The 124351-nt window shown below is 47.4% G+C and overlaps 2 protein-coding genes and 2 non-coding genes across 7 annotated transcripts; 2 read left to right on the top strand and 2 right to left on the bottom strand.

The window, feature by feature from the left end:
- Nucleotides 1–2663: 2663 nt before the first annotated feature.
- Nucleotides 2664–46448, bottom strand: GPD2 (glycerol-3-phosphate dehydrogenase 2). Of its 4 annotated transcripts, none has more exons than XM_069861676.1 (17): nucleotides 46346–46448; nucleotides 34644–34751; nucleotides 31077–31248; nucleotides 28995–29119; nucleotides 28542–28639; nucleotides 27641–27804; nucleotides 17042–17206; nucleotides 16226–16370; nucleotides 13011–13204; nucleotides 10393–10527; nucleotides 9987–10162; nucleotides 9402–9533; nucleotides 8801–8959; nucleotides 7932–8044; nucleotides 7759–7837; nucleotides 7543–7641; nucleotides 2664–3933 (listed from the first exon to the last, which is right to left on the bottom strand). In XM_069861676.1, exons 2-17 carry the CDS (start codon nucleotides 34743–34745, stop codon nucleotides 3808–3810), a joined length of 2184 nt encoding a protein of 727 aa, XP_069717777.1. In that variant the 5' UTR covers nucleotides 34746–34751; nucleotides 46346–46448; the 3' UTR covers nucleotides 2664–3807. The 4 variants fall into 4 exon arrangements, with proteins under 4 accessions (XP_069717777.1, XP_069717779.1, XP_069717780.1 ...); XM_069861678.1 differs by lacking the exon at nucleotides 46346–46448 and adding an exon at nucleotides 44396–44421; XM_069861679.1 differs by lacking the exon at nucleotides 46346–46448 and adding an exon at nucleotides 39189–39211.
- Nucleotides 46449–53337: 6889 nt separating this feature from the next.
- On the top strand, nucleotides 53338–53408 carry TRNAG-GCC (transfer RNA glycine (anticodon GCC)). Its single transcript has one exon. It is a non-coding gene; the product is annotated as a tRNA-Gly (tRNA).
- Nucleotides 53409–53620: 212 nt separating this feature from the next.
- TRNAA-CGC (transfer RNA alanine (anticodon CGC)) lies at nucleotides 53621–53692 on the bottom strand. The gene has a single exon. It is a non-coding gene; the product is annotated as a tRNA-Ala (tRNA).
- Nucleotides 53693–65032: 11340 nt separating this feature from the next.
- On the top strand, nucleotides 65033–71763 carry NR4A2 (nuclear receptor subfamily 4 group A member 2). The gene is made up of 8 exons (XM_069861680.1): nucleotides 65033–65198; nucleotides 65721–65843; nucleotides 65970–66823; nucleotides 68005–68134; nucleotides 68202–68365; nucleotides 69035–69237; nucleotides 70056–70234; nucleotides 70324–71763. Exons 3-8 carry the CDS (start codon nucleotides 65972–65974, stop codon nucleotides 70578–70580), a joined length of 1785 nt encoding a protein of 594 aa, XP_069717781.1. The 5' UTR covers nucleotides 65033–65198; nucleotides 65721–65843; nucleotides 65970–65971; the 3' UTR covers nucleotides 70581–71763.
- The last annotated feature ends 52588 nt before the right edge of the window (nucleotides 71764–124351 follow it).

Raw genomic sequence — 124351 nt, 5'->3', positions numbered from 1 at the left:
CGTATCGCATTCCTAGCAAGGGCTGCAGCATGGGAGTGAACCTGAGTCGCAAGAAATCTGTGTTTTGGAACATCTGGAGGAGAAACTGGGCGAAGCAAGGGAGCCCGGCCCCGAAACGCTGCTCCAGAAACACTCCTGCTCCTTTTAGCTCGGCATCGAGCAGCAAAGTCCAGATCACAACCCAAGGCAGATTTAGCGCTGCAGAATATTTGGGATGAAGATGATTGTAGCAAATGTTTTCTGAATTATTACTTACGCATCCTAGATGAGATAAAATTCATTAATTAGACTCTGGAGGTCTCAGTCCTGGTTATTTCTGAGGGGGACATACGGAGGGGAGCTCTTCTGGCTGCACATACACAAACCCGTGTTCCGCACAGCCCCAGTGCAGTTGTGGAATATCCCTATTACAGGTGTAAATTAAAACCTATAAAATAAATGGAGATTATAAAAATTGCGTTAAAACTGATAACAGCTTCACTGATATACTGACAATGAAAATATAGAGCATTTTTCTCTGTCAGGGCATTTATCAACACATGGCAACCCCAGCCTAAACTGACACGTAGAGTGATCAAAATGGATTAGGAAATCTCTTCCGTTCGTTCCTATTGATTTTGGTTCGGATAAAATTCATCAGTGTGCAAAGGAACGCTCGCGCCTGGCATTTCCCCCCCAGGCCCGGGCCCGCTGGACGGCTGTGATTGCAGGCGGTGCTGGAATACCTTCCCCACAGCTCCTACCTCCCAGGAATGCTAAGTGCTGTGTTGACTCCTAATTCTCACTATCCAGCTACCAAGTGCTAAATTCTGAGCTAAAATGGGAAAGCGCAAAGAAAATTATGTCGTGTTTACTAAGCAGCGTCTATCTGAGCTTTTTTCCTTTAAAAAGAAACTTTTTCAAGGCTAATCCAAGTTATTTTGGTAACGGCCACAACAAACTGCCAGGGAAGGGACCTTTTTTAATCACTTTTATTGATTCATGCTTTCAGCTCGTACTCAGTGAAAAACAAGGCACATTAAATACATCCTCTTATTGCTCCATAAATGCATGCGGCTCATTCTGTATATCAAAAGTAATAAATAACAGCAGTAAAACACCAAGACAGTTATAAAAATGACAACCCAGCCTCAAACAGTGCTTAACAGTTCAGTCTAGAACAAGATCCTAACAGAATTCCCAAGTGCCGCATGAGGAACGCGCTCTGTGCGTGGATGTGTGTCCGTACACACACGTTGCAGGGATGCGCATCCCCTCCCCATCGGGCATGCAGTTTATTTAGAACACAAATAACCCTCCCCAATCCAGAAAGCCAACTCAAAAAAATAAAAGGAAAGAAGGGGAAAAAGGGAAATCACATCAATTTTCCCATGTAGGAGCAGAACAATGCAAGGCAGGGACAGTTCACAACTCTTTAATTCACATAAAAAACAAACACAGCAAAGCCAAATCCCTGCAAACAACTGTAAGGTGAGCAATAAATACTCCTGGCTGTTTGAGATGAGCAGTAAATACTCCTGGCTGTTATCCGTGCGGATGCAGCCGGGCTCAGTGCACACACAGACCCCTCTCCCGGCACCCAGGGCAGCCACACGGAGCCAGCCGGGCCACACAAAGCAAGCGTGACAGTAAAGCACCTGGGATGCAAAGCAAATTCCGACCGCAGGACACGCACATGCAACCAAGACATTCCCAAAGTCACCTTCTGGATGCAACGTTTCAAAAACACAAAGGAGACTTTGGGGACAAACCAGAAAATCCTGGCTTTGCAAGTAAACTTGTGTTATTAACTCTTAACAGTGCCACGTAGACAGGAGCGGAGGAGAATTTGTCTTTAAACCTCACAAAATGTTAAACACTCTCAACACTTCTCTATCTGGCATGGAAAAGGTCTCATTGCTTTTACTTTTTTGACATAAATTACTGTTAATGCAGAATCCCAAGCCCCTTCCCTCCTCCCCTTGCTCAGTGACTCAACCTGGGTTCGTTCCGGCACTACCCTCCAGCTCTGCCGTTGAGTCCTGATCTGAAAAGGGGATCAGAACCCTAGGAAAGGAGTTTGGGGATCGGAAGCTGTGTCCAACATCGCAGATTTCACCCAAACACAACAGAAAACGGTTCAAAGAGACAAGTTTCCAAGACTGCAAAAACAAGCCGCTTTTTTCTTAATCGAACTCAGCCACTGGTGTCTCCTCATTCCCACTGACGGTGCCTCACCAGCACAGGGCCCGGAGCAGAAAAGCAGTAACCCTTAGCGAGAGCTGCACCTTGGCACAAGGCAGCATCAAAAACCATTTAACATGCAAAAACCACCTGAAAAGCATTTTACTGGACCGGCTCCTTCCCCCAGCATGACAGGAACAGAACCATCTCCCAAGCTTTCAATGAGCCTTGCCCTTTTCTTTTCTAGTTGCTATTTTTAAACACCTGAATTGTTAGTTTTTCTTTAACAGGGCTCTGCCTCTCCCGCCGCACACAGCATCCGTACTCCCTGTGCCACCCCCACCCCTCCTCAGCATCTCCCTTTGTGGACGCAATCATTTTCCCTTTGAAATATCAAAGCAGCCTTTGGCGTTCATCCCTTTTTTCCATTATGGAAAGGGGACATCAGTTAAAATACAGATTTTACACAAGCAGGAATTCAGACACCTCGGACCTGAAGCTTGGTTTGAGTTGCAAATTGGTTGTTTATACTCTGAAATATCACAGTGTGACAAATCCATCAATAACCCATCCCGCGGTTTTCCCTTCCATGTCCTACAGCGGGCAGAACCCTCCCATCCGACCTTCACCCTCATCAATCCAGCAACGGAGGCAGAGAGCCAGACACAACTTCGCTGAAATCAGCTCGCATCAGTGGCCCTAACTTTGGTTTGTTTCAGTAATAAATGAAATTTAATTAAAATTTAAATATTTTCCTGATGAAAAAGAGCCCTTTCACTTTTGTGGAATGCCAAACAAATGTCCTAGTTTTGTGTTTAAGCATTTTAAAACAAACAATTAAGACTTATGCTATCTAAACCTGCCATCTCCTACCCCTTTCTAGTGTTTGTCCAGCCCGGGGACAGTGAGCAGCACTTACAGCATCGTCCTGCGCCAATCGATGCTGCTCGTTGGAGGGAGAGAATGTTTATTAACATGGGAGAAAGGAGAGCTGTCCCCTAGCTTTTAACTAAATTATCAGCTTGGGTGATTAATCAAGGTGTCTCGTAGCTCTCCACATTCACCCTGCTGATCTTGATGTCTGGCCAGGTGCTGGCACCGCTGAAATCACGGAGCATTGGGAAGAGCAAACCCTACAGGAGGTTCCTGACGGCTCCTCACTGCAATCACTACCCCAGTTTCATTCCTTTAGGGACATCTCAGCGTTACCTCTCTTGGCCTTGTGAAAGAGGGCAGGTCAGTAGCTTTTAAACACTAAACACGTATCTGCAAAACTCAACGCAATGCATTTAAGGGCAGGATTCACTTTGAGCATCCATAAAGGTAAGGGTGGTATAAAAATTCATGAAGAAGGCAGCACGTGCATGGGTGCACCCAAACCTTTCCAGGCCATACTCCCAACCTCCTGTTAATAAACCCCTACATCTAAAGGATACCCAATCCAAAAGGCTACATACCGGAGCGTTAAGAGACATACGGAAAACTGTTAATAACAAAACCAAATGCACCAATGGTGCAAGAGCTACACCGATAGACGGGTACCGGTTGTCTTCAACAAGGAGGAACAGCCAGGAGCACTGGAATGTTTTTCAGTAGCTATGTGTCTCCGTTGGCCGTGGCTCTGAGCAGACGTTGCGGTTGAACTCAGAGTCCACCGCCGCTCCGGTCCACCGGAATCACCGCCCTCTGGCGCAGATTCTCCTCCGCGGTCTTCATGAGCACGGCCAGCCGGCTGCCGGAGATGCGGCCCTTCTGAACGGCGCTCATCAGCTGCAGACACAACACAGAGAGAGGGTGCCCCGGTAAGTCATTGGGAAGACGCAGAACACGGAACAACCTCAGATCAGCAGCCAGACATGGACACTGTTCCATTTGAACAACGGCGGAGACAAGTACTTTGTCCAACAGCCGTTAGCAAGTATTAATGAAAACATGGAACAGATAATTCCATGTATAAAGCAAAACCAGAGTACCTCTGCTAAGAGGTCAGGCTGAAGGAGTTGGGGTTGTTCAGCTTGGAGAATAGAAGGCTCACGGGAGACCTTAGAGCAGCTTCCAGTACTGAAAGGGGCTCCAGGAAAGCTGGGGAAGGACTTTTTACAAGGGCCTGGAGCAATAGGACGAGGGGGAATGGCTTTAAATTAGAAGAGGGAAGATCTAGATTAGACATTAGGAAGAAATTCTTCATAATAAGGGTAGGGAGGCCCTGGCCCAGGCTGCCCAAAGCAGTGGTGGCTGCCGCATCCCTGGAGGTGCTCAAGGCCAGGCTGGATGGGGCTTGGAGCCCCTGGTCCAGTGGGACACAGGGGTGGGACTGGTTGGGCTTTGAAGTCCCTTCCAGCCCAAACCATTCCATGAAAACGCCTGTACAGTTTCCGAGACACAGCTCAGTGCTCACTGACGTCTTCCAGGAACAGCAGTGAGTGTTGGTCAGGTGTGGGGGGCAGAAGAAGTGGGAGTACGGAATACAAACCTCCTGGGAGTTACGGTGCAGGCAACTACCAGCACCGGGGTTTGCAGTAACACTTAGGAATGTGGGATAACCCCTCTATTTCACCAGCTTCACTTAAACAAAAAAACATTTTGTTTAATACCCCAACAATGTAACTGAGAGAAGAAAGCCATTCCTGACCCACCATCGCCCAGGGCTGTGCCCTTTCTCATCCACACATCCCTCTTTCAGGAGGCAGCGCACTTGACTTGCACAATTCTTTCAAATCCAAGTTCCTTTATAGACTTTTAAAACTAATTTACCTTTAAGTCCTCAGAACTTAGACTCGGCTCTATCTTAACGAACACACACTAGTGCTAAGATTTTAGTTAATTCTTTTTTATCCCATGGATAAAGTAAGCATTAGACTCGAAATTACATGCAGTCAGCTTCTCAAAGACAGCTAGGGAAAGCAATCGGCACCGTCAAAATGCAATTTCTTGCTCCCATTCAGTGCTAAGTTTTCCTTCTCTATGGGAAAACCCATTAATTACGTCTGCAGCTGGACCTGTGCAAATGTGGTATCAATCCTGCCAGAGGAGTAAAGAAGGGGAAGGGGGGGTCCCTGTGCCTGGAGGGGTTTACAAGGTGAGTAGATGTCATACTTGGGGACATGGTCTAATGGCAAACTTAGCAGGGCTGGATCAATGGTTTAACCTGATGTCAAAGGTCTTTTCCAGCCCAAACCATTCTGCCATTGTCTGAAAGCATTTGGCACCACTCTGCTCCCCGCCCAGAGCTCTGCGCAGCCACCCGGGTACAACCTGTTCCTATATCCTAATATAAACATCCACAAATATTTGCCCACACCTTTCCACAAGCATTCTGCGGTGAAATGCAATTACTTGAAAGTTTCCAGACAGCAAACATAAAAGTATTGGGAACCGACTTAACAGAGCCATTAAAAACATTAAACAAACATTTAATGTATTTTGCTCCTTCCATGGCAACCTCCTCTTCATTTATTGCCACACTTCCTTGGGAGCCTGTGTCTCCGCGGCAGCTCCTGGGGTGCTGCTCTACGGGAAAGAGGAGCGCTGGAACAAGTGACCACAGTGCTGATCACCAGCTGATATATTCTGCTTGCTTTGGGACAAAACCAGGAGAAGCCCAGGAGTGATGCTGTTAAAGAAAAGAAATTCGGGAGCTACTCCACAAGCGGGACTTGACTTCAGTACTTTACAGCTGTTATGGCTGAACAAGAGCGTTCAGCCCAGCAAAGCAAAAACCCAGCGAGCCACTCAAAAATGCACAGCAGACAATTACTGGTGGTTTCAAATTCTTAACCACCATGTACCCATCATAGAATCACAGAATGGTTTGGGTTGGAAGGGACCTCAAAGCCCATCCAGTCCCACCCCTGCCATGGGCAGGGACACCTCCCACTGGATCAGGGGCTCCAAGCCCCATCCAGCCTGGCCTTGAACCCCTCCAGGGATGGGGCAGCCACCACTGCTACCACCACCCTCTTTCAGCTCAGAATTGTTCCCCTCATCCTATCCCTGCAGTCCCTGATCAAGAGCCCCTCCCCAGCTCTGCTGGAGACCTGTTCACAGCCTTCTCCTCTCCAGGCTGAACAACCCCAACTCTCTCAGCCTGTCCTCATATGGGAGGTGCTCCAGCCCTCACATCATCTTTGTGGCCTCCTCTGGACTTGCTCCAACAGCTGCACGTTAACCAAACTACAGCTCACACAGCCCTAGCAGTTCAACGTTTTCATGTACAAAGGGATGGCAGAGGGAGATTCTTTCGAAGAGCCAGAAAATCAGCTGTGATTTTCTCTCATGAACTCTCAGAGCCTTCATTTCTTCTCCTCCCCCATGGTTGCTTTTCGTTTTCTTTCCCCTCCCCCATCACATCTTAGTTTCCCAGCTAAAATCACTGCATTTTAGGCAAAGAAATCCTCCCTTTTTTCTAATGCTGGACACAACTTGTGTAATTTTTCTGCATTTAGATTCCACAACTCTGCTCTTATCTGCAGCTCATCTCGAGAGAGACAATTACCATTTCCTCTGCCTTGATCTTGTTTGTTTAACTTGACACAGTGAAGAAAGGGCTGACATTGACCAAAATCCCCAGCATTAATTTATCTCATGTTCGGCATTCATCATTGCCACCAGGCAGGAAAGACATGGCAGTCACTTCAAATGCCACACCAGGAAAGGCTCCACAGCAGCACAGCCGTCTGGCACGCAGCGTACGCAAGAGAGTCTGGCAAACGGCTCAAGAGCACCCTTGATTTTGTTCTAAACCCCTGCAAAAAGCAGATGAGGAGGTTGCCAATGCAACATCCTTCACGCAAACAGAGACACATTAGCCAAATCCAGAATTAAAATTGAATTACATCGACTGTGGGTGCTTTAACCACAGCTCATTCTTTAGAAGGTTCAATATAGTAGAGAAACCATGAATCACTTAATAGATCTGGAAAAATTCACCAACAGGAAAGCTGGGGAGGGGCTCTCGATCAGGGAGGGCAGGGATAGGATGAGGGGAACAGTTTTGAGGTGACAGAGGGGAGATTGAAATGAGATCTTAGGGAACTATGGAATGGTTTTGGTTTGAAGGGACCTCAAAGCCCATCCAGTCCCACCCCTGCCATGGGCAGGGACACCTCCCACTGGATCAGGGGCTCCAAGCCCCATCCAACCTGGCCTTGAACCCCTCCAGGGATGGGGCAGCCACCCCTGCTCTGGGCAGCCTGGGCCAGGGCCTCCCCACAAATCCTGTCTTTTGATCCGACAAACAGCACCAGCCTACAGCGCTAACACCACAGCAACATCCACCTTGTTCCCACCCAGCCCTTCAGCAAAGGGGGAAAACCGTTCAGCATCCATGCCTTTGTTCCCTCAAGGTACTAGCTTCTCTTGTAACAAGGAAACACCCACCTGCAAAAACTCGTTGAGCTCAACCTGTCCATTTTTGTTCAGGTCCACTTCATTTAGGATATCATGAAGTGTGTTTTCAGCAATTTGCACGCTGATGCTCTAGAGGAAAAAAGCAGGGATGATTGTTGATGGGATTAGTCGGCACTGCCTATGCCACCTCTGAAATTTAGATATGAGGCTTGAACAGGAAACAAAGAGAACACAAGGTGACTTCACCTCCAGGACACGCTGCACATCCAGGATAGTAATGAACCCCTTCTTGTCCTTGTCAAACATGTGGAATCGTTTCTTGTACCTGCGAGATAAGAATTATCAGTGAGAAAACTGCACTCAGGAGAATGGCAGGTATTAATTCCGAGCAGCCCAGGGAACTCCCTCACTTCACTTACCTTTCAATATCTGCAGGTATTAGGCTGATCTCCGAGCTGTCTGTTAATTGATCCGATTTCACTTTGTAGCCCATTTCATAATAGAGAAATCTTTTAGCAGTTTCAAGCTCTTCCTACAACAAAAAAATGAAAATCTGTGTATTTGAGGAATAGCAAGTTCTCACACAATTATTTTTAACTCAGTATTTATTAGCTTCTTCCACTTAACAAGAGCTTATCCAAGGTTCAAAAACTGAGCGAATGCTACCTAAAATGCATTTTAAAAACACATTGAACTTGGTCACTATTTCCTCTTGAAAAGAGATATCCAGTCTAGCAAAGACTTTAATCTTTGTGTAAGCACTCTTAGGACCACACTGCACCTTCAGGCACACGTCTCCCTGTTTCACGAAGTACAGCACATGCTGGTGAGGCCCACAAAACGCCCTTTAGCTCACTGACAGTGACCTTAATCGTTAGCTTAGGCCAGGGAACGGTGCAAACGCAGCACTGCCACCTTTCAAATGACACAGCAGACTGAAAGCAGTGACAGAGATCCCGAGATCCTCCTTTAGTGAGGCAGATCTCCTGAGAAGTGTCAGTAAACAAAACAGTTGAACAGGAATAGGGTAAGTAAAACCAAGTCTACTTTCATTTGTGACGTTTGGGGACAACAGGACACAGATCCTCACTTCCCTCTCCACCTCTGGCCAACACCAACTCATTCCACAGCTACTCTGATAAAGCCTTCATAACGAACTGTGCCGGGTGAAGCATTCCCTCAGGATGAAAGCGTCACTTGATGCTTTCTATTCAGCTAATTTAGATTGTTCACATGGAAGCTCCTTAAGGCAAACCAAACAGTTTCAGATGAAAAAGGCCCTTTGTACCTTCTTTTTCTGCTCACTCCAGTTGAGTTCTTTGCCCATTATGTCTACGATCCTCGGCAGGGCTTCCTCCGCAGCCTGCACGTTCAGGAAGGCCAGGCGAGTGCGTCGGGAAATCATATCCACCGCCGTGCGGGCGTACTCCTTAACACCATAGACAACCTAGGAACGTAAGAAAAGGGGGAAAATGCAGATGGGAAAGCAGACTGGGGCTGTCGGAAAGATGTTCAGTGTCACAAACCGCATGGTTGCACAAATGGAACTTTGTGTAACTGGTTCCCACCCAGACAAGAGAAGGGTTTGAAATGCTCCCTTTTCCTTGGACTGTTTTTAAATGCATCTGAGAACAAACACATAGATATGAAATAAAAATAGACATTATATCAGTATAAATATTTCATTAGATGTAAACATTAATAGGTGCGTATAGAAACATAAAAACGAAGCATGCTCTGTGGGAGGGGAAAACCAGGAACAGATGAAATCTGGACCTCACCAAAAGAAATTACTTAAGGTGATGTTCCAAAGAGCAAGACAGACCTGCTCCACAACCTACGGATCCCAAGAAAGGAATCAAACAACAGCCTGGAACTTTCCCACATACCTCAGCTTCAATATAAGGAAATTCAGACACAAGACGCTTTCCAACGATGGGCCACCTCTTTCCTGTCACTTGGGCTATTTTGGCCACATCAAAAGCTTTGCCTCCGTATGTTGAAGCCAGATGCTGAGCCACCTGCAGAGCGGGGTACAAATTCAGCACGTTTTTCTTGTCATTCTCATACTGCCAATATCAAATAGGCTGAAAAGAGCATCAGATTTTGATGGTGTGTGGGGAAGCTACTTGGGAATGACTTAGCGCTGATGCCACTACGTGTGTATCGCTGTAACCGTGACTAAGGGTGCTCTGATTCTGCTGCACAGAGATCACATCTGTGGTCACATCCCAAGTACAGATTTTGTTGGCCTCAGAGGAACACTGACCCTAGTACATTCTAAGTTTTAAAGAAGGAAACAGTCCAGATTAGGAGGAAGGGAAAAGGGAAAAACAGAACAACTACTAGAACTACCTTTGCCAGACCACAAGCGCTATCAGGCTTTGTACAAGTTAAGCTGGCATTGGATTTAGCGGGGAAACAAAACCCTCCAACACAAAACCAGCAGAGCATCAAGAGAACCCACAGCTTACCTCACTTTCTAGCCCATAGTCTTGAGCCAATCTAATGTAGAGAGTGGGACTCCAGTCCTCAGCCCCTTGCAGCTGTAGCCCAATGGTCTTACTGGAACCTGCCTTCAGACCATGCGCCTGGATGGCTGCGTCGATGGTGTCCTGCGCCATGGCACGGTAGGTTGTCCACTTCCCACCTGTAACCACACATTTACATCTTTATTTGGGGAAAGCTAGCAGAAAACACAGTTAGTATGTACTACATCTATTTTATGTATCACGTTATTCTTACTACCAGTCATTCTGCCACTGCCAGAACATTTTCTGGTCATAAGAACATGAAGGATTATCCTGTAACAAGAGAAGTTTTGAATAAAACACACTGGGGGAGCCCAGCAAAGCTGTACTTGAGAAGAACATCCTGTACCTGCTATGGTGACAAGGCCACTATCGCTAACGGTAACAACGTGATTCCGGGATATCGACTGCGTGTCTTTGGAGTTGGGGTCTGTGACCAGAGGACGAATGCCACTCCACGCTGCCAACACGTCTCCTCTTCTCACTGTGCAGAGACAAAGATCAGCCAGGAACTGAAGGGTATTTATCTCATATCACTCCCGTAGTCTTTGCAGCACTGGCTCCGAGCAGATGACCGCTGTGAAACAAGAACTGCTCTGCACCACGCTGGTTAGTTCAGCAACTCAAAAGGTTCTCCAAAGTAATGGAACACACCAGGCTACAGAATTAAAGTCTCTACTGCCCTCATTGGCATCGAGAACTTTCTCTAGTCAAAAACAAAGTTGGAGACGGAAAGCTTCACTTTCACACTGGTTAAAATCCAACAGAACAGGGATAGCCTGGGAACTAACCAACCAAGAGAGATTCAACCCTCAAACTCACCCATCAGATCAGGAAACACCAAACCAAAACCTCAAACCCTACCAAAACCAAACACACAGGTTGCAGCACTGAGTCTTCTCCTTCTTTACTTGTCCTTACATTACATTTTAGAAACCAAAATAAAGTTTGTTCCACGTGAGCAGAACATTTGCTTTAAGGACTGCAAAGCTTTTCTCCAGCTTGCAGGCTATTTTTCCAAGTCCTCCTCTTGACAGGTGATCTTTATCCACAGTCTTTATTGGAAGTGCACTTACACATGTGCACAAGGAGAACATTCCTCAGCAAGGCTGTGGTTGATTGCAGTGCATCCGCCAGGCCTGTATCCCACACCAGCATTTGTAACTGCACAGCAACCCAAAAGGGCCCAGCTGCCTTGAAATACACCAGCCACCACACGTCACAGAATCATTAAGGTTGGAAAAATCCTCTAGGCTCATCCAGTCCAACCATCAGCGCTACCCAAGTTAAAAAGTGATAGGACGAGAGGAAATGACCTCAAGTTGTGCCAGGGAAGGGTTAGATACCAGGGAAAATTTCTTCATGAAAAGGGTTGTCAAGCCCTGGCAGAGGCTGCCCAGGGAGGTGGTGGAGTCCCCATCCCTGGAAGGGTTAAAAAAAAGTGTGGCTGTGGCACCTGGGGACATGGTTCAGTCCGCACAGTGTGGTTGGGCTGAAGGTTTGGACTGGATGAGCTTAGAGATCTTTTCCAGCCTCAATGATTCCATGCGAAGTACATCCCTAAAGCCAACCCTGACTACTCAGTAAACTTGGAAGAGGAAAAACTGAAGGCATCGAGTCATCACAGAAGTCCTCAACAGTTGTGGGAAAATACTACAGCCTCAAAAACCCACTTTTTTAATACAGGACTAATAGGGAGTTTAATTAAATTAATTTTGTTGCTTATAAATTTTAAATAGGTAAATTAACCAGACTGCTTTATGCTGAAGCCTTTAGAACATTATTTTTGAACCCAACTTTCAAATAAATGATAATTGAAAATCAGTAACAGGTTATAGAAATCTCCCCAAAGCACACCAAGTAGATTTCAGGAATCGCTCTGCCAGCGTGTTTAACCTGCCAAAATGAAGTGTTAATCACAGGAATAAGATACCATATTACGTTTATAAACTAATGAAACTCGAAAAAGCAGCCTGTGTGACACTATAATTAAAGAGCTGGACCACAGCCAAGCCTGTGGAAGTTGATAACCCTGGCACTGTCTCCGGCAGCAAAAAGGCAGGGCTGCAGCGCGTTGATACGGCCGGCGCAGTTGTTCGTTCAGTAACGAGCAATCTATAAACCCCTGCTAATTGCGTGTGTGAAAAACAGCCTGCACCCAGGTAGGTTTGGTGCAGAAGGATTAAACGCTTCTCTAAAACACCCTGCAAACCCTCTGCATCAGGCAGAGTCCCAGCTCTCCCGCACTCATTTATGTCCACTTCTGTTCAAGAAACTTAAACCATGTTTCCAAAAGACTCTGAACTTAATGCAACACACAGCTGTCCGTTACCATACTCAGGAAACAAGTAACCTGGCATTCCTGATTTCCAGGAGCCAGACTCCCTAACCCAAGATGCTGCAACGTTCCTGCCCACAGGCTTTTCAGATCTATTTTAATGCTGCTGCTACAGCAGAAATACAGAATAAAATGCTTTACAGAACAAAACCCCTTGCTTTGAAGGAAAGAAGCCTCTTGCCTTTAAAGCAGTGCGGAGTCAAAGCGGGGCAGCAGCGCACAACAACCATGTTCTCAGCTCAGCTACTGAGGAACAACCGCCACCGAGTGATTATTACCAATTCCCCCTTTTGCCCATTATGCTCTGCTCTCCCACCGACAACTGACACTGGCAGATGTTTGCCACACCAAGAAAAGCAAATTCTAAGGGTAAAGCATCTAGAGGAAAGGAAATAAAAATGCAGACGTGGGAAAAGTCAGAACAACTCTTCCCTCAATGGACATTAGGAAGAAATTCTTCATGCTGAGGGTGGTGAGACACTGGCCCATGTCCCATCAGTTCTAGAAACACCCTGATGGCCAAGAATTGTAGTTGTTAGAATCCCAGAAAAGTTTTAGACAGAAAGCATTCACTAGGACTGTAATGCCACAGCCTCACCCTGGGAAAACCAGAGCCAACAAAGGTTTACCTTCAACATCACCACCAAGGTAGTTGCGCACTTCATTCAAAATGAAGTTTATGTCTTCTTCTGTTGGGATGGGATGGGATGTAACATCTGTCGGGCTGTCTGTTGTCCCTGCGATGGTCATCTTCTCCCAGGGCAGGAAGAAAATCACTCTCCCGTCACTGGTGGCGGGGTCAAGCAGACCCATGTTGTCAGGGCTGGAATAAAGAAGGGACACGGTTCACAACAGCTCAGGGATTCTGTTCCCACACACCTTGCACCGAAGATAAAGTACTGGAATACTGCCTTTGTTCTTGGTTCAAAATATCAAAAAGATCAAAGATTCCACACGTGACTGTGACCAGACTTTCCAAAGCACTCCCAGAATTTTGGGAGATAAGGGCCTGGAATGTGATGCTTAGATAGTACAAGAATCTGATTTCCTAAGTGAGTTAGCAGACCACAACCTTACACCGAGGAACCAGGATTCAAGGCACCTCAAATCTTCATTTACTCTGGAAAATCCAGCTCACTGGAATTTCAAATACAAACACTTGGACATTTTACAACAGCAATTACTTGAAACTTGTTATGGAATGAACAACTGCTTTTAATCAAAAAGCAGGCAGTAACCGGTAATAACGCCACAACAGGAAGGCTGAAACAGAACGCAGCTCAAAACGGAAGAAAGAAGCACAGAACACCCACGTTCTGTTCTCACGCGCCCAAGTACGTACCAAGGAAAATGTAAGATGACGATTTATTAACACAAGTTCTCTGTTATCTGCTCCCTAAACAGAGGGCAAAGGGAAAGGCACACAAAATCCCCCAACTTGCACTGCCACAAAGGTGAGGCGTAAGGGTTAGCAAGAGAAAGGAAAAGTAGGGAAACCCAGAGCTCAGCAACACTGAAATCCTACGCGTACATGGAAGGAGTAGATGGAAATAGGAAAATTCCCATGCTAGGGCAGCCAGAGATCGCTCACCAGCTGCCACGTCATGGGAACGAATCCCCCAGATTCCCCAAGGACTTGGACCAAGAAGGAGACTGAACACTCCCAGCTCTCTCCAGGGCATTCCGAAAGAAGGCAAGAGATGTCACTACCCTCGGGACCAGCAGACACTAACGGGGTGCCGGCATGCAGGGGGGTTTGTTTGTTTATTTATGCCAGCCCTATGAACACAGAGGTTCAGTAACACAAAGAAAATCAGGAGTTCTGGCTTCTGCGTAAACGGTTCCTGCTACAATCTGACATATATAAACACAGTTATCACTGGTTACGTAGCTCTGCTGCCGTTTCAGAAAACAAATGGCTTCTATAAACTCTGCAAAGCAAACACCTTCCATATAGGAAACCATGGATGCTGTCCCTGTTTCCATTCATATTTCTTTAAAGGAAAGATGCTGACTGTTCCGGAAGGTGCTGGAATTCCCTGTGAAATTGTGTCCAGTTGGGGTAGCAGCCTGCAGCGTTTGCACCTGTCCTGGGAAACTGGAGACAGAGGAAGTGTATGGAAAGAGGAGAAGAGGATGTATTTGGGTTGCAATAAGGACCGTGGAAGGGGAATAATCTACTGGCCTCAAAAACCTGCTCAATGAGCTGAAGGAAGACAAAGTACTGTAGCCCCGCGTCCAGCTCTGGAGTCCTCAGCACAGGAAGGATATGGAGCTGTTGGAGCGAGTCTGGAGGAGGCCACAGAGATGATGTGAGGGCTGGAACAGCTCCTGTATGAGGACAGGATGGGAGATTTGGGGTTGTTCAGCTTGGAGAAGAGAAGGCTCCAGGGAGACATTAGAGAAGCGTCCAGCACTGAAAGGGGCTCCAGGAAAGCTTGGGAGGGGCTCTGGATCAGGGAGGGCAGGGAGAGGACAAGGGGAACAGTTTTGAGCTGAAAGAGGGGAGATTGAGATGAGATCTTCGGGAAAAATGTTTTGCTGTGAGGGTGGGGAGGCCCTGGCCCAGGCTGCCCAGAGCAGGGGTGGCTGCCCCATCCCTGGAGGGGTTCAAGGCCAGGCTGGATGGGGCTTGGAGCCCCTGATCCAGTGGGAGGTGGAACTGCATGGGCTTTGAGGTCCCTTTTGACCCAAACCACTCCATGACTCTGTTTCTATAGACCTGCTTGGCTGGTAGTTACCTATTTAAGAGAGCTGCAAGCTGAACCATGGAATATTTCATTTTTAGGAAGTCTAAACCGATTCCTGCAGACAGGTTTGCAATGTTTGGAAAGGCTAGAAGAGAAGCTGAAAATTTCATACAGAGCATGTATATTAGCACATTTTTTGGATGATATTTATAGACAGCTTAAGCACACAGTGGGCAAGGTACAATTTAATAGGGGAAGTCAACACAGATTTGTGGAAGGTAAATCAAGTCAGACAAGTGATTACTTTTTAAAATGAAAAAGCTATTGATTCAGAGACAGAGGGAACTGGAGATTTAATATCCAGTATCGGAATATCCAGAAAAGTTAGGACATTGTCTCTAAAGTATGGGTTTTTTTTAAAATGTGATTTCATAAAATCTGTTAAAAACAAGGAAGGGAAACAAGTAAAGACTGAAAGTCTCACCACAACATCCAGTACAACTGTCAGCCCAGCCGAACTCAGCCAACTCAAGATAGGATGAGAGGATATGGCATCAAATTGCACAAGGGAAGGCTTAGACTAGATATTAAGAAATACTACTTTGTGGACAGGGTTGTCAAGCCCTGGCAGAGGCTGCCCAGGGCACTGGTGGAGTCTCCATCCCTGGAAGGGTTCAGGAAACATGTAGACGTGGCTCTTGAGGACATGGTTTAGTAGGCAGGGTGAGGGTGGGCTGATGGTTGGACTGGATGATCTTAGAGGTCTTTTCCAACCTCAGTGATTCCATGATTCTATGATCCTACATGCTGCTTTCTTAAGGGGTGAACAAGCATCTAACACACTCAATAAAACCTCTCTGTTAAAAAAGGTTGCTCTCTCAAGTCAGTAGCAGATGCTCCATCTGAATGCCGCTCTGCTCCAGCAGGATTTCTGCCTTGGTGAGCTTTAACTAAGAACTACAAGATTTCAGTCTTCTCTGAATATAAGAAATTGTTGTTCTAACCATACAGCGCCAGAGCCTTCTTTACAAAATTAAGGATCAAATCATGCATTCAAAACTGTCATAAACCCCACAAACACATCTCCACCAGCTTATTTCTCACAAGCGCCAGCAGAGATGGTTACAAATGGTTTAGGCATCGAACATCGTTACCTGTAATAACCAGGCATCACAATATGCACGCCCGCACTCGGCTGACAGATGTTTGGTACTTCCTGATCATCCATTTTGCGCACGGAGTCTGTGAAAGGTCCCGTAGCATTGATAACACATTTGGCTTTGACATCAAATTCCTGCCCTGTGAAGGAAAACAGTATCAATCACGGAGCTCATTTGTTTTCCTGCACGCTGACACTCTCTGTTATTAATCTGGCTATGAACTGAGCCTACTGTAAGCGTATCCCACTCCTCGGAACGGAACAGCTGGAACGGCTTTACAAGCTAACAGAGTTAGCACCAATCTGAAAGAAAACGTTTTACAGTGAAATTCCACCTGATCTGCACAGGCAGATCGGACACAAGAAGTTTAGCTGAAGTCTGCCTCACCACCAACAGAGATTTCAGTCTCAACTCGCGGACTCGGGAAGCGGGATTATTACTGTCGAGCACATGGCACTTTACAATATCATCTCTGCTTGACAGAAGGGTTTGGATGTCAAGCTCGGTCTGCCCTGCCAAAACACCAGGATCGGAGAGGGAGATGTGACAGGAGCTGGAGCTGACTGACACTAATGGGATGCCGGGAAGATGGCTCCTTTGTCAGTTCATTGATATTTACAAACAGCAGCGCTCCCCGCTCCTCCCTCGCTCCTTATTTCTGTGGTTCTTGAGGAAGAGCGCGTGCTTTGCTGAAGGAGCATGTGTTCTGCCCAGCTGTGCCGCTGGAGCCCGCTGCCCAGAGCCGTGACACCCACCCTGCGAGCAGGGTGCTGCATGCGGGCCCCCACACCGCTCCGGGAAGGCACGCACCTGTCAGGACATCCCTGCAGCGCACTCCGCGCACGCGCTTCTTTCCACTGGCCGCGTCCGTCGTCTTGAGCAAGCCCAGCACTTCAGTGTAATTGGCAATGGCAGCGCCGTACCTGGCAGCAGTGAGGGCGATGGCAAGGTTCATCCGGGCGTCGTTGTGCTGTCCTGCAGCGGGGACGGGACCGAAGGAAGGACACCAGTCACCTCCAGCCACGCACTTGTGGTATGGAAGTGTGTCAGAACCGATCTGTCACATCTGTCCCTGTCACATTCAATAGGCGTGATGGCTGCTCCCGTCTAACGAGAATTATTTAAAGACACATCCCCGCCGCAGCAGCCGACTGCGGGGTGGGCAGCAGCACGCCTGGCTGCGTTTTCCCCGTGCAGCGAGAATGTGCCACACGCCAGAGCCTGTGCACACTATGAAATCAAGCATTTGTACATTCCATCTCCAATTTAGGAGCAGATAATCCCCCTTTATTTTTTAACCTTCTCCCGTAGTGCAACTCTCTATTTGAGGGTTCACCTGACAGCCCAACTGGTTTCATCAACAGTTCCTGTTAGCGAGGGCACCACACAACACCCAGCTGCCATCCCTGGAGGTGTCCAAGGCCAGGTTGGATGGGGTTTGGATGAACCTGATCCAATGGGAGGTGTCCCTGCCCATGGCAGGGGTGGAACTTGATGGGCTTTGAGGTCTGTTCCAACCCAAACCATTCTATGGTTCTATGATATGATTATCAGCTTTCTGTAACTGCTTTTTTTCCTGCATGCACATTTTACCTTCCCAACATACAGCAGAAAAGCATCAAAAAAGAGAAATAAGCAGACAAGAATTAATGAAGGCTTCTTAACATATATCATTAAAGATTTATTACTGAAATTCCCTTGTTAAAGAAAACCAAGAGAGAGGCAGAGGGACCAAGAGGGGAAGATGATTAATTACTTTGAAATACTGGCTTCACCTGAGACTTTTCCTATTTATTATTGCCACCAAAGTTAAAGTCCTGGATGCCGGCTGGGAAGAATTACTCTGCATTGAAGGGCCCAGGCTCTGTGTGTCCTGAATCATTAATTTAGGTGAGGGCTAAACTTCCTGAGGTACGGTTCACTTCCCAGCGCGTCCGGACTGGTTCTATCAAAGATAATACTGATAAAGTGATAAATGTGTAATAGATACTGTGGTTGATTTATGTTGCCAGCATCCCCAACGTTCGGTATAAATGGTTTATGTAAAGTTTGGTCCTTCTGATTCCGCCTGTGCCATCTCCAACCCCTGTGCAAATAATCTGTTCCCAGCTAAAAGGGCAAAGTTATAAAGATGGGATCAATGGCCTCTGAGGCACTACCACCCCTCCCCACACTTCTCATTCCAACCCAGCCGGACGATCCAGTGCAATCAGTCTTCAACTAGGGGAAAAAAGTCACGCGACACATCCAGGAACAGCACCATGATAAAGCACCAATGAAGAAACAAACAGTAACTCCAGTCCGAGCAAGCAAACAATGCCCAGAATGAACTGCAGAAAAGAACAGCGAAACAACTGAGCAAGATGTCAAGGAAAGTTGGGGGCGCTCCATCACACGGGACACACAAAGCTGAACCACCATCTGTCAGCAGCAGGCAGATCGCTGAATAAATGCATCACTGTGTCTGCCGTGGCGGTGGCAGGGAAGGGATGGAATGACCCTTGGAGGGCTACCTCGAAGCGTCACATCTTAACGTGGGGCTGGGAGAACGTCTCATATACAGAGGGAGCACCAGGCAAGAAAAAGACAAAGCCACAAGCGGCATTACGGTGGCTCCTTCCACGCAAAGCGGAACACAACATGTGTTCAAAGCAATCCAAAGAATGCTCCTCCAGCCCCAGGTTGAAGGCTGGCAGAGGTGAAGCTCTGGAGACAACGCTCTTCACTGCGGTGCTTGATCTGGGAATGCCTGGCCCACCGGATTCTGCACGGCTTGGATCTATCGAACAAGCAGCTTGGCACAAACTGGGAACCCTGCACTCAAACAAGTGCTGTCTGTGTGCCAACGACCCCCTGGATCACCTGCTGCCATGCAGGAAGATTCATTCCTTACTGCAGAAGGACCCCAGGGCCAAGGAGGCCTCCTTCATTTGATCCTCCTTCAATCCATCCTTGCCACAGTGCCTAAGGAATACGGACTGTCTTTCTCTGGCTGATCCAGGGTGCGGATCTATCTCCCAAACCACCACCATGTACAGTGCCAGCCAACATCAGCTTCAGTCTCTGGGAAGTCTTGGTGCTTCAGCTTTGCAACCTTGCCTCTTCCCAGCTTCGTGATTTACTTGTCCGAACCAAAAGCAATCTGGAGAAGCCAACCAGCAGAAAAAACAAAGCAGGAGCAGGATCATTTCTAAGAAGAACAAAGATCTAAATAAGCCCCAAAGCCGCTCAGCATTTTCATGAAACTCCTAATGCTCATCACGTCAGCGCAAGCTAAGGACACGCTAAGAGCACTGCAGGTCTTGGACCACTGTGTTCAAGACGATGCTTTCACACTTTCTCCCCTCATTGTTATTCTGACATGAGATGCCCCTTGCTGTCACTCAGTTCTTAGCTGACCAGAAGGAACTCCGAGTGCCTGTGTCATGTGTTTGCAGGGAGAGAACTGGGAAATAACCAGTTCCCGATAAGCTACCCATCTAGGAAAGCCCACCAGCTTCAGATTGCTGTGACCTACAGTCCTGGAGAGCTTCACAGCGAATATCTGCCGAGGTCAATATTTGGAAGAAGGCTGACTTTACCAGCCCAGAATTCATCATCTGTGCAGAACACCACCACAGCAGCTTGGAAGAGCTGGGGTCATGGTACGAGAGCTTTTACACTAAGGAGCAGCTTTCTTTTCTCCTTTAAAAGCCCTCCAATTCACATGTGCTCATTTCCCCCCAGACAATTACATTAAAACCCTGTACTTTATATGCAATTAGCTTCTTTTCCTGATGTCTGAAGCAGCAGTTGCTCACCCCCTCCATGCACACCCCCTGTTATAAAGGCACCGCAGCCAGATCGGCTCTCACTGCAGCACCGCTCATGGCTGACAAAGCATTTTCCTGCTGATTAAAGTCAAACCAGCTATTCACACACATCCTACTTTGGAATGATGATTATTCCAAAGAGATTGGTAAGTGTCCTGGTACTCGGATGATCCTTACCATCCTAGAGAGAAACAGAAGGGCAGCAATGCAAAGGTTCTGCATCTTAACCTTTCTTACTCTACCACTCAGCGCTGTTCCCCCCAGGCAGGATTCCAAGATCCTCTGAACCCAAGACAAAAGACTCCATGCTTTACTTCCTCCAGAAAGGATGTGTGAAGCTCCCTTGGCACTGGCACTATCATCAGGTCCAGAAGATTCCCAGGAAACCCACATTGTGTGATAAAAGGCACAGTGACCCAAAGCTGCTACAAGAGGTCTGGGATTACCTGCTCAAGGCAGCCCTGCATCCCCTGTCCTTCACAATAGCTGCTGGTGCTCTGAGGAAAAACAAAGGAAAACATTGTTCCCCCTTGTAACCCCTCTGTGATACCGTGGGGTTTCTCCAACTGTTATATGCCAAAAAGCTATTTTATAATGACAGGATGGCTAAACTAAATGAACTTGGTATCCTTTTCCATAAAGGGGTATGCTCCTGAAGATCTGGTAACCAACCTGCAGGCAGACAGTGAATCTGAGACATTCACCCACCACAGATGTTCACCAAGACCCTTCCCTGGTGAGGCCACCGCTGCTTCAGCGCTGCTGCTGGGGGGCTGGATTTGAGGGTGTTTGCTCTTTGTGTGTTGTCTGCTGAGTGCATCACATGGTGATGCGAGAAACAGCCACACCGCAGCAGCTTTGGAAGAGGCATTTGAGAGCTGGTGGAACATGCTGAGCTCCCTTTCCAACTTCTCTTGAAAAGAAGAGGATGTTTAACTTCTTTAAGTTATTTCTAGTGAGAAAAATTGAAAGAATAATCCATCTCCTTGTTCACTGCTCATGATATAGTAACAGTAGAGTGACACTTAGATTTTTGTTCAGGGTGATCAACCTTGCTTTTAACAAAACACTGGCTTCACCACTTTCACTAAAGCACTGCTGCATCCTTTTAAACCCTCTTATTCTTAGAAGGCATTTACTGTGTGAAAACATTCCGCGTGAGCGAGTCCCGCATCACGCCAAGACCAACAGTGATGCCATTAGGTTTATAATTTTGGTTTTTGGGTCATTTAGGAAAATACTATTTTCATTCCTTAGTAGCAAACATATCTTTGAATAGACGAGCAGACAATGCTTCTGCTGGTGCTGACAGAACCCTCCCACAGAGCGTACACAGTGTACATTCCATTTTATTTTTATCGGAGCTGAACCACAGCCAGCAGTGGAAACAAAGCCCATGGATGGTGGAAACGTGTTTGCGACTGATTCAGTGGAGTTGTGTGAACACCACGGCGTCACTAAGGCACACTGCTAGCTCTGGCACAGCCTCCCCTGTGTCACTCTCCAACACCTTTTTATTCTGTACCCAGACCTGCTTTCTCTTCTGCGACTCTACTCGGTTATCACAGAATCACAGAATGGTTTGGGTTAGAAGGGACATTAAAACTCATCCAATGCCACCCCTGCCATGGGCAGGGACACCTCCCACTGGATCAGGGGCTCCAAGCCCCATCCAGCCTGGCCTTGAGCCCCTCCAGGGATGGGGCAGCCACCCCTGCTCTGGGCAGCCTGGGCCAGGGTCTCCCCACCCTCACAGCAAAATATTTCTCCCTAAGATCTCATCTCAGTCTCCCCTCTTTCAGCTTAAAGCCGTCCCCACTCATCCCATCCCTGCCCTCCCCATCTTTTGCTGAAGACGCACAGCACACAGTAGCCAGAGACTGCATTGTTTTAAGAAGCTGGAAGTTCTTTTAATCCCAAGAGGGTAACTTTTGCTCACAACCTTTTTTGACTACGAACTAGCGCTCTGGGTACCCGCTGCACGACAGTTGGGCGTGGAACAACACACACATGCACTGCCACAACCACCCCGGACTACACTTCGCCTCACACCACAACAGCATTTCTCCATCATGCAGTGTTCCAGACTGTGTTAAAGAACAGGTGGGACCCTGCAGCAGGCAAAAGCCTCCTCACCTTCCCCAGTTCACAGTCCTTTCTGACTGGGTGCATGGAGCTATCACTGTGGAGGTCAGATTTAATGGAAAGCTGAAAATGAGCCATGCAAGAAGCTGGATGACAGCATTAATGAACTTCTTCAAGAGGGCAAATCTTCCCCTAGAAGAAGGGAAAGAACCCTACTACCTGGCTTCTTTTGAATGGAAAAACTGAGAGCACCAGGCCTGCAGTGCAGTCACAGTTCTGGATCCCTACAGAACATAGCCATACATATAAGTGGGGTTTTGTGGTTTCCTTTCAAAAGCTGAGGGGATAAAGGCAAACAAACGTGTGAATTAACCTCCTGCTTGTGTGTTCCTCCTTATATTCTGTCCATATTCTAAAAGACTGTTCCTGCACCCACACGTTATATTCTCACAACAGCCTTGTGCTGGGTAAATGTACGCACACAGTAAAGAAAAGCAGCGCCTGAAATCAAATACTTTATCTCATGTGTCTGGCAGATTTCTTGCTGTGTACACACAAACCTCACCAAAACCTCACCGAATTCAAGGCTGATGAGTGATAATTATACATCATTACACATAACAAAGTTACCAGGACTGCCTACACCCTCTAATTTTTAAATAAGTGCTTAATTGCATGAACAGTTTTATAACAGGCATTAAAGCAGGAACCCAGCAGCTGTCGTACATACGGAAACCAGCTACATCCCGGGTTAGGCATTATGAATCAGCTGGAGTGATTCAAAACTCTTCCAGGTTTGTCAGAGAAAGAACTTGGCGAGTTCTTCTCCCCAAACACGCGTGGAGTAAGTTTGGAGGTAAACATCGAGCTTGACTCGTGAGTCACAGGTCATTAAAATGCCCTTAGAACTGAACCGTTGCTTGCTCTCTGCATCACATGGAACTCAAGTCAAAACTCTGCTGCAATCGAACAGACTTCCTAGGATCCGCAGCACGCACACACTTGTTCTTGGACTGCTTCAGAGAGAAGAGCACTCTGACTCAGATCAGCTCCACCCCACCCACACAGAACCACGCAGCCACCGCACACCAGGCTGCGAATGCTTACACACAAACCACAGGGAGTTTGAATTCTGTTTTCTCCCGTGTTCCCTGGGCTGTTGAAATACATTTCAGCATTCCCATCCTGGTGGGAAGAACGGGATACAGCTCAACAGGCCCTCTGCACTGCAAAAAAACCCACATTACTTTGGCTCTTTACAACCTGCCCTAAGACGTTGATATTTTCAGCGCACCCTCTGTAGGGGCTTTGACAGAAAGGAAAGCCCCAAGTCTGGACTTCTCCCAGGTGCATTTATTCCATCAGATTCTAACTCAGGTGTGACACACCAGATTTCATAGAATCACGGAACAGTTTGGGCTGGAAGGGACCTCAAAGCCCATCCAGTCCCACCCGCTGCCATGGGCAGGGACACCTCCCACTGGATCAGGGGCTCCAAGCCCCATCCAGCCTGGCCTTGGACACCTCTAGGGATGCATTGTAACTGGGGATTCTCCCCAGAACACAGAGAGACCCAGCGCAGGAGCAGATAAACAAACAAAGTGAACTCTGCCACGCTCCTTCTCTCCCGTCAGCAAGGAGGATGAGCAGCAGGCACCTCCCAGGCCTTCCTGAGGATTGGGGCTGCTCCAGAGGGGCAGCCACTAGAGCAGGGGGAGGACATCCCATAAGCCACTCTCCCTCAACATACACACAATCACCCCTACAATATGGAACTGTGTACATAGTAACTAACGACCCACTATTAAGTTCACATAAAATGCACACGTATAAATGGTGGTGTTCCATGCTTTGCTGGAGGCTTTCCCTAAAAGCCACGGCATGCTGGGGAACGCTCCGGTGTTTGCGCCACAACGTGCCAACAACGTTGCTTTGCTCAGGAATAACCTTAAATCTGAAGAATTATTCCCTGTTCACTTCTTAAGGGAGGCGAACCCAATCCTTTGCTTATAGGAGCAGTAAAAAAAAAAAAAAAAAAAAAGCAAAGCGAGAGGCCCGGAATTCACTGGAATATTCATCATTTCCAAGCTCAAACCCAGTGCGTACAAACAGACGGATCCGGCGAGTCAGAGAGCAAAGCCAATTTAATCTGTGGCTCCCCTGAGGTAAATGTAGTTCACAGTCCTGCCCCCACCCCAACCTCAGCCATAATCCCCGCTTCCTGGAGGTAGGAAAGCACTGGAGTGAGGAAAATTCTGCAGCAGGATATAATGATCCAAAATGACAGGGACAATAATGACAATGAATTTCATGTCTCCCAGTCATGAGCCAGGGATGCTTGACTGGGCTGACTCACACAATTAAATTGTTACAGGTACAGCAGGAGCCGCAGTTATCATCCGCGTGCGGCTGGGAAGGACGCCTCCAGCCAAAGGAGGGAGAGCGCTGCGGAGGCAGAGGGGCCCTTTTGTTCGGAGCGAACGGTCGCTCCCGCAGGGACCCTTGTGCGGCCGCACCTTTGACAGAGGCAAAATGGGTTAAAGAGCCAAAGCTGTCTTTGGCTCCTGAGTTCATCCCTCTTGGAAACAAGCAAAGGGCTCCGACGGATAAAGCACAGCGTGACTGCAGCCGCCAAGAAGCACTCCAAGCAACCAGAGACCCAACAGTTCTATCAGAGAAGAGGGCAGCTCTGTTTATAACAGATCATGGCTCCCCTACCTTCCGTACCAGCGTTCATACTCACACCAGCAAAGGAATCACCACCGCTGCCATGGGGTCAGCTGGAGCGTTCTGTGTTATTGGCATTCCATAGGAGGCAGCTGGTGTTACCTGTACCTGCTCCCAGCGGGCTGTGATCGCCAGGATCCCCCCGACAACTCCATTATACACAACACAGGACAGCACCTATCTGAGAGCAACTGGATCCGGAGCATAGACAGTGATTCCAGGTTACACCTGCACTTAGTGTGCCTGCCAGGCTGCCCCCGCTTGGCTTTGGAACACCAAGAAACACCGGTCACCGTGTATTTGTCCTATAGGAAGTCTTTTTAGTGACAAACTCAGTTTTTATATTCAGAGAAGGGGGAAAAAAAAAAGCCAGGCACACAGCTGTCTGCATCTGGAATAGGGCAACGTTCCTGCCACAGCTCAACCCTTGCCAAATATTCATTTGTCAAATATGAATTATAAAGCTGCAGCATTTCATAATTCAGGACACACTTGAATCCTAGGAAAAATAGCTACAAGAACCTAAATAAAAAAACCCATTTATTCCATTTTTGACAGCTTAATGAATGCTCTACTCTTTTGCATTGATTTTTGGGTGTGTGCGTTTGTGCCGGGGAAGGATTCCTCCTGCGGCTTGCTGTAAACAGGGAAAGCAAAACCCACTGCCAAAGCTGCTTTTCCTGCCTTTAAATTACCTCTGTATTCAATATTTCAGGAGAGAAATATATACAAAAGTTCTGAGAAAAAGATCAAGAACAATTACTGACATCACAGTGGAGATTTGTAGAACAAGATGTTAAACGCTCACATACCTTGATGTGGCAGAACAGGCACATGAGCATGTGTTAATTCTTGCTTTCAGAAAACAGCAGTAAATTCAAAGAATAGGGTCAACAAAGCCCTAGTATGTTAAATTCGTGCTTGATTCCAGAGCATAGATTTTCCTTACACACCTACAGGCTCATCTTGCAAGGCAAAATATGTTAGCAAATATCTGCAAGCACCTAGAGACTGGAAAATAATGCATCTTAAAGAGAATTGTGTCACTTAGCATTTCTAAACACTTTAAATTGAAATACTCTGGCCAGTTGGGTCTCTGCTTTAATGCTTTTCTTAGTTCTTACCATAAGGAACTGCATATAATTTAATGGAGATTAATTCCTCCATTTAAAGGCTTTCAAACAGTTCTGCCTGCGCTGGTGAGATCCCAGCCCAGCCTCTCACAGTGCCTGCTCTCTGGTTCTCCCCGAGCTACATAAGTGGAACTGACAGATCACTGCTCAGATAGCAGCCGCGTTCTTCCCCCAAAATGTTGCCTTTTTGCTATTCCGGAATATCCTAATACCACAGATGCTAAATGCAGTCTGACATCTACCCCTAAGAAACAAACTTGTAAGTTGTGGCTTCAAAGCAAACCTTGAATAAATAGGACACGTTGTGTACACCCAGGCTAACATCCAACATATGCTTTGGTTTCCCGACGCCGAGACAGAGCAGGAATCGCCCCTGGGAAAGGCTGCGCTTTGCTGTTGCTGGTACCTCCAACATTTACAATGTACCATCTTTTTTATTATTATTTAGCTTGTATAAACAATTTAAAAAAAATGTAATTAAGACCCAAGCAGCATTTCAGAATCCAACAAATTCATGACTAATGGATCATCGGACAAGTCACTAGGTTTGATTCATTATTGCAAAACAAAACAGAGAGCAACCCTGAACCTTCCCTTGCAAAAGGGAGAGGAGCTTTGATCAAATAGAACAGAAACTACACAACAACCAGGTTTAATTCTTTCCCTTGGTGGTGGCAACCACTGAGTAAAACAGCGAGTAGGTGCTATTAACACCTACAGATACAAAGGAAGGATGATGGAGACGGGGACAGAGAAAGGCAAGTAAACAAGATAAACTTCACTTAAAGATCTCATCTCAATCTCCCCTCTTTCAGCTCAAAACCGTTCCCCCTTATCCTGTCCCTGCCCTCCCTCAGCAAGAGCCCCTCCCCAGCTTTCCCGGAGCCCCTTTCAGCACTGGAAGCTGCTCTAAGGTCTCCCCACAGTCTTCTCTTCTCCAGGCTGAACAACCCCAACTCTCTCAGCCTGGCCTCATAGCAGAGGTTCTCCAGCCCTCGGATCATCTCCGTGGCCTCCTCTGGACTCACTCCCACAGCTCCATGTCCTCCCTGTGCTGAGGACTCCAGAACTGGACCCAGGGCTCCAGGTGGGTCTCACAGAGTGGAGCAGAGGGGCAGGATCCCCTCCCTCCCTGCTGGTCCCTCTGCTCTGGATGTAGCCCAGGACACTGTTGGCTTTCTGGGCTGTGAGCGCACGTTGCTGACTCATGTGCAGCTTCTCACCTACAAACATCCCAAAATTCCTTCTCCACGGGGCTGCTCCTAATCCATTCAACCAGCAGCCAGTATCCTTGTTCAGGATTGCCGTGACCCAGGTGCAGGACCTTGCACTTGGCCTTGCTGAACCCCATGACACTTGCATGGACCCACCTCCCAGGGCTGTCCAGGTGCATCACTACACCAACAAGCTGAGAATATTCTCTCCGACACCCAGTAAGTTGTAAAAAAAAAAAAAAAAAAAAAAAGCTTGGTTTACTGTTGCGAAAAACAATTTATCTACCTTATTAATGCTTAAGATGCAAGCTGAATCCTCCAGGCTGTTGTTCTTCCCTTTAGAAAGTCACTGTACGTGACCAACAGTTGCATCCTTGGGTTTCTCCCCCCTCAAAACACAGCACAGGGCAGCAATGAAAGCACAGAAAGGCAACGTACCATCATAGTAGACGATAGCTCCCACAAGCTCATCCTTGCGTAGCATCGGGAAGTGCTCCAAGGCTCTAGACTTGCTCAGGACGTAACTGCTTTTCAGACACTGACTTCCCGCCACGAGGTCATAGAGTTTTATTCCTAGCCAGTAGTATGGCAACTGCCACCACCTGCAGGAACAAAAAAAAACCCCAGAGTGAAATAAAAACCATCTAAAAGCGCACACACACGCTGTTACTGTAGTACAGAAAACACGTTAGGTAACACTGTGTGCTATATTGCACCAGCTTCTGTACCATCACACAAACTCATGGTTATCACACCATAATGTAAACATGCAAAAGCTTCTCCATTGATCACTGCTGTTTCCAACTGATCCACTCACTGCTGTTAGTGAAGAGATTCATGCTTTATTTATTCTAGAATCAGGATCACAAAGTGGCTTTTTGTCTCTCAGCATAAGGCGAGACGTTAAAGCATGTGCTGATGGAAGAGCCGGGCTGTACGTGCAAGCTGAAGGGTTCCTCAAACGCACAACCTGGCCAAGGCCTCCTGCACAAGCAGGACCAAGTGAATGCAGCCCCTGACCTGCACGAGAACAAAGGATGGGCTGGAAAAAAGCAGCAAATAACATCCTGCGAAGGAGAGTTGACTCCATCTGGAGACTGCCCTCCTCCACAGATGTAGCAGCTGAAGCCCACAGTGTGCTCCCAGGCAGCCGGGAGAGCTGGTTGTGGCCGTAAGAGAATTCCATGCTTCTGCAGTACGGAAACATCTCGCCTCCTGGAGGACAAAGCTTGTGCCAGGTTTAAAGACATGCTTGGACAGAGGCATCTAGAGACTTCTCCAGGGAAAAAGCTTGCTTCTCAAAAGAGGGGTAAAGGACAGAGGTTTTAGCAGGGCTTACTTGTAAACCGGCAGCATTATTGGCAACGGAGCAGAGAGGTGTGGAGCGATTTCAAGCAGGTTTGCACGCTCCTCAAGTGCTTCTTTGACCATCTTGTACTAAAAAACAGAAAGGTACACGTGAATCCCACGTTACGCAACTGTCTCTCTAATTGCAACACTGAATAAACTGTTGATCAAAGCAAAAACCTTGCAGAATTCTTACTGTTCTTTCAAAACCAGGCTGAGATTTGCTGAAAAAAAATCAAAAGTTCAGCAAAAAGTTTCACCCATAAAGGAATTCAGCAGCTCTGGTTTCCCTCATCTGGAAAGCTCGCCTGGAGAAGACATCTACCTGCAGTGGCTGGGGAATGCAACAGCCACGTATTGAAAAAGTAGAAAGGAGACTTGGATGTAATTGGGATAGGGAAGTGTGTACCAGCAATTGTGCTTAACAACCAGCATAAACAATTACCTGCTCAACATCCAACTTCATGATGGCCTTCTGAAGATACCGCACTCCACCGTGGATCAATTTAGTGCTCCGGCTGCTGGTCCCCGATGAGAAATCATATCTTTCTACAAGCGCTGTTTTCAGTCCTGCGTTACCAGAAAACCAAATTAACTTCTTAAATGACACAATTTGTATGTAATTCATTAAAGACACTTCTCTAGGGTAGAGACAATCACAAGAAGAATTACTCTCTACATGGATAAATTTGTATTCGAGGTGTAGCGCGCTGCCTATGCTGCAATGAAAGATTTTAGCCTCCTTCCTAAGGGAAAAGTCAAACCAGAACTTAAACAGGAGCACATTAAACCCAGGGTATTTCACAACAGAACGGCATTATGGTACATTACAGGGGCCACGCTCCCTCCAGCACATCAGAGCTCGCATTCACGGCAGGAACAGCGTATCTTCATGAACACTTTTAACCCTTTGCAGCAGAGCGTTCTAACCCTCCCACACCGACACTTCAAACAGCAAACTGGCAGACAATGGGCATCTTCATCTGCTCGCGAGGTGTGTAGAACCACCAGAGAGCCAGCACCGCGCAGGGTCATCGCTCAGGGAGAGATGGCTGGAGAACATGATGCATAGAATAGCGGTTATGAGGTTTTATCAAGTATTTCAGAAAAAACAGATGCTTACACGTGTCCCCTTGCAGGGGGAGGTGCTGGCAGTGGGACTGGCACGTGAACGGGACATCCATGGGGCTCACAGACAGCACCCAAACCAGAACACCATGGGCTTCTTAACTGAATGCTGCGACACTCGTTCTAACAAACACTTGGATTGATGTTGGTGTGTTTGTTGCACGCGTTGTGTTCTCAGGTACCCTGAAGGGCAGGAAAAAGCTTCCCATGGCTGAGGGCGCAGTACTTTGTACCAGAGTCTCTTTGAACTCATAAACCCCAACGCTGCCCATACCACATCCCTTGTACAAGGGAAGAGCTGGGGGAATCTTCTTCGTGAAGGAGTCCAACGTCAGATCAAGCAATGTAAGTTGGGTGAAAGGAAGAGTTGCAGGAAACAGATGATTAACAGATGCTTTTAATGACAAGACACAGGCAACAGCCTGCCTGCACCCTTTGGCACGTACCTACGTGACAACCACCACTGACCTCCAACATCCAGCGCAAGTAAAGGCAATGAAGATAAGCACCACATGGCAATCTTCCACTTACAAAATATACGTGGAAGGACAATCTGTCACAGAAGTTAGTGGAACAGATCCATAAAGTTAAGCAGGCAAAACCAAAAGTGAGTTAAATCCACTGATGTTGCTGCCAAAGCCAACAGCAACAATATGGTGATGCATTCCCAAAGAGAAGAGCATCATCTACATCGGAACTTCTCTAGGATTTTTCGTTCGCTTTCTTCAAGGGTTGCTTTATGTGGCAATTTAGGACATGATTTAGTGGGAATGGTGGGGATAGACCAATGGTTGGACTGGAAGAGCTTACAGGTCTCTTCCAACCTCAATGATTCTACGATTCTATGTTACTGGTTGGTGAAAGCACACTTTCACATCTACTGGTCTCACAAAACTTTTATGTCCTTAAAAAAGTAAATAATTATTACTGGTAACTTCCAAAGATCAGAGTAATTTATTTTTGTCAGATGTGACTGAAGATTAATGGATATAATCAGAAAGAATTTGTTGAAGATCTATCAAACACACGAAAAGCAAAATTTGTTGTTAAGTGAAGCAAGCATAATAAAAGAGCAAGTTCCATGAATGAACAGCAACAACACACAATTCATTAACCAAACGCCGAGGAATATTTCACACTTTGAAAGCCTACTGATCAAACCAGAATATCTGGTGAAAGGACAAGCACATATCACTCCTAGTGACCAGGGAAGGGATCATCCCCCCTGCACTTGGTGCTGCTGAGGCCACACCTTGAAACCTGGATTCAGTTTTGGGCCCCTCACTCCAAGGACATTGAGGACCCTTACCTTCAAGTACTTTGGAAAAGCCCATCTGACAGATTTATGATAAATCATGTGATCCAAGAATCAGAATGCAATTAAATGTTCAAGTCTTACCTCTTGTGACCGCATCCAATGCGCAGCCACATCCTGTTGCTCCCCCACCTATAACAAGGACATCAAATTCACTTATGGTTTGCAACGCTGAGACCTGTTCTTCCCTTGTGGGGTAATCACTCTTGATGGGAATGGTCACGGCTTCTGCAGCTTCAACGTGCACAAGGGTTCCCTGCAGAGATCAAAACCACAACACGAGGGGCTGTATGCACTGTGAATACACACGTGTGCACATAAACACACCCAAATCACAGTGTTTTCTATAACCACAAAGGCAAACTCAAATATTCCTGGTCAGTCTACCTATATTTAATAATAACATTGGATTAAAACAATTGATGATGTGATTGAGAGCAGCTCTGTGGAGAAGGACTTGGGGGTGCCGACTGATTCAAGGCCAGGTTGGATGGGGCTTTGAGGTCCCTTCCAACCCAAACCACTCCATATGCTGTGATTCCAGAGAGGACAGACCCTGTGATTCCAGAGAGGACAGACAGCTGATGACAATTTCACAGCTTCCCTACTTATCACCCTGTGACTTGGAGACAACAGTGACGAGATGGAAATGGTGAGGACCAAAACTATCCGTGGCTCAGTCTGGCATGTGTTCCGGTCGATCACATTCAGTTACATATGCTCAGCTTCCCCGAACTTTATAAAAGTGATTTCACAATTAGTTCTGTTTCCAGACACTCCCTGAAAGCACACAACTGAACTCCAGGAAAATAAGGGACCACAACAGAAACAAAGTTCAGGGTCCCACAAGCAGCATCATTTGGGTTTGTCTGCATTCTTGTTTTGCATTTAAACCCATCGTTTACTACCGATGGCTCACGGCAAAGCGGGGCCCCGAGTCCCAGGCAGAGGCACCGGCACAGCAAGCGCAGGGAGCCCGGCACTGCAACACCGGCAAAGCGAGGCGCGCAGGAGGAGCTGATGTAGATACGATTCATCTTGCTGTCAATTAAATGCGAGAGTGCAGAAAGGCTGCATACAGGGATTCCATCTGCAATAACATGATTAGTTTGGCAGTGAACAAGTGTGTTTACTGAAATAAGCAATTGCTGTTTATATCTACAATTTCTCAGGCAAGAGTTCCTTGAATGGGTTTGATTACACTCATAGCACCAAGAAATTCAGTTTGGCAGTTTGAATTCAGTCATGAAGTTATAAAGTGATCCGGTAATCCATATGCAGGCACTCTGGTTAATTTGCCAACGTAAATCTCCAGGTCGGTTTGCAGAGTCAAATTCATCATCTGGATCCATTAAATAAAAATAAGGGAGTAATTAAAAAGCCCAAAAGCAGGCCCTGATGCATCATCATGTTTTTGCACCAGACTGGATTCACTTGGACGAGAAATTCCTACTGATCAACAAGGTACCTACACCAAGGTGGCCAACAGCATCCTGGCTTGGATCAGCCATGGGTGGCCAGCAGGAGCAGGGCAGGGATTGTCTCTCTGTACTCGGTGCTGGTGAGGCCACACCTCGAATCCTGGGTTCAGTTTTGGGCCTCTCACTCCAAGAAGGACATTGAGATACCAGGATCACCTTCTGCAAAGCTCCGATTTTCTGTCTCTGGACATTTACAATAGCCTCCCGGTGGCCATTTGTTCCCAGAAAAACAGGATTTCCCTGAATTGTGGAATACTACAGAGAGAACAAGTGAGCTATCCAGATCACTTTTCCTTTCAAACTCCTCCTCTAGTTTAACAGTCCTAAAATTTGAAGCTGTCATTTCCAACAGTAATTAAGCTGGACTGTAAAATCCTGTGATAACGACTCCGGAGAGAGTCAGAAACAGCATTATCAGCTGGGTGCAAGGCAGGCAGCCCGATGGGAAGCTCGCTTTAAATGCTAAGTTTTATTTTCTGAAGCCATAAGGATCCTGGCTTATCCACTTTCTACCCAGGTTCCCCAGGAATGACTCATCCCATGTGCTTTACCAATAGCTCAGCTGCTACTCCTGCTCCCCACAGAAACAGCCAGAAGATTCCTACAGGAAAGCTTTATCTATCAGGGAGCACAGGGACAGGATGAGGGGGATGGTTTTCAGCAGAAAGAGAAAAGATTGAGATGAGATCTTGGGGAGAAATGTTTTTCTGTGAGGGTGGGGAGGCCCTGGCCAAGGATGCCCAGAGCAGGGGTGGCTGCCCCATCCCTGGAGGGGTTCAAGGCCAGGCTGGATGGGGCTTGGAGCCCCTGATCCAGTGGGAGGTGTCCCTGCCCGTGGCAGGGGTGGGACTGGAGGGGCTTTGGGGTCCCTTCCAACCCAAACCATTCCATGACTATTCCAATCACCATTTATCCAGATGTAACATACACCTTCATGGAGCTGAGTGAAGAGTATGATAAAGAGCTAACTAATTACATTTCTCTGGTGAGAAATCAGCACTGTCTCATCGAGCTCCTTGGGCTGACACCGTTTGCAAAGAAGGAGGTAGTTCCTTGGCCTTAAGCTTTTTCCAAACCCAGACTGAAGCAAATCAAGCCCCAGCTCTGACTACACACAACTCAAACATTTTATGGAATACTGATTGCAAGCATTTGGGGACATATGTAAGGTGTCAGCCTCACAGCCCACATCTAATGTGAGATCAGAAGACCTGGTCCCTTATAGGCATCTACTAAGCCCAAACAGGGCTGTTCCATAAAAATCTTACTGCAGCTGTGCTGTGCTCTATATAATGGGTACTGATTTGCTGTAAGACAAAGCAGAGTTGCTGATCCTCACCAGCTCTGCCTAAAACCAGTTTACAATTCACATTCCTGTTACTGAGCATTCCTTGGCTTCTGCATTGAGAAGTGAGTTAAAGAGCACAGCAACTCCGATGCTACAGCAAGGAGCAGCTCTGCCAATGAAATCTACTTGCTACAACAGCAAGAATCAATCCACAACCTGACACCTGTTTCCACCGCACTTCCTCCTGCTACCACTCCCCACTTTAAGTCTCCTTCACCATCCTTCAATGCTCGGGGAATTGATTCTGTCCACGTGCCTTTGTTGCCTGGAATACAGCACAGAACTGAGCCTCAAATTCACTCGTGTCAAGGTTACCCCCACCCAGACAGAGCCAGTGCCCATCACAGACAACTTGAGCCTCACCAGCGACGTCTTTGGCATGGATGCTATCCTCCAACAGTTTCCAGCCTTTGGAACTGACTGAGAGCTGGCACTACAACTGCTCTAAGTTGGAGATTTTCAGAGGTAGAAGTCTGAGGTGAAACCACTCGCAACAAGTCTGAAACTACTGCCCAATTTACTGACAGCTTACACTTCCCTCAGAACCTCCCACTCCTCCTGCAGCTGAGGAAAATCCCTGGTACCACACAAAGGTCATTTTTTAAACATGAAAAACATTTTACAAGAACCACACTTCCCCACTGGTTAAAGACCTACAACAGCAAAATCTCATTTAATGCCATCCTCCAGATTAGCACCTACCGAATCAAGCTGAGAGGCTCTTGGCTCTCCTTTCCAAACAAAACTATTCGTATGAGCCTAACATACGCTCAAACAGATTTTAAGCTTCATATTTTATCAGAAATCGTAATTAATACTTACGTGTTTGTTTCTATACTGAGAAAATTGAGAGAGGCCAAAAATTGTTGCTATGGCACCTCCTCCAACGAGAGCAGTTCCTTTCACCGCCTTCTGAAATGCCATTCTTCACTGCAAGAAAAGAAGATAAACCATTAATAGGCAGTTTTACCACTGTGCAGAATAGACCATTTGTAGAAAGTAACGACAGTGTTGTGACAAGCTGAAACTTGGGGTGGCGATGTATAATTAGCGATTTTCATTGCATTGTTAAATTTCTAAACAAAGTCTAGACAGGGGCCAGGCAGAGCGCTCTGGTGTTCACCGTGAAAGCTGAACGACAAGAGACTGTTTAGAGATACAAGACGTACACGCACACCGCCCACTTACACTCTGTACATGACTAACGCTTACAGCGCTGTGACAAAAGCAGACCAAGAACACTGGGTCATCGCTACCAAATCCTTATCGCAACTTGACAAGATCACTTTAAGCTGCCCTCCCAGCCCATCAAATTATTCCACCTAGCAACACTCCATCCTGCTCTCACGCCAGGAATTACGATCCCTGTATTTATACCAGCAAAGCCTGTCCTACCCAGGATGGCGGAGAAGCGATGTGCTGGTCGGGAAGCAGGCTCTTCAGAGAGGAGCAACAGCAGGGACAGGGGACACGATGGCTTGAAATCAGGGCAGAACTTTATCATCTGGGTTTCAAACTCACCCTATGTGGGTCAGGCAGATTCTTAAACCACCCAGCGTTCGGACACTGAATGAAACATTTGCATGGGACTGACCCGAATCTTAAGCAGGCACAACCCAATCCATCTTCCTGGGAAGGCGGCTGCTCCCGTTGCGTTACAAACGGCACACATCAAGTTTGGAGGAGTCCTGCCAACGTTCCAGGCCCTCTGGGTATGAAGACATCTTTGTACAAGCCCCACATTCACCCAGCAGTCTCCATACCAGAGATTTAGCACCGTTAAGGATTAAAGTGGGAGCAGGCAATGTGTGCAGCCCTGTGCCAACACCGAACACCAGCGGACTCACAATGCAGCGGCGGTGGCCGTGGGCCAGAAGCTGGGAGCGCTGATGGCTCCTCATCCCGGGGCTGGGCAGGGGGAGGCTCCAATAGCCTCGTGGGGTCTGGCTGGGGGCTCAGCCCTGGCCCAGAGCCGCACTAGGCACCTGCTGAGCAAAGGATTTACAGCCCTCCTGCTGTGGCTGCCACCCATCTTGCATCAGACACTCCAGACCGGGTCACACACCTTCCCTCTCGGCACCGTACAGCTACCTCGTCAAACTGCTCACCACTCAGCAGCTATTCCTTCAACCTAATAAACACAGTGAGACACAAAATACTGTGTATTACTACCCTTCTGTAAACATTTCACCGTTTTTCTCCTTCAAGCCAGCAAAATTGCTCATTTTTCTTAAAAAACATGCAAATATTGAGGGTCTGAAGTCCCTCAATGTCCTTCTTGCAGCGAGGGGACCAAAACTGAACCCAGGATTCAAGGTGCAGCCTCCCCAGCGCCGAGTGCAGGGGACAATCCCTGCCCAGCTCCTGCTGACCTCCCCTGGCTGATCCGAGCCACGATGCTGGTGGCCTTCTTGGCCCATGGGCCACTGCTGGCTCACGTCAGCTGCTGCAGACCAGCGGCCCTGGTCCTTTGCTGCAGCAGTACAGAAGCTGCTTCAGAAGCAGCAAAGGCACCAGCCTCGAAGGAGATGGGACAGCCAAGCAGGACTCGCCTCTGCCGTCCCAGTTTGTATTGCAGGGATATTAGCCCGGGTTGTGCATTTGCTGTCACGACTGGAACCAAGTGCCCCACAGCCTCCTCCCACACAGGAGCACAGTTTTCTGCAGCACACAACATGCAGAGTGTTGCCACAAGCCTTTCTGCTAAGGTGACCCGTTGATGGCAAGTCGGCTGACACCAAGGACCAGCTCCACAGCAGGCAGGAAGGCACAGGGAATAGGGGTCAGGATCGCTCCCTGCAGCAGGACTTCACACCTCCAGAGCCGGTATCATCCATACAGGAGGGATCCCCGGCCGCTGAGGGGCTGCTCTCTGCTTCCCAAAGCCAGGTGCACGTGTCATTAGCTCTGCTCGCAGCTGATAGTCGGATCACACACAGTTCTTGGGAGAGAGGAACGCTCCCAGGAGAGCAGCTGCTCAAATTGCCACATAAATCTTGCACACCATCAGGAAGAGAAGCTCATTCAGGAACAGAAACGAAAACATGGCTCAACATAAGCCACTCCAACGCAAAGCTAGACAGGCATTCAGACCTACAGACAGCGCTTTTACACCCAGAACATCTCAATATCATACCAGAGACATAAGAGGCTCCCTAAACACACACAAGGGGGTCATTCCCCCAAGCTTGTCCCAGAACGGCTGCTAAAGGGCTGCAGTCAGCACCAAGCAGGATAAACCAGAGCACAGGAGATGAAAGGAGAAAGGACGCAGTTCATGTGGTTCCAACAAAGGCTGTACAGAGTGCTGCCTGCATAGAGAAGAGTCCGCACTTACAAACCTCTCATCTTTTGCAAGCATGTAATAGAACTTGACTCTCTTCCAAGCCGAGATGAACTGCTTGGGATGGAAACTGAGTTATATTCTAATGAAAATTCTAATAACCAACAGCATGAGAAGCGATGCCATCAGAAATCAGTCATCTTTCCATAATACAAATATTTTGAATCATTTTCAGAAAAGGTTCAGATGGTGCCTGAATGCTCCACGTGCCATCTGACACTGTAAATCCGCATGTTAAGCCTTACCCCTAGTTTCGATATAGGTCATAAATCGCACCTTTTGGACCCACGCCCTCGATTCCAGGATGGCCACTTGTCCCTCACAAGGGCTAGAAGCAGCCTCCGCAGGATCGAGGAGCCCTGGGCAGGCTCAGGAGCAGCCAGCAGCGTGCCAGGAGGAGCGGGTATGGTGTACGGTGTGATCTGCCCCAAGGTTTAAACAACCCACAGGGAACACTTCCCAGCCCGGGTATCGATACAGATACCCGTCTAGTTCCTAGAGGACTTCTGATGAGAAGAAATAGGCTTTAAATTTGAGAGGAAACAGAATGGGCAAGCAAAAGGAGAGCTAGCTACATGAAATCGAAGCTATGCAAAGGATTTATGAGGATAAATTCATGCTTCCAGTTCCCAAAAGTTAAACAAGCTGTCATCGGAGTCAGAACTGCTCCCCCCCGACGTACCCTTCTCAACCAGCCACTCACAATCATACCGGTTTTGATGCAAAGAAGCACGTGGTGGTCACTTCCATAAGAAGCTCCCACTCCAGAGTCCAGGCTGGGGTCTGGTGACTCTGTCTCAGTGGGGTCTGGGTGAACCTGACCTCTTGCACCACCAGCAAGGGCTCTGCTTCCACAACAAAAACACCTCTTAAAGTCAGGATCCTGCTGGTGCGCTCTCAGCCCCACATTTAAAATCAAAAGCACACAAAGCACCACTTACCACCTGCTTTTAAAGGAGAGATTTCCATACCTGTCTTTGGGAGATGCTTGTGTGACAAACATCTGCCACCCCGCAGCCCTCGTTAGGCTGACAGAAATCGTAGGAGGGACTTGCCTGCCTCCTTTCCCATCACGCCCAGCCCAGGCAGCTGCAAGACTTTGGCTGGATCCTATCTGGACTTGTGCAACCCACTCCCACCTCGAGACGCTAGGTGACTGAAAAGGGAGCACTGCCGTTGACAGCGTTTTGGCACCCAAGGACCTTCTAATTATTAAAATATTGGGCTGGATCTAAGCAGCGCATGACCAAAGCTGGGAGAAAGAATGAGAAGAATGAAGGAAGGGGAATGGTGGAAAAATCAGAGCAGAATCGCAAGTTAGAGATCAAAGAAAGATGAGTAGTCTCACAAAAGTGAGGAGACAGATGGATACAAACCACGAGCTCCTCACTAGGAGCGTGTGACGCCCGGTGTGCTGCCATCAAACACAGGCTACGAGACGCAAAACCTGTTAGATTCAGAGAAGAAATCCAATCAGTTATGTTGTGCATCCTCGTGCTTTATGAGGCCATTACCATGGAATCTGGGTGCTTCACATTCCATTTTAAACAAACATCTAATAAAGTGAGTCACTCAATGGGAGCCTTAAAAATAGAGCACTTCAAATCATCCCCACGACGGTTTGCATAACTTGCCACTGGCACGGCAGCGCTGTCTAATCCAATCCTTCCCATTCCCTCCAAAGCTGCCCAGGTAAGTTTGGGATGATGAGAGCCCCAGACTGAGGTCCCTCCAGGCTGAGCCGAGTCTTGAACTGCCTCAGCCTCTCCAACCAGCCAAAGCTGCCACCCCAGCTTCAGCTCCTCTAATCCAGCTTTTGATCCTTCTTGCAGGACTACTTCAAAGGTGACGGCGCACAGGAGAGTGGGACAGGCCTCGATGTGGACACTCACTGTGGGCAACTGCAGAATTTCAAGCTGTATGGTGCTGAGGGCATGGTACAGGTATACCAGTGTGGCTAAATAATGAGAAAAAGGGGATAGAATGAGAAAATAATCCTATTGTCACCCCCTTAACATGCTCACCTGCCAGCTCTGTTACAGCTTGGCTCGTCTGCTTTTCAAAGGACTGAAGTAGTTTAGACTAAGCTATGTGAGATGTCAAGACCACACCACTCAAAGTGAGCATCACAGAAGCAAGCAATGAAAGCTTAAACCCAGCAAAAAGAAAGATGCTCCCCTGCAGCACCGCTAACAGCCCTCAGGCACGTCTCCTCAGCTGATACGGGTTGAAGTGCCAGGGCTGCCCGGTGCTATCACCTAACCAGCAACCACAGCGAATGGAAGAACGAGGCAGCACGCTCCAAAGGGCAACCAAGGCTTGTTATCTACCTCGCCCGCCAAAGCCCGGGCCACTGACTCACACACTTCGGACTTTAACAAGCAATAACTGTAAACCACACATACAATGAAACCGGACACCGAGAGAAAGTTCCTGTGGGTACAAAGCACAGCTGATACCACAATCATAAAATCATAGAATGGTTTGGGCTGGGAGGGACCTCAAAGCCCATCCAGTTCTGCCTCCCACTGGATCAGGGGCTCAAAGCCCCATCCAGCCTGGCCTTGAACATCTCCAGGGATGGAACATCCACAATTTCTCCGGGCAGCCTGGGCCAGGGCCTCCCCACCGTCACAGCAGAACATTTCTACCCAAGATCTCATCTCAATCTCCCCTCTTTTAGCTCAAAACCGTTTTCCCTCGTGCTCTCCCTGCCCTCCCTGATCCAGAGCCCCTCCCCAGCTTTCCTGGAGCCCCTTTCAGTACTGGAAGCTGCTCTGAGGTTTCCCTGGAGCCTTCTCTTCTCCAGGCTGAACAACCCCACCTCTTTCAGCCCATCCTCATAGCAGAGGTGCTCCAGCTCAGTCCCTGTGGGTACAAAACTCTGATATCACAGCAGAGTCCGTCCTCCAGGTCCTCTCCCAGAGCCTCAGAGGGTTACTTTGCATTCTTCAACACATGTTACAGCACTTTTAATTAAAGTAATTACCTATGAACTGCCTCACCAGCCAAGCACAGACACACAACCCACAGCACCCAGACAGCTCACGGGGTTCCAAGTCTGTGTAAGCCACAGACCACACAACAAATTGCAAAGTTCCTGCGCGCAGAAACTTCAAAATCCAAAGAACTGCAGGCCACCTCGCATTGAATGAGGCAACACAGCAGCTCCCCATCCAGGGAAAACCCTTCCCACACCCCAGTCCAGGCAGCTACTCTGGCTGCTGTGCCCGAAAGTTGTAGCAGTGCTTACTGTGCGTAAAAATTAAGGAAAAACAAGGCAAAAAACAGGCGTACTCTCCTCTTTCCTTCTCTTGGTCCCCACTGCTTTAAACTCTTTAATTCACTCTCTGTGCTCGGGTGATCGAGATCTCCCCTCCCGGCACCGGACGATATCCCAGCTGCTTTAGGCTGTGTCACACAACAAGCTTTTTGGCTTCTCTTTCCACTGTTTATATTTTTAACCCAACCACTTTTTTTTTTTTTCTTCTGCTGTTTCATTACCCTCCTACAAGAAAAAAAAATCTTACATATAACGGGGAGGAGAAGTGTGATTTGTAAAAGTATCTTGGGATTCCACAGGGCAATAATTTTGCCAGGGAAAGCAGTTGTGTTTCTGGGAACGGGACACCACTTACCGCGATGGCTGTTGTCCCGGGAACTAACAGGAATACAAAGATACACTGAGGTCACAAGCGTTTTGAGCTTTCCCACCACACAAACATCATAATATATTTATCAGATTCTGCGACAAAATATTCAGATTCCCTCCTGAATGACGACTCCGGAATCTGCCATCCTGGGGGTGTGATCCTACTCTCCAGCCTGATTACAGACTGCAGGATGACTTCCACAAATTTTTGTTCTCATGCCAACTTTGTCTTTAGTTTAAATAGTTCACAGAGTCATTTCTGCCTTCTGCACCAGCAGGGGTTAATATCAGCCATAAACCCCACCACACACAATGTAAACCTGCAAATACTATAAGATAATTACTGTAATGGGAAATAAATGTTCTAGGTATACACAGTTAATTTATAGCTGTTCACATGGTTTATTTCCTGATATCCTTCGCTTACATTTAACACAGATAAATGTGTTAAATTTAAGTCTCCAAATTCAGCCTGATCCTAATACTGAGAATATCCCAGTTTTCTTGCCCAGTCAAACCCTAAAAGAGAAAGGATTAAAACCCAAAGCAGTTTGGATGTTACAAGACCAGAGACAGACCTGCATAAACCAGGAACCCGCTCAAAAAATAACCTCAAATGAGGTGATTATTGAGGTGTGGCACGGAAGCAGCCTGGTTTGACGTACCGGAACACAGATTGGGACCTGACAGCACATGCCAATCTAATCCCAGCGGAGGGGCGTGCATCTGAGGGCATTTTGAAATCCAAATCAACATGCGGTTTGAGAAACACTTTACTGAAAAAAGGTACCAGCCAAGATTTGTGCCCAGGCTCCAGTGAAACAGCAGGCTGGGTTCCCTGGAACCCACGGGGAGCTCATCCCTATGGGACAGAGCCACCCATGCACTTGGAACCCAGACAGTGAGTGAGGGATACAGAATATCTCTGCAATAAAAGCGATTCTGCAGAAGAGTTTTGATCGCAAACTGCTCATTGTGTAATAAACATTGTTTTCCAGGGGGATGTGGTTTGGAAGCCATGGGCTGCAGCTCTGTGGCCCAGACGCAGGGGACCCCAGTGTCAAAGAGCCAACACCGAGCACGCAGCCCTGTGGCCCCCGAGCTCCACACCCTTGTACCCCGAGAAGCTCCCGTCTGCAGCCACAAACACCACGCAGCAGCTGGAGCACACAAGGCTCTCCTCCCTTAAGGCCTGAGCTTCCAGTGCTTGTCCTATCAGCCTCAGAATTTTTATTCTAGCCTCAGAATTCTGATTTCCTGTTAGTTTCCCTTTCTGCCCAGCCCTCGCGATAAGGCGCTGCGATAAAGCCCTTCCCTGGAAAAACAGAAGATCAAAGGACAACCAGAAGGCCAAGCAATATAAGGGAGATTATAACTGAGAATTTACACAACCTATAGCTAATATTTATGATTTATATATGTTAACTTCATAATATATTAATTACATAATACATGATTTCATAGAACCTATAACTATTTCATACAGCCAGGCTGCCAAGCCTGTGTTCCAAACCAAATGCAGCACAAACCCATCTATTTTAGAGAAGGTAAAACAATTCCTTCGGCCCCATTTACCAGCAGTAAGTGAGCACGGAGAAAAGGAAGCTGTTGCTTAGAAGACCAACTCACAGATGCAAGCTTTCAGTTTGAAATCAGCGAGGCCTTCATGGGGGATGCAGAAAGTAATGACTGCAAACTGTGGAAAAAGTACATTTCTTGTAAAGATTTGCTGGAGACTGGCGTGAAGCCCAGTGCAGCAGCAGAAAGGGACCCGTACAAGCTTTCCTTCAGAAACACAATTCCAATTAATGGTCATTGAGCCCAGCACATCCACCTAGCTTTCCGATCTCTGTTAGGCAATGGATCTCCAGAGAAAACAGTACGTCCTGCAAGAAGAGCCACCAAGTCATTGTTACTGTACTCTCTGCATGCAAACACACGCTCACACATCATTAAGCAACACAAAGTGTTTGTCCACACACACAACCAAGGTAACACCGTAACTGAGATACAAGGTATGAGCATGACTTGTCAGGTGCCTGCGTGCCTACTCAAAGCTTTCATCCAACATTAGACTAAATAAAAATCGTAAATGGTCAACACCAAATTTACTCATACTCTGTTCACTGCTATTCTAGAAGAGACAGTACTGGATTTTGGCTTAACAATAACCCATTAAAGACTGTATAATACCAGATAAGAGTCTTTACCAGCCCATCATCAATCACTGCTCATCACTAAGCACTTCTGAGGAACCATACCTACAAATAGGAGTTCCTACAACTGGAGTTGGGATTGTTCAGCCTGGAGAAGAGAAGGCTCCAGGGAGACCTCAGAGCAGCTTCCGGTCCTGAAAGGGGCTCCAGGAAAGCTGGGGAGGAACTCTGGATCAGGGAGGACAGGGAGAGGATGAGGGGGGATGGTTTTGAGCTAAAAGAGGGGAGATTGAGATTACATCTTAGGGAGAAATGTTTTGCTGTGAGGGTGGGGAGGCCCTGGCCCAGGCTGCCCAGAGCAGGGGTGGCTGCCCCATCCCTGGAGGGGTTCAAGGCCAGGCTGGATGGGGCTTGGAGCCCCTGATCCAGTGGGAGGCGTCCCTGCCCATGGCAGGGGTGGGACTGGATGGATCTGAGGTCCCTTCCAACCCAAACTATTCTGTCTTTTTTAGACATAAGTGAGAAAGAGGTCTGTTTAACATCAATTAAAAATACCCCACGCTGCCAACAGCGCCGTCTCCAATTTTGCTTCTTATCTATGGTCAGAAGACTCTCTCACACAGGCCCTTCAGGCCAGCGTCGGAGTGATTACACTGGAGCAAACCTCTCGTGCAGAGAAGCTTCCTGGGTGGAAACTCCATCGCAGAACAGCAGCCAGGGCTCACAGAGCTCAGCACGGAGCATGCTGCAAACACACAGCGTGAAACGCAGGCACACAGAGGAGTCTGGCCACGACCTGAGAACCACCAGAAGACAAATGCAAGAGTCCAGTGATAACAGACTGACGCAGCCACGGCACTCCAAGTCTTCCAGCAAAAGCAATTCTTGCCTCTGCAGCTGGGAATAACTGCGCCCAGCAAGCCTGGAGAGGGACTCCTGCAGTACATCCAGTGCCTCTGTCCCTGGAGAAAGCTCGGGACAGCTGCAGCAGCCATGGCTCCTGACGCAAGGGCGTCTCGCGGAAGCAACAGAGGAGGAAGTGTGGCAAGGAGCGGGCAGAGAAGAAAACTGCAACTACTTCAGAGCAGAGGAGAGCAAGACCACTTCCTAGCAGCTGGTGGAAAGAGCACACTTTGAATGCACTCCTGCTACCAGGACACAGTGAAAAGCAAGTTCAGCAGCGAGTACCTCTGGCTGGTTCAAACCCAAGCTCTCCACGCACGCAGTGATGGGCTTACAAACACTTACAGAAAGACGTGGTTAGAGGAGATGAGAACTGAAAGAGCATACAAGTTCTGTGTTGCATCAACACACTGTCACCCAGACCCAGTCCCATGCAGATATTCAGTGCAAATGCAAAGCAACTTGTTTCACTTTCCAAAGTTCAGCGTAACTGCAGCTCTGCCCTGCCCAGCATTCCCACCTTTTTAGTAACAGGAGACACAAAATTCGACCAGCTCTATCTGAGGAAGCAAATCCAGCAAGAGAGTTCTGAAAGGCCCTGTTGGTTACACACAGACACCTGCAGATGCGCTGCCAGGAACCCACGGGACACCTGGCTGTTTCCGTGTCCACGAGAACACTCTGCGGGAGCTCAGGCCCTGAGCAGGTGACAGCACGCAGACAGGCAGGACAGAAGCCAAGGGCTTCCATACCACAGCCACATGCTCCATTCTCGGGCCACTCTTCCCATCCAAAAGCTTGGATAAGGCAGTAAGGGGGGCTGGGAGCGCTTGGCAGCATGAGCTCCAGCTGCACTCTGCTCGAGCGAGCTCTGCAGAAGAAGAGGGATAGCAGTGAAGGTTTGCTGTGGATCTAACAGTGTTTCGGAGCTGACCTGAGGTCACGGCATGCATGTCCCATCCAGACCCCATGCCAAAACACACAGAGAATCATTTAGGTTGGAAAAGACCATTAAGATCATCAAGTCCAACCTTTAACCCAGCACTGCCAACTCCATTACTAAACCCTGTCCCTGAGCACCACAACCACTTGGCTCTGAAATCCCTCCAGGGATGGGGACTCCACCACTGTCCTGGGCAGCCTCTGCCAGGGTTTCACCACTCTTGGGATGAGGAAATTTTTCCTAATATCCAGTCTAACCCTCCCCTTGTGCAACTTAAGGCTGTTTCCTCTCATCCTATCACTTGTTCCTTAGGATAAGAGAGCAGCCCCCACCCCAGAACAACCTCACTTGAGGAGCCGCAGAGAGCGATGAGGTCTCCCCTCGGCCTCCTCCTCTCCAAGCTCCACAGCCCCAGCAGGGCCCTCTACACACTCCCAGCACCCCCGGGCTCCAGTCCCACCTGCTCCATTCCCACTTGCTTCTAACAACCCAGACTCCATTCCCACTCGCTCCACCACCCTTGGGCTCCATTCCCTGCACTCCACCCCCTCCTTCTTGCAGCGCCCCTAAGCTGCATTCTCACTCACTCCCAGCACCCCTATTCCTCATCCCCTCCTGCTCAGCGAACCTGAGCTCCATTCTCCATGCTGCATCCTCACCCGCTCCCAGCACCCCTGGGCTCCATTCCTACCTGCTCCCACAACCCCTGGACTCCATCCCCTGTGTCCCATTCCCACCCGTTCCCAGCACCCTGGGCTGCATTCATACCTCCATCCCCTGCTCCCCGTCCCCACTCCCATCCCTTGCTCCCCAAGCCCTCCTGCTCCCCATCCCCATTCCCTGCTCCCCATCCCCTCCTCCCCCCCATCCCCACTCTCATCCTCTGCTCCCCATCTCCTCCTGCTCCCCATTCTCCCCATCCCTACTCCCCAAGCCCTCCTGCTCCCCATCCCCATTCCCTGCTCCCCATCCCCATTCTCATCCCCTCCTCCCCCCATCCCCACTCTCATCCTCTGCTCCCCATCTCCTCCTGCTCCCCATTCTCCCCATCCCTACTCCCCCTGTCCTGTTCCCTCTGCTCCCCCTCCCCTGTTCCCCATCCCCTCCTGCTCCCCATCCCCATTCTCATCCCCTGCTCCCCATCTCCTCCTGCTCCCCATTCTCATCCCTTGCTCCCCATCCCTACTCCCCCTCCCCTGTACCCCATCCCCTCCTGCTCCCCTTGTTCCCCATCCCCTCCTGCTCCCCCTGCTCCCCATTCCCCGTTCCCTATCCCCTGCTCCCCATCCCCTCCTGCTCCCCCTGCTCCCCATGCCCTGTTCCCTGTCCCCATCCCCTTTCTCATCCCCTGCTCCCCATCTCCTCCTGCTCCCCGTTCTCATTCCTTGCTCCCCATCCCTACTCCCCCTCCCCTGTTGCCCATCCCCTCCAGCTCCCCCCGCTCCCCCTCCCCTCCCGCTCCCAGGGTCCCCCTCCCGCTCCCCCCATCCCGTCGCCGTCCCCGCCCGGGGCGGTGTCCCCACTCACCGCCGCAGCCCGGTCGCTGCGGGGAGCAGAGCGGAGGCTCCCGGCTCCGAACGCGCCCCCGCTTCCCCCTTCCAGCCGCTCGCTCCGCCCCTTCCCGCCCTCCGCGCGCGGCCTGGTCCCTCCCCCGGCCCGGGGGCGGCAGGGGAGGGCGGGGGGGGGGGCAGCCCCCGCGGGGACCTCCGCTCCCCTTCCAGCCTCCCCCGAGCCGGCCGGGGATTCACGGGGAAAGGATGGATCGAGAGGGATCTGCAGATGCTGGGGCTGAGCCACCCTCAGTCGTGCGCCTGCGTCAGGGCAGTCCGCCCACAGACACCGCCTGGGTGGGGAAGGGATGGAGAGCAGCCCTGAGGGGCAGGGCTGGGGGCCGAGAGCCTCGGCGTGAGCCGGCAGCGTGTGCTCCCAGCCCAGGAACCACCCGTGCCCTGGGCTGCATCCAGAGCAGGGGGGACCAGCAGGGAGGGAGGGGATCCTGCCCCTCTGCTCCGCTCTGGGAGACCCACCTGGAGCCCTGGGTCCAGTTCTGGATCCTCAGCACAGGGAGGACATGGAGCTGTGGGAGCGAGTCCAGAGGAGGCCACGGAGATGCTCTGAGGGCTGTAGCACCTCTACTGTGAGGCCAGGCTGAGAGAGTTGGGGTTGTTCAGCCTGGAGAGGAGAAGGCTGCGGGGAGACCTTAGAGCAGCTTCCAGTGCTGAAAGGGGCTCCAGGAAAGCTGGGGAGGGGCTCTTGCTGAGGGAGTGCAGGGACAGGATGAGGGGGAACGGTTTTGAGCTGAAAGAGGGGAGATTGAGATGAGATCTTGGGGAGAAATGTTCTGTGAGAGTGGGGAGGCCTGGCCCAGGGTGCCCAGAGCAGCGGTGGCTTTGAGGTCCCTTCCAACCCAAACCAGTCTGTGATTCTATGAATTGAAAGCTTTCCAATTCTTTACCTCTCCAAAACAGCAGATTTCCAATCCTGAACTTCCCTAGGCACTTGCTGTGAAAGGCTTACAAGTGAGGTGCTGCCTGTGTGGTTCCTTGAGGTATTTTGTGTTCCCTCATTCTTCTTCCTGCCTTCTGTGCTGTGACACCAAGTGAGGACACTTAGAAGAGCAGCTGCTCTGTGCTGTGGTCTCTAATGGCCCTCTTTTGTTTCTCATCTTGGTTCCCAGTCCTCTAGGGACACAGCTGACAAACGTAGCTCTTTTTGCAGGAATCATCTGGAGATTCCTGGCTGTTGCTTGTTTGGCAGCGAGAAAGCCAGACAGGCTTTAGTAAGAAGCCAGGATCTTCCTCCTTCTCCCAACCCCATTGCTGAACTTTTGGCTGTGCTTTTCCCTGCACATTTACATTTTTAGTGCACTGCAGGTGTGGTTCCGCAGGTGTTTGGGATCTCCTTTCCTGTGCTGAATGTAAACATGAGCTGGTCCTGTGTCTGTACCCATAAACGTATCTCAAGTGTGTTTTTGCCTGGACAAAGCCTGTATCCATTGCCTGATGCTGTTGGTGCCACATGTGCAGGACCCCCATGCCAGGTATTGTCCGTGGTTTCCTGCTTTCCAGGCACAGACGGATCAGCCGTGTCGAACCGTGCTCCTTGGCTCTCTTCCCGAGGCGGCTTTTATTGCTGTTCTTCCGTGCTCGCTGCTTAGTCAACAGGTTCCACGGGCACCATGAGACGCGTTTGCTACCAGGCGCAGAAAAACAACCTGCGCTGCCGTGAAGGAGGGGGCACATCTCGCTCCCACCCCATCTGCCAGCCAGCTACGTGTCATCAACATGTCCTGGCCAAGGAGGCCACGGAACCTAATCCCTCCCCTTCAGGTCAGATGTAACCAGCCGAGCTAAATTGGAAGCTGCAATAATAAAGCTATCAGCTCACCGCGGGGTATTTAAAGCCAGGGAGCAACTGCAAGGGTTGGGTTTCAGAACTTTTGCAAAGTCAGTGATATTGAGGCCACCAGGGCTGGAAGCAGTTTTTATCCCAGACGTGTTAGGATACACGGTAGTGCTCTTAAAAGGAAATAAGCTCTCAAGTGGTGGCTGGAGTTAGTGCACTCCATAGATATGCAGGCTTCCAGTTCATGGGAATAACTCAGCTGAACAGAAGGGGCAAAAAAAAAAAGAAAGAAAAAGGCCCAGAAGGGGATTAATTGGTTTTGGTTTTTTTTTTTGGGGGGGGGGGGGAGTGGGGTTGGGTTTGGTGGGTTTTTTTTGGAGAGAAAGTGTGAGGAAGGAAAAAGAAGAATAGGCCAGGGAAAAAAAAGGATTTAAATGCGATTTCATAGAATCATGGAATGGTTTGGATTGGAAGGGACCTCAAAGCCCACCCAGTCCCACCCTGCCCTGGGCAGGGACACCTCCCACTGGATCAGGGGCTCCAAGCCCCATCCAGCCTGGCCTTGAACCCCTCCAGGGATGGGGCAGCCACCCCTGCTCTGGGCAACCTGGGCCAGGGCCTCCCCACCCTCATCGTGAAGAATTTCCTTGTAATGCCTAATCTAAATCTTCCCCCTTCCAATTTAAATCCATTCCCCCTTGTCCCATCACTCCAGGCCCTTGTATAAAGGGCCTCCCCAGCTCTCTTGTGGCCCCCTTCAGGTACCAGAAGGCCCCTATAAGGTCTGTATTTGTGGTGAATAGTTTCAGCATGATCCGTCACACATGAGCTGTAGGTGTGAACCCCTGTCCCAGAGAGGTGAACACAGCACCAAATGTGGCCTTTCCACTCATTTCCAACAAAGACCTAAAACATAATCAGAAGTGGGTCAGAACTGGGAAAATACCCTCTCCTCCCACCCTCGGGGCTGTTGTCTGCCCAGGTGTGGGTGCATTATCATTATCAATTTGTGTAATTGCTGATTGATTCAAAACAAGGCGGTGTGTGAGTGTGAAATGAGTCCATGTCCCATTTCCAGAGTTCTGGAATGTGTTCTGCACCCAGCACTTCTGTGTTTCACAAACTCATCCAAACCAGCCAAATCTTAAAAGGGGCAGGGAAGGACAGCGCTGTGTCCTCTCATAAAAGGGAATCCAGAGACAAGTGAAAACTTATCTGAGGATCAAATTTACTGAGCAATTGCCCTTCCTAGAAGAGGTTCTCCATGCGTTCACAGTGCAGCTACCCAAAAATGAGGGATGGGCTGTTCTTCCTTCCCTTGATGAAGCTTCATTTCGACTACAGCTATGGTTTTGTCTCTGTTGCTGGTTGGTAAAGTTTGGAGAGTGAAAGATTTTTACAAGGTTACGCAAAAAAAAAAAAAAAAAAGAGAGCTGCCTTAAGGTATAGCAAAATCCATCCCTCTGGAGTCTGTTTTTTCTTTAATGCCTGGATGAAACTCTTGCCTCTGGAGTCTCTGTGCATAGCCGGGTCTCTGGGACACCAGCCAAGACAGGAATTGTAGCTGCCTGAATCACGCGCTCAGCAGGTGTAAATTGTGTTCAGGGAGAGTTCACCTTTTGTCCTTAACCCCAGAGGCAGTTTCTCTTCATTACCAAGGGGAGATGGGGAAGAAGATTATCATCGCTTCCTCATTGCGTGCCAGAGTGCTGTATCACAAGGAGAAAATCTGTTCCTACATTCCCGAGTAAGTTTCTCCTAAGTGTCTGCAGGAAAACGGAGCGAGGAGTAACAGTGACTGCAGGAGAGCTGAAACGAAGTGACAGAAACAGAGGAGGGATTGCTCTACTGAGATTTTTTCAAGCAGATCCCTGGTAGGTCCTCCCATCAATAAAGAGACCAGCAGGACGAGTGAGAGGAATCTGCCCCTCTGCTCCACTCTCCTGAGACCCACCTGGAGCCCTGTGTCCAGTTCTGGAGTCCTCAGCCCAGGAAGGACATGGAGCTGTTGGAGCGGGTCCAGAGGAGGCCACAGAGATGATCCAAGGGTTGGAGCACCTCTGCTCCGAGGCCAGGCTGAGAGAGTTGGGGTTGTTCAGCCTGGAGAAGAGAAGGCTGTGGGGAGACCTTAGAGCAGCTTCCAGTGCTGAAAAAGGCTCCAGAAAAGCAAAGCTGTGGAGGGCATGGAGTGATAGAACAAGGAGGAATGGCATCAAACTAGAAGGGGGAAGATTTAGATTAGAAATTAGGAAGAAATTCTTCATGCTGAGGGTGGGGAGGCCCTGGCCCAGGTTGCCTGGAGAAGTTGTGGCTGCCCCATCCCTGGAGGGGTTCAAGGCCAGGTTGGATGGGACTTCGAGCAACCTGATCCAGTGGTTGGTGTCCCTGCCTATGGCAGGGGTGGGACTGGATGGGACTAAGCAACCCTAACCCTCCCAGCCTGTCCTCACAGCAGAGGTGCTCCAGCCCTCGGAACATCTCCGTGGCCTTCTTTGGACCTGTTCCAACAATTCCATCTCCTCTTCATGTTGGGGATTCCAGAACTGGACACAGGGCTGCAAGTGGAGTCTCATGAGAGTGGAGTAGAGGGGCAGAATCCCCTCTCTCACCCTGCTTTCCAGTCACTCGGAAAACCCTAGGGTACTATTCCAGTGCATAATGATGGAGCACAGGATCTGAGTCTCCTCTTCCAGTTCCCATTTCAGGATCATCACTTGCCTGCTGGCTTCTGTTTGGGATCTCTTACATAGGATCTGGACAAACATTTTCAGGGTGTCTGCAGGCTTATCAGGACCTTACGCAGATCTCCAGCAACCTAATCAATAATTTTGATGGGAAAAGGTACTCTAAATAACCACAGGCATCACTCTCAGTTTGGGTTCAGTGACCTTTTGGATCCAGAGCTGGTTTGTTGGAAACAAAGGGGTTCCAGAAAACCCACTTTGCTACCTGAACCACACCAGTGTTTCTGGATGGAACAACTCCCCTTGGTGTCGACAGCCTGTGGAGCAGCCACCGCGCCGAGGCTCCCTCCCCGCTGACCATGCCAGCTGTCCCGTAGCTCCCCCAGAATTTAAGATTGTACTTTTTCAGAAGCATTTTCCCCTGCAGATTTAAATAATTAATTGGGACGTGCCTAGTGGGTCTGGAGACTTAGAAGCGGCAGCCAAGATGTGTGACCAAGTGACCTTTTGCCGTCCTGCTCGTCCCTGTGCTCTCACTGTGCTCAAAGGGACGCTGTCAAAATTGCTAGGACTTAAAACTTTAACCCATGCTGACAAGTTGTTCTACGTTATAAATCCTACCTACACGATTACCACGACTGCTTGGTTTGTTTTGTTCCAGCCGGCTTTGCTGAAGGCTCCACAATGTCTCCAGTTGTCCTTTTGGGGAGGGGGATGTTTTTAAATGCCCGGCTTATTCTGAGTCCTGTTAAAATCGAGTTGATGTGTGCGAGCTCCCCTCAGCACAGAGCTCACCGGGATTGTATGAATTGTCTGCACCCTGGAAACAGAGACAAGTGCATGGAGGTCTCTACTGAAGGGGCTTTTCGAAGCTGTTTTGGAAGGCCCCCAGTCATCCTTTGTTGTTTTGGGGCCAATAAGAATGTTTGGCTAGACTGCCCTGGTAATATTAAGTGTTCGATAGGTGTTAGTTAGATGTGAGATGTCATCCAGCTGGACTCCCAGGAATGAACAAAGGAGAGGGGATAACAGAAGGGGGAGAAACAAGTTGGTCAGTGTTGCTATTTACCTCAGCATGGCTCCCTTTTGGATATATTGAAATATCAAATCAGAGTCTTCTCAATAGGAATATTTTTGCCTGACTCCTTTGGGATCTCTGTGCTTGCCGGGGAAAACAGTTTCTCAAGGCTGACTGGCGCAATTGTAAGCGACAGCTTAAATTATGGTTATTTCTCCAAGTATTTCATGTGTTACTTTCTCCCACTGGAGATTAAGAAGCTGCAATTAAGTGTAGGGGAAAGGGAACTGTGATGGCATCGTTCCTCGGGGCTGTGGTGACTAGGAAATGCTGTTGCTTGGTACCTGACTTGCTGGTGACCAAATCGTGCAAATTTCTGAGACGGAGAAGGCGAGTTCTGCTCAGGTTCTGCTCTACACGTGCAGAAGTAATTCAGCCTCTGAATGATGTGACTGTGCAGTTGGGAAGAGTCAGGCCATAGCTGCAGGGCTGGGAAGAGGGGGCTCTGCGGGGAAGCTTACATTTTGATGCTGCTTTATGATCACACGGGGAATGAGAACGTTCTCTATAGAGTCAAGTTATGGTTTGCTGGAGAGGAAAACTGCAGCTCACCGCCGCGGAAGAGATGGGTGGCGGTGGATGTTCGTCCTGCCTGGGTGTGTTCTCAGGCCCTGCTATTCTTCTCGGGCACACGCCCTAATGTTCTCTTGACGCAAAACACTCGATGCTGCTTTTCCTTGAACTCTTTGGTGCACGTGTGGCTGGTCTTGGGAGTGTGTCCAAGGCAAACTGAGTGTCAAGAGCGTTCATAATTTATATCAAAACATTACCTCGTTACGTCACAGTGCTGGCAATGGCTTTCTGTCAGTGTCTCATCACCGCACGAGGTTACGTTGCTCGGGAACGTCAGGATCTGTAGCACTTCATCTGCTGACAAAGCAGGGAGACGGTGAATTTGGACACGGTACCGTGATGATTCCTGCATTAGCAGAGCCTGTGAGCATGTCAGCCCCTAACTGGTGGCAAAGTCATTCCAGTACAGGGAAGAAACATAGAATCATGGAATGGGTTGGGTTGGAAGGGACCTCAAATCCATCCAGTCCCACCTCCCAGTGGATCAGGGGCTCCAAGCCCCATCCAACCTGGCCTGAACCCCTCCAGGGCTGGGGCAGCCACCCCTGCTCTGGGTGACGAAAGGAAAGAGAAAAAAACCCTTTCTTTAGCTGGGTCAGAAAGCTTTTACCCTTGAATAAAAAGGATGTGTGTATGATGTGATTTTCTATTTTCTATCATTTAGAGGAAAAACGCACACAGACACTGCAAACCTTCCTAAAAAACTTACTTTAGTGTGGAAATAACAGTTGGAAACTACTGGTTGTGGACGGGGAATTGGAATAAAAGGAGAAAAGGGGAACGTTCCGTGCTCTGCGCAGCGTTCGGGGAACGGGGAGGGGGAGAGAGAGCCGTAACGCGCATTGGTGGTTCAGTGGTAGAATTCTCGCCTGCCACGCGGGAGGCCCGGGTTCGATTCCCGGCCAATGCAGCTTCGCTTTTTGCCGGCAGCAAAACCGGCGTCGCTGCACTCGCAGCTCCCGTTTTGTTGGTTTTTTTTTTTTTCTCCCCGAGCGGGAAAAGGCAGCGCCGCGAGGGGAGGCGGAAAGTGTTGGGGGCGGAAAGTGTTGGGGGCGGAAAGTGAGGGGGCCGCGTGTCCCTGCGGGCCCACGGAGCCAAAAAAAAGAGCCCAAAATAAGCATTTGGAGATGCCGGGGATTGAACCCGGGACCTCACACATGCGAAGCGCGCGCTCTACCACTGAGCTACATCCCCTGCTGGAAAACCCGCCCCAGCCCGGCGCTATCAGAGGGTGCGCAGGCGGGAGCCGCCCCCGCTGCTTCGCGCTCCTTTCTCTTCCCGCCAGTCCCGCCATTCCCCCCTCCCTCCCCGCCGCCCTGGGCGGTCCCCGCCGCCTGGGGTCCCACCCTCAGCCCCACACCCGGCGCAAGACGCGCTTAACTGCTACAAACAGTGGAATGTTTGGATTGAAGCTAAAGTAAAGTTTCATATAAGCAACTGTGGTTTTGAAAGTCACGCAGAACGCCCCCCTGAGAGCTCGGGGGTTCCAGGCACCGTTATGCCTCGTGTTCGGCTGAACACTGGTGCGCTTCTCTGAACTCGCCTCTTTGCAGCCTTTCCCTGACACAAAAAGTGGTTACTACTACAAAAAGTCAAATATTTTTGATTTAATCTAGAGATGGTGTCCAGTTCTGGAATCCTTCAGAGTTTGGTGATAGAAGACCCCTGATTTTGATGAGGTACATTTCTTTTTGGTGACCTGCCTACTAGCTTCCAGAGATCATGAAATGAGGGAGAATAGTGTTTCCATCATAGAATCATAGAATCATAGAATAACCAGGTTGGAAGAGACCCACCGGATCATCGAGTCCAACCATTCCTATCAATAATCGAGTCCAACCATTCCTATCAAGATATCCATCTTGATCTTAGTGTGAATATATAAGTATAGATAATCCAGGTGATTTGATGGGTCAAGTTGTTCATCTGTTACATCGGATGAAAGGTTCCTGTGTGCCACAGTAGCTGGTTGTGGTAAGTCCCTCCAGCTGGATATTTCAATCCCTTGTGTGGCTGTTAAAACGATAGAAGAGAGTGATTTCCAGGGGTTCTATGGTGGCAATTTATAGCTCTGTAATCTCATAGTCCCAGGATGCTTATAATTTAGGAATACAAAACTCTGAATGCAGAATAATACCAGTCTCACTTGAATGCTGTCTTTGCCAGCTACCTGGCATCTCAGAGAACGAGGCCTGAAGCAGCTCTGGGATTCAAGAGTTCTCACATCCTTCTGTGTCTTTGCGTGTTTCCTCCCCCCCTGCCTTTTTTTTTTTTTTGTTACATCCTCCTTAGTCCTAACGACCCTCTCATTTCATGGAGAGGCCAGGTGATTTGGTCAGATTCTTGTCTTTCCCTGCAATATGCCATGTGCTTTCCCTTGGAGGTGTTTAAAAGACATGTAAATATGGTGCTTACGGACATGGTTTAGTGGTGGAGTTGGCAGTGTTAGGTTTACAGTTGGACTTGATGATCTTAAAGGTCTTTTCCAACCTAAATGATTCTATAATTCTATAATTCTAGAAGGAGATGGAGCTGTTGGGATGGGTCCAGAGGAGGCTACAAGGATGATGTGAGGGCTGGAGAACCTCCCGTACGAGGACAGGCTGAGAGAGCTGGGGTTGCTCAGCCTGGAGAAGAGAAGGCTGAGGGAAGATCTTACAGCCTAACAAAGGATGTTTGGTTTCTAAAACTCTAAAATGAGTCTCAAAAAGGTTGATTTGCTGGCATGTTTGGTATCAAACCCACCTAGGAATCCCCAGCCAGCTCCCTGGAAGCCCGCAGCGCACACTCAAGGAGAGGGGGAGAGCCTAAGGAGCTGCCTAAAACAACATCTTCTCGAGCACATCTTTAAACCCAGAGCAGGTTCATAGCCACAACGGCAATGAAAACATAGGGCAATTAGAAACCTTCTCCCTCCTTCTGTTAATCTTTCTGTAGGCTTCAGAACGGCAGAAAATTAATAATACAGATATTCTGATGTCTTTATGGATTTCTCAGCCTCGATGGAAAGTCAGTCCCATCGTGAAAGCTCCTGTCTGGGAGGTGGATCCAGGCAGAACACATTCAGGCTGCTGAGAAGAGCAGCAACAGATCCAAAGCTCATCAGAAAGGATTTAATTACTGTCCCTCTGGAACCAACACAAGAGCTTATGTGCTGTTTCTGTTAAAGCAAAACAACACTTCTGTTGCAGCTGGATCTAAATATCCTCCAGATCACCACCTCCCAAACACAGGATAAACGGAATGATTCAGGCAGGACTCAGCAAGTGGATGCTACAGGAGAAAATAAAATGTTTTGCACCAAGCTGTAAAGCAAGACAAAATGACCCATTATAATGCTGTCATAGAATCATGGAATGGTTTGGGTTGGAAGGGACCTCAAAGCCCATCCAGTCCCACCCCCTGCCATGGGCAGGGACACCTCCCACTGGATCAGGGGCTCCAAGCCCCATCCAACCTGGCCTTGAACCCCTCCAGGGATGGAACATCCACAATTTCTCTGGGCAACCTCGGCCGGGGCCTCCCCACCCTCACAGCAAAACATTTCTCCTTAAGATCTCATCTCAACCTTCCCTCTTTCAGCTTAAAACCATTCCCTCATCCTCTCCTTTCACTCCCTGATCAAGAGCCAATCCGCTATCAATCTATTTGGTGGGAAGGCCAAGCCCACCAGGACTGCATGTCCTTAGAGCCTCGGGAAGCAGAAATGGAGCCGCGTTGCAGCAACAAAGCTCCCAGCACCCAAGCACATCTCCCGGTCCTTCAGCTTCCACCCACAGCCCTGGTCTTGTCCAGATGTCTGGAGGCAGCCCCTGCTGCCAGGAAACACTTTGTCATCTTGTGCAGAGCAGTTTTTAATGCTGCTGGACGCCAGACACAAGCTGGACATTCAGCTTTCTCAGAGGACTACATTCACCTCTTTGTGTTTGGGTTTCAGTGCTGACATCAGGGAAAAACAATGTCACTCTGTCATCTGGCATCTACTCCTTGTTCCTTGGTGGGATTAACTCATTCCTGGTACCTCGCAAGCCGTAAAGGTTCAAGGGAGGCCTTCCTTGCCCCTGGGGATGGGTTTTTCCTTCAGTCTGCTCCAGCTTTTGCATTTCTCACCGATTCTCATTGAACAGTGCTTAAATTTACTCTGTGTTTCCTGTAGTCCAGCCTGGAAGAAGTTCAAAGCCACCCAGCCTGCGTCAGCGCTATCACAGTGACATTGAAGAGACAGAAGGGCATTCCCGGGGTTCCCATCACTGCACTTGTTCCCAGGATTAAATGTTTGCACTCAGAATTCCTTCTTAAAATCCACACCCTCCGTCACTAACACACAGAAGCGAAGCGTAGCGGTGTAAAGCAAACAGACGGGGAGTGTCCGTCTCACTGACCCAGCTCAGCCCTGTGCAGCCCGTACCACGCGATGCTCGCCTGCCTGGCCTGTGTGAGGTCTCTGCTCCCGCGTGTGCTATCTTCCTTCTGCTTTCCACACCACAACCTCTGCATGACGGCTGTTTACAAGGTTCGACCGAGTGCAGAGCCCCTGGCAGTGGCAGCAGCCAGGTATAAAGTTGATTTTCTTCTGTCATATAATCACATTGTCCATTTGTTGGAAGCATCCGTATGAGTCAGTGTGGGATATTCACCAATCTCTTATGTTATTTATATTTTATTTAGAGTTCCTGTCCTCCTTTGGAACTTATCCCTGCTGGAGAGCAAGAAAACCATACAGTAACTACTCATTTATGCCACTTACTAAACCATTTTAAATAATAACTTCATGAGAAGAAGAATGTGGACAGAGTTGTGATTGCAAAGTGAAGCAACTAAACAAATGCCTGATGTTCCATTTACCATAGCTTTACCCATTGCCACTACTTGGGAATATTTTGCTCAGAACAACCACGAGGAGGTCGTGCACATGCATGAGATGGAGTTTGAACACAGTTACCATCTTCAGTCCTCCAAACACAAATTGCTTTTTCTCCTGTATTGCTGCATCTTTGATTTTTGTTGACTTAACCCTCTTGTTCATGGTGGAGAAATGGAGGAATAAAGTAAGGAATTCTGTGCTTAGTTCCCGTTGTACGAGGTGTCCTGCAGAGCCCAAGGGTTTCAGCTGGGTTTTGTTGTTCCCAGTAAGAACATCAACAAGAGCATCCCAAAAACACAGGTTACGGATCAGCCTTTAGTAAAGAATTCTGGAAGTTAGAGTTAAAAAAAAGAGGTAAAAAGGCAGAAAGCAGGATTAAAATACTGAACTGGGTGAGAACCGTTAGGGCTGCCACCGGATAAATGAACTATAGCCCTGCAGAAATTATTCAACTGGGAAATCTATTACACGATATTGCACCGGTCTCCTTGGCTGGATTCAGCCCTCAGGAAGCAGGCAGGAGTCTTCATAAAAGGAGCCCCGACTGGTCTGCAACTCCATTAGAGATGGGAATTAACATTTTGTGGTTTGAGGCAAACCAGAGAGTTTTGGTAAAGCTCTGACAGGCAGAGGGTCACCCGGGTCCCCCGGGCCACCCAGAAGGCGAGGGTGGCCAGGGATGCTCCTGCCCTCCTCGCAGCCAGCAGCTTTCCGACCTCAGCAGGGCACAGCATGCACCGAAACTTGATATTTGTTTAGAGAAAGCCTGATTAAAACACTTTGCAAGATGTTCCTCAAATCTGTGAACAGACACTATTATTATTATTATTATTATTATTATTATTATTATTATTATTATTATCCTCTGAACCTTCCAGTTTGCAGGTCTCGCTCTGGCCCCAGCCCGCAGACCCATAGCACAGAGGAAACATATTTTTTCAGTTTGCTTGCTCGGTATCATGTTTGTAAAGAGATTTTTATGAGCTCTTTCTTGAAGAAATGTTCTTTGCTGTTCCTGGGAAATCTTTGGAACTATCTTTATATCCCCCACTTGAAACACACCCCCTTGCAGTGCTGAGTGCCACGTGCTGTGCTCGTTAACCCATTGGAACCACAATGTCACCACAGATACAAAGTAAGATGTTTTCCGATTGTCTGAAGTCACACAACAAGAAGGGAAGGCTCCTGCCCATCGTCCGAAATCCAGCAGAACTCCTAGGGCCCGTTCCTAGGGAGCATTCCAGCTTCCAGCACTTTGTTTTCTCCAGAGGAATCTCTTGCTTCTCTGTTCTTCATCTTCTTCAGCTTACGGTGGCATCAAAAACTTAACTATTGTCTTCAAACAAAAGGAAAATGTAAAACTTTTGGAAATAAGTTGGGGCGAGATGGCTCTGAGCGAGCGCTGGTGGGTGCCAAACAGCTGTGAAACAGAAACCGATACGTTTACATCTCATTATCAATATGTCAATAGGGGCTGGTTCTGTAGATTTGCTGGCTGAGAACCACCGGCTAATTTAATAGGAATTTGACTGATAGAAAAATTGACGTGGTTTTCCAATGATAACTGGTACTGGAATGTTGTGATCTGGAAACTAATGTATTTCTTCTTGCTTAACCCATCAATAAGGCCTAATTCTGTTGGCTTTTGTATTGAACAATATAGCATCCAGCTTTGATTTCTCTCCTTATGATACCTCTTATTATTAAAGCTCTATCATCCAAAACCCGATATATTTTTATTTACTGGGACTATTATTGGGATTCAATGTTTACCTTAGTTTTAATCTAGGGTTTTTTTTAATACTGAAGAATCAGATCCCATTTAATTAAAACCAAATAAACCCATTTTCCCCTCCTTTCCTTGTGCAGGCTGAGCTACAGTTTGGGTGGTTTTATTTAATACTTCTCTCTCTCATCAGTGTTTATGGCTTACTGAGCTCCAAATGTTGCAAAGATAGCTCTGTTATTTACTGTGCATTATTACTTGCCTGTTTCTCCATAATTTATTCCGTTGATGGGATACAATAAGGATATACTTTGTGTTCCACTGGATGCATGTTCATGCATTGAATTCCAGCAGAGCCTTGCTGAAAGCTTCAGGGAGGGCAAGAGGAGTCAATGCTCTGCTGCTCACCTTGGTAAACCACTGAGAGATGAAAAGCCGTTCCTCCCAGCACAGTTTTGGACAGTGGTTGTCGCTGGGGAACATCTCCAGGCCCAACAAGGTGCACAGAACACCACGTGTCTGCACGTTCATCTACATCATGTTCGCACCCTCCCAAAGATGTCTCCACAATTGACTGCTGATCTTTCTGGATCTCCAACTTTTAAAGCATTCCCTGGAAAAAAGGCTTGTGTTTCTTCATGATGCCAGCACTGACCCTCCACAGCATCTCCAGTGGCTTCTCCAACAGGTTCCCAGCTTTAGCCAGCCTCGCTCCCCTTTGCTCCTCTTTGCTTTCTCCTGATTCCTACGGGATGCCCAGCGCCACTTTGGGAGCAGCGAGTGGCTGGCGTGCCGGATCCTCCCCTGGCACACACTTCAGAGGTGGCAGGAGGCTGCAGAGCACCCAGATCCCAGCGGAGCAGACGAGTGCCAGCGTCCAGGCCTGTCCGGGAGCTGGGGCGCAGCTCCTCGCCCCTGTGACGATGTGGTGCGTCGTGGTTTGATGTCAGCTGAGCATCCTCTGGATGGAACCCATCCCAGAAAACAGACTATTTTAAGCACCTTGCAAAGTTTTCTTACATAACCCACACATTGCTATGCTCACACACACCCCCGCTCACACACTGCAACACAGACGTAGATGGGATTTTTAACTTGGTAGTGCTTTCCTAAAAGGTTTGAGAATCCTAAAAGTAGTAACTACGCTGCAGAGACCATCAGAGCTTCTCATAGAGTCACAGCATCACAGAATCATTCAAGTTGGAAAAGACCTTTAAGACCACCAAGTCCAACCCTGAACCCAGCGCTGCCAACTCCACCACTGAACCCTGTCCCTGAGCACCACGTCCACACAGCTTTGAAATCCCCCCAGGGATGGAGACTCCACAACTGCCCTGGGCAGCCTCTGCCAGGGCTTGACCACTATTTGGGTGAGGAAATTTTTCCTAATATCTAATCTAACCCTCCCCTTGTGCAACTTAAGGTCATTTCCTCTCATCCTATTACTTGTTCCTTAGGATAAGAGACCAGCCCCCACCGCACAACAGCCTCACTTGAGGAGCTGTGGAGAGCGATGAGGTTTCCCCTCGGCCTCCTCCAAGCTACACAGCCCCAGGCCCCTCTACACACTCCCGTGGTGGGGAATGCATCAGGGAGGCTGCGGCGGGCAGCTGGATTTGGGTTTGGGTTTGGAGCAGCGCACGGTTCCAGCAGCAGCTCCTGCACAGCTGGATCGCGGGTTTGGGCAGATGTTGCTACTGGCAGCTTAAGCATGGATGGGCAGAGAGCATATGGGATGCAACACGTGCCATATGGTCCGTTTAGCCTTTCACCTCAAAGGATATCAGTCACAGATATGGGAGTGACAGCAAAAACCTGTGACTGTGCTGTCACTCTTTCTGTTTAACAAACTAAGAAAATCAACTGCCATCACCTTCAAAACCGTTCACTTCTGAGCTGACCCATGGCTGCACATGGTGCTGCCAATATCCAAAGCAATTCCACAGGTTATTTTCCAAAAGGCTGGTGAGAATCTCCGTCGGTTTGGCTCTCACATCTTCTACCGACCAAAACCGCATTCCTTTGGGCATTGACGGATGTTTGGGATCTCCTCACCATCAGCCTCCGTAACTAAAAAACTTCCATCTTCAGCTTCACAAGAAACTTGATGTTAAAGGAATCATAGAATCATTAAGGATGGAAAAGACCTCTAAGTCATCCAGTCCAACCATCAGCCCAGCCCCACCGCGCCTGCTAAACCATGTCCTGAAGGGCTATGGCCACATGTTTTTGACCCCCTTCAGGGATGGAGACTCCACCCCTGCCCTGGGCAGCCTCTGCCAGGGCTTAGGAACTCGCTGTTCACTTTCGCACACCGGCATTTCCCACCAAGGGTAAGGAAACAGCTCCGTTTGAACCCATGTCCACTTGCACCAAGTGAAGTGATCGAGCTGATCCTTGTCTCCCTGCGACAGGTCAGAACACATTCTGCACCCACCTCTCTGTCTCTCCCCTCCCACTCTTGGTTCCTGAGCTGCAGGGTCCTCTCAGGTTGTTTTTTTTTCGTGTGTCAGACCTTGCATACCCTGGGAAAAATGCAGTGTCTGAGAGCAGGAGGATGAATGGCTCCATGTGAACTCTGTTCCTTGACCTGCGTGACAGGCGGGTGGTGAATGGATCTCGTCTCTGTCGGGTGGAGGATGTGGCCCAAATGAGCCAGGCTTCAAACGCTGCAAACATCTTTGCATCCTGGGGCCTTGATGGCTGCCAAAGCAGGCAGACACCGACCTCCAACCCGGTGTGCTTATTTGCCAGGAATGATAAAGGCAAAATCCAGCTTTATAATCTTCCACAAATAATCACATGTCAATGAGTATAAGCTGAAATAAACATTAGCGCAATAAATACCTTGTATTGTCTGATGCAGCCAGCGCGACTGAGCTTCAGGAGAAGACTGAGAGCAGAAAAGAAGGGAGAATGGAGCTCCTTTGGAGGTTTTAGGAAAATGTAAGGTGGATGATGGAGTGGTGGTGAGCTGCTCCAGTCGGTCGGGTCTGGCCATGAGCCTCCCTGCACTCCAGTGGCTCCAGCTGCATGTTGGGGCTCCAGCTTCACTTTGGGGTTCCAGCTGCATGTTGGGGCTCCAGCTTCACATTGGGGTTCCAGCTGCATGTTGGGGCTCCAGCTTCACATCAAGACTCCACTTCTGCTGCAGCTACCTGCTCGCTGCGTGGAAAGCTGTCGGTTCTCACAGGAACACGTAAAGGTGCTCTCTGGCTGCGCTGCTCCGGGGCTGCGTGTGTCCATGTGCCCCTGTGTGTTTGCCTGCACTTTGCCTTGAGTGAGGGAGAAGAAATGGGCCCTGGGATGAGAAGGAACAGCGACAACAAGGGCTGTGGGTGCTGAAGGCCCCTGTTGTGCACCGGCCTCCTGCTCCCCGTGGCTGCTGTGGTGGCCACCAACACGGTTTTGGAGAGCCCCTTGCTGTCCGGGGTGGGGCTCAGGCTCATCAGTGCCACCCGGCTTCTATGTGTCTGGAGCCTTTAGGATCATCAGTCTTAAATTTGCCACTTTCTTTTTAGTTTGGATTGTTCCTAAGGGAACAAACCTAGTCAAGTTGGTGACCTCTACAACTCCCACCTCTGCCCAGTCTTGGGGTCACCTTTCGGGGAGGCTCCAGCACAAACGAAGGCTAAGGGGCACTTCATCGTTAGCACTTAGTTCTTTTTAATTAAATGTGTTCTTCTCCTCCTGTATTTAGATGCCAAAATACAGCATTTCACCACATGTATAAAATTGTGTTTGCATTTATTTAATTTAGAGGTCTTTTTTAAAAAGCATGGAGTCTAGAATGTTTGTTCTCCACTTTTTTTCACATCATTACTCTGATACTGCTTGATTAGCTCCCTCCCCAGTCATGATTGGTAATTAAAATAGGCATTAAAATTAGTCACTTAGCAATTTTGCTGTTCAATTGGCAATTAAATTACTTAATTGCAATTAAAGTCCTAATTTTAATTGGCAAAATGATAGATGTAGATTTAAGATAATATGTATAAATACTTTAATAAGTGTCTATATAAGGATTACTTAATTACTCAACTTCAAGTTTATGCTGTTAACTTTAGAACTTTTAAGTGAGTAATGAAATTTATATTACATCTATTCTAAGGATATGGTAATTAGGTGTGTTTCTTATCCCTATAAGGGCCTTGGCAGTAAGTTCCTTCTGTGATGTTCAAGCTATAGCCTGGTTAATGATTGCGATGTGCCCGATGCTGCTCATTCCATGGCAGCTCCATGGTGGGGGGGACTCAGGGAGTGGCCAGCGAGCACCTCCAGCTTCCTTTAGGTGAGCAGCAATGAGAGGAAACGGCAGCAGCACATCGACATGGGAAAAAGTTGTTTTAAAGAGTCCTTGCGGCTCAGAGGCATCTTAGACCTCACCTGATGTCTTTGGTCATCTCCTCGGACGGGTCATGGCACAAAGTGGAAGAGACCTTTCTGGGTGCGAGCAAGCCAGGCGATGGGGAACGCTTTCTCTTGGGTTGTTTGGGTTTTCACAGAGTCACCTGAAAGGCAAAAGCATTTTCAAAGTGATACAATGACTGCCTGGCAGTGAGAGAAACCACCAGGAAGGAGTGATCGCAGCTTCACATAAACTGTTCGTATTAAAGTTCTTGATAAGGTATTTATGTAAGGCAAGGATTTTGTGTTGAAATGTTGACTTTTTAGGTTAAGGCTGCACCCCACTGGCTTTTACTCTGTTGTTCTACACAAACCAGCCTTTCCCACCTCCTGGCCGCTCCTGTCAATTGAATGTTCAGAAAAGCCCCTGCGAGAGGAGGTGCTGGACTTGATGTGGGAAAGGATGGAATGGCGTCTGGAAAAGGATGGAACTGCGTCTGGAAAAGGCTGGAACCACGTCTGGAAAGGATGCACAGTTGGGTGACTTTTGCCTTTTTTTTTGGCAGGATGCAGCCACGGGTCCCACGGGAAGATCTGGGATCATGTCCAGAGCCGCTTTTCGGAGCCCACCAGGGAGGAAGGCAAGTGTCTCCGTCTCTTCCCAACCTGTGCTGAGGCCTTGGCCCAGGTTGCCCAGAGAAGTGGTGTCTGGAAGTGTTCCAGGCCAGCTTGGATGGGGCTTGGAGCCCCTGATCCAGCGGGAGGTGTCCCTGCCCACACCAGGGGCTGGAACTGGATGGGCTTTGGGTTCCCTTCCAACCCAAAACATTCCCTGCTTCTACAACCTCGCTGGTGCCGGATGGACCTTCAAAAATTAACATCCCCAGTGGGTTTTTACGAAGCGCAGCAGGTTTGGCCGCCCTCCCATCACGCTGCTCCGCATCCCCTATCCCACGCTGCCCCTCGGATGCGGAGAAGGGATGCAATGAATGAAAGGTGGAGCGGATGCACGGCTCTTTAAGGGATATTTCCCAAAATAAAGGGTTTTCTCCCCAGAAATAAAAGCGGGCACCGGGGAGCTCCCGGGACCTCGGGGACGCGGGTTCCGCGTCCCCGAGGTCCCGGGAGCTGCCCGGTGCCCCAGGAGCTCCCGTCGGGGTTCGCTCTATTTTTGGAGAGCCCGGTGGTTGCGTCAATGATGACGCCAGCAAGGGGGGGGAGTGGGAGACACGCAGGACCACGCCTCAACTCTCACTTTCGGAGGGCGGGTGGCGCTCAATATGCAGATGAGACCCCACCTCCCCTCCTCCTCCTCCTCCATCCCCTCCCCAGCGCTTAAAAATAAAAGGGAAAAGGGGGAGGGGGGGGCATGGAAAAGGGTGAGTTTGGAAAAGAAACGGGGATGGTTGGAAAAAGGAGGGGGTGCCCACCTTGAAGGAGTGTGTCGTCACTGTCGGAAATTTACCAAAAGGGAGAGGATGGGGAGAGGGGGGGAGGGAGAGAAGCCGCCCCCTGCCCGCCCCGTCGGGGCTGATTGGGCGGGCGGCGGTGACGCGCGGTGACGCGCACGGGCTCGGGGTGCACGTTGGCTGTGGAATAGGGAGCCCACATAAACAAAGGCACATTGCGAGGAAGGCAGCACTCCGGAGCGACGCTGCCGCACGCTCTTTCCCCCCCCACACACGCGTTTTATTTTGCCGCAGCCCCCCGACGTGTCCCCCGCCGCCCGGCACTTGGATGCATGCAGGGTGCTGCGCTCTCCGGTGAGTCCCCGCGCGTCTCAGCCTTCCTCCTCCTCCTCCTCCTCCTTCCCACGCGCGAGGAATTGGGCAGGAGGGAGGAGAGGACCCACGCACCGGGGTGGCCGCTGCCTCTCCAGCCCGGGGTGGGACGGGGCGCGCCTGTCACCCGCGGGGATGCGGGTCCCCGAGGATGCTCGCCCCGGGTCCCCGAGGATGCTCGCCCCCGCGGGGGGCGATGCGGGTCCCCGGGTCCCCGTAGCCGCTCGCCCCCCGCGCCGGACGAGGGGATGCGGGTCCCCGTGCCCGGGCTGTCCCCGCCGATCCCGCGGGATGCGGGGATGCAGGGAGGGCGCAGCGCTCTGACCCCGCGGGAGCATCCCTCGCGTCCCACCCGGCTTCTCCCCGCTCGGGCTGTCCCGGAGCCGCCCCGACAACTTTCCCAGCCGAGGCGGGTCCCGGGGGGCTCCGGGGGGGGCTCCTGCGCGGGCGGGGGCCGCGTTTTGCGCCCTCCCTGAGGAGGCTCCGCGTGCGCGTGTGTTGCAGGCAGCGCTGCGGGCAGGCTGGAGCCCCTCTCCGCCTGCTGAAGCCGCGGGATCTCCGCTCCCCGCCGCGCCCCGACGCTGTCCGCCTTCGGCTCCCCCGAGCGCGCCTCGCACCCGCCCGAAGGTTCGTGCCCCTCGCGTCCCCCCGCGGCCCCGGGACCGCGGTCCCCGCCGCCCCCTGCCCCGAGTCCCGGTGCCCCCGGCGGAGCGGGGCGCGGGGGGCGCCCGTCTGACCGTGTCTCGTTTCCAGCCATGCCCTGTGTTCAGGCTCAGTATGGGTCCTCGCCTCAAGGAGCCAGCCCGGCCTCGCAGAGCTACAGCTACCACTCGTCGGGGGAGTACAGCTCCGACTTCCTAACGCCCGAGTTCGTCAAGTTTAGCATGGACCTCACCAACACCGAGATCACCGCCACCACCTCCCTCCCCAGCTTCAGCACCTTTATGGACAACTACAGCACGAGCTACGACGTGAAGCCGCCGTGCCTGTACCAGATGCCGCTGTCCGGACAGCAGCACCAGGCGTCCATCAAGGTGGAGGAGGTGCAGATGCACGGCTACCAGCAGCACCTGCCCCCGCAGCCCGAGGAGATGCTGCCCCACTCGGGCTCCGTCTACTACAAGCCCTCGTCGCCCCCGACGCCCTCGGCGCCCGCCTTCCCGGTGCAGCACGGCCCGGTCTGGGACGACGCCGGCTCCCTGCACAACTTCCACCCCAACTACGTGGCCACCACGCACATGATCGAGCCGCGCAAGGCGCCCGTGTCGCGCCTCTCGCTCTTCTCCTTCAAGCAGTCCCCGCCGGGGACGCCGGCCCCCAGCTGCCAGATGCGCTTCGAGGGGCCGCTCCACGCGGGGCCCGAGGCGGCGGGGCCGCCTCTGGCCGGGGACGCGCAGCCCTTCGCCGTGCCCGGCGCGCTCCGCAAGCCGCCGCTGCCCTTCCCGGGGCTGCCGCTGCCGCACCCGCCGCTCATGGACGGGCCGGCGCCGTCCCCGCCCGCCCGCGGGTCCCCGTCCAGCGAGGGGCTCTGCGCCGTCTGCGGGGACAACGCCGCCTGCCAGCACTACGGCGTCCGCACCTGCGAGGGCTGCAAGGGCTTCTTCAAGGTGAGCCCCGGGGGCCCGCGCGTCCCCCCTCGGACCGAGACGGGTCGGGACACAGAGCCGGGGGGAGCCCCGGGGGCCCCGTCGGGGCTGGGGGCCCCGTTTATCCATCCCCCCGCCCCGTCTCCCCGCGGATGGAGGCGGGTTGGGACCAGAGCCCGGTCTGAGCTAACCGAGCGGAACGGAATCCCCCCGGGTGAAATTAAGTGATCGCTTTATCTCGCCATCCTGATTGAATAATCTTATCATTTAAATAGAGGAGGTCTCCAAGGAATGTAAATAATATGAATGCCCACGGATTTGTATTTACCGAGCGCCTCCTTCCCGCCTCTTGGCATATAAAACGCGGCTAGGAGCTGCGAGGTTAGCTCAGATGTGAACGCTATCAATTTCCCTCTGTTAAATGCCCTGGAAAAAAAAAAGAAAGAAAGGAAAAAAAAAAGTAAAGGGGAGAGTCAAAAGGGAAAAAAAGAGAAGGGGGGAAAAAACAGAAAGGGGGGAGGAAGAAAGGGGGAAAATTAAAAAGGAGAAAAGAAAGGGGGAAAATTAAAAAGGAGAAAAGGAAGGGGGAATAGGAAGGGAGGAAAAGGAAGGGGGTGAAAAGAAGGGGAGAAAAGGAAGTGGGGAATAAGAAGGGGGGAATAGGAAAGTCGGGAAAAAGAAAGGGGAAAAAGACATGGGAAAACAGAAAGGGGGGAAAAGGAAAGGGGGAGAAGGAAAGGGGAAAAAAGGAAAGGGGGAAAAGGAAAGGGGGGGAAAGAAAAGGGAAAACAAAGGTAAAAAAAAGAAAGGGGAAAAATAAACATTAATAAAAGGGGAAACGAAAGATGAGAAAAAGAAAGGTGAAAAAAAGAAAGACGATAAAAGGGAAGGAGGGGAAAACAAGAGGGGGAAGAAAGGGGGAAAAAGAAAAGGGAAAAAGAAAGGGGGAAAGAGAGGGGAAAAAGAGAGGGGAAAAAAGAAGGGGGGAAGAAAGGGATAAAAGAGAGGAAAAAGAAGCGGGGAAAGAAGGGGAAGGAAGGGTGGGGAAGAAGGTGGAGGGGAAAAAAGGGGTAAAAAACGAAAAGGCGGGGGGTGGGGAGGTGGATGGAAGGGAAGAAAGAAAAGGGGGGGAATAGTAAATGCGAAAAGGGGGGTCGGTGCGCGGCGGGAGCGGTTCCCCGGCGCTGACCCCCCTCCCGCAGCGCACGGTGCAGAAGAACGCCAAGTACGTGTGCCTGGCCAACAAGAGCTGCCCGGTGGACAAGCGCCGCCGCAACCGGTGCCAGTACTGCCGGTTCCAGAAGTGCCTGGCGGTCGGGATGGTGAAGGAGGGTGAGTCCCCGCGCCCCGCCCGGCCCGGCCCGGCCCGCACGCCGCTCAGCCCCGCTCTCTCTTGCAGTGGTGCGCACGGACAGCCTCAAGGGACGGAGGGGTCGCCTGCCGTCCAAGCCCAAGAGCCCCCAGGAGCCCTCCCCCCCCTCGCCCCCGGTGAGTCTGATCGGTGCGCTGGTGAGAGCCCATGTCGACTCCAACCCGGCTATGACCAGCCTGGACTATTCCAGGGTAAGCGGCGCCGAGCTCGCGGAGGGACCCGCCCGGGGAGGGGGGCGCTGCCCGCCCCGTCGGGGCTCGGGGGGCCCGGGGCGAGCGGCGGCAGCCCCGACCCTCCCTCCTCCCCGGGCCCCGAGGCCGGAGGGGAGCGGAGAGGGGGCGGCAGCCCCGACCCTCCGCCCGTCCCGTCGGGGCTCCGGGGGCCGGAGGGGAGCGGAGAGGGGGCGGCAGCCCCGTTCCCCCCGTCCCCCCCCCGCCCGCGCTCAGGTGGCCGGAGGGGAGAGGCGAGGGTCCCCGTCCCCCCCGTCTGCGCTGCCCCGCGGGGCTCCAACAGCCGGAGGGGAGAGCCGAGGGGGGGCAGCCCCGCGCCCCCCGCCCCGTGTCCCCGTCCCTCCCTCCCTGCCCCGACGGCCGGAGGGGAGAGCCGGGGCCCGGCAGCCCCTTCCCCCCCGCCGGGGCTCCGGGGGCCGGGGGGGACAGGCGGGGGCCGGCAGGAGCCGCCCTCGGGGAGCGCCGCTCCTAATTGAATTAATTGCCCCGGAACATCTAATTTCCTCACTGGTCAGAGAGAGGTTTAATTGTTATAAAAACCCGGCTCCCCGACTAGAAGCGGGGTGAGCAATTTCACGGGTTATATACTTTAGAGAACCTCATTAAGCGCTTTTTAAAATGAATTTCCAGTTCCAGGCTAGCCCCGACTACCAGATGAGCGGGGACGACACTCAGCACATCCAGCAGTTCTACGATCTCCTGACCGGCTCCATGGAGATCATCCGCGGCTGGGCGGAGAAGATCCCCGGCTTCACCGACCTCCCCAAGACCGACCAGGACCTGCTCTTCGAGTCCGCCTTCCTGGAGCTCTTCGTGCTGCGCCTGGCGTACAGGTGAGCCCGAGCTTCGGGGGCCACCGCTAAGCGTTTTATTAACTCCTCGGTGATTAGGTGCCTCTTAAATCCTTCATTTATTGCTCCTCAAGTAATTAGTTGTTTAGCTTTTCTCCCCCATCTTCTTCTCTTTCCTTTTTCTTTTTATCTTTCTTTCCCTTTCTTTTTTTCTTCTCTTTCCCTCTCTCTTCTCTATTTTACTCATCTGTCTTACCCTTTCTCTCTCTCTTTATTTCTTCTTTTTGCTGTTTATATCTTTCTCTCTCTTTACTTCTATTTCTTTCTCTCATTCTCTTAACCTCTTTCTCTTTCTCTCTCCCTCTCGCTTGTTCTCTCTCTTTTTCTCTTTTTCTCTCCCTCTTTTTCTCTTTTTCTTCCTTCTTTCTCTTTCTCTTTCTCTTTCTCTTTCTCTTTCTCTTTCTCTTTCTCTTTCTCTTTCTCTTTCTCTTTCTCTATTTCTGTCTTTATTTCTTTCTGTATTTTTCTCCTTCTCTTTCTATTTCATTCTCTTTTTCTCCTTTTCCTCTTTCTCTTTCTTTCTCCTTCTCCTTCTCCTTCTCCTTCTCCTTCTCCTTCTCCTTCTCCTTCTCCTTCTCCTTCTCCTTCTCCTTCTCCTTCTCCTTCTCTCTCTCCCTCCCTCTTGTTCTCTTTTTCTCTCCCTTTATTTCTCTCTTTTTCTCTCTTTCTCTCTCTCTCTCTCCCTTTCTCTCTATCTTTCTCTCTTTATTTCTTCCTCTTTTCCTCCTTCTCTTTCTCTTTCCTTCCTCTTCCTTTCTAACTCATTCCATTCATGTTTGGGGCTGTCACGTTCCTTCCAGGTCAAACCCGGTGGAGGGGAAGCTTATCTTCTGCAACGGGGTGGTCCTGCACCGGTTGCAGTGCGTCCGCGGCTTTGGGGAATGGATCGATTCCATTGTTGAATTTTCCTCCAACTTGCAAAACATGAACATCGATATCTCTGCCTTCTCTTGCATCGCTGCCCTGGCCATGGTCACAGGTCAGTGTCCCTCCTTTCCGCTGGGTCCTTTCTCTCGGCCTCCCCCTCCGTGCCAGACCCCTAACGCCCCGCATCCTTCTCTTTTGCAGAGAGGCACGGGCTTAAGGAACCCAAGAGGGTGGAAGAACTTCAGAACAAGATTGTAAATTGTCTCAAAGACCATGTGACTTTTAATAACGGGGGGCTGAATCGCCCCAACTACTTGTCCAAACTCTTGGGGAAGCTCCCCGAACTCCGCACGCTTTGCACGCAGGGGCTGCAGCGCATTTTCTACCTGAAACTGGAAGACTTGGTGCCACCGCCAGCAATAATCGACAAACTCTTCCTGGACACTTTACCTTTTTAAGACTCTTCCCACGCACTTCCACTGGATCCGAAGAGAAGCTGCACCCATCCGAAGGGGGATCCGCCTGGGCCCGCGGCGGCACCTCTGGGTGCTCGCTTCCCATCCTCCTGCGGGCGGAACGCGAACGGGCATCTTGGCTCTGGGGGCATCCTGGATGCACATCATGGACCACACAAACACCATGGTATAAACTTTTTATTATCCGCTTATAAATGAATTTATTATTAAGGACGTCTGGTTAAAAAGATGAACATATCTGGCAACGCCGGGCGCGCGGCTCAGACTCACGCGGTGGCAAACAAGGCGTTAAGGTGACCCACAAGTCTCACCCTCCTAAAGACTAAAGTTTTCTGCTGTAAAAGAAAGCTGTAATATATACAAAACCTAAATGTTGCGTGGGTGGCATGTCAGTAAAGAAGGGAAAAAGGCTTGTAAATTTATCAGATGCGGTTTGGCTTTTTTGGAAATTATTCTGTGCCTATTTATGAAGAAATACGGGAAACAATCCTAAAAATAATTACAAATAAAAGCTAAAAGAGAAAAAAAATAAAAGGAGAGTAAAGAGAAAGAAAGGAAAATCAATCTCTCCGTACCAGGCAAGCATGACAACTCTAGGGTGGTGATGTTATAGGCACTTGCTATTTCAGTAATGTCTATATTCTATAAATAGTATTTCAGACACTATGTAGTCTGTTAGCTTTTATAAAGACTGGTAGTTATCTAAGCTTCAAACGTTTTCTCACTTGTAAAATAGGTGGGCACGAGTATTCCAGACCCCGCAACCCTCCCCGCAGGGACACATAGTGTTTGTAACACCGTCCACATTCCTTGTTTGTAAGTGTTGTATGTACCGTTGATGTTGATTAAAAAGAAAAGAAGTTTATATCTTGATTATTTTGTTGTCTGAAGCTAAACAAACCTTGCATGCAGCAGCTTTTGACCGTTTCCAGAGTGCTTATAATATACATAACTCCCTGGAAATTACTGAGCACTTTGAATTTTTGGGTTTGTTTTGTTCCGTTTTTTAAATTTTTTTTTTTAAAATGTCTACAAATTGTCGATTAATATATTATTTTCCGTTCGAGTAATATTTTTAATTGCCATATTCTGTGGTATTTTCCTTTGTACGTGCAGGAGACAGGTCGCTGCCTTTTTTTTCTCTGCTGTGCGACACTTAGGAGCGCTGATTTTTTTTTTTTTTTCGTTTTACCTCCCGAAAACTCTTTCTTTGAGAAAGACAATTTTAATGTTTACAACAATAAAACCGTGTAAACGAATAGAATCTCGTCTTCTTTCTGTCCAAGCGGGAAGCGTCGCCGCCGCATCCTTTGCCCCCAAAGGACAAACCCCCCGGCTCCGCAGCCCTAAAGCCGCGGGGGCGGACGGGGCAGGGTCCGTGCGAGCGGCTGGACCCTCCGGCTCCGCGGGAGGAAGAAGGAGGAAAAAAAACCGAGGCTCCAAGGTTGGTTCTTTCCCAGATTTTTCACCTCGCAGCACTCAGACCGCGCTCTCGCCGCGTCGCATCCACCCGGCTCCCCGCGAGAGGCTCCGCTGGGGAAAATTCATTATTTAGAGGTCCCGAATTTGGTCCCGCGGGTGCGGGAAGGGTTTTTGGTTTTTTTGTATTTTTTTAGGGAGGGGGGCGCAGCGGCGGAGCGCTGGGTTCTTGGGGGGAGGATGCTCCCCGGAGACAAACCCTCCTGGGAAGCTCCCGGGGCTGCCCGGAGCGCCGATCCCTTCCCGGGGAGCCGAGGAGCCGCATCCCCCGCTGCTCCCACCCCGGGATGCGCCCCGAGCCCGGCCCCGCATCCCGCATCCCGCATCCCGCATCCCGCGGGGGGAGCCGGGACGGAGCGAACCCCCCTCGGGGATCGGGGAACTTCAGCCTCTCGCGGCAGGGAAAAAAACCCAAACGAAACTAACAAAAAAAAAAAACAAGCCGAAAACAAGTCGGAGAAGGGGCTGCGGTCCCCGAAATCGGATTTCAGCCGCGCGGCGCCCCCCGGGCGGAGGATCCGCGCATCCCCGCGGGTGCGGGAGACGCGGGACCCGCCCCGCTCCGCCGGGGGCTCCGGGGCTCGAACGGGGACGGGGAATCGCGGAGAGGAACGAAATCGGGTCCCGCGGCAGGACGGGGGCTGCCGGAGCCGCCGCTTTAACCCTCGAGGCCGCTTCCCCCCCGTCCGCAGCATCTTCCCTCTCGCCCTCGCTGCTCCGCACCTGGCGCTGGGCAGGGCTCGTCCCTCCGAGCTGATATTTTACACCTGGCTGGGCTTCTCCCCTCAGTTCCCCAGCGGTCCTGGCTCTCCAGGCTCTTCCCTCCGCTCCGCATCCGTCTGGAGGGGCTGGAAGGTCTGCGGGGTCGGGGCTCTCGCTTTCTGAGGGGGTTCAGCCGCTGGAAGGATGGGGGGACCGAGAGGGAAGGGCTGTGGCAGCCCCTGCGCCCCTGGACAGCGGGGTCCACAGGTTCCTCTGTTTTGCAGACCCTTAGGAAGAGGGGAAGGGGAAAAAGAAGAGAGGAAGGGGAAAAAGAAGAGGGGAAGAATTGTTTAGAGACATCTAGAAATTCATTTGCAGGGGAAGCTCAAGGCAGAATACGGAGCCAAAGGGATAATTTTTAAACGGTATCATCAATGGGGGGATTTACTCAAAGATTTTGCTTCTCTAGGTATCTAATATTTCATTTTAAGAACTGCCTTAATTATTTGAGCTCTGTGCCGGTTATGGAATTTGCTGCTGCTTTTTCTGCTTGGCTGGTGCAAGGAGGCAGGCAAACCCGCTCCTCCCGCTGGATTCCCTTTCCCCTAGTTCATTATCGGGCCGCTGCGCTGATTTAATCCAAACTTTTTTTGCTCATCCAACTGCGCTGCCTGCTGCAGAGCCGCTCCTTCGGTGCGGAGATGCATGAGGATGGAGGCTGCTTTACTTATCTAAAAGCCACAGGCACAGGTGGATGAGGTGCTAAGGGACATGGGTTAGTGTTTGATAGGAACGGTTGGACTCGATGATCCGGTGGGTCTCTTCCAACCTGGTTATTCTATGATTCTATGATTTCTGTTCCCAGTGAAGCCTGTGCAGCTTGGTTGTGGATGGTGTCGGTGCTCCTCTCCGGAGCTGGACACCTTCCTCCTCCTGGTGTGGGAGGATGAGGAGCTGGTACTCAGGCACAATCTTCGCCAGGGCTTACAAGCTGGACAGGCGAACTGGGGGGTGAATTCAGGTTGGGTGTCTGCTTTTACAGTACCTCGTATCCACGTTGTGACATTTAATTTAAGCATCGTTTCTCCGAGGGCCTGGGTACCATAACGCGCGCCTGGCGTGTGTTGTGCTCCCAGGTCCGTAAAGCTGTGCCTGTCTGAGGTAATTCTGAGATAATTCACAGCTGGTGACTTAGGGACAAGAAAGTGTCGCGATGTGCTCCAAAAGTGCCTTTCCCGAGCGTCGCCCCAGGAAGATGAATTACTGCAGGCACGAGACCCGTGTAGGAGCTTTATTAGTTTTGGAATGCAATCAGCAACACTTGCTTTCTTAGTCCTTTACCTAATTATCCTTATTGCATGTGTCACATACAGAGAGAGCAGCCAGGAGGAATTTATGTCTAGGGCAGGTAAAGCTGGAAAATTCCTGTTTTATGTGATTTTACCCTTCTGACTTGTCTTCAGTGGTAGAAATCCCTGCACTGGCTGTGCGCATAAAAGCACTTCGGATGCACCTGTAGCTGATTTTTTATGTATAAGTAAGCCGAGCGCTGCATAATCTGCACTTGCAGAAACGTTAGCCCTAAGTAACCTTTACAGCTGGTTACGGTGCAGAGGGAGATGTTGGTATTCATGAATGTTTTGACATAGTTGACATTTTCTATATGGTGCGCACTCTCTCTGTTTTGCTGATTCCCTCCTGCCTTCGCTCCCCTCTCGCTGCAGTAAATAGTGGCCTTCGCTGGGCTCGTGGTCCGGGGTGGCTCGGAGGTGGAAGGGTGGGTCTGCAAAGCAACTTAAGCGTTACAGCTTGGTTTTTTTTAACTGTATTTTATTTCAAAGCACACGTCTCGGTAAATAATGGGATTATTGCATTTTAATGTGGTGCAAGTCTGACCAGAAGAGCTCATTTTGACAAAGGAGGTGATTTGTGTCCTTGTTCTCGAGCAGCGCGTCCAGCATACAGATCGGTAAAAATCTGAAGGCAGGGGATCTTTGTGTACCCAGAGCTCGCTGTAGATGCGGTATCGCTGTGTTAGGTTTATTGCAGCGCCGCTTAATTCAGCGAGGTGATTTGTGGCTGCTGGAGTTTCCAATGTGCTGCTCTCCTGCAAACTGGAGAACGTGCCGGGCTACGGAATGACTGAGGGGAAAGCTGATTTCGGACGAAGGAAAACGCTGTATTTGGGTGAAGAGGCCTCAGGTCTGTTCAGATAACTTCTAATTTTTATCCCCCTCTATACGCACTACTCTGCACTAAATCAAACCTCGTTAGTAAGCTCAGGAGCATCACTGAGATGAGAGAACTTCTCTTCCACCGCTTGGGTGTTTGGCTTACTTGATGTTTTCCTCCTTCTTGTATGACCGAGTGGCTTTCAGGACGCAGGAAGGGTTTAACGCTGATAAATGTTTCTCTATAGGAGAAATGACACTGGAACAACTTCTGTGTGTGGGCACGCGGCTTTTTTGTGTCACATCCCTCGGTGGGGCCGGAGCCTGGTTCCTCGGCCTCGCAGCGGAGGGGGTGATTGCAGCTGCCTCGCGGCGTTGCTGGGCTAATGCTCTAAATCGCAGCCCTTCAGGTGCAGTGATTGAAGTAATGGCTTTAATAGGGCAAATCTGCTCTACACCACTGGCAAAAACAGCTTTTGATGCTTATTGCACAAGTGATTAAAGGCGTAGCAGCTCGCATGTGTTAATAAATACTAAACAACATCACCTGGATAATTTTTCTTCAGGTTTAGTGGTTGAAATAATGGCCTCAATACAACAAATGTATTTTAAAGCACTGGCAAAACCAGCTTTTAATGCTTATTGCATACGTTATTAAAGGCATAGGGGCCCATGTGTCTTAGTAAATACTAAATAACATTACTCAGCTAATTTTTCTTGACTGTCTTGGTGTTTTGCAGAGACATCAACCTAAAATTTTAATTATTCCATCATTTTGATGAGGGGAGCCTGCGTTTGGCTGCTGGAGCAGCTGGTGGGTGGGGATGTGGCGCTTGCGTGCGCCGGGTCCCAGGGTGATGCCAGGGAAAGGCCAGGCCGGGGGCTCTCCGGCAGTCGAGGTAGGTACCTGCACACGAGAAACCCTCCAGCTCCTCCGTAAAGAAATAAAGCGAAGCGACAAGCTCTGGAACAGAGCTTCAAAGGCCAAGAACAAGGGGCTCCGCTGCGGGAGGAGCGAGCGGATGCCGCCAGACCCTCTGGAGATGTTCTGACTCCAGGCAGGGAACGTCACCGTGAGCTCAGGATGGGCTCGGGTCAAGGCGTGGGGAGTGGAACCACTGCAGAGTTAGGATGGGTTTGCCTTTCAGAGCAAGAACAGTATCTCCGTTTCCACTTGGATGTGCTCAGTCCGGGGCTGGAAGGCACAGGATGGTCATGGTGTTCGGTGGGGCAGGTGGGATGCTGTGTCCCACGGATTCCCCCGCACGGGGAGAGGAGGAAGGAGCAGCTTGGGGATGGCAGGAGGGTGGTGGCCACGGCGAGGTCCGCTCTGTGTATCGCGGCTCTGCTGCAGTGGTACCCGCGCCTGTGGCTGCCTGGGTGCTTCTGGGAAACTGGAAGCACCAGCGTTTTGAAGGGAAAGGTGCAAACCACGAGGCCCCTCGCTGCTCGGCTGCAGGGAGCCGCGCTGCTCCCACGGGCACACGCAGTCACTTCGCAGCAGAGCTCCGTGGGAAGGTTCTGCAGGCGATCCGGTGCCTCCAACACACAGGGATCGCTCTTTTTTAAGACTGACGGGGCTAATTCCGCAGGATTGCTTCTAAATGTTATTCTCCTTAAGACTGTCCTCGGGTTTGTGCGGGTTGACATTTTTTTGTCCCAGATACTTCTCCTGGTTTTATCTCCACTTACTCCTCGGCAGCTGCCACGACAGCTCCTCACCTCGAGGCGGGAGGGCAGGGGAGCAGCTCTCCCTGGCAGCGATGTCGAGGTCGCTTCGCTTCCCGAGGCTGCTGGTTGGGTGCTCCCTGCCCTCTCCCTGGGGTGGGATCCAGCCCTGCTGTCAGGTGCTCAGCTGGGAAGGGGGTAGGATGGAGCATCCACCTGCATCGCCCTCCCAGCCTGTGGAAAGCTCTTCTCTGGCATCGGGGGTGGCTTGGAGAAGCGCAGGATAGCGAGCATCCTCGCAGACCATGGGGGTTTTATTGCACTAGTTCTGAAAGTCCTTTATGTCGGCATCGCTAAGTTGTTGGGTGATTTTGTCTCAGAGCCATTTAAGCAGTTCAGGATCCTCAACTGTGACCGCTTCACTCTCCCATTGTAAGAAATCGCAAACACAGAGGTGTAAAAGCCGGAATCTGCTGAGTCCAGGGAAGCAGAACTCACTGCTCCTGCGAGCAGAGCTTGTTGTGTGGGTTTGTAACTGAAGGCACTGAAGGTTCAGGGCCATCGTCTTTCCAAAACACAATGTTTCCTTACAGCTGCAATGAAGCATTTTGAGAAGCCAAGTACCCAGATGCTTTTTTATGCTTTTTTTTTTTTTTTCCTCTGTTTAGCTATAAAATTGGGTATTTCCTTGGCTGATGTTTCCAGATACCTCAGGAATGATTCCTAAGTAGTGACATGGCTTTTGGCATGAATTGGCTATGAATTTTGCTTTACAACAGGAGCCTGATTTTACAGACCTTAGGCATGCAACTTCCCTGGCATTAATAAACCACAGAAAGTGAGGACCTGTTAGCACAGCATCATCCATTAAGAGTGTGTGTGTGTGTATATATATAACATAAACAGTAGAGGGTCCAAAGAACAAGAACAGAAACCCCAAATCATGTATTTTATGGTATTTATAGCAAGAATAATCTCCTGTGTAACTGAGAGCAGCAGCAAGGACGATAAAACACAGTTGTATCCATTACAAATTAATTTCAAGTCATATACTGCTGCCTTTTCTCCTGAAAAACCTCTATAAAAATGAATCTCTGTGCTAATTTCTGAAGATGGAGCTTACAGAACTGAAAGAACTGGAGAACCTTTACTTGGTTACATTTCCTACAGAAAAACAAATAAATTTCACGTCTTCACATTACTTCTGTAATCACTGGTAAGTGAGCACTGGGGCAGTGAGAGAAATATGTGTTTCCTGCCATAGGATTGTTTGAGTTGTGTTTTTAGCAGATTTGCAAAATTAATAGGAAACAATGGCCTAAAGTTTATAAAATGTTATTGATATTAGTGAGAACAGAGAGGGGATAATTAGCTAAAACGAAGTGTTATGCAAGAAGCAGCTATTGATGCCTGGGTTAAAATCTTAGGGAAGAAAGTAGAAGGGTCAATAAAGAAGGGACTGGAGGAAAAAATGGTGTTTTTGTAAACGTGGGAACCCCCGTGCTGTGGGGGCTCTGAGCAGGTTGTTTTGTGTGGCACTCTGGGATCTACAAGCCCCGAGAACGTTCGCAGGTTTTCCTGCACTGGGATGCAACTGCAGAATAAAATCCTGTGCCGTTGTTATTCCCGTATCCTCAATTCCTTTACCAGTTACATGAATGTTTGAGCATCTGTACTGATGGTTTGGAAGGCAAACAGCCAGGGTGTCATGTTTTTAGGTGAAATTAATGTGTTTGGGTTTTGTTTTTTTTTTTTTTTTTTTTTCAAAAAATCAGGAGAGGTAGAGATCACCTAGATATATCCAGGGCCCTACAGGAACTGATCAGGGAATGCAACCTGTTCCGACCCTTGAGACAAGTCGGGTCTGGGAAGCAGGGCCAGGCTCGAGGTGCCTTTACTTTCCAGATTAACTCTTACTGCTCTGTCTAGTAGAGAAATAGTGTAAACCCTGTGTATTAGAATGAAGTAGCTTTAAAGAAAAGCTGTTAAGTCAGAGCTGGAAGAAAATACAAGGGAGTTGAATGAGCTTGTCATGGACACAGGGACATCAATACTGGGAATGTGCGGAGGTGAGAGGGAGCAGCCAGGCTTTCTGAACGCAGGAGTGCACCAAAATGAGATGCTGAGTAGCCTTCTAAATGCAGTTGGATTTGTGTTAGAGTCACTATGAACGTTCCTATTTGGCTCCTGCGAGTGCCGGGTTGTTTCCGGCACTGCTCGTGGCTGTTTGCTGGTGCTGGTGGTTATAAAGTACAGCAGGGAATGAGAGCGAGCGTGTCATTGCTGTCAACTGGTGGAACTTCTCTATTTAACTCAAGTAGGTTTTCCTCAGGTGTTTTTTCATGGATTCTGTTGGGTCAATGGACTCTGCCCAGAGCAGGGGTGGCTGCTCCATCCCTGGAGGGGTTCAAGGCCAGGTTGGATGGGGCTTGGAGCCCCTGATCCAGTGGGAGGTGTCCCTGGGGCTGGAACTGGATGGGCTCTGAGGTCCCTTCCAACCCAAACCATCCCATGATTCTATGATATTTCTCAGGATCTAATCTTAAAGAAGAAAATAATTCAGATGTCGTTGCTATTAGCTCATGGAGAATATTTACTGCTAACTCCTGGGAAAACTGACTTTTAAATGAAAGCATTAATGCAGCTCTAAGCGTGGTGTTGCAGAACTGTATAATTTTACTCGCCGCCATTTGAAAAGACGTGTTTTCAAATCCTGCTCGAGTCACAAACAGAAGTGATCTTGAGAGTCCTCCTAATCCCTACTGGATATGCCTCTGCTTCATAAATAACAATAAACCGTCTCTGCCCCACGGTTTGGCAGAGCGAGGCAGGATTGGCAGCTTCTCCGCGGCAGAGGGCTGGGGCCGGGTGAGCAGATGTGCTGCAAAGCTGCTCCGTGGTGCAGCGGCACAAATGCACGCGGAGGCTGCGATGGCAAATGGATGTGTGGGCTTGGCTCCAGTTTGCAGGTCCTACAGCTCTGGGCATCTTGGAAGCGATGGGATCTGTAGAGGTAAGACAGCAGCCAGTGCTTTTTCCTTGCGGTATCCGCAAGTAGCCCCATCCCTGGAGGGGTTCAAGGCCAGGCTGGATGGGGCTGGGAGCCCCTGATCCAGTGGGAGGTGTCCCTGCCCAGGGCAGGGGTGGGACTGGATGGGCTTTGAGGTCCCTTCCAACCCAAATAATTTCTTGATTCTATGGTACTAAATCTCTACGCCCTTGGATGAAAGGCCAGCACCCGTGCACTGATTGCATCGAGGCCCTGGCAAAGGAACCCAGGCATGTCCTTACCTTCACGCTCAGGGAACAGCTCTGGAATTCACTCAGCTGTTCACGTGCCCGACAGATCCTGGGGCTTTGGGTCAATGTTCACTGGACTCAGCAGCCCTGTGGCCCCAGTACTGGTAGTAGCTGGGGTCCTGGGAACTGTTAAGGGAGGGCAGATGCTCATGAGGAGTAACTCGCCTGGTGGCCCTTCTGCCTCGCGTGGGTTTTGGCAGCTCCTGTGGCATCAAGGGAGCACAGAGCCTGGCCACTGCTGACACAGCCAGCAGGACACATCAGAAATCCAAACGAGCTGTTGCAGAAGGAGCTGCAATCAGAATGTTTTGCAGGTGTCTCCACCCCTGGGCTCTTGTGAAGTTTACCTTCCCTCTACATGTATTAAAATGTGTGACTTCATTTGTTAACTCATCTTTTTCTCTAAGGTCTTTGCAGAGCTGATGACCTTCTTTGCAGGAACACGTGGCAGACTGAGCTGGTAGAGGACAGCTGTGTTTTTCCAGCTCTTCCAGGGACAGTGAGCTTTGGCTGTACGCTTTGTGCCTTTTTGGGGATTTTTTTGGTTGCTGTTTTTTCCTCCTCCAGGTAAAGATTATTGAAAGCCAAGAGATGAGCCGTTGCTCAGCGGGGCTGAGGCAGTTGGCCAGCACTGCTCTGGCCAGCAGGGTGAGTTTGGTTGGGTAGATGCAGCAGTTAAGATAAAAATCCAACCCAACCTCCAGTCCGGCTCCCTCCTTTGGTGACAAAACAGCATTTGCTGTCAAAACAAGGCAGTTTTACCTAACAAGATGGGGAGAAAAAGTGCCTTCTCTGCACCTTACTGAGGGTTTCTTCATGATTTAAAATCAAGCGAGTTAACACTTGGATAAAGGAAAATCTTTCCTTTCGATTGTCTGTCCGTGTTTTAATTTTAGGGTTTTTCTGTGCCATGGCAGTAGTTAGTCTCATGTGTCAAAGGCTGTTTCCACAATTATGGTTTGCCTAATGGTCCTTTTGTTATAATTCATAGGCTAATAGAAGTCAGAGATGGAAAAGACCTATTAGATTATTGAGTCAATGCCCTGCAAATGCAGGATATAATCTCCCAGATAGAGGATGTATCGGATATTATTAAACAGATTTTACACTTGATCTTAGCTAAATTATGGTTAGTAGTCATTCGATTCTTTGAACAGTGTAATAACAATAGCTTCATTTCAGGTTTTGGGGGAGTAGCTCTGTATTCGAGTTTACTGTGTGGCATTTCTCTGTGCTGCCTGTAGACACGGCGACTTTCTGCAGGCAAGCTCGCCTGTTCCTGGCAGGCAGCACTGTGGGGAAACAAATCTCTCTCTATTTTGGTGTGTGAGGCTGGTCTGCTTCTACCAGAAGAACGCGGGAAGAGGGCTGGTGCCATTGACTGTTGGACTGGATGATCTTGGAGGTCTTTTCCAATGTTAGCAATTCTACGGCTATAACCTGGAGAGGGGCAAATTTAGACTGGACAGAAGGAGGAATTTCTTCACCATGAGGGTGGGGAGGCCCTGGAACAAGTTGCCCAGGGAAGTTGTGGCTGCTCCGTCCCTGGAGGTGTTCAAGGACAGGTTGAATAGGGCTTGGGCAACCTGGTAGACTGGGAGGTGTCCCTGCCCATGGCAGAGGGGTTGGAATTGGATGATCTTTAAGGTCCCTTCCAACCCAAACTGTTCTATGATTCCGTTTTAAGCCATGTCTCCCTCTTTTGGGATAAAGGAGCTATAAGGAGGGAGTCATCCCACAGTTTGGCAGTGACACGAGCTGAAGTGGGAAGGGCACATTGACATAAAAGGCTGTGATTAAAAGATGGAGAGGGAAAGCTGTAATTGAAAGATTGTACATTCACTCCCCAGAACCCACCCAAAAATGGGTAGGTTTCCTCCAGGACAAAGACAAAGTGCAATTCTTCAGGGCTGAAAAACTGCCTGTTCTACTTGAAGTTCTTCCTTGTTGGGTTCTTGATCAAAACCCACTACATCAAGGCAGCCACCACACTGCTCGTCTGTGTATCAGACGATACCCAGTCTTGGCTGCTTTTTCACAGTCTTCTGAAGGCTCTAGTACCACATCTGTGCGATTTGCCATGAATCTGCTGTCAGTTGTTCTCAGATCCACCTTGGAACAGATTTCACCCTCAGTATCACTGCAGGGAGTACAAGGAGAACTTGGTAGCTGTGACACTGAGCTGTGTCCTTGCTGAGAGCTGGAGCCACGGCACAAGCGATGGGCTGGAAGCTGAGGTCCGTGTGCTCAGGAGTGAAAGGCTGGATCAAAAGTCCAGCCAACGGACACAGAGGAATAGCCGTGGCTGTCTTCCTCTTGGTAGGTCTTTTTTTTATATATATTCTTCAGCTGTGCTGGGTTTGATCACATAAAGTTCATGTATGACACAGAGTTGACCTCCGAGTTATTTTCAGTACTGTTTTCATCCGCTTTTCCTAGAATACATTTCTTGTGTAATATCTTGGTAAGAGAGCCTGGCTGTTCTGCCATTAAAACCCAGTTAGCATCAAATATGTGGGAAAAATTGGAACATAAACATGAGCATTGCAAAGGCTGAGCAGGAAGTTTTGAGAGTTTTAGATAGAATTATAGAAAAAGAAATTATTGCAGCAATAGGTTGATGGTCTTTATAATCTCATGTGTCTAAAAAGAGAAGCCCATAACATACTATTTTACAGCATTTTTCTGCCTATGATTGTTACTGCAGGAACCCTTCTGAGCCCAACAGGTATTATCTTGAAGAGAATAACAGAGTTGTTTCCTGAGAGTTATGTTAAGGGAAAAACCATTAAATCCAAATTCAGCTTTGAAAACAAATTGACCTAGAAGGATTTTTTTTAGAAGCGAGTAGGGACTGTGGGTACCTGCATCAAGATGTCTTAAGCTGAAAGAGTGGACATTGAGATGAGATCTTAGGCAGAAATGTTTTGCTGTGAGGGTGGGGAGGCCCTGGCCCAGGCTGCCCAGAGCAGGGGTGGCTGCCCCATCCCTGGAGGGGTTCAAGGCCAGGCTGGATGGGGCTTGGAGCCCCTGATCCAGTGGGAGGTGTCTCTGCCCATGGTAGGGGTAGAACTAGATGGGCTTTGAGGTCCTTTTCATCCTAAGCCACTCCATGATTCTCTGATTCGATTTTAGAGATACGACTGGATTCCAGGAGATGTTTAAGAGGTCCTCTACCGTTAAGATATTCTGAAGTTACATGCATAAAAATGCTCACTGTTCATGAAAATGCAAGTTTTTCATCATGGTGGGAGTGATGAACAAGCAGAAGGATTTTTTTAAAACATCCACTTTTCTAGGGTTTCCTGTACTCTCTACAAAGTACATGGGTTTTTTACACAAAGGGGTTTGCTTGAAGTGCATTATTAAATTAGGAAGAGGATTCCTGTGCTGCTGATCTTTCCCTCCTCCCTGGTTTGCAGTTTCTGCAGCTCAGCTGCACGGTACCAAGGTGACAGTGAAGAAGAAAGCAGAGTAAGTTAGTACTTGTGTTTCACATAAGTAAAACGACGATTTTCCTCATCAGCAGTAAGGAGGGCTTGGAAAAATGTGCACCGGAGACGTCTTTGTGTGGCACAGAAAGGGTTTTCTACATTGTGAGCACATTCCCCCTGTAGCAGGTATGCTTACGGAGGCTTCACGATGCCCTTTACCTGTCAAACTGTATTTGATCTGAGCTTTCCTCCCCGGGGTCTAGAATCAGCTTTAGAAACAATATATGAAATATGCCTTGAGGACCCCTAAACATTGGAAGCCAGGGTTCCTGAAGCATTAATAGGGGAAAAAGCACTGTGTCTCCTGCAGCCGTTTGCGTTTACGTGCTATTGCAGCGTGTGCCCAAGAAGCTGATGGCCAGGAGTGATGGAGTCTGTTTTGGAGACACAAAGAACAGAATTTTCTCTTCCCTTACAGGTTGCCCAACCTGGACAGGAGCTGGACAAACATTTACAACTCAGATATGTAACGCGATTAAGGCTACCTCGAAACGAGCTGATTTACCTGTCTCGTTATTGAGAGTGACACCATGGGAAGACACGTGTTGAAGCCTTCAAAATGATTATAGTCTGTGAAGATACAAAGGACATGGATGATAAAATTTGTTAGATCTTCGGTGCCTGCTGCAGAAGTGTTGTGCACAAATTCTTGTGAACAGCTTAGTCTTGTAGCTGTCTTTGGAGAAAAACACCTGGTTATGAAGGACTAAGAGCTAGAATCAACATTCCAGCTCGACACCTCAGGGCTAGGTGGTGGGAGGCCACCAGGGGAATCCTTGGACATGGTTGACAGTGGAAACTTCAGATGGTTTGGGGTTTCCTGCAGGTGGGGAGCTCTGGGAATGGCTGGGGGTCAGCGTGGGCATCGTTGCTGTTGCCTGGTTCCTGATTGGGTTTCTGTGGAGAGTCTTCATCCTGATGCCTGTGGGTTTGGTTCACTCAAGCGCATCCACGGGAATGGAGAGGCACAAAATGGGGTTTCGGCTGCGCATGCAGCCGAAACCCCATTTTGTGCCTCTCCATTCCCGTGGATGCGCTTGAGTGAATCAACCCTGCGCTCCTGCTGCAGGTCCCTGACGTGTCTTAGCCCCACACTTCTCTCCAACCCAGCATCTATTTGCAGTGCTCATTCTAACAAGCTTTCTTTTTTGATGCTGTAAGTGAAATCTGTGCCTTTTTCACTACTTGTAAGTAATATTACTGAAACAATCACAGTTCTGTGCAGAAGGGGAAAAAAAAAAAATCTAACTAATGAGTGATTTCTAATTCCAGGTTTCCAAAGAGCAGTTGCTGTAAATGTTCGAGTCAAAAATAAACACGTATTACAAAAAAATACTGAGTGCTTTAAATTTTGGGTGGAGAAGCCAGGAAACATGCTCTGCACAGGCACGGCTGTGGCACAGGATTTCATAGACAAGAATCTTGTACTGTGTTTCCAGTGTTAGAACTATAGAATCAATCACAGAGTCGTGGAATAGTTTGGGTTGGAAGGGACCTCAAAGCCCATCCAGTGCCACCCCTGCCATGGGCAGGGCCACCTCCCACTGGATCAGGGGCTCCAAGCCCCATCCAACCTGGCCTGGAACCCCTGCAGGGATGGGGCAGCCACCCCTGCTCTGGGCAGCCTGGGCCAGGGCCTTCCCACCCTCACAGCAAAACAATTCTCCCTGAGATCTCATCTCAATCTCTCAATCTTCAGCTGAAAACCATTCCTCTTCTTCCTCTCCCTGCCCTCCCTGATCCAGAGCCCCTCCCCAGCTTTCATGGAGCCCCTTTCAGTGCTGGAATCTGCTCTGAGGTCTCCTGGGAACCTTCTCTTCTCCAGGCTGAACAACCCCAACTCTCTCAGCCTGTGCTTGTACAGAAGATGCTCCAGCCCTTGGATCATCTCCATGGCCTCCTCTGGACTCGCTCCAGCGGATTCGTGTTCTTCCCGTGCTGAAGACTCCAGAAATGGTAAGCCTAAGTATTCTGGCACTGCTAGGACTGGTGAATTTATGGCCTGGTGACTTCCTTTATCTCAGTAGAAAAAACATATAAGTTAGAAAGCGAGACTATTAATTTTATATATATATATTTGTTTTTTAATTTGAGGTCCCTGCCTGATCTGCTTTAGCCTGTGGATGTCGAGATGTGGAAATTACCTGCTGGCTGTAATACTTCTTATTGTGTCGACTCTTGTTTTGTTAGAGTGGATTTTAGCGCAGTGGCAGCGCTTGCCCTGCGATAGGATGGGTACGGTGACAGCCGGGGCTGGTTCTTCTGGGGGAGCAGGGTGATGGAGGCTGCTGGCCGTGCCTTTTGGCTGGGAAAGGGCACGTGTGGCTCCTCAGACCCACAGGTTCGTGTGTACACAGGCTGTTCGCGCCGCGTCCAGGAGGGCAGAAGCTGTCAGTCTTAAGGGGAAGTAGTTTAGGTTTGTGTTAATGAAGCTAAAGACCAAGAGCGACCGCAGCCGAGCATCTGCAGGTGGGTGGGTGAGGCGGCCCCTCTGCCCACAGCCTCCCTGCCTTGGGGGGGGTGGGATTCCTCTGGGCAGGCAGAACAGACAGAAATCAAACGCAAACGTCAGGCTGGATCGCTTGCCGGCCCCGTGTTCAGCGTTCGTGCTGCTCTGGGCCGTCTGCTATACGAGCACGAGTGCTTGTTGTACGCTGGGGGTTGGCACGTGTGTCGTGAGTCGGTGCGTGGGTATTGAGTGTAGAGGAGGTACAACACAGAAGTCTTGAGACTGTGCCTGTAGCACTCTTTATTTAAGAAATTAAGACAATTGGCTGTGCCTGCCTTCAAAACTGCTCCCTTCTGAGCTGACCCGTGGCTGCACGCGCTGCGGCCAATGCTCAGAGTTATTCCACAGGTCGTTTTCTGGAAGGCTGGTGAGGATCTCTGTCAGTTTGGCTTTCGCGTCTTCTACCAACAAAACTGGGTTTCTTTGACCACCAACGGGATCTTTGGGAATCCCTTCACAGTCAGCCTCAGTCCATAACTGAGAAGTTTCCATCTGGGAATTCTTCAGTTTCACAAGAAACTTGATGTTCATGGAACCGTTAAGGTTGGAAGAGACCTCACCCCATCCAACCATCAGCCCAACCCCACCGTGCCTCCTAAACCATGTGTCCAGGTGCCTCAGCCACACTGTTTTTTTAACCCTTCCAGGGGTGGGGACTCCACCACTGCCTTGGGCAGCCTCTGTCAGGGCTTAGGAACTCACACTTGCACACCAACATTTTCCAACTGAGGGTAAGAAAAGTCTCTATTTGAACTCACATCCACTCACACCGAGTGAAGCGATGGAGCTGAGTCTTGTCTCACTGTACTGGTCAGAACATGTTCTGTACCCACCTGTCTTGTCTTTCTCCTCCTACTCTTGGTTCTCAAGGTATAGGGTTAGTCTGGTTTTTGTGTCTGAGCTTGCGTATATTGTAGCTGTGGGCTTGGAAACCAGACATGTAGCTGTATCATCAGTCGTTGTGTCTCTAGCTTGCTTACAAATATTTTTCTGATGCAAGGTAAACTCCTGATTCCTCTGCAATGCATTAGGCTCAAAGCTATGGGCCAGCCCTTATCCTGAAATGAACAATAAAACATTTCCCAGAATCAATGATAACACAGCTGAGATGCGACTCCCAATGTGAAAGTTAGGGTTTATTTTTCCTGTGAGGTTATTTTATTGTGTTTGGTTACATTTGGAGGTGGATGCTTAACCCTTCTGCAGGCAGACTTCAGCTTCAGGAGGAACCTGCACCAGTAGTGAATGAATTTAAATGGAAGTCTGGGAATCTGTTTTTTCACTGTACTAAGGGACTAATAATTTATGAATTAATTTTAATTAATTTATTAACCCTCAAGATTAAGAAATACTGTATATGCACAGAAACATTAAGGTGTAAATGGCAGTTATCTATTGTGGATCTTGAAACTTCAATGTTTCACGGGGGAGTTAACAGTCAGTCCCGTAACGTTTCTCAGCTGTTCCAGGGACTTTCTCACTGCTCGGCTCTCTCCACGGAGTTACTGACATCCCTCGTCCCGGCCCCATCGTCTGATCCCCTCGGTGGGTGACAATGGTACCTTTTGGATCCAGTCCTACCTGCAAGGTGAGGAGGTGGTCCTCACAGTGCCCTGGGGTTTCCTTTTTTCCTCCATCCTCAGCAGGACAGAACTTCTTTTAACCACTCATTCCTGTGGTAACCTCTCTCCTGGATAATCCTGTTTGAAACTAGAAATGTGCTCACTGAAATTTCCTCTGTTTAGAAACAGCATCCCCAAGAAAGAGGGCTGTGATCCGGAAGAGCAGCCCTTCAAACGTACAGCCGTGTATTAGGAAAGCAAAAAAACTGACCTAGTCCTGTATCCTTTTGTCAAGATATTGTCATGGCTTGGTACAAGCTCTTAAAAGTGGTAGTTTCACAGCCTGTTTTAATTCCTTGGCTCTGAAGTCCTTCTTGGATATCAAACCAGCCCACAAACTGCTAATAAACATTTGGGGAACGAAAACACAAGCATTATTTAATTACAGAGAGGTATCTGTTTGGCATGTGGGTATCCCCTATATTTGATGGTAGGGTGAACAAGCGGGTAGTTGCGATTCCTGATTGGTAGCTTATTATTGTTTAGAAGAACTTGACAATTGATTTTCACTGTCTAATTGGACAAGGAATAAGAGTAGTCTCATTTTGTGGCCTCTCAGAATAGATTACCTGCGGTGACTGGAAGAACTAAATATTAATCCATGTATGGTTTTATCATGCAAATCAATTTTTAGTTTTACATGGTGCTTTGCCACAGTTTATAAAAACCCAGCCCCAAACCCAGCAAATCTGCTCACCCCCTTGATATTTAAATAATTCATAATGTCAACAAGACAGCCCCTTCCTTGTTTTGTAGCAATTAGTTTTAAGAGGAAGTCTGATGTAAATGAACTCCGCTGTGATGCGGATCCCATCCATGGCTCTTCCGACAAGGCTGGCCTGGTGAACACACAGGTAGCTCTCAGGTTTGGTGGTGAATATTGAGTTATTGATCCTAGAAGCTTTGGAGTTTCAGTCATCTTCATCACCACTCTGGAGCACAACCAGGGATGCTCCAAACCCTACAGGCAGGGCTTGCTCGGTGGCGGAGCCCCTCGATAACCCGCCCCTTCCTGCTTGCCAGAACACATTTAATACTTCTGCTCCATAAAAGATCATTTCTTTCTAGGGAGAATTAAAGCAAACGGCATGAGAACGGTCCATATGCATAAGCCGAGTACGGTTATTCTTACGATTACAAGTAAGAGAGCGATAATTACCATGGCAATTCATTTCTTTATGGATGAGACTTCTTCAAGTAGATGCAGAAATATCTCTTCTCGGTCTCTGTATCCTTATGTTTGGCTTTTCTTGGAGATAAAGGTTTCACAGCAAACATTTTAAGGAAATTGATGGTGCTTACAGGAAAGCCTTGTTTTTAAAAATGTTATAACATTTTTCACTAGTCATATAATAATTGGAAAAAAATTATCCTTAAGAGTTCCCATTTTGTATTTAATAGCCAAGGGGATCTTGGTAGCTAACCAAGCTAGGGGAAATGTATACACAAGTGCGTCATCGTCCATATTGCTGGTGTGAATGAGCACGAGTTAGCAGCAGCTGAAAGCTAACAGGGTTATCCTGTGATTTGCTGAGCTTGGCTTCAACCTTCTCCTCCAGGGAAAGGTGGGCACCTACGGATTCATCAATGCCAGGTGCTTTTTATCTGCTTCCCTCTGTTCACCTGCTAACCCACCCCTGCCTTCTTTTGTCCCGGCTCTGAAAAATACGCTTCGTGCCAAAAGCAGGATCAGTTTTGCCCGTACAGAAGTCAATGGGATGTAGAAGTGGTTGGTTACCAGAAGAATTGATTGATCAAGTAAACTAGTCAGTAAAGATGGCAAAATTAATGGAACAGAATGTTTTACCAAATGGAATCTGACTTGCTTTATTGTGCCTGTTCATGACTTGGAGTGGCTCTGCCATGTGGTTTAGGTTTGCCTCCTCAGTTGCTGGGCAATAGGAATTTGAATTTCTGCATCCATTTTTGGAATGTTAGTCTGCTCTTAACTTTGTAGATATCAGTGTTGTATTCTTTAGTGGCAGAAATTCTAACATTGAGAGTAGTTAGCAACAAGTAGACCTCATTGTTCTCTATAACTACCTGAAAGGAGGTTGTGGAGAGGAGGGAGCTGGGCTCTTCTCCCAAGGGACGGGGGACAGGACGAGAGGGAATGGCCTCAAGCTCCGCCAGGGGAGGTTCAAGCTGGACATTAGGAAAATTTTTTTCACAGAAAGGGTCGTTGGGCACTGGAACAGGCTGCCCAGGGAGGGGGTTGAGTCCCCTTCCCTGGAGGGGTTTAAGGGACGGGTGGACGAGGTGCTGAGGGACATGGGTTAGTGATGGATGGGAACGGTTGGACTCGATGATCCGGTGGGTCTCTTCCAACCTGGTGATTCTATGATTCTATGACTTGGTTTAGGTTATGATTAAAGCACTTTTGGGGAAGTGTCATTTACATATTTTTATATGGATGAATTTAATAAAATCAGGTGATTTTGACACAAATTCAGAAGCATATTTTTTTTGGTATAAAACTAGAAAAGTACCTCTTGAAACTCATCTATAATATATAATTGAAATCCATTCCTTTTGCTCCTCTAGGTGAGAGAGGAGTCCTTTTCCTAAACCTAATAAATCCAACTTTTGTTTTAAATTGGACGTACTCATCCAGCCTCTCCTGCAATAGTCAGGGAAGTGGAGCTGGGTTTCCCAAGGGCAGGGTCAGGAGTGCTGCTGTCGTCTGCCTTCAGGTGTCCCATCACCAGGGATTATTTGAAGAGCATGAGTGATGAAGGTGGTGAAAGGAAAGGGGCTTCTTCCCTTGGGGTTCAGAGCTGCCCTTTTCCCGCGGGCTGCTTAGGGTCCTGCAGGCGGGTACTGAAGGTTGAGTCGTGTGAGTTAAACGGGTGCTGTATTAGGGTGTTTGCTTATTCTAGTGGCCCTGGGTCCTCCTGCAGGTCACCTTGTACTCTCCTCCCCAGCTGCAGTCGTGGCTCAGCAAGGCGTGGTGGCTCCAATCACATCGAAATCTCGTAGAGCACACGTTCCTCAGAAGTGATGAAGAGGAAAGCTGTGGGTTTCCTGACGGTGCTTTTCATTGCGGTGTTTATAATTGGCAGGAATTGCTTTCTCTAGGCCTGTTATACATTTAAAAAGTGATTTTTCTCTTTGTCATTAGAATCTGGTTCCGATTTCCTTACCGTAAAGATTTTTGGTAGATTGTATCGCTGGAAAGACAAATCTGTTAGGTCAACTTTGATTACATCAGGGAGACGCATTCCATTATACAATTCACTGGGGTCCGTACGGTTCTTAAAGCAGAACACAAAGCTTCCTCAAATGTCAGAGCTTGATAGATTCAAAATGCGGCCCCTCCAAACTCTATTAGGCCTTCTAATCTTTAAAGCTCTTCTGGTTCCTCCCACTTGAGCCTTCCAGAGTTGTATTCCATGTCAGAGGCTCTTCTCCCAGTAAACGCTCCGGACAACTTAATCTCGCTTCCGTGAACCAGCAGGGATGAGTGTCAAGTTCGGTGTAAGGGAGCAACTATTTAAGTGGCTTCTTCCTTGATGATCTTAAAGGTGTTTTTCAGTCTTATTAATCCCATAATTAAATGTTTTGAGGGTGTAATCCAAAGCACAAAGATGCAAATGTGCGTGCAGAACAGCTCAAACCGAGAGCAAATGTGACTGGTGAGGGAGGTGCTGGTTGAAGTGGTGTCTATGTGAAGATCTAGTCTAGCAGGAGGCGCTTGGCAAAATGGATTGAGTGGAATTGTAGGAACGTTAGGAAGAATTACAGAATTGCAAGATATTTCTATGAGGACATGAGCGGTCTCGGTAGTAAAACAAGGAGAAAACGTGCACAAAAAGAGCATTTTAAGTCGACAGGAGAGAAGTTCTGTAAAATAACTTCATTTGCAGTTTTAACAAAATTTAACTGGCTCCTGTTTCATATCCCCCCTCCAAACTCTGTTATTTGCCTGCAGGAATGAGAGTTTATAGTCGTACTTGTGTGCTGAAGGTGTTTATGCCTAGCATATGTTTTTCTGAGCTGTCGTTGCTGCAACTGGGTTACAGATTTCAGGTTGATGTAAGCATGAGTAGGTGGTGGCCCAGCTATGTGGGTAGGACCTGCAGCCTCCCAAAAGCTGAGTGAGCCTGTTGCCTTCTAAATAATCAGTAGAAGCTGTGTAACCAGTATCAAAAGGCATATTAAGATGAAATTGTGGTCAAGTTTTTTTCAAAATGGAGTTAAAAATTTGTCTTTGCTCTGATTCTGATTTAATATGATAGTAATAAAAGGTAAGTCAAACTTTGATTACATTGTGATTTTTCTTTGTTTATTCCACATAGAATTCAAATTGGCCTTTTTACAGTTTTGTTAGGTACAATAGAAGAGTGTCGCATCGTCTGTCATGGCTGAGATTTGGTTTAGCTTGAGATGTGGATCCTATCTTGATATCTTGTTTCTTGTCTTTTGAGCATTGTCTGAATCTCCGAGGCATCCACAGAGACAGATTCTTGGTTCTCACAGTTCCTGCATCCTTAGTAAGGGTTAGCAAGTGACTGTCTTCTGCAAGAGCATCCATAGCACTGCATGATTCAGCCATTGGCTGTGTATAAAAGAGATCCAGGAATCAAGAAAGTGTGTTACACAACAAATGCCCTTGCACTGCAAGAAAATATCTTGATTTTTGAAGTGATTTTTCCTAGAAGAAATGTATTGTGAAATCTCAGTGTTCCAGGGTATTGACAACATCTCTGCTGCTTTCTTAGGCTGGGATCTCAATCATTGCAGCCAGCACACGGTACAGAGCTTTGTAAGCATCAGTGAGGTTAAGAGATGCAAAGTTTCGCTTAGTTTGGTTATCTTTTATTCACAGAATTATAGAATGGTTTGAGTTGGAACAGGTCTTAAAGCCCATCCAGTTCCAACCCCTCTGCCATGGAGGGAATGGAAGAAATACTTTCACGAGGTAAGTGTTGAAAAGACTTTCATCCCTCATCTGTGAAATTTGTCATAATATAATGAGATTGTGCAAAGGTGCCTGACTGTGTAAACTCCATCCTGAGACCTTCAGGTGGACCAGAGAACTCTGAGTTTTGGGCCCAAGAGTGAATTTCATTCCTCAGTGTTATTAAAAGCTCCTTGCTTAGCTGTGGCATGGCTAACCGCAAACAAACACTTAAATCTCCAAAGTAATAGTGATAGATAAATTACAGTAGTGTGAAAATCTGTGCTTCTGCAAAAAAAATACCTTCACGTTACCTGGATTACATCTGACTTACAAGTACTTGGATCATAGAATCATAGAATCGCTTGGTTGGAAAAGACCTTTGAGATCATTGAGTCCAACCATCCCTGTCTACTACTGAATCAGATCCCTGAGCACCTCATCCACCCGGCTTTTAAACACCTCCAGGGATGCGGATTCCACCACCCGCCTGGGCAGCCTCGACCAGGACCTGAGAACCCTTTTGGTGAGGTTGTTCTTCCTGATATCAAATTGGAACCTGCCCTGGCAAAACCTAAGGTCATTTCCTCCCATCCCATCACTTCTTCCTTGTGAGAAGAGCCCAGCACCTACCTCACCGCAACCTCCTTTCAGGCAGTTGTAGGCAGTCATAAGGCCTCCCCTCAGCCTCCTCTTCTCCAGGCTAAACAGCCCCAGGTCCCTCAGCCACATCTTATAACTCTTGTTCTCCAGACCCGCCCCCAGCCTGGATATCATCACCCTTTCAAAACTGAACTGAAATTTAGTGTGAATTTAATGGTTCCGGGGAATTCAAATTGTGAATCCTGGTGCTTGAGTAAAAACACAAACCCAGAAAAAAAACCCAAAAACCACAGGGCATTTGTTCTGTCTGAACCAGCTGTGGTTCCTGAGCTGGAAGGTGGAAATGCTTGTTATCACCCTTTCCAGGAGTTATGCACCACTAGGGTCCGTGACTGAGAGGCGTCTGCTTACAGCCAGGGCATAAAAGGTTGATAAATCACACAAAAAGACATACTTTTATGTGGAAAAAAATGCATTCAGCATTTTTTCCTGAGTAAAGTATGCAGAAAACCTGCGTAAATGGAGCATATAATTTTTAATGAATCAGAGCCTTTCTCCTAGGAAATGAAGCAAGTATGATAAATATGATGGAAACTGGTGAATATCTAGGGTCTGGTAATCATCCCATATTTGAAATCCACCTGAGGGTTTTGATGAAAGGTAGCAGCTCAAAATTATTAGTCTTTAGGCGAGCAGACTTTGAGGAATGTGGGACAAATTGAAGAAATTTGATTGTAATCGATTAACAAAGAAAAAAGAGGCACTTCTGCAGGTAGGGAGGTACTAGAAGAACAATTAGAGAGACATGAGGTTTGCTAATTGTGGTAAATCAAGAGCCTAGTTGCTTAAAAAATTATCTTTAAGGAATCCATAGAACCCTGGAATGGTTTGGGTTGGAAGGGACCTCAAAGCCCATCCAGTGCCACCCCTGCCACGGGCAGGGACACCTCCCACTGGATCAGGGGCTCCGAGCCCCATCCAACCTGGCCTTGAATGCAGGCAGGACTTTCTTGGGAATACCTGCCCTGCAGGAAAGCTTCTCTTATCCAATTTCCTTTAATAGACCAACGGTTTTTGTAGCTGCTGAATAGAAGCAACTCCAAGGAGGTGACTGAGACGCTATAAAAGACGTAGCCGTGGGAAGAGTAAACCTGTCCACTTTTTTCACTGCAGCACTGGTACAACTTAGAGGTAAAACAACCTTTTTTTTTTTTTTTTCCCGTTTGGACAGTACATATACAATACAGTGCCAAAAATCTTTGCAACCAGCCAGTGTGATCTTGCATTGGCATAATGATTCCCACCCTCACAGCAAAGCATTTCTCCAGAAGATCTCATCTCAATCTCCCCTCTTTCAGCTCAAAACCGTCTCCCCTCATCCTCTCCCTGATCCAGAGCCCCTCCCAGCTTTCCTGCAGCCCCTTTCAGGACTGGAAGCTGCTCTAAGGTCTTCCCAGAGCCTTCTCTTCTCCAGGCTGAACAACCCCAACTCTCTCAGCCTGGCCTCAAGATTTTTTTGCTGGACCACAAAAATTACCATGCTAACAATTTACAAATAATGTTGTTTCTTCCCTTACATTAACTAGTGCCCCTGAGCTCACTGGTTCAGTTGATGTGACATCAACCAAGAAAACTGCCTGTAATAAATCAGGAGTCCAACGGTATCAGTGATAAAGTATGAACTGGAAATGGGACAGAGAGAAAGAATTAACATCTAGCTTCTAATATATTTATATTTTAAAACCCGGATGCTGGGATAAACTTGAACACTTGAAAAAACCAATGTCCTGTGAGTGCTTAGGATAGAAAGTGTGTCTGATAGCACATCTGCAAAGCAGCCGGTGCCCCTCTGGTCCTCCTACAGCAGAGGCCCTTGCGATTCCTCCTCACCTTCCCTGCCTGTTTGGATGCAGGGTCTGACTGCTGACCATGGTAATGCCAAAACAAAAATAACTCACATTACAAAAGAATATTCTATGTCTCATTTGTAATTCTCCCATGCAAATTTTCTCAGTTCAAGAGTTCTCCCCGGTGTGTGTATTGCATCAGAAGCATATGAGATGCATCCATACACTATTTATTGTAATTGACTGCTTTTCATCGGCGGGATGATTGCATTTTCTCTACTCGCTCATAAGGAGTATTTTCTAATGCTGGCCTCACATTTCAATCATGTGCTCCTTACAATTTTATCTTAGCATGTATTTACTGCGTTTCTCTTTGACATTTTTAAAAATCTTACACTACAGAAACTTTTTGGATTTTATAGGTTCTCACTTTATGATTATTTCCCTTTCCAAGATGAAATGCTTTAACGGGAGGTTTGAAATTGTTTGATGCTTTCACCTGCCTTGCTGAGATTCTGGCATCTTGGGTAGCGGGGAGAGGAGAATGTGTCATTTTGTATTTGAGCTCCTCTCTCATGGATCATCAATAAAACTAATTCCTTGGGCAGGTGGAGCTTCCTGGGAGGGTTTTGCTGTGAAAAGTCTATCAAAGAATTAAGATGGTTTTTAAATGATGTTTTATAAGGCTCAGCTGTGCCTGAATCCAATGTGGCTCGAGGGTTAAGGAATTTATGTTAGATTTAGGGCGTGTTCATGTGAGGGATCTTTTAATTTCACCGATCTCTTTTTCTCACAGTCTGCATCTATTTCAAACTTTACTTGATACCCTTGTGGAGTTATTAACTGGGTGTTCTTGAAGCAGCAAACAATGTGTGTACATCTCATGAGGTGGTTGGACTACCTGGAGACTCACTCCCTACATTCATTCAGAAGAAATTTAGAGATGCTTTAGGCATAAATCTTAAGCCTGAATTATTCCAGATTTCCTGGGTTTACATGGACTTGGACTTGATTTAATTCTTTGAAAGACAAGGGTTTGCGTTGCATGCAGGATGGAAGAGGATCAGTATCAGGATATGATGGAGTTCCACGGCAAGATGCTTCAGGTGAAGAAACAAGCCAGCCGTAAGTGTCAAGGGGTTTAACATTTTAAGATTAAGTGGTGGTGCAAGTGCTGAGAAGTGGAAAAAAGTACGGCAGATCTGATATTTCATGATGAAGATTTAATGAGGGTTTGGCTGTGGCTGCTGCAGTAAATCAGATTCTGTGGTAGAGTTCTGCTCTTGGAGAATGCTGAAACTCGTTTGGTTGTAGAGGAAATGTGGAAAGTTTGGTTTGGGGATTTAATTCTGTGTTTTGAAGAATGAATATCAGAGTAGCTGGAATATTAAGTTAAACATGGAGCAGTTTTCTCTCATGTGAATTGAACATTGTCCTTTCTCTCTGTGGGCAGCTCCTGCCTCACTTTTTGTCTCCATTTTATTGTTTTCATACCTGTAACTTCAGAATTGGAGCAAGAAGGCCATGCCTAAGAATGCAGAAACATGTTGACATGTTATTTTATTCAGCAGTATTCTATGACGTGGCGATCACCCTCTATTGTGATATATCTGCTGTGTCTCCCTTGGCTTCGTTACCTGATCCGGGCTCACGTGTGATGCCCAGCTGCCTGATTTTTATGTACCAGTAATATAAAGGCCATTCTTATAAACAACTGTGATGCAGCCAAGCGAGTCCTATTAGATTGTTTGTTTTGATCTCGGTAGTTTCAGGAATACAGCAGTGGAACCACAGAACAATTGTACTTTGTCCGCGGTCAACAGAGACATCCATGTGCGGAGGCAAGGTCATTTATTAGGCTGTTTTAAAAATACATTTAACCAGAACAGATAATTACTTCATGTATTATACTTGGGCTATTTAAAGTACGTATATTTTTCAGGCATAATGTGAAAAAACCCACAATAACTACAAACACACACAAAATCCTAAGGAACTTAGGACTAGAGGGCGAAATGAAGTAAAAATTGCCTTCAGTTGTTTAGAGCTGTTTGCCCAAAGGCTGAGCAAAGAGCTTTTCTCTGTCTGGGTGGGCTGTGGAGTTTCCTGACTCCCGTTAGTTCTGTCTGCAGGCAAAATCTGAATTGTTTAAACCCAACACTTTGAGCTCCTGCTGCTGCTTAAGGTGGGTGTTGTAAAAATACACTAAATCTATTTTCAGTGTAAGCTGCCGGTGGCAGGAGAAGGGTGAAAAGCCTGGAACATTCGTCATAAGACTGGATAACTGTTCACTTTTGTAACTCTGAGTCTACTAGCCAGAAATGATGAGAAGTAGTTGCATGATGTTTATGAGCACTTCTTGGTTTTCTGTTCTTTTGGAGGAATTTACAGGTTTTAATCCTTTTCCAAGAACTTTCATGCTAACTTTCTCAAAAGAGAAGTGTAGAATCATAGAATGGTTTGGGTTGGAAGGGACCTTTACAAGTCATCCAGTCCGTCCCCTTTGCAGGAGCAGGGACATCTTTGACTCTACTAGGTTGCCTGTTGAAAGCAAGTGGGTGTCCATGTGCGTTAGCAGTAGGAATGCTACACACCCTTTGGGATGTCTTTGGGCTGAGAATCATTTTATGCTGATGTGGAGGCTGCTGTGGCTCCACCTGGGACACACCGATAGTCTTGGTCGCACATAGGTGAGATGGTAGAGGTTGCTTCTTGCCGATGTCCCAGGCTTGTGGGGCAATTCCAAAGTTATCTCTGATGCTCTGTCCTCTCCATTTCTTCTGAAGTTCCTTCACAGCTGATTTCTCATCACAACCATCTTCTATGTTATGAAGCTCATGTTTCAGAGCTGATGCTAAATTGTTCAGAGCAGAGAAGAAGATGTGTGTAATTTTTTATGTGTGTAGCTAATTTATCCAGATTCATGTTTTCTGTAATTAGATACATTTTATATATCAAGTATAATCAATATTCTAGGACATCCAGTAGGCAGTGCTTAAATACGTAAGTTTTGTTAATGGATTTGGTATATGAGCCTGGTTTGTGAGCACAGGACTCCACAGTTGCTCAGGGATTACCCTGGATCTTTCATTAGTGATCCACCGCACCGCACAGGCTAAACCACCTTTTTATCTGGAGGGCAATTGATTATAGACACAGATTTAACTAACAAATCGATTGTAATAGCTGAGGTTATTATTAAGCCAATCATCTTTTAGTGGATTTTTATCAATTAGTACCTAAAATGTCACTCATAAATGTCTTCTGTACTTTTGTTTACTTGATACAATTCAGGGGGGAGAGTAGAGTGTTCTTAAAGAGAGCAGATACACTGATTTTTGGGACTAACCTGTAATTATTTATTAACCTGATTTACCAACATTCCTTTGCTTCAAGACCAAATATGCACAGAAGTGGGAAGCAAGAGCTAAAAAGAGATTCTTCAAGGACTGTTTGTCTTCTCTTGCTTTGGTCCTTCTTCCCATCCACTTAACCAGGGAGGCTCGTTGTTTATTGTCTAGAAACCTCTTTTTACTTTTTAGCATGTGCAATCAAGAGCTGCCTGAAGGGTTTGTGGGAAATGAAGATCACATCGGGTTAGGGGGTTGCTGGTGAATGGAAAAACCATCCCTGTCCACTGTTCTTGTTCAACGGTGTGTTCAAGAGTTTTATGGCTGCCAGATCCTTATTTCTCAAAAGAAGCAGATATTGGTGAAGTACTTGTGAGGTGTGTTTAATAAATAGTGGTATTTTGTATTGAGATTTTTCTCTGCTTTCTCCTTGGTCAGTTGGGCCCTCTGTCATCAATGTTTCAGGACCACATTATGCTCTTGAAGAGGCCAAATGAAGAGTTTTGAATCTTCCTTTCTTTTTTTTTTTCCTATTTATTTTTTCCTTGTTCACCCATTGCTATTACAAGTATTAAGGGCTTTGCCTGAGATTTTTCTTTTATGGAGGCTAAATGAGCCCAGGAAGACAATACTTTGTGAAAATAGGATCTCTAAATGTTTCAGAGTCAAGCTTCTCTTTCACAAATACTTGTCTGCATCTTCTGGTGGTGAATTTGTAACATAGGATGGATGATGCATGACTTAGGGATGTGCACACACCTCGAGATAATGTTAGTTAGATGTTTTTTATGGATATGTTGAAATTATTATGAACATCCTACTAGCACATGTGATAAATGAATGTAATTACAAATACAATAACAATTGATGTGATCACAGTGTTTACAAAGTGTGGTTCATTTTTTGTATTGATTGCAACGTTTGGGGAAGATATGAAAGTATTCACTGTGATCTCATAAAACACAAAACCTGTGGAAAAAGGGCCTGGTTGGACGCACCAATCCCTTCACGTTTCAGGTGCTGTAGTTTGTCTCTGCCCAACAACTCTTTGAGCAGAGTCAAGGTGCACTTTGTGGTGTCCTTCCTATGCAATCTTCATTTTAGGGATTTTTACATACATTTAGTTTTGCTTTACAGGAAGAAAAAAGGCAATAAATGGGTAGAGCCTACCACTGACACCACCTTCCTCCTCAACTTAAGAGTGAGAAGGATAATTCAATTTTTTTTAATTACATCAAAGATGTCTTTTAAAATAAAAAATCAAACCATAAACCAGTCAAAAAGCAGCTGTCATGCTATGTTTTAGTTGATGGTCTTTAGTCTAAAGTCTGAACAGGATCAGACTTTAGTCTATATCATAGTATCATGGAATGGTTTGGGCTGGAAGAGACCTCAAAACCCATCCAGTTCCACCCCTGCCACGGGAAAGGACACCTCCCACTGGATCAGGTTTGTGTCTGTGCCACCACATTAACTACTGCAAGCCGTAATATGTTTTTTCACAATGGCTAGTTAAGTTAATTTAGGACATGTGCAGTTATGGGATGCATTCAGGTATAGACCACCAGTGAAGACTGATGTGCATTTTCCTGTTGGGCTACACGCTCCTCGTATAACCAGACACATGAAAAGAAAAGCTGGAGAGAGAAGAGAATGAAGTGAGAATTTCTCAGAGGGAAGGAGATGATGCTGCATTGGTCACAAAGGAACTATTGAGCTAGATCAGAGGTCAGCTCTGAAATTGCACCTGGTGAGACGTTCCCAGGGTAACACACATTAGAGTTGGAGTAGTCCTAAACGGAGGAGACAAACCAGGTTTGAGAGTATTTCAACAACCTGTAAGACTCATTTTTCTAGCTCTGTATATCCTTCTGGAATTAGGAGTTTTTCATTATAAAATACCATGTTTTATGACTTTTCAAAAGAACTGTTGTGCTGGGGTAGCAGTGGCTGCGCTGCCATGTTCTGCAGGTGCTGTTGATAGAAGAAACCTTCAATTCTTCTCCTTCTCTCTGACTTCCCATCTCAAAGAAGGACACTTGGAACAACACTTCAAGCTCTTAGCTAAGACTTACTGTCCTTTGTCAAATCAGAGAAGGCTCATCTTGTGAGCAGTTGATCATCCTTGCGTGCCTTGGCTGAAATGTGATTTAACAGTACTTACCTTGCATTAATTGGCTCTAAATGTGAAAAAGGCATTAAAATGAAATTCTTTTAATTAAGTGACATTAAACATTCAGTATTCCAATGCGTGGCTGTAAATTGTTTTGGAAGTCCTTACATGAAATGTTGCTCGGTGCGTGTATTCCAGCCATGGTTGGGGTTGTTAACATCATGGTTGGAGCCACTGTCCTGGGAGAGGCTGCTGGGTGTAGCTGAGGTGTGAGGTGTGTTATTCAGCCTGAGGCTGAAAAACTGGATGAGGCAGTTCTTACTTTGCTTGTTTTTCCCCTTCCTTTGTTTGCAGAATTCTTGGCTTGGGCAGCTTCATGAGCTGGACAAACAAGGGAGCTTCTGTGATAAATTCAGCTTGTCTTGATACATCCCAGTCTCTTGGGTTTCTGATTATCCTGGATATTTCTTGCCATTTAGAAGGGGAATAAACCTTGGAAATCTTCAGCAGGTTATAAGGGTTGCCCAGAGCAGCGGTGGCTGCCCCATCCCTGGAGGGGTTCAAGGCCAGGCTGGATGGGGCTTGGAGCCCCTGATCCAGTGGGAGGTGTCCCTGCCCATGGCAGGGGTGGGACTGGATGGGCTTTGAGGTCCCTTCCAGCCCAAACCATTCCATGACAATGGAACGTGTTGCATGCTCAGTACTGAAGGAGGCACTGCCAGTGGTGTCAAGGAGACCCCAAGGGGAGATCTCAAAGCAGCGATCTTCTCACACATTAACCAGCACATGATTGTCGAGTAGCTGTTTGCAGCCTTCAGCAGAAAGTGTCTCTTCCCCATCACCGAGAGGCACGTATCTTGTTCTTAAGCCGTTGTTTGCTTGCCTATCACAAACAGGTGTGATCATGGAGTTGCTGCTCATTTACCTGTTGTACCATTGTGTTTCCCCTGCTCTGTTTAAGTAAGATTTATCACTCTGATAAAGTAGCTGTACAAGTGCTATCACAGGAGGGAGAAAGTCTTACTCCGCGTTGCCTTGACTTTCCCTTTCTATCTGGTTTTGATGCAATCAGCTCCTCATAAAGCGCCTCCCCCGGCGGATGTAAATTTCATTAAAGCCCTCTTGGTCCCTTGCCCACTTCTCCAACATGAATCCGATCGCTGTTATTATTTCTGCCTGTGTCACTTTTATTTTCTCTTACCTTTTCCCCCTTGGTTTTATGTAAATAATGTTTGGATAATGGAGTGAAATGGTTTCCATGGCGCTGAACAAATACAGGTCACCGTGTGGGGGACTCCTCGGCACCTGAACATAAAGGTGAACATGTATATAATTTTTAATTATTCAGTTTCTTTCAACTAAAAAATAAGTTTTTCGTGTCTTTGCCGATGAGAAAAATCAGCTCATTATGAATTCTGCAAAAATAGTTTTGCCTTTCAAATGGTAATTTTTGTCACTGTATTCATACTTACTTTTTTTTTCTTTTAAATGACACTATCACGCATTACACCATCTGATTAAAAAATCTGCCGGAATAATATTTGCACTGAACATCTGTCATTGGCAGCTGTAAATATGTTCTGTATTTATCTACAAGAAATCAAGTTAAGAGCCCCTTGCAGTCAGCAGAAATTTAAGCGGAGGGGAAGAGTGTCGGCGTGCCTGGTTCCCACGCCTTTCCTTTGGGTAAAGATGTCCTGAAATAGGTTAAGCATATGGATCGTTCCTTTTGAAACTGAACTGAAGTTCTGAGGACTATTTATAAAATGCTCCTTAACGGTTGCTGTCACAGAAGAAAGTTGGAAATGGAACTTTTGGAGGGAAGTGAGGGTTTGGTTGTGGGGTTTAGTGCTCTCCTGGGAGCAGGGATGAGGGGAACCGCGGTCCGGAGCCCCTGTCAGCTTTGCTGCCAGCACCGCGAGGGTTACTGCTGTCCTCACATTTTTCTGTGCTGGAGCTGAATAATCATCACCAAGATAGATGTTGTGAAGAAAGAAACAAGTATTACCTTCCTTCTGTCCTGCTTTATGCAATTCCAGCCTATAGGTTTCATACGGTTTTCTTACTATCTGCAAACAAAGAAAGAGGATTTCATTCATCCTCAGAGAAACAGGATAATAAAATGGATTTTATGGTCTTTAGCTTAATGTCTGAGTTGCCATCTAACTAGAATTTATGTTGTCTAACCTTACCTAGATCCTGCCGTTCCCTGTTCTGTGGAGAACCTGAGTCAGGAGGGTCCCGAGCCGCTTCCTCATGAGCCGGAGTCGCTGCAGCCGTGACCTGCAAACTGGTGGTGTCCAGGTGAGCACCAGCAGGCAGGATCCATCTCTGAACTTCAGTCAGTGCAGTCATCACAGAACAGGGTAATGCAGCATCACGAGTGGTGATGACGAATCCTGGAAGGAAAATGCAACTATTTATCTTTTAAAATTCAGTAGCATTCGTTTTGCTGTTCATAAACCTCACCCTTCTTAGGAAAATTTAGTCTGGATCTCTGAGCAAAGGAAAGAGTAACCTTAAACAATGCAATCTGCAGTGATGGGATACCTTCACGAGCAGAGGAAAACACGTCCTCAGCTCTATATTATGTGAAGGCTTGCAGAAATGAAGCCGTGCCTCGCTCTCTGAAACTCAACATGGGCTGCATTGTCGAGGAAAAAAATTGCAGCCTTGAAGATTCTTTATTTGAAAATTCCCTGCCAAAACTTTTGAGGCACTCACCCCTGGGCTGAGTTCCCTCAGCAGGGGATGCAAGCCTGTTTGAGTCTGTAGGGAGCTAACAATGAAGAGAAACAACGCTGTGTGACTTAAATGAGTAATCAGACAGAAAACCAAATGCTGAAGCCAACAGGCTCAAGAATAATCCATGGGCAATCTCAGTTATCCTGGATATTGTAAATGAGTCGTTGAGTAAAACAGAGTAACTTGTAAATGGAAGTAATAAATTAGGATCAGCAGAAGCTCGTGTAGGGATAATTCTTGAGCAGAAGAGGGTGGTACATTTGTCAGAAAATTTTTCACCGCAAATAATTCATCTGTTGCTCTAATCTTCATCTTGAACTGGTCCTGGTGGTGCATGAGGGATCAGTACGGCCTCTGCCAGAGGGATATAAAGATGCTTTGCCTTCAGCTGATGGCATTAGAGAACCAAGGAGGTGACCTGGCACAGTCTCGGGCTGCAGGTATCGCAGCGACCCGGTCTGAAGGTGGCCACAGGATTGTGGCTGCTAGGACCTTCTCAGAGTTACCTGCTGGTGCACTAACGCTGGGATAAGACATACCCAGAGTGATGCAGAGCCCCGAGTGTCCTTCTGCTCATCCCTGCCCTCACGCAGGTTGTTTCAAGTGGAGCTGTGAGTGCAGTTCACTAGGGATGCTGTCACCCTGCTGCCAGCTGAAAACTTAGTGTGTCCCTTTCTTTCCCTGAAAAGGCAGCAGAATGGGGTTTGAAAGGGATCTGTAGCTCAGGTATGAAGTAGAGTTGGAAGGAAAGATCTGCTTCTGACTCTGACTTACCCGTGGTACTCCCAAAGCAGCTGAAGCTGTGCTGTCGTGTGTAACGTTAATTAAGTTTTCCCCTTGCCACCCTGAAGGACAACGCTCACGGTTGCTCCTGTGCTGTTGCAGTGGGTGCTCTAGAGTGTGGCCAGCAAACAGGTAAATGCAGATGAACCTTTTCCCTAATGCTGCTTTGCAGAGCAGGATGGTTCTCGGAGGATCGTGGAATGATTTGAGTTGGAAGAGACCTTAAAGTCATCCAGTTCCAGATCGGACAATTCTTCTCTTTTACAGTGTTCTGTTTTAAAAGCTCTATGTGTTACTCTGAGAAACAAAGCAGAGGTTTTGGTGGTTTCGGTGAAAACAATACATCACATGCCTTGTCAGCTGTTAAAAGTGACAGTTGTCAGAGGTTACTGTGATGTGTGGGACAGGATTTCTTTATTGTTATATCCTGATTATGGGACAAGAGGTAAGAAGAAAGTGCTTCGAGAGGGGATGAACAATAGGGAGTTGCTCACAAGTTGGCTCTAATTTAGATCCTCCAGCTTCTCTCTGTCTCTGCAGCTGCTTCTTCATTGGCAAAGCAAGTCGTGTGCAATTAGAAGTCCTTCTGGCTGCAGCACCGAGGGCGTCAGTGTAAGGAAAATGTTCTGGCATTCGATATCTCTTTGGGGTATTTTAAAGGGACAAAGTACCACGCCGTTCTCCTAGTTCAAAGCCCTGTTTACAAAAACGCTGGGGTTCATCTGTTTCAAAAACCCAAGCAAACATGGAATTGATGTGGGTTCGTAAGTCAGACCTGCTGTCATCAGCTTTGTCAGTTAAAGGAAGAATTGTACTTTTCCATCGTACCGCGCAGGCATTGTTTTTTAGAAATCATATTTAATTTATGAAATTAAGATAGCTGTCATTTTATTGCTGCATTAGGACACCAGGCTGATAAGAGCCCTTAATAGATGTTAATAAATATAATTTTCCCTGAAGTTCTGACATCACAAAGTTGGTGAGGAGCATTATGGCGCTCGTTACCAGCAATACGTTACGGCCTAAATTCATTTATCGGCATTGTAGGAAACTCTGGGAGTAGTTTTGGTTTAGACTGAGGCCGCATCAAAGGAACCCACCCTTCTCAGGAATTAATGGATGCTTTCATCCTTCCTGGCAGAGCTACTTTATCATTCATATGACTAAACAGACAATCAATTTAACAGCAACGTATGGGAATGGAGGGAATGAACAAATAAGCTATGAATGATGAGAAGAGAAAAATCAAGCCCCCCTCCCTTATTCCCTTTTAATGGCTAATACCAACAGGGACAAGACCAGTAAAAAGAGGTTAATGAATTGCAAAGATCCTTTAGAAAGTGATTGACTGGTATTGAAGCTCAGTCAAATCAGTCATAAATATTTACTTTTATTAGCAACAGTGGGTTGCCTGTTATTTTCAATTGATTTTTAAAGCTGTCAAAAATCTACCACTGTGACTATTACCAAGTGTTTTATTTCATCAATGTTTCCAGGCTGCAAAGAGCCGGACAGAACACTGTCCTGAAACTTATTTCCTATCTCTTTGGCAGTCGTTGCTCACAAAGGATTAAAGGAAAGAAGTTAAAATAGGAACGGTTATGCCGTGCAGTCCCAGCACACCCTCGCTTCCCGGCAGCCTCAGCCCCTCGTGTTCAATGTTGGGTCCGATATCTCCGTCAGAGCAGCCAGGATGCCTCGACTTGGGGTTCTGCTGCTGGTTTCCCCATCTAGGATGGAGGTTGTGTGGGTTACCTGCTCCAAGCTTGCTTTCTGACCAGCACCAGCACTCAACCCAGCTGTCCAGAGCCCCACGCTCGCCTTCCGCCACGGGGAATATTGCTCTCCGCTGGGAAAACCAGGGGGAGAGGAGCCTTCCTAAAGTTGCTGCCACGCAGGCTGCAAAAGGAGAAAATTTTCAAGGTGGTGTTTTGCTGCATTAAAGCCTAATCCTATGATTCGAAGGGAAATAACAAAAGGAATTTCCTAGCCATAACAACAAAGAGTTAACATTTCCCAGGGCAGACAAGTTTCCAATTCAATTAGTTTTAATGAACCTTCTGCTCACTGGTTACTGAACTAGAAAGAACAGCAATAAATGCCCAGAGGAAAGAGAGAGAGGATATTAAAGGAGGGTTAGTGTATAGTATATAAATTTCCAAGTTGACTAAAAGAGTAGCCTTGATGTAGTTTTAGGAACCAAACCTGCAATATCGTAGGCGCTTTCCCTTTTCTCTTGTCTCACATGCTGGGGAAGCCACGCTCGCCCTCTGCTCTGCCAAACTATCGACCCTCTATTGTCTGTGGAAAGGCTGCAAAAAAATGACAAACCCTATTTTCAGTTATTTTTTTCCACTAGCTGAATAGGGTCTTTTTTAAAAAAATGGATTGGGGTGTTGGTATTTCATGAGTCAAGCACAGAGAAAACACGAGTTAATAAGAAAATGAGAAAGCAAATATAAATTGTGTAGTCAGACCTGTATTTTGAATGGCTTTTTACTATAAAATGCACAGTATTTTTTTTAATGTTAAATCTTCGGGGGTACCATTTAACCTATTCTTAACAGCATTTCTTTGCCAGCTTGCTTTAATTTTAAATATTAATTTTATATGAATTTTGGTCACTGAAATTACGCTATAGAATTTGTCTCTTGTATTTCCAGAGTCTGTTTTCCAACAGTCTGTGCCAGATTTTGGTTAACATAAAACCACACAGTTGCATGTATTTACCCATCCATGCTAGCTAAATATTTGACCAAAATAATAGATTTTAATCTGTGCTGCATATTGCATTGTTTCAAACAGCATTTTCTGTTGTAGGAGGCTTTTTTCCTCCCATTCATGGAGTTTCCATGGAATTAGCTGTGTGCACTTGAAAACATTTCATAGCCTGCTTTCTTCCAATAGCAATGTAAAACACTCAAAACAAATTGCAATGTTCTAAGCATGTAGTTTGTCATTTATTTGTGATGTAATATGTATTTATAAAGGACAAAAATCCGCTTCTTTTCCTTTTGCATAACGGTGTAAGGCAACAGCAAAATTCTGCTTGCTGTATTTTAATAATGATATTTATTTATTTAGTCACAGTGCTGTCCAGGCAAGATTTTCCATTATATGCAGACCTACTTATCCATCCGTTTCCATTCCCTGTTCCTCATTCCAGCCGAGCTCGTCTCCTTTCACCTCCCGCGTCTCTCGAACAGCCTGCTCGTAGGCGTACGATGGGGGCAAAAACCCCTCTTACAGCCACCTTGAATACTGAGTTTACGTATCCTAAATTAAAGCTTTGCCATTATCTGGGTTTAAGAGGAGAGATCTCACCTCATTTTCTTACTGTTTAGTTAGCAATATCAGTAGCAAAAGAACAGGAGCTTCTAGGCTCTGTTTCTGCTTTCATTTTCCTTGTGTAGAGGAGCTTGACCAAGTGAAAAAAAACAATCTGGTTGCTAACTGTGAAGGGAGAAGTTCTTCTTTCTTTTTTAAAGCACTAAAATAGTCAAAAGTCTATTTTCTGTGCCATCATTTTAGAGCTGTAACCAAACATCAGTGTGAAGGATGGCAACTCCAGCCTTTTACACCGCTCACCAACCGGGTCTTTTTAGAAGCACGAGGCACCGACTGCTGCTTTTATTGGGTTTATTCTCCAGATTTTGGAATGGCATAGAAAATCATTGCAAGGTTTTTGCAGACTAACAACAGGTAACACCTTTTTTTTCAGAAATGTAATTGTTATCCTTGTAGAAGTTGTTCTGGGAGAGGACTGGGAGCAGCGGAGCGGGTCCAGCCCTGGGTGGCTGGGACAAGGCAGCCCCTGTGCTGGGCTTCACCCTGGTCAGAGATGCTGGGAACCCGGGCAGAGCCTTGGCAGGGCTCTGCTTTCACCAACAAAAATGGGCGTTCCAAGGATTAGAGAGTCTTTAATTGACTTTGTGTAGATTTGCTTGTGATTCACTGTATTTCAGCCCTGTTGGCACTGGGAATGTTTGTTCTCCAGCCACACGTTGAGTGGCGAGTCGTGTGCCTGTTTCTAGGAGCAGGCACCCACCACTGGTTATCGTCGCTGCCAGAGCCAGCATTTAGCACGGAGCAGCCTGACAACTTCCTCTTCAGTTTGTTAAATCCCAATAAATTGCCATGGAGAATTATGGGAATGTGAGTGAGAACAATGGAGAAGATAAAATAACTCTGCCTTCCAGTTTCTTAAATAGCAACTAAAAGTCTAGAACTTGCCTCTGAGATATTACAAGAACTTTGTCAAGTAGCACATGAGAAAATAGAGCCCACAGCCATATAGTAAGCAAAAAAATTCTGTTTGAGTATTGACATGACAGTTTTTGAAAGTTCAAGCAGAAAACCAATTATAATGAGCACTGAAAAGCCTGAAGCCCTGCTGTTCAATAAATAAAAAAGTACAACAAACTATTTTCCAAAAAGGTTCTAGAGAGTTTCTTCTTGTCCCGCTACTTACAATATGATTACATAAATAGTCTCTATTTGCTGTTGAATTGCCAGGCAGCTGTATTAAAGTACAAATCAAATCAAGTCAGGATTAGAAAGTAAAAGAGCATGGTTTAAAGTAATCTATCCCCCAGGAACTGTGCTCAGATTCATCAAACAGAGCTTAAAGTACAGTATATCTTATACCCTTGTGTTTCCATGCTGCACTGCTGCAGAACCAGTTATTATTTTTGATATCCAGCGAATGTTGCTCGTAGCTTTAGGAGGCTCACTTGCTTATTTAAAGTACTATAAACCTTCCCTGTCACTTATTATTATTTCTCTTGGTTAAGATTCATGAGAAGGACATAAGTGTGGAAGACACAAAGCTCTTTTATTGATCAGATCATATTTGCCTCCCCTGAATTACTCTAAATATGCGCTATGGATAAAGGAATGATATGTTTTCTTCCAGGTTCCTGGTGATCTGCAGGTGCAATATTTTTAAAAGCTTAAGTGCTGTGTGTTGTTCTGCCTCATCAGCAGCACCGCTCGCCTTGCTCCGGGTAGGTGGATGGAGAACCTCACCTCTAGGACCCAGGTCAATGATCTCAATGGGAGCAAAAGCACTAACTCCTGTTCCCCTAAGAAAACCTCTCTCTGTTGTTTTAGACATATAACAGGGCATCTAAATGAATGTGGATTATATCTATATGCCTTTATTAAGCTTTTTCGTATTCCTAGTTTGAGACCATGGAGGTGTAAAATGACCTTTGTATGAAAGCAGGTTGAAGGTGATAAAAAGTAAATTTAGATGAGACACTAGGAATGTTTTGCCATGAGGGTGGGGAGGCACTGGCACAGGTTGCCATGAAATGTAAGAATTGATAAACATGAATTCAAATGAAAAGGTAGTGTGCTTGGATATTCAGCAGCTGGTTGGTAAGAGATGTTTTCTGTATTCCACCAGCCATCCACAAGCACCAGTTGTCTTTCTAGTAAAAGCTATTTGAGCCAATACGGTAGATCCCTCAGCTGGGCTGGCTCTTTTGGAGGGATGCTGCAGTGCTTGGTGTCCGTCCAGGGCTTGTCTTGGTGATCAACACCGGCTGCTGGACTGAGCGTAGAGGAGGAGCTGGGAACCGGAGATCTGCTGCTATCTGACAATGATTTCCTGCACGACTTGCCTTATCAAAACGATGTTCTTTGTGACTCTTTCCCTTGCTGCACAACAGGGACACGAACCATTCCCCATCACCCCGGACGGGCTGGGGGTGGGCATCAGGAATGCTCTTCAGAAAGCACAGCGCGTTTGGTGGGTGTAAAGGATGAGTAGCATGGTGAGTGCATGGTCTTTCTTTTTTAAACACGCCAAAAATCAAAGTAAAATCAAGTAACCAAGTGTTACTGTTAAATCCCAAAACATTTCCAGACTTTAGGAAGTGCTGGCATTGCCCATGCAATCCAGCAGAGGTGTGGGGGCCTTGATAGCGATGATTGACTTCATTAATGAGGTGAAAATAGAGCAAGCAGAAAACTGTAAAATCATGGAATGGTTCACGTTGGAAGGGACCTCAAAGCCCATCCAATTCCACCCCTGCCATGAGCATGGACACCTCCCACTGGATCAGGGGCTCCAAGCCCCATCCAACCTGGCCTTGAACCCCTCCAGGGATGTGTTGCTAATTTTTATCTGCTGTGCCCTGGGCTGGAGGTGAGGGTGAGAGCGGTTAAAGCGAATCACTTGTTGAGCACTTCCCCAGAAGTTCTGTACTGGAGAGAAGCTCCCCTCTATAATTCACTGCTGCCGCTTTGCCTTCCCAGTAAGTGGGGAGAGAATGGGGTCATTTTCCTTCTTCCCGGTTTCTGCAGATGGCACATCTTCATCCTGGTGTTTCATCAGCTGGCTGTGGATAACACAGTATATACACAAGCGTACAGATGTTGGTGGTTTAAATACAAGCACCTTCCTTCTTCCCTGCTCCCTCTCCTGTGCTCAAATTGGTCTGAACAATTTTTGGGGGGAATCTTTTAATGAAGTATTGATTTTTATCAAGCGCATCAAACTAAAGGTAAATGTACCATCGTGTCATGTTGAGAAAAAAAAACAATACAGAAAACCCCAAGCCCCAGTATATTACGGATAAACTAAGATAAATGACTTAAGTGCTCAGTTTGTGGAGTAAATTGAAACCATACATCACAGGCTTTCATTATTTTATATTATAAATACTATAAAGAGCAGGAAAGATGATTGAACAGTGATGCAAAATTAGTACTAATTGTCACAACTCTGTTGATGAGGAAACGCGCTTATAATGTAAATAACGCGCAGTGATCATTACACCAAAAGTTAATTTTTTTATAGCTGGCGATTGCAGGGGGATAATCGGAAGACTATGACATCCATTAAATTGCCCTTCCCCGATCCCGCATGAAGAAATGAAGGGATCTGTGTTAATTTTAAAGCTCCCTTTGATTGGGTGAACCTGTCTCCGTTCTGCGTGACACTCCCACCACAGGTCACTGCCTGGTGCAGCGTACCATGAAACAAACAAATAGAAAAAGGCACCTTCTGGCACTTTAAGTTTCCCTGCCATCCAACTGCAGCCCCGGTGGGTTGAAATGATGAAAAGCACAGCCTTGGAAAAATCTTCCTATGGTTAGATTGGGAAAAATGAGTATGATTATCACATGTGCTGGGAAGGGCAGGATAGACAGCTGAAGCCATCTCAAAACTCCAGAGAGAAGAAGAAGACAAGGGGTCACAATTATATTCTGGTATCACCCTCCCTTTCACGGAGATCTGATATATTCGGTTTGTTCTTGTATGGTGCTTAGGGAAGTTCTAATTAAGGGAAGAAAGAATTTTGACACATGTGAAGCAGAGATCAATATTTAGCACTATAATCAGCAATTCCTGATGGTTTGACAATGTCACTATACACACTGTAACTATCCATTATTCTCAGAGAAGGGAGCCAGGCGGAGGCTAACAGGCTTACTGCAAGCTATCATGAATCACATAAAGCAGTGCCTCATTCACTTCTATTTGTCTTCCTTTTCATCTTCATTCATCCTTATAAAGCAGCCTGCGCTGCCACCAGCCTTGAAAGCCACCATGCTTCTGCACTGGCAAGAAAAACATTGCCTAAAAACGTGCCTTTGCATGAAAACAACAACGATTCTGATGGGATGGGCGAGTGGTAGTGCCACCTGAATATCCGTAGTGCCCTGTAATGTTAGTGGTTGGTGAAAAACGGGGTGTTTTGGCAATTGATAGTGCAGTAGAAAATGGTAACAAGCATGTTACGCATCAGGCAAAGCCCCCAGCTCTGCCGCCTCTAACAAGAGCTGGAGAGATAAGGTGAGTTATTTTTAGGGTACGATCCTGTACCTGCTTAAATTGATGGCATCCAGCCCTAATGGTGCAGCAGTAAAAGAAAAATGGAGCAAGCGAACGAGCTGAATCCCCAGTTTTTGCTACTTGGACCTTGCAGACAATCAATCACCCTGTTTACTGCCTGAGCTCTGTGCGGGGCTGGGAGAGCATTAGAGAGAAGGCTGACACACACACGATGCCCCCATTTGTTTTTGTTGTGTTCTCTCCTGATCATGGCTTTAATTGTTGGGATGTGGAGATCCACACCTGGATCTCAACGTTGTCTGCGGTCTCACAGGAGCTGTGTGTTCCGCTCTGCTCCAAGCATCGCTAACTGTTCCACTTTAAACATTGGATTCCTCCAGTTTGGGAGCAGAAATCATGCAGGCAACGGGTGGTGCCTGAACACACCGTGAGTATCGAACCTCAGAAGCGTGTAATCTGGAAGAAACTCTGAGCTGAAAACTATCAGAACAGTTCAAATTCCCTCGCAGATTATGAAGACATTAGCGGGCACCCAGCTCACTTGATGAATCTTTCATAAACAATGATAAATTTGCAGTAGAAAATGCCATCAGCTCCGGTTTGGGTGCGATGTTGATCATAACAGAATGAAAGTGCCATTTGTTTGGGTAGGAGCCTGTGAGTGATGGAGTATTTTGGATGACAGTGCCCGGTAACGACTTGATTCAGGCAACGAGCTGACATTTCCACCTAATTTGAAACTGAAAGTGAAATTGTTAAAATGGCAAAAAATTAAAATGTGAAATTCAGGATGCCTCCGCGTAATTCCTTGGAAACATCTGCTGGCAAACTGCCAGTCACAACTCGGTGTAACAGAGGTGCAATTCCGCTGCTTTTTCAAATAATTGGTTATTTACTACGGAACACCGCGGTGTAGTTTTAATGTGCGTCGTCAATGCTGTGCTTTAACGTGGATTCCTTTTCTTTTTGAATAGGAAATAAGGATTTTTGCATTCAAATAGCTGATTTTTCATTTCCGTTCTGAGATTTAATGATCTGAAAAGTGATTTTGCTATTTATCTGTTTATTCTTACATCTCTAGCACTGTTTTGGTCATGCGGGTAACCCGTGGAGTTCTAGCTTGGAGAAATAAATACTTTGTAAAATGTAATAGAATAATTTGAGGCCATTTAACGTAAATAACATTAGTTCATACATTTCTCCTAACACCACCAGTCACGCAGCGTGCATTGTATTACTGTAGGGGAGCGAAAAAGACCCAGTGTCCTGCATTTCAAACTGTCATCTGGTTCTTGGGGCTCCCTCCTGGCTGCCGAGGGGCTGGATTGTGGCTGGTGCTGAGCGCATCCTGCCTGCCGCGAGCTGCCGGCGGAGCCAGCAGCATCGCCGGGTGCTCAGCACCCCCCGAATAGGGATCTAAGTAGCTGCTGACACAGGCTCTCATCCTGCCCATCCCAAGTAGCACTAATTAAGGGCTGTCCAACTGTGCTTTCTGTTGAGCCGTTTGCTCCTGTGGGTGACAGGGAACAGCCTGGGATCTGTCTGCAGAATGACATAACAAAGAAGGAGAAAAAAAAAACAGCCCTCAGAGGGGCTGGGCTGGGATGGAAAGACCTGAACTGGGCTTGGATTGCATGTTTTGTTACCATAAATATGTAATCTCAGATTAAGCCCTGCAGTGTGCTAGGTATTTGCTTTCATTATATGTTTATTAGAGCTCTGGTGGTTACTCTAAGTGATAATTATAGAGGAGCATAAATTAATAAGGAACTTTGGGAATGATCTTTCCTTTGTTAGAAAGATTATCAATAAATATTCCACCTTTTTTTTTTTAAAAAAAAAATATAGTGATGGTCAGTGTTACTATTCCAACTGTAAGTCCAGAGACACAACTGCAGGGAGAGAAGGAGAAGGACTTGCCCAGGGGCCAGCAGGCTCCTCCACAGGGGGCTTGTATAAGGATTCGTCAAGCAGTTTGGCTTGGAGGCTAATTCAGCCTAAAGTTTACTTTTTTTTTGTGGGTGTATGTCCCATCCTCCAAAATGATCCCCAAGCACAGCCTTTCCATAACCCCCATGGTGCGTGGTGCCCTGGTGCAGGCTGGAAGAGGCAGCGTTACCAGGGGACTCTCCAAAAACCGCTAAAGGCACCCAAAGTGTTTCTTGGTGTCCAGCCGGGGTCACTCCTTGCTTCGTCATCATCCTTGAGATGACTTGACTTTAGCGACGCGTAACGAGACCCAGAGTCGTTGTAGGGGGAGCCCTAAGCAATAACACCTCCCGCTTGCAGCTGTGCCTCATAAATACTGTCTGGCCCGCTCCGCTACTGTCCTTTTACAGTGCTATCATCTAATTGTAAACCAAAGATCAAAGGTCTTTAACTCTTTAACCAAATTCCAACGTCTGCCAAATCCAATAGCTGTCATTCCCTTAGAAAAAGCCAGTGTAATATGTGTGTCCTGATCTAATTTTATAGAAAAAAGACAGAATTTACATACTGTTTATTTAGTTAAGTCTCTAAAATCAATACCTTTGTCTGTAGCTCTTTTATTTAAAATACATCATGACATTGCAAACTGCTATATAAATGAATTTTTCTAAACCACACATGTTGTTAATGTTTTTCTATTGCACATTTTTTTAAAAGCTTGAATCATAGCATTTAATAGATCAACTTAAATGCATTTTAATATTGGATTACTAAAGAATGTGAAGTTTTACATTTCTAAAATTACAAATATTATTTCAAAAGGTCAGTCATTTGCCCAAGACTTATCTGTGCAATGGAGAACATCTTTCAAACCATCCAGACACAGAACCTGATCATGGTAAGTAGGAAGAAAAAATGAAATCTCTTAATACGGGTTGGGTTGGTTTTTTTTGGTAGTAGAGGGAAAAGAAAGATCAGCCCTGGACAAAAAGCTTAATGAAAGCACTTCTGTAGGCTTCTCAGAAGAAGAGAACCCTTTTTTATTTTGTTGGAAAGAACTATAATTCATACTCTTCATTTATATGTAGGTTAAAATGTATTTTGGAGTCTATGAGCAGATGTAAAAGGAATTATATTGCTGTTTCTTTGGCCTGAGCTGGGTATCTTGGCCACATCTCTTCCAGTGCCCAGGTTTGCTTTGGCTTGGATGTGCTACGCTATTGATATAGCACAACACTATTTAGGAAACTTGTTTATGATTAAAGTATCCTCGCGGTGGTGAAGAGTCCCAAGACCTGCCAGTGCCAGAGTCAATGGCTTCAACAGCTCTTGTGTAAGAGAGGTGAGAACCAGTACCTGCTTGTGGAAATGCTCTTTCTCTTATCAGTTGTGCCATGAGAAAGATCTGTACGCAAAGCCCCAAAGCTCTGTGTGAGTCGCTCTGAGCAATCACTTGGATTGGATTCACAGTACCAGATCTGAGTGGTCTTTCCCAACCTTAGTGAGTCCATGATTCCATTCCCGTGCTCGGGTGTATGAAGTGTTGGATGACTGAACAACACCAATCGTTTCCAAACCCTGCTAGAAATGACAAATCAACAGTAGCTTCATATTTGAATCCTCCCCTTCCTGCGTTTAACAGATGTGTTCAAATCTTACTGGCTTTCCATTATTTCCTGTAGAAGAGTCTTTATACTGAGCAGAAGTTTTAAAACCTGGTGGACATTATTACAACAGTTTGCTGCAAGCTCATAGTTTGTAAGGTAGCCTGCTATTAATCAAAGGGCAGTTATTTAGTTGTAGGAGGTAGCAGAACTCCACTCCCGAAAGTATCTGTGCTGTGTCCGCAATGTCGAACTGCTGTTTGAAAAATGATTCCACTAGATTTGTGTTTTATTCTCACATGATAAATCATAGTACAGACTGGCGTGTGGAGCTTAAAAAGGGGAGAACTTAATTTTCCTGTGTAAGTAAAACTAAAGCAACTTGCTAAATAAAATTGTTCTATGTGCATTTTGCATATCATGCATGGTTCCTGTGGCAGCAAAGTCAAACTAATGCTGGGAAAGGAATTATGGAACAATCCAGTTCTGAGATTCTCAGGTTGTTTATTTTCTGGCTAAATCTGAGTTCTAAGCTACTTCCACCTGGAATTCATTTACTCGTATTTATCATCCTCCTTCCCTTTCCCACTCCCACCATGATCATGTGAGCTTTTTGGAAGAACTTTATTGAAAAATATTTATTTTAGTGGTCTTTCCCAACTTTTTGCTTTTCCAAAACTGCTGTGAAGTTGTTGATTTCCTATGAATTAACCATCACAGAATTCCTTTCAGTATCTCAGAGAAAACTGATTAGACTTGACAGTTTTCAAAATAACCAATGTGCACGCCTGGTACATTTCAAACCCACTTTTTCCTATGAAGTCAGTATAGAAGATAAGGATTCCGAATATGCATGCATGGCTCGGTTGCAAATGCAGTTCCATACCTGCTGCCGAGATGTAAGAGCCCAGGCTGTTCCAGAGCTCCAGAAAAAGTCTTTGGGTATAGGAGATGGGGTATGAATTTTGTGAGCCCAGTTTGCTTAAGCCTGGCTATTTTTGAGTGGACTGTTCCAGCACAGGATGGGAGATGAAGTAGGGGTCCATGAATTTAAAAACCCAATGTGAGTGCTGTGAAATTCTACAGTTTAAAACTTCCATTGGTTATCTGTGAGAAAGCATATAATCACAACCAGCAAAGCCTGCAGGAGACACCAGGACAAAACGTTTAGTAAATATTGCATAAGGAAGGTCTCTGAAATAGAGAAATTGGTAGTTTTTATTTATCAGCTTGTATTTAGGCTACATATCTAAGAATAGCAAAACATTTGAGGGCTGAGGGCGTGGAGGGAGGTGTCTTTGGAAGGGCTCTGAAAGAGGCTTTATTATCAAGGTGAGGCACTGTGGAGCCAAGCCAGTTGTGCTGAGCTGAGATGCATGATAATGAATTTTCAGGTGCTCTGAAGGATTAAAAGAGTGGGAAAAAAATCCATGATTTTTAGTTCCAGGGGTTGATATGGAAAGACTATGGAAGTTCACCTGCCTATCTGGGTGAAGATATGGTTAAGGAATTATTTGCTCAAAACTCAGAGGTCCTTATGAAGGTCAAGCTTCCTTAGACTGAAAAGCCTATTAACAGAGGTTGCTTTGTAGATGGAAATGTGTCAGGAACACGGGCTCTTCCAGCGTGCTCCTGTTCCAAGCCATGTGGGCAAGTGGTTGTAGAGCATCCCTCTGCAGGTAGGAGCTACTGGTCCTTCAGAACAATCCAGGAGGATGGAGAAGTCCTTCCAGTGCATCGTGTCTGGCACATTCCCTGGAAATCTCTTATTCTGAACTTGGGACTGTGCCGTCTTCTGGGTGTGGAAGTTCTTGCCTCAAGAATCAGGCCTCAAATGTCACATTTTTAGCTTCATATTTAAACATTTCCCCTGCTTTTCTTAGGAAGTGTAGTTATTCTTTTGTGATTGCTCATTTTAAAATGCAAACAAAACCTTTTTATTGATTTGTGTGTATTGGCAGAATTACTATAATTGCATCAAATGACATAATTGGTGTAAATAGGTATAATGATGTCATTAGCATGTGTGATTGTGACATTTAACAGTGTAATTAAAATGTATAATGACATCGTAAAAGTCCTTATTAATGTCTGTGAGAAAAGCTCTGCAGGTGGACAGAGCATGATTTTAAAAATTCAATATCGCTGTCATTCTTCCACATTCTTTTCAACACAACAAAAGCCTTTAGGTCACATCAAAACTGAGTTTTAAAACCAAAGGTCTAATCCTGCAAAGCCTTTCTCCACTGGGTAGGTTCTAGCAGCACCCTGGATGACTTCAGGGGACCTGTTCTTGGCTCTGCTCAGGCACCCAGTGCCCATTTCTGCTCAAGCTCTTTCGTGGAACCTTGCTCCAACAGCATCTGGGTGCTTTTCTCTAGGAGTGAAGAAGGGTCTTAATGTCATGGGGTAACTCAAGTGGCAAGAGACCTCAGAAGGTCATCGACACCAACCTCCTGCTCAAAGCAGCACTGGCGATGATTTGGGCTGTAATACAAGGTACCAGTTAATAAGATGTTAATTACAAACATTCTCTTGAATAGCCCTTACAAAAAGATACGGTTTCTCTTTATTTTGCATTGTGTTTATCATATAAATCAATGGATTTAGTATTTTTTACTCCCCCTTATTATTTGATTTACTTTTTAATCAGTTTACACTTTCCTTTTCTTTGTTCAGGCAAAACTGGAAAATTCATCACTCAAACTCAGGCCAGGCATGACTCTTGGAGTGCTGTTGGGTCACGCTCCTCCTGCTGAGAGCATCCTTCCGTGGGCTTCAGTGCCTCTGAGCCACCAGGTCAGCAGAGCTCCTTACCTTATTCAACTTGCTTTCAACTGCCAGCCTTCCAAAACAGAGACATAACCTTATTCTGGAAAATTAATCTATCAAATATTGGGATGATTCAAAAATAGCAGAGGAGAAAGAATCTCATTTTACCTTTCGTCTTGTGAGCTGAATGCTTTGTCTCTCTACAAAACTGCATCCAAAGCAGCACGGCCAGCAAGTTGAGGGAGGGGATTCTGGCCCGCTATTCCTCGATTGTGAGACCTCAGCTGGAGTCCTGTGTCCAGTTCTGGAATCCTCAACATAAGAAAGAAATGGAGCTGTTGGAACGGGTCCAGAGGAGGCTACAAGGATGACCAGAGGGCTGGAGCACCTCCCATATGAGGAGAAGCTGAGGGAGTTGGGGTTGTTCAGCCTGGAGAAGAGAAGGCTCTGAGGGGACATTACAGTGACCTTCCAGTACCTGAAGGAGCTATGAGAAAGCTGGAGAGGGGCTGTTCACAAAGGCTTGTGGTGAGAGGACTAGGGGTAATGGGTACAAACTGGAGAGGAGCAGAGTTAGACTGGACATAAGGAGAAATTTCTTCGCCATGAGGGTGAGGAGGCTCTGGCCCAGGTTACGTGAATGAAAACATTTCAGCTTGGTCTAGAGGGAAAGGATGTTTTTCTGTTTCCTGAAAAAAAAAGTTAAATTTTGGTTCTTCATTCTCCTCCCTTCTGAAACTGATCGAACTCCTAAAATCCCAAATTGCTCCTGTCCAACAAGGTGCAACATGAATTTCTCGGGGCTTTAGTAGTAATAACTGAAGTTAAGAGGTTCAGACTGGTTGTTGTTCACCGATGAGGAGCTTGTGGCTCCTGGTACCCGTTCTCTACTTCTGTTACTCTGTGATGGGAAGGAGGGTGAGCGTGTGCTCGGGATGCACACGTAGTGGTCTCTGAGCAGAGAAATTCACTTCTGCTGTGTGAAGGAAGAAAGTTACTGTGTTGTACTTTCAGCTCAGCCCTGTACTAAGCCAACAAATCCCATGGACGGTTTGGACTGATCTGTTTGATCAGCAAAATAGCCTCTTCTAGAACACTGCCAAGTTAAATCACTGCAGGACAAGTTCTGTTGTCCTTGTACCTCACTCCTCCATGCAGCCGTGGTCAGCTTGTGAGTACTGACGGTAAAAAAGTGGTATGATTGGTAGAGAGAGTTGTGATCGGTGGGGTCCAGAATACTTTCTGCATGGACGATAACATCTGGCAGTCTGTGAGAGCAGCAGAGTCTGGATCTAGGTTGATTTCATAGCATCATGGAATGATGGTTTGGGTTGGAAGGGATGTTAAAGGTCATTCAGTTCTACCCCCTGCCATGGGCAGGGACAACCCCCACTGGATCAGGATGCTTAAAGCTCCGCATAGCCAGGCCTTGAACACCTCCAGGGATGGGGAAGCAGTGAATAAATTCCTTGTTTTGCTTTGCTTGTGTTCACAGCTTTTGCTTTCTCTATTAAACTGTCTTTATCTCAACCCATGAGCTGTCATCACTTTAGCTTTTCTGATTCCCTCCCCAATTCACTGTCCTTGAATGACTCCAGGGTTGGGAAAGCAGTGAAAAAATTCCTTGTTTTGCTTTCTCTATTAAATTGTCTTTATCTCAACCCACGAGCTGTCATCACTTTTGCTCTTCCAATTCCCTCCCAATCCCACTGGGTGGCAAGAGAGCAACTGTGTCGTGACTTGGTGCCAGGTAGGGCAACACCAGACTTTGTAGAGAGTCTTGTGTAGTTTTTCACCACGCAAAGACAGCGCTGAAATGATCTGGAAAGTTTGGAGCTTGGGAAGCAGTGGTTCTTCATCATCACATGCAGCTCAGAGACTCTGGGCTCTGCTCCTCTTTGATTTTTCAACACTTTGACTTCAACTTTAACCTTGATGATGTTAACTTGTCAAAAACAGGGAAATCAAAATAGATCGGTGTTGATCAAGTGATTCCTCTCTGTCCGTAAGTCTCACTAATCATGCCTTTCCTTTTAGTTTTTTTATCTATGAAGGAATTCTGGAAGGCTGGAACATTTTTTAGAACATTGTCTTTTGCATTCGCTTTCTGGAGGGCTTTTGAGAGCACCTGGTAGAGCATCTCAGACTTGTCTATTCTGAAATAGGTTCTCGATGGGCTTCCTCTGCTTTAAAAGTAGTCCCTAGCGATCCCAACATCTCAGCCCTTTAATTGTAGTCTATCAAAACAAGAACTCGCTGTCTCAGTCATGTCATGGTTAAAACAACAGGTTATTTCATGTCAGATCTGCTGGAACCAGTCAAGATGATTGCAGTGGGATCAGGATCTTGCCAGTGTTTAACAGAGAAGTGTTTGGTGGTTTCATGCCAGAATGCAGCTTCTAGGTTTGATAGAGCCACCAACCAATGCCGGGTCCTTGGAACATCATAACATACCCTCATGTTTGTTGTGAATCTAGAGCTTTGCTTTCAAATCCATTCCTTGTCCAAAAAGCGGTTGCATCGGTTTTATTGATTATGAGCGCCTGAAACTGTTGCTTTGCTCTTGTGCTGATGGATAAAGTTAATTCAACCATGGGAATATCTGAGTATTTACTGTTCATAAATTATGAGGCAAAGTCCTACCACAATGTGAATTATATTCTCCCTAATTTAATAATGCAAAACGTTTTTTCTCACCTAATGTGTTAATAATAGCCCGTGTTGACACCACACGGGTAATTTCATTCAGAGTGCGTGTTCTCCAAGGAGCTCATGTGCTCCTGTCTTACTGTTCTCTGGGAGTAGATATTGGCATCCCACTTCAAGGCATCCAAGGTGACGCAAGTTACATTCAGAAGTATATGTTTTCAAGTTAAAAAATACTAGTTCTCTTAGAATGTTGTACTTGGTTTATGATAGCACTAGTGTGATAACAGAATAAATAAATATTTTCCCAAGCAGTGAAAGCTTGCATATGCATCGAATTATTTCTTAAAGTGTGGGCCCAAGAAACTGTACTCAAGCATGTTCTTTTCTTCCTGTAAAATTTACTGTATTTCATTCTATTTCTGCAGTGTGGAGGACTCTGCTTTCTCTTTATACTGGATCTGGTTTACATCTATAGGCTACTCTTTAAGCTTCTTTAAGTTTAAGGCTGGTGTTGTGATCATTCACTAAATCAACGGTCTACGAGATGAGTGGGTGTAGAAGTTTCTCAGATTTGTAACTTGCTGGACTTCTTTTGGGACTAGAAATGCACACGATTGTTTTTCATTAAATTTGGTATGGTTCTGTTTCTGTGGTGGTCAGTTGTGTCCATATGCTCCGTAAGTTTGTTGGCTTTGGGTGTAGGAGACCATCAAAGTTGACGCTGTGTTTTGTCCAGATCCGCTGACAAGGATGAAGGATGCAACATCAAATTATTTTGTTTCTAAGAAGGGGTCTTTGTTTATGAAAGGATCCGTGTTGTCAGATAGTTGATGGAAAGACATAAAGTGAAGTTGCTGAAGCCCAGTTGTGTAGAGCATGGGGTGAGTTCTCTGGTGGCGTGTCGGTGTTACCCAGGGCTGGTGGTTCCCCAAATATGAAGTGGAAGCTTCCCTCATCATGCAGTCCTCCTAGTGCTTCCTCATTAATCTGCATAGATGTGAGGTGGAGGAGCCGTTTGGATTTAGATTGGATTGTTATTAGATAGATATATATTTAGATTAGATGTTAGACAGAATGGTGAAGATTTAGATGAAATCTTAGGAAGAAATGCTTTACTGTCAGGGTGAGGAGGCTCTGGCCCAGGTTGCCCAGAGAAGTCCCCCATCCCTGGAGGGGTTCAAGGCCAGGTTGGATGGGGGTTTGAGTGACCTGATCCAGTGGGAGGTGTCTCTGCCCATAGCAGGGGTGGGACTGGATGGGCTTTAAGGTCACTTCTAACCCAAACCATTCCATGATTCTATGATTCTATGTTCAGTACTTCAGTGTTCCTCAAGTAAAAAACCCCTATAGCAAACCACAGCCCAGCTGGGATGAGAGAGGGCACCACAGGCACTGCGCCTGCCCAGCTCCAGCACACGAGCCAGCTATCCTGCTGCCTCGCGCTGGGTTTCAAACACACAGTATTAATTTGCAGCCAAACAAAATGAATTTGACAGGAGGAACCTCTCTCCAGACTCACTCCTCTGGTGTAGGGGAGGATAAACTGTTTGTAAAGATGCCTATCACCCACTGACTTCTTCCCCGTGACACCCGTCTGCTCTGTTGAGAGGCTTTTTTAACCCTGCCCCTTCAGTCAACGCCTGACACAACTCTGGAAATCCCGTCACTCGCGCGGCGGTCAGTCACAACGTGTCTGTCACCACGTTAAAATGGTCCTATGGTGACACGCTTTATGGGCACGAACACAGTTTAGAGATGAACAAAAAGGACTGGCCTTTAAAAAGAAGCAAGGGTAGCATTTCCTTGCCGTGAAAAGACATATAATTTGAAATACTAGTATGTCAATAGTGCTTATAGGAAATCAGTGGGAAATGGGGATTTCAAACTCAGCCTTTAGCCAGGCAGGAGGACGCGGTGCTTTCTAAACCTTCTCTGAACGTGGCTCTGGAAATATCTGTTCGCAGAGATTGTCCCCGCGCTCCCGTTAGCGGAGCCGTGGTGTGGTCAAGAGCAGATGTTAGCGCCGTGCATCACCGGGAGGATTCCTAATTGCGTGCCGTTGGGCTGGGACTGTCACGTAATTTCCAAATGACTGAGTGAGTGGTTGTTTCAGATTAGGTGCAAAAGTGTGTGGTGTGATTGTATCTACATATCCAGTCCTTAACAGCGCCTTTGCCAACGTGTGTTGCTGAATCTGTATTAGAGATGCAGTTTTAAGTGATTCCATTCACTAAATCACAGATTAGCCCATTTTGTCCCAAACCATTAATCCATGCAAACTTTAGGAGGACACTGTTAATAGTATGAAGAATCAAAAGCACCAAGTGCTTCCAAGGGGTTCACCCCTGATCACGATCACTGGACGTCAGGCAGTAGTTGCTCATTTAACTAAATTAAGGAATCCCAAAGCAGCCAGAGAGTTTTCTTTATTTAGATGTGGTTTATATATTATTTAAAGTTGTTTTATTTGTGTGATTTTAAACAGGATCATTTAAACCTCTACAAGAGAATCTACCATTCATTACAATTTACTCTTTTGTGTGTGTGTGTTATTGGTGGGAAGTTCATATTTCAATGTAAAGAGAGGAATTTTATTACTCTAATTATTGTTTACTAAATTACAGAGCTGCTCATAGTTGTTAGAGTGGTAACTGAACATTTCTTCTACCATGTCAAAGTTGAAGTAGTTCATAATCCTGTGTGTAAGGGGTGTAATTTAAGACGGCTGTAAGCCAGGCAGTTAATTTAAGAGTTTGCTTAATTTTGTAACTGCTTCTGTTTTCTCCCTGCATTTATGCTATAATGTCCTCTAAACGTATTAAAATGCGTTATCAGTCAGTTAGCAAACCTCCCTAAAGATGTTTGTATTCATGAGGCAAGTGTAAGCAGAAGAAACATAGCTTTCTTCCACTTACTCTGCCGCTTTGTTCATTAAGCTAATTACTGCATTCTACATCCCTCTTTTTCATCTGGCTTGTTTCTGGAGCTTGATCCTTTCCCAACCCTGAATCGACTGTTACTGAACAGTTGAAGCTGAACAGGAAGGAATTGCAGGTGTCAACTCACAGTTTACAAATATGACATCTCCTCTGGCATAGCTGGAAATATGAAATATTGATTTATGTGCAGTAAAAGGTCTTATAAAAATGATCACATACACATGAGAGATTAATGCGCTGGAGATCAATAGAAATTTCATTCTTGACGCTAGACTGTCACCTATGGTGAAATGCTAAAATACAGAAATCAATATTATCTATGAAATGTCAAATTTATTATAATTATGAGGATGAAAGCTGGCCAAGTGGCTCCCAAGAGAGAAGGAAGGATAGGTTACTGTGCTGAAGCATCCTTCATGTCCCTTGTTCACTTGCTGCCAATTTGAGAGCAATATTGGTGCGGGGGGGTTCAGGCATTATGTATCGCTGTGCAGTAACAAATTCCTCCCGGAATATTTAACTCTTGAATCTGACAATAACACAAGCGTCTCTGTAGTCGAAAGGTTTGTGGGTTTGAGGGGAATACGGGGCCTCGTGTGTCTACTTAGGGGCAAAACGCAGAGGTGTTTCTCTGCACGGATCATGATCCAATCCCAGCCCCTGGTGCCCTATTTGGGGAAGCTGGACCTGGGGGGCTGCATGGTGTCAGGGTGACCTGGAGGTTCAGCATACCCTCACCTCTGCTCTTTGCAGTCGTGTGCTGGGAG

This window comes from Phaenicophaeus curvirostris, chromosome 7, assembly GCF_032191515.1.
Source record: "Phaenicophaeus curvirostris isolate KB17595 chromosome 7, BPBGC_Pcur_1.0, whole genome shotgun sequence".
Classification (NCBI taxonomy): Eukaryota; Metazoa; Chordata; class Aves; order Cuculiformes; family Cuculidae; genus Phaenicophaeus; species Phaenicophaeus curvirostris.
This window is presented reverse-complemented; position numbering and strand designations above follow the sequence as displayed.

Coding starts and splice junctions, on each gene's coding strand:
- GPD2 (XM_069861676.1), bottom strand. CDS start 34,745: ATGGCATTTCAGAAGGCGGTGAAAGGAACTGCTCTCGTTGGAGGAGGT. Junction 29,120..31,076: donor ATTGGATGCGGTCACAAGAG/GTAAGACTTGAA, acceptor CTGGTAACGCAG/GACTGAAAACAGCGCTTGTA. Junction 16,371..17,041: donor CTGCAGGGATGTCCTGACAG/GTGCGTGCCTTC, acceptor TTTCCTTCACAG/GGCAGGAATTTGATGTCAAA.
- NR4A2 (XM_069861680.1), top strand. CDS start 65,972: ATGCCCTGTGTTCAGGCTCAGTATGGGTCCTCGCCTCAAGGAGCCAGC. Junction 68,366..69,034: donor CCAGCCTGGACTATTCCAGG/GTAAGCGGCGCC, acceptor ATGAATTTCCAG/TTCCAGGCTAGCCCCGACTA. Junction 69,238..70,055: donor GTGCTGCGCCTGGCGTACAG/GTGAGCCCGAGC, acceptor CGTTCCTTCCAG/GTCAAACCCGGTGGAGGGGA.